Source organism: Macrobrachium rosenbergii, chromosome 14 (genome assembly GCF_040412425.1).
Source record: "Macrobrachium rosenbergii isolate ZJJX-2024 chromosome 14, ASM4041242v1, whole genome shotgun sequence".
NCBI classification, from domain to species: domain Eukaryota; kingdom Metazoa; phylum Arthropoda; class Malacostraca; order Decapoda; family Palaemonidae; genus Macrobrachium; species Macrobrachium rosenbergii.
The window spans coordinates 3,141,320-3,285,498 of record NC_089754.1 but is presented as its reverse complement, the minus strand read 5'-3'; the positions used below and the strand labels follow the sequence as shown (position 1 = coordinate 3,285,498).

The window sequence follows — 144,179 nt, the reverse complement described above, 5'->3', positions numbered from 1 at the left end:
ACACAACACACATCACGCTCCCGGCCCAGTCGCTTTGGGTATCAATGTTACCAATTAGTCTATTAGCAATCTCCCTCTTTCGCCATCATTAAAGACATGGGACACTGCTCGCTGCCATTAAAATCATGAGGTACTGCTGCCACCATTTAATCCTGTTACAAGAACAGAATTAACACTTTTTTGAAAGTGTACGTAACGTAATCTAGCGATCTTACTTCAGGAAAACGGCGTGAAAAGGTTCACTCATGGAAACACTCACATTTTTTTCTTCCTCTCTCTCAACTCTCTCTCTCTCCGTGTATCGCCTCTCTCTCTCTCTCTCTCATCGTTTTCCAAAGCTCACCCTCATTCTCTCAAGGCAATTAAATGGACTATTTAAAGAAACGCAATAGTTTCTACAAAAATAGGTTTATTATTCAAATAACCCAACAAGAAATGAATAAAACAAAGCAAAGATTAAAATGCATAATAAATGAATTATCGAGTCAGATAACTAAACTCTAAACTGCAAAACACTTCTGATTAAAGAAGTCTCACTATGGCTAATAGCCTGAAAATATCCAAAATCACACATACTCCCCAAATCAATAACTAAAGTCATGTCAAAAACACAGTCTACCACATGTTATTCGAACCAGTCCACAGACATCTGTCGAAAGAATTAAACATGATAGAAAACTCCCAAAAATATATGAAATGCAAAACACAATAATGGAAAGTGTAAAATGCATAGCCAAGATATGGCAAACGTAACATAACAAAATAATAATATAAAAGAGGTATGAATATTCATATTAAATCTCCCACACCAGTTCAAAAGTTCATAATGATCAGAAAATCATGGTAAAAATCACAAGTTCAATTTCCTCCCATAAAAACAGAGATTTCAAACTCTACCTTATCTGCCGTTTCAAAGCCTGGATCCTCTCCAAAGCTACGTCTAGACAACTGCAGTTCTATCACGTTAATGAACGATCAAACTCACTTTTAGGGCAGATTTTGGCATAATCTAGATCAAATTAACGCACGTACTCACGAATATACATAACACTTCGGAGATCACCTGACTGCCAATATTGCTGAAGTTCTCACGCAGATAGCTGAGGAATCAAACTATTTGCTGAATACAAAGATTTTACATCGAGTCTCTCGCCCTAGTTCCATCTGACTCCAAACCTTCCACGATAACATCTTAAAGCATTGAAGCTATGAAATGCATATATGTGTCCTTTAAAATTGTAGCAGCCATGTTTTCTGAAATATATATATATATATACTGAATATGTATGTGAGTGTTATTATTAAGCAATTATAAGATTAATACAATCACATTATTTCTTAAAGCAAGAAACTTCCTTTTTGCAACATTTCATTATTTTCATGCTTCCTCGCACTGACTTTTCGTCTTGTGTCCCTGTCGTCCCTTGCAAAGGCCCCTGGATAGGCGTCCACAACTGGAAGTGGACGGAGACTTCCAGGGCAGCTCTGAGTGAAGAGCTTTGGGCGCAGGGCCACCGGCCGGACCCCTCAAAGCATTGTGGCCTCATTATTTGGGACTTGACGTCTTCCTCGTTCAAAGTGACCCAAGGTGACTGTTCCGTTGGGCGCTATGGCTTCTGCCAAGTGATCTGATGCCCCGAGGTCATCCCACGGGAATCTTCTGTTCGGGATGATGAAAAAGGACCTCTGGCGTTTTCCTTTTTGTTTATTTATGTAGGACTCTTGTCCTCCATCCTTCAAGTGATGTTGCTCTGCTAAGGATGAGTAGTATGCTTACCAGGTACATAGATGGGTGCTCTAATATTCATTACGTTAGAATCCTCTTCAGATTGTTAAAGTTTACTTAATCGCTTTTAACTTACATATATTCTGCTACGTAAAGATGTAAGTCAGAACATATATATATATATATATATATATATATATATATGTGTGTGTGTGTGTGTACTTTGGTGATTAATGTAACCTTTTAATATGCATATTATGATTATGAGAAATGTTTGGTGTAGAAGAGAATTCTAATTCTCGATGGAAGCTTCGAAGAATATATTATACAAGCTGAGCAAACAGTGTGTTTATTGGAACCTCTTTTCAAGCTTTTGAAAACTATCCAACCTGAAGGAAAGGAAGCAAACGGAGAGAATAGAAATGAGTAAAAAGAGGAACTGAAGAAATGACGAAAAAAAAACGACGGACGATGGAAAAGCTTCAGTATTTTACTGAGAATAGAGCTGTGTCTTTTGAGCATATCTGCTTTCAGTAATCACAGTTGGCCAAAGACCCCCATTTCTGAAATCAAGAAATCAGTGATTCAGGAGGTCAAGTCGGGCTGAGCTGGGTCATGGATATTGTGATCAGAGAGAGAGAGATTCATGATCTCTCTCTCTCTCTCTCTCTCTCTCTCTCTCTCTCTCTCTCTCTTTCCACAGGTAACACCCACTGATACAATTCTTCCCCCATTTACTCTGTGGAAATCGGCAATCCTCGAATTGTTTCAGTGAGTGGGCCATGCATTTTATTGCCGCGGTCTGGAATTCTCCCCCGTCTTCTGTTTTACTTGACTCTCATAACTTTCCTCCCCTTGGGAGGCTGAAGGTCCATCGCTGCCTTCTTGGCTTAGGACCTCTTTCCTCCTCTCTTGTCATTTTAGGGATTTTTTTTCTGGCCTGGGCTAGTTAAGGGCATTAAATTGGCTTCCGGTTAGCCTTACCCATGAAGAAAGCCGAATGAGTGGACTTAACACTTGTGAAAATATTCTCATTATATTACTACCTCAAAACAAAGCCTTTTATGAAGTGTGGATGTGTATGTGTGTTACAGAGAGAGAGAGAGAGAGAGTCAGCTTGAAAAGGACTGTAGTAGTTCTAATGGTAAATGGGAACTGTGCTTTTCATGTTCAGTAACTGACAGCGAGAATTAAGTTGTGCTAGATCGATGACACTCTCAGCCTGAGGCGCAAAGGAGCAACGGCCCTGCTACGTCGAATGCCAAGTGTCTATCTATGATAATAAAATCCGAGTGGATCTTTCTTGTTTGTCCACCCTGGGTGGTGGCGGGGTAGGTAGGGGATCGGGAGGGCAGGGGTAGACATGACTGGCAGTGCCGGGTTCCAGCGCAGCATAACGCTCGCCATCAAGCTCGTGCTACAATAAACCAGGAAATTCTAATTAGTCATCAGTCATTTCGAGAGTTTTACAGTTGAAAGGGGTCATTTCCTACGTGTATTTTATGAATGATATGAGTAATGCAAAAATGGTGATTATCAATCAAGAAAAATGAATTGATTGCCTTCGTTGTTAGCATAAATTCAGCCCAAATCCTCCTCAGGCAAAGGTTTTTAATTATTGAAAATCTGGTGTTTCCATATTATCTGGATGACAGCTTAGTAATACTCGCGGAAACTGGAACGCACAAACAATATTAAGACATTTAAAGTCTTACTTCAGAGGATTTTCGATTTAAGCCAAGACTTTCATCGGGAATTTCCACTGTGTGGAGGAGATGCCCCGAATAAATAAGGGGTCTGCTGCGGTGGGAGGTTGAAACCAACATTCTTCGGAAGCTTGAATATCAAGTCAGTGGCCCCTTTAGTGTGCTTGCTCCGTGTGAATAGGTTTCATCTACTGAAATAATAATATTATTGTATAAATTGATGTAGGTTGATATCGTCATTAAAGTGAAATAGAAATCGGATGGGTGGCCTTTATCCATACTAGAGGTATTCGGAATCACCTCCTCTCTATCGCACACTGGACTTGAAGGTCACTGAATGAAGGCGGGTGGGGTCAAGCCTCAAGGAGACGGTTCTGTTGTGAACTTCAATTCTTATTTACTCTCTCGCTGTTTCTGTACACACACACACACACACACACACACACACAAATTCATACACATACAAGACGCTCACAGGAGACCAAAGGAGAGATTTAAGGAAAATCTAGATACAACTGTGGGAAGAAACAGGATGTTCCCGAAATCACATTTATTGCTGGAAGACGAAGAATGAGAGAGAGAGAGAGAGAGAGAGAGAGAGAGAGAGAGAGAGAGAGAGAGAACAGAATATATGAAGTTCATGTTTAATAATATCAATACAAAAATTAATTTCTTACGATATGAATTATTTATGGAACTTTAGATCTCTCTCTCTCTCTCTCTCTCTCTCTCTCTCTCTCTCTCTCTCTCTACTTCTTTATTTTGCCTTCTTTCGCTCTTGGTTTTTTTTCCATCAAACGAAATGGAGATAAGAAATACAAAGGTTGAAAATCAGTCGATCGTTTTAATTCTAGATAAATTCCGAACTACAGAACATGTCGGCTTCATTGTTAACCAGGTCATTCTTATCCTGGACACATTTTATCCTATTTTCATTCTAAATAATCAACAGTCATAACGCATGCAGAATGATTCACACCAAGACTCGACCACATCTAAACATACCAGGTCACTCTGGTTCTAAACCAGGTCATTCTATTTCCATGCAGTTCTGCGTGGAAGCGCCGGGTTCAGTTAGTTCCCCAATTTTTTTTTTAATCCAGAAAGCCAAAGGGCGTTTCCTATCACGACGGAAGCACAGGGATCAAAGAATCAACACTGAGTTTCCCCGAAGGCACAAACACCACAGACACCAACAGCTCTTTGCAGCAGCAGATCTGATTCATCGGAGAAGCTGCGATTTTGTGCTCAGCTGAAAACTACATTTTGGGACTTCTTCAAAATCTCTTTACTCAGCATTTTTTGTTTTTTGTCTTACTTTGCTTATTTTGCATGAACGTCAATTCTGGTCATGTAAAAAATAAAGCTATTTTTTTCTTTGCTTCGTTTCAGTTTGGATCGGATGAACGTCAATTCTGGCATGAAACTGGTATTTCATTCAGACTGGAGGTCAGTCAAGTAGGTGAATTCCCCTTTGGCTTTGCCTCCAATCATTGGCAGGATCTTTGGAGAGAAATCATCAAATTGATATAAACTGAAAGAAACGTGCGTGTAGAGGAGTTTGTTTCCATTAGAAACAGGTAAAAAATGCGTCAAAGTTTCTTCGGGGCAATTGAGTGTTATGTACAGCGTATAATGCTGTATAAAACTCTCAGCCATGACCCATGAAACTTTCAACCGCCGCCCATGAAACTTTCATGGCCTGTGTTGATGGCACCTATAGCGGAGCCAGATGCACTATCATGGCTAACTTTAACCTTAAATAAGATAAAAACTAGTGAGGAGGCTAGAGGGATGCAATTTGGTATGTTTAATGACTGGTGGGTGGATGATCAACATACCCATTTGCAGCCCTCTGCCCTGAGTAGTTTTCAAGATTTGAGGGCGGACAGAAAAAGTGCGGACGGACAGACAAAGCCATTTCAAGAGTTTTCTTTTACAGAAAACTAAAAAAAAAAAAAAAACAACAGAAACAAAGAAAACTATTTACAAGACCAGGTGTTGATTCTGACGAAACATGGCGGCTAACCCAGTAGGCTTAATCGAACTCCTGTGCAACGGGAAAGCCTTCCTGGTCACCAGTTTTGCATTGGATTGCAGTGAGGGGTAAGGACCCTATGGTATTCCCACGAGACATCATTTTTGGGGCCAGGATGAGTGTATTTTTTATATATATCTCGTAAGATATGAGGAATACCGTATGCATTTTAATCTTTGCTTTGTTTTATTCATTTCTTGTTGGGTTATTTGAATAATAAACCTATTTTTGTAGAAACTATTGCGTTTCTTTAAATAGTCCATTTAATTGCCTTGAGAGAATGAGGGTGAGCTTTGGAAAACGATGAGAGAGAGAGAGAGAGAGAGGCGATACACGGAGAGAGAGAGTTGAGAGAGAGGAAGAAAAAATGTGAGTGTTTCCATGAGTGAACCTTTTCCGCCGTTTTCCTGAAGTAAGATCGCTAGATTACGTTACGTACACTTTCAAAAAGTGTTAATTCCGTTCTTGTAACAGGATTAAATGGTGGCAGCAGTACCTCATGATTTTAAATGGCAGCGAGCAGTGTCCCATGTCTTTAATGATGGCGAAAGAGGAGATTGCTAATAGACTAATTGGTAACATTGATACCCAAGGCACTGGGCGACTTCGTGATGTGTGTAAGTGTGACCACTCAGTCTTAAGAATGACTTTCATAGGGGGTCGTGATTACGTGTGAAATACGGGGAATCTTTTTTTTTTTTTCGTCTCTATTCGAGTACTGGGAGTGGGGAGTTGTGAAATAGATCTGGATGATCTCTAGAGCAATTTTGGGGTTAACAAAATACCCAAATAAATGTGAATAGTGGCGATTGTGAGTTAATTATGCAAACTGATTATTTAACAATAATCACGCTGGTGTTTTTTTTGCTTCGTCTTCGAGTGGGTGACGTCACAGGTTAGAAGTCGAGAGATAGGTGCTCCGTTTTCTGTTCAAATTGGTAAGTACCCCATTGTCGTAAGTTGCGCAGAACTCCGTTCTCTATTCTTCTTTTAGAGGGGTAACTTTTACCTTTCTCTAGTGTTCTTTTTGGTTTCTTTTTTTATGTTGTTACGCTCAGGGCGTGTGATCACTCACAAAATGCCGGACGATGCAGCAAGCACATCCCAATCAGTTGTGGTGCATAAAGTGACGAACGTTAGCGCGGGAATTACAAATTTTAAAGGGTTAGTTGATGGGAAGCCAACCCAAAATATAGAAACTTTCATTGAGTCAGTGAACAATTATCTGAACTCCAAGAAAATTACGAATGGCGCTGAAGCTTTAACAGAGGCTAAATCATTTCTGGATTTAGATAAAGGAGATATTGGGAAATGGGCACGCAGTTTCGGGTTCAGAAGGTGTAAAACTTGGAATGAACTGCAGAAATTTCTACGAGCTACTTATGGTGGAGTTCAACGTGAATGTGCAGTTCGGAATTTGCGAGAGTTTCTCAAAATAAAGAAGGGCAATGATTCACTAGTCACATACAGTGCGAATTTATTTGATGCAGTAGGTGAGTTAAAGAAATCTATAACAGGCTCTCCATGGGTAACTGGAAATAATATCTCCTTAGATAATTTTGAAAGATTGTTACACTTTGCTTGCCTTTTAATGTCGGTCCCAGATGTAATTGTAGATAGGTTTGATAAGAGAATTGATCAGGATACAGACGAATCCTTTTGTTTGCACAGATTAACAAAAATCTAGCAAAATGCCCGACACTGGACAGTAGTTTTGTACAGGGAGGTGCAAAGATGTCAGCTGCGGTTTCCAAACCACAGAATAATGATAGTCGCTCGCATTCGGGAAATGATGCAACAGCGAAGACATGTGCACGAGTAGAATCGAAGAAAATTCCAGAGAGGTCAGTCACAACGATACGTTGTTTTAATTGTGATAAACTAGGACATAGTAAATCAAATTGCAGAGTGAGATATTGTTCAGTTTGCAAATCTTCAGATCATGGATGGAGATTTTGCCCAGCCACAAAGAGTAGAGATTATTCAGGGAAGTCACGGGGTTTTTCTAGATATGACAGGAGAATTCCACATGATGCAAGTTCTAGATACACAAAGGAACAGCAGAATTTTCACAAGATAAGTTCGAAAACGGACACAGGATAATGACTAATCAGGTCTTAGAGTCACAGAACCTAGGCCGATTGTACGTGGATTCTCTAATGGCAATGAAATTTTTATTTTCATTGATTCTGGTAGCTCAGTTAACTTAGTAAATGCTGACCTTTTTCACTCGAGGTTTCCAGAGTGCAAATTAGTCCCTTCTAGTGAGACAGTGTGTGATGTACAAGCGAGGAAACTGAATATTTTAGGTTCGTCATTTCTTACGCTTTGTATCGGTGGAAAGACAATAGTAGAATCATTTTTGGTCATAGAAGGATTAGCCTTAGGTGAAATGGTTTTGCTAGGACACCCTTCTTGCATGCGACATAACATCAACATTCTTACGGGAGTTCAGGGGATTACAATAGGTGAGTCAGGTTGCTTTGTTCCATATATACACAAAAAAAAAACTTGTGAGAAACCCAAGGACACAGTCTGAGACATGTGTAACACATTCATTAGAGAGTGAAGATATTCCGCAAAGATTTTTCAAAGGATTTTTGTTGGAAGATATTGAATTACAACCGCGAGTTCCTACATTGGTTAAAGTGTCGCTGAAAGAGAAGAATTTTCCTTCTCAAGTGTGCGTTGTTGAGGGAACCGAGAAATTCAAAGACGTTGTGAGTACGGTGTCAGTGAATGAAATTTCAGTCGCAGGCGTGACTTCAGTAGAATTAGTTAGCTATCAAGACTCAGTGAAAAAATATCACAAGGGTACTTATGTAATTGATTTTGAAGAGTTTAATGAAGAGCATAAATTAGTGAGTTTTTGTGGAGACGGGAATATGTTTCCTAACGAGGAGCAACAGTTCCGAAGTCAGGTTCTGCATGAACATTTGGCTAAAGTTGATTATCCTGAATATTCAGATAAAGTAGAGAAAGTGTTGAAAGAATATCTAGATATCATTGCTTTGAAGGGAGATAAATTAGGAGTTACAGATGTTTTAGAACATTCAATCCACCTAGAAAAGGGTACAAATCCCATATATATTCCAGCATATCGAATTCCTTTTAAGATCAGAGAAGAAGTAGAAAAAGAAGTTCAGAAGTGGGAGTCGGAAGGCATTATCAGACCGTCCAATTCTCCGTTTAATTTTCCTTTGCTTGCAGTTCCTAAGAAAGACGGTAGTATCAGAGTTTGTGTAGATTTTCGTAAATTGAATGAAAAAACATGCCCAGATAGATATCCGGTAGCTTGTTTGCCTGATTTGTTTGTTGAGATCGGTGGCAAGAATATATATTCATCTATAGATCTTATGCAAGGGTTTTTACAGGTTCCCCTTTGTGAGAGTAGCCGTAAATATACAGCATTTTCGGTACCAAAGGGACATTACGAGTTTAATAGGATGCCTTTTGGATTACAAGGGTCCCCAATAACATTTACTAGACTGGTTAACACAGTATTTCATGGCTTGTTAGGAAAGTCGGTGTTTGTGTACATGGATGATATTCTCATATGCACAGATACAATTGAAGAACATCTAAAGGTGTTAAAAGAAGTCCTCAAGCGATTACGGTTCGCTGGGTTAAAGGTCAAATTGGCCAAATGTGAGTTTCTGAAGAGAAAAATTGTCTATTTAGGACATGTTATCTCTAAAGAGGGAGTTAGAGTGAATGATGAGAAAGTTAAAGCCATTGTGAATTTTCCAGTTCCCAAAACCAGGAAACAGATTCGTTCGTTCCTAGGTATGTCGGGTTTCTTTCGCCGTTTTGTGCGGAATTTTTCTACAATAGCGTCTCCATTGACAGATTTGTTACGAGAAGACGTTAAGTTTGTTTGGGGTGATAGTCAACAATTAGCTTTTGAGAAGCTTAAGAACGCTTTGGTGAACCCACCAGTTTTGAAGTTTCAGATTTTAGTCAACCGTTCACCTTAGTGACTGACGCGAGTCAGGAAGGTATAGGTGCGTGTTTGATGCAGAAATTTGAGGGGAAATTACACCCAATTGCTTTTTATAGCAGAAAGTTCAAAACGCGTGGTAGTAACGAAAGGCTGATGTCAGTTGTGGACAAGGAGGCTTTCGCAGTCGTCTCTAGCCTTGTTCATTTTAAGATGTTGTTGTTGGGAAATAAAGTTGAGATTTTTACAGATCATCAACCGTTGTTAGAGCTTTTAATAAGCCAAATTTGTCGCCCAAGAGAGCACGTTGGTTCCTAACATTGAGAGATTTTGATGCAAACCTCAAATACATTGAAGGTAAGCATAATGTAGTTGCAGATGCATTGAGCAGATATTTTCCGGTCGAGGATGAGGAAATACACACCGAATCCTGTGTGGGAGAAGAGAGTAAATATTTGGTGTCTAATGTCTCTGATATTAGTAGTTCTGAGAGATCGCATGTAGAGGACATACACGTTCCTACAGTGCATACTTCGGGGAGAAATAGTGAGTCGGCAGTCTCGGGAGAGATTGTTATTCGTGATAGTGAGAGTAACGCAGTGTGTTATATTACGGGTGAAAATGTCACTTGGGACATAGGCTTGCTGGAACAAAAGCAAGATGAAGATAAATTGTTGTCAGATGCTAAGGCATTTCTTAAGGGAGTTTCACCGAAGAAAGGGTATAAGTTGCCTTTTTCTGGTCTAGAGTTGGAGAATAATTTATTGGTGAGGAAAGTTAAGTATAACTTGCGAAGTACTCGAAGCATGGGTGAGATTACACAAATCATCATGCCAGAGAGTCTAGTACCACAAGTTCTAGACATTGTACATTGTAAATTTGGTTCTCCTCATTTAGGTGTGGACAAGACGTATGAAAACGTCAGGTCAAAGTTCTTTTGGAAAAATATGTTTTCCGCAGTAGAAGCCTTTGTGAAGAAGTGTGCTATTTGCAATGCGAATAAGCCAGCGACGACAGTGTCGTGTCGTTTGGGTTCATATCCCATACCACATAGGCCGTTTCAGAGAGTGCATATGGATATTCTGGGTAACTTCTCAGAGTCCGCTTATGGTTATAGACATTTATTAGTAGTTGTTGATGAGTTGACTCGCTTTGTCGAGATTTTCCCACTGAAATACAAATCAGCTGAGGAAGTTGCTATAGCGTTCTTTAAGGGGATAATTTGTCGATATGGTGTTCCTGAATGTCTGATCACAGACAATGGTAGGGAGTTTATTAATAAGACTTTAGACGGTCTTGCTAATTTGTTGGGGAATAAAGAAAGTATCTATAATCCCGTATAGACCTGAAGCGAATGGGTTATGTGAGAGGGCGAATCGGAAAGTAATCGAAGCTTTGCGCATGACGGTGGGTGGTTCCGATACACATTGGGACAGATCTTTGGATGAAGTGCGATATAGTATCAATACTATGATGAATGACACAATTAAGATATCTCCAGCAGAAGCTTTGTATGGATACAAGTTGAAAGGACCTTTTGATTTGTTACCAGAGCGAGTTCAGGGTGATGTTACGGTCACTTCGTTGATAAATACAGCGAGAGAAAGATTTGCACGTATCAGTAAAGAACTTGAACTTAGTTCGCGTGCAATGGTAGAGAAAAAGTAACGCGAAATCGAGGGGAGTAGCTTTTTCGATGGGTGATAGAGTGTTTGTTAAAGTGAATGTTCGGAATGATCTGAATTATAAATTAAGTCCGAAGTTCCACGGACCTTTTGAGATTGTAGAGATCAAAAGAGGGAATAGATTTGTAGTTAAAGATGTAAATACTGGAGTGACGAAATTGACCCATATTTCGAAGTTGAAGAAAGTTGAGATGTAATGGAACATTTGTATATAGTCATGTAATGGAACATTTGTATATGGTCATGTAATGGGACATTTTTGTATATAGTTAGAGGGATAAATGGGTTGATGTTTGTATATATATGATATTTTTTTATTTTTTTTTGTCTCTTGTTCATTTTGGATGTTGAAGTTCTTAATCATTTGTTTTCGAATGATTTTAGGAATTGAGACATGGGCTAATTTCATACGAGATTTGACCCGTGTGTTAGTGTGTTATGGTGTTATTGTGTTATGATGTGTTTTGTCATCTGACGCAATATGTGTGTTGTTTAGGATATTTTTTTTTGGGAGGTACTTAGTATATCGGACCGAACAAGTCTGATCTTTTTTTCGGGTTGGGAGATCGTATTTGAGTATTTGGATTTTTTTTTCAGTTTCTTTTTTTTTAAATGAAGGGAGCTGTATTGTGAGTAGTTGTAGTTGTTAAGATCGTGGGAGCGATTGCCATTACGTCAATTGCTATTTTGTTGAGAGTTAGTCAGGTGTTGCGAAATATTTGCTAACCGGAGTAGAACTTTCATGTCTTTTACGAGATATGATACCTTTTGATGTTTGGATTTCTCGAGTATTTTTTTTTTTGGATAGAATTTTTTTGTGAGTGAGTTCCGTAGAGTTGTTGTGTTTAATAGTGAGTTGACTGTGATTATTCTGAGATACAAACTTGGAATTAGTTCACATTGAGAGTGTTTGACTTTTGCATTAGTAGTTTTGTTTGGTTCAGTAACATGAAACCTTTTTGTTATTAGACCTTTTTCGAGTGCTTTTGGGAGACTCAGTAGTGACATGGGATAGATTAGAGACCATGTTCATTTTGGGAGATCAATATCAAGGTTCGGGAGTTGATTATAAGACAAGTTGTACTTTAGTTAGAGAGAAGTGTGTGTGTGACAGTAGTATTTTCCAGTTGCGAGTTGTGTCTGTGGGTGGTTGTGAATTATCATTAGTTCATAGACAGACTCCGACAGAATGTGACTTTAGACAGTTCCTGCGAGATTACCACATTGAGTCCACCAGTACTCTTACTGCCGTGTTTTTTGCAAGGAATATGCAGTTACAATGATGTGCCAGAACAACAAGTCGACGACATTCGTTCATTCGAGGATCCAAACTGTTTGATTCATCCTGCAGAATCCTGTCTACGGACTTTCTCGTACTTAGCCGTGCTGTATTCAACAGTTCCGAGAAGATAATTATGCGTCATACGCATAACGAGCATTTGGTAGTGGAGTACCTACAACCAAGGTGCCAATGACGGTTCCACCGTTGAAAGACATCGACGATTCCGTGATGTTCCAGTATCAGGAATATATTATGCCGACAATTTTAATTGTCTTAATAGCTATTTTACTGATAATTCTTGTTGTGGGAGTAGTAAAAGCTTATTCGTGTTTGTAAGATTACATGTAAAGGCTCTAAGAACTCAACCCCAGTGACTTTGGAAGTGCGTCATGAGAGCAGTCCTTAAAGCTGCAGTGCAGTAGACATTGCTAATTGAGCATAGCCCTATCTGTTATGTTTTATACATATGCTTTTGTTTTAGTTTGCCGTTAAGGAGAGCGAGACGCTCTTATGTGGTGGCCGAGCTCTATTTCAGAAAATATGGCTGCTACAATTTTAAAGGACACATATATGCATTTCATAGCTTCAATGCTTTAAGATGTGATGATGGAATTTATGGAGTCAGATGGAACTAGGGCGAGAGACTCGATGTAAAATCTTTGTATTCAGCAAATAGTTTGATTCCTCAGCAATCAGCAATGGCAGTCAGGTGATCTTCCGAAGTGTTATGTATATTCGTGAGTACGTGCGTTAATTTGATCTAGATTATGCCAAAATCTGCCCTAAAAGTGAGTTTGATCGTTCATTAACGTGATAGAACTGCAGTTGTCTAGACGTAGCTTTGGAGAGGATCCAGGCTTTGAAACGGCAGATAAGGTAGAGTTTGAAATCTCTGTTTTTATGGGAGGAAATTGAACTTGTGATTTTTACCATGATTTTCTAATCATTATGAACTTTTGAACTGGTGTGGGAGATTTAATATGAATATTCATACCTCTTTTATATTATTATTTTGTTATGTTACGTTTGCCATATCTTGGCTATGCATTTTACACTTTCCATTATTGTGTTTTGCATTTCATATATTTTTGGGAGTTTTCTATCATGTTTAATTCTTTCGACAGATGTCTGTGGACTGGTGGACAGAGTGGATTGGACTGTTTCGAATAACATGTGGTAGACTGTTTTTTTGACATGACTTTAGTTATTGATTTGGGGAGTATGTGTGATTTTGGATATTTTCAGGCTATTAGCCATAGTGAGACTTCTTTAATCAGAAGTGTTTTGCAGTTTAGAGTTTAGTTATCTAACTCGATAATTCATTTATTATGCATTTTAATCTTTGCTTTGTTTTATTCATTTCTTGTTGGGTTATTTGAATAATAAAGCTATTTTTGTAGAAACTATTGCATTTCTTTAAATAGTCCATTTAATTGATTTGAGTGAGAGAATGAGGAAGATTAGGGTGGGTGAACTTTGGAAAACGATGAGAGAGAGAGAGAGATACACAGAGAGAGAGAGAGAGAGAGAGAGAGAGAGAGAGAGAGAGAGAGAGAGAGAGAGAGAGAAAGAGAAAAAAATGATGTAAGTGTTTCCATGAGTGAACCTTTTCACGCCTCCGTTTTCATGAAGAAAGATCGTTGAGCACGTTACGTACACTTTCAAAAAAGTGTTAATTCTGTTCTTGTTACATATATATATATATATATATATATATATATATATATATATATATATATATATATATATATATATATATATATATATATATATATATATATATATATATATATATTATATATATATATAATATGTTGTTAACATAATTAACATATATAATTTCATGTGTGTGTCATTAGTGTAACTTTAACATTCTCTCTCTCTCTCTCTCTCTCTATTGTCAAATATTAAAGGATTTATTTATTCACTTACCATAATAATGAAAAGCCTGATGAACATCCTGCAGACGATTCAAGTCGAAGTTTTGCAGGAGGCGCCATCCTTCCCTATGGCAGAGGTCCCTCGTCTCTTCCCAGGTCGCCCTTCCTCCTACAAGCTTAATGCATCCCAGGCCCTCAATGGCCTTGGCCGGCCTTCTGCAGAAGAACTCTGCAAGTGGGTGGAATCATGAGGACGGTGAGGTAAGGGCCAATGTCACCCTAAATGTGATGAGAGCAAAATGTCGACAAAAGATTGCTATGAGCCAAGGAAATGCAAGAGGAGGCAACTATGCAAGCTGAAAGAATTCAGTTCCTCTCTGCTGATTACAGGTATAAACAGCTTTTGATTAAGTAGGAGAAGGCTTATAAACACTAAAGCTTCTTTTGCCCTTACCACAGGTTCGTCCATCTCCCTCGAAAGGTGGGTTGCAAGAGCAGCTGTAACTCCCGATGGAGTTCTTGCATGAAGCAAGAGGGCTACAGTCGTCTATGCCTTGGGCGCACTCGTCCACGTCTGATGATGAAGGAGAAAAGAGTTTTGAAAAGAGAAGGTTGTCTTCAGGACAGGCAAAGTAAGTAAGTAAGTATAGCTTAGTTTTACCAGACCACTGAGCTGATTAACAGCTCTCCTAGGGCTGGCCCGAAGGATTACACTTATTTTACGTGGCTAAGAACCAACTGGTTACTTAGCAACGGGACCTAACGAAAGAAAATTGTGGAATCCGAACCACATTATGGCGAGAAATGAATTTCTATCACCAGAAATAAATTCCTCTAACTCTTAAATCAGCCGGCGGCGGGAATCGAACTCCGGCCCATCGAATGACGGTCTGAAGCTCAACCAACTCGTCCAACAAAGGGCTCCAGGACAGGCAAGAAACCCCCTTTGGATAAATTGTACTTAGCTTCGGCAATGACCCACTTCCGACATTTGTAGCTTCATGATTGTATATAAATCACGGTGTGATAAAAAATTTCATAATAAGAGCTGCTTACTATTATTATTATTATTATTATTATTATTATTATTATTATTATTATTATTAACAAGGCTGAAAGACTAGCAAACAGAAATGCTATATGAGAGAATATAACAAATAATTAACATCACAGAAAAACTCAAGCAATAATACAACCATAACTCAAAAATGCATAACCACAACAGCTTCTACAACGCTACAAAAAATACAACAAAGATCCAACACCCAACATAAAAAAACCAGAAAAATTATAAATCTCCAAATACAAAAAAGACAATATATACCAGGATAAAGAAATGAAGATTATTTGAAAAGAGAAAAAAAAGTAGACCAAGTGGAAGAAACTGCCCTTTGATGCAGTCAGGCCTGTGACTTTATTGAAAGCTCCGGAATTTGCAAGATGTCTCTCGAGGGGATAGGAGGGTGGGGAGAATTACGAGATGGGGAGGGGGAAGTCTGTTAAATTGATGGGTATTGTGTGGGTATGTATGTATGATTGTATGTATATATATATATATATATATATATATATATATATATATATATATATATATATATATATATATAATATATTATATATAATTAGATGAAATTACAAACGTCCTTTAATATCCAATTCGCTCTACCACGGAAATAATATATTTTCATATATCTTACCGAAGGGTTCGATTTTTAGTTGATAATGCAAGTCCACTGTCCCGTGATGTGAAATCGAACCAGCGACGGAAGAATCAGGACTACAGGGGACGCCACTAACAATGTCTGAAATAAGTGAATATCACCTACCATCAACTCACCCTTCGAACTCAGGTGTTTTGCATTTATTCTTGGAGAAATATCCACCAGTTACCTCTGCCATGTTGACAGTGTTTTATGAAAGGTCACTGCGTAAGCCATATTATGACTATTTATCACATCACCGTGATTCATATACAATCAAAAAGCTAAAACTCCTTTAATATCCACTTATCTACCTGATAAATAATATATTTTCATATATGTTAACCAAGAGGAATTTTTAGTTGATAATAAGACCAAACGTCCTTGGTCAAACCAGCATTTGGACCAGGTTTAATCAGGACTACAGGGACGTGGCTGGGACTAGATATTCATGACCACACAAGATACAATAAAACTTATCACCTCCCATCAACTCATTTCCGTTGAACTCAGGTGTTTTGCATTTGGAGACGATATCACCTGTTTAGCCATGTTGACAGTGAGTTCTTTGTCTGGCAGCAGTTTTATATTATGACTATTTTCACATCACCGTGATTCATATACAATTAAAGCTAGAAACGTCCTTTAATATCATATTGTATGTACCTTTCATAAATATATATTTTTCATATATGTTACCGTGGGGAATTTTTTAGTTGATAATAAGTCCACCGTCCGTGGGGTCTGAACCAGCGATAAGACGAGGAATCATGACTTCGGTAACATATGTGAAAATATATTATTTCCGGTAATTTAACAAACTTATTAAAGGACGTTTGTAGCTTTCTTTATTGTATATTGAATCAATGGTGATGTGATAAATGAGATAGTTTATTTGCTTAATCATGGATTCTTATAAAAACGAAGATTTCGGGGGAAACAGATTATCATGATAATGTGGTTGGTAAATATCGTTATATTGAAAAGAAAACACCTGAGTTCGAAGGGTGAGTTGATGGAAGGTGATATTCCACTTATACCTCTCTGTGGCCGACTGACCTCGAATATTTTAGGAAACAATGATTCTTCCTGGCTAAATCTAATCCGTGGCATACTGGGACAATGATTTGGTCATGGACTTATTATCACCATGAACTTGGGGTTTATGAAAAATATATTATTTCTGTGAGGTAGAGCTAATTGAAATTAAAATGAAATGTTTGTAACTAACACAACTCATTGTAATGAATCAAAAAAAAAAAGTCATATATATATATATATATTTATAATATATATATATAATATATATATATATAATATATATATGATATTATATATATATATATATATATATATATATATATATATATATATATATATATATATATATATATATATATATATTTATCTGTATATACAATGTGTTTATATAGATCTTTTATATAAAACATTTTATAATTAAAATTTTATTTTTTCTTGAGAAATATTATTATTATTATTATTATTATTATTATTGTTGTTTTTGTTGTTGTACAAAAGTTCACTGAGTCGATTCCCACGTGAGCCAGGAACTATTTAACCAAGATCTGTTATACACGTCGTGCCTCTGTTGAGAGAGAGAGAGAGAGAGAGAGAGAGAGAGAGAGAGAGAGAGAGAGAGAGATCAGCACTCCTTCAAAATAAATTAGCTATTAGCTATCTTATCATAGCCAAGAAACGGAAGGGCCTCGTCGAGGGAATCCTCTCTCTCTCTCTCTCTCTCTCTCAAAGAATCCTAATCTAGGAGAGAATATATATTGCAATCATTTGAAGTAGGCATTGTATGAAGCCTCCATTTAACCTGAGAAACGATATCTCTCTCTCTCTCTCTCTAGTCTGGTCTCTCTCTCTCTCTATCTCTCTCTCTCTCGTTGTTTAAAGCAAATTATAAATTCTTTCCACCTGGCTAAATAGACTGTAAAGTACTTCTGGAAGACACGGTGCATTATGGGTATTAAATGGGTCATTTATTATTATTATTAAAGTAGTTTAACCAGACCACTGAGCTGACTTTCAGCTCTCATTAGGGCTGGCCTGAAGATTTGATTAAAATACTAAATCTAAAGAAGTCAAGCGCTAGGACCCAATAGATCATCCAATACTAAGATGAATGAATTAAAATGAAATTAAAAAACTGCACATAGGCACATGCTCTCATACAATAAATACATTTACTCAGACTTCATACATACATACTAAAACGGTATATTAAAATTCAGAATATAAATTAAACAAAATTTTAAAAATTTCTTTTTTTAAAAATTCAAATGTTAAAAGGATTTTTCATATTTTTATTATTTACTTATTTTTATATTTTGTTAATTAAATTAGTTTTTTCAAGAACATCAAAATTGGAATGATTGAAAATGTGAAAGATTCTGACAAAATTTCTTTCACTGTCCTATTTCCAAAAGTAGACATTCGTTGTCGGTCATACTTTGGACATTCACATAACACATGTCTGACCGTTATTAATACTCTGCATTCTGAGCACTCAGGAGCCAGGCCATGTGGGCTGCTCATTAAGTGCCCATGTGTCAGACAGTATGGCCTATTCTGAGGCGTGTTAAAATTACTTGTGCGTGTCTCTCTCTCTGATATGATGAACTCCATTTTTTTAACATTAGGTTTTAATTCTTTCAGTTTATTACTTTCAGGTTCTTCATCCCATATATGTTGCCATTTATTTATGATACCCATTTTTATGTGAGTTACATAATCTGTAACAGGGATATTCACATTTGATCTTGTCATGTGAGTTGCTGCTTTAGCTGCTTTGTCTGCTTCTTCATTTCCTTTGATCCCTACATGGGCAGGGATCCAACATATTTCTACATTTTTTCCATTATTATATAATTTATGGAGATATAATTTAATTTGTTGTACTATATTATTATTAGATTTGTAACTTTGAATAGCTTCTATAGCGCTTCTTGAATCACTGAAAATTACAAAATTATTGAATGATGATTCTTTAATTATTTTTATAGCTGATGCAATTCCACACAATTCTGCTGTAAATACAGAAGCATTATTGGGCAGAGAGAACTGATAAATTTTGTCTTGGGACACTGCAGCATATCCTACTCCGTGTTCTGATTTAGATCCATCTGTATATATTGCATAATGTGGACCTTTTCGGTTTATATGCTCTATTGTATGTTGTCTATGGTGTTCTGTTGTATATGAGTTACTTTTTGATAAATACTTGAGGTGTGTGCAAATTCTCATTTTATTCATTGTCCAGGAGGAGGTGATTTTACTATTACAGGCACTTGTATATTTATATTCAGCGACTCAAACAATCTTTTAGCTCTAATTGGGAAAGGTGGTGGATGGTTGTTTATAAATACATCTCTTAATTCAAATAATTTTTTGGTTGGAGAATCACTAGTTTGAATTCTTAAAGCACTTTTCATTGTTACTAGCTCTCTATGGAGAGACAAAGGCAGTTCACCACATTCCACTTGTAAAGATGATTTTGGAGATGATCTAAAGGCTCCAGAGCATACTTCTAAGGCCTTCATTGTGAACAGGGTCTAACATTTTCAGAACTGCGTCAGATGCCGAGCCATATACTTCACTTCCATAATCAATGATGGACAGAACTGTTGCCTTATACAGCACAGTAAGGGTATGTCTATCGGCTCCCCAAGTAGTGTTCGATAGTTTTCTAATTAGATTTAATGCTCTTTTACTTTTAGATTTTACATATGTAATGTGGGCTCTCCAGTTCAAGTGGGTATCAAATACTAATCCTAAAAATTTTGCTGTTTGGCCAATTGGTATACTATGGTTTTTGATTTTTAAATCTATTTCTTCACCTTTTTTTTTTACTTTTTATTTTTTTATAAAACATGATTGCTTGAGTTTTATCTATGGAAAATTTAAAGCCTACAGATGAGGCCCATTCATCTATTTTTACTATGCTTTTATTAATGATTCGTTCTGCATGTTTTATTCGGGATGCTGAATAATATATGGCAAAATCATCCATGTATAGGTTACTTTTAATGCCAATAGGTAGATTTTTACTGATATCATTAATTGCTAAAGTAAACAGTGTTCCACTAAGGACGCTTCCCTGTGGAACACCATTTTCAAGTGGAAATGTTCTAGACAGATCATCATCAATTCTCACCTGAAAATTGCGGTTTGTCAAAAAGTTCTGTATAAACCTAGGTAAATGTCCACGGATGTTGTTGTTTTGTAAAGTTTTTAATATAGCATACCTCCATGTGGTATCGTATGCCTTTTCAATGTCAAAAAAGACAGCTATAGTAATTTGTTTTCGTTCAAAACCTCTACGTATATGGTCTTCTAAGTTACAGAGAGAATCCAATGTGGATCTGTTACACTGAGACCCAAACTGAGTGGGAGTTAAAATTTTATTTTCTCGAATGTGCATGTTAGTCGAGCATTTACCATTTTCTCTAACAATTTGCATAAGCAGCTTGTTAAAGAAATTGGTCTGTAATTATTTACATTGCTGGGATCCTTTCCAGGTTTGGGGATTGGAATTATTATAGCTTTACGCCAATCATCTGGAAATAAATTTCAAAAGCATAAATGATTATAAAACCCTAATAAGTATGACTTTGCCAAAGGTGCAGATCATCTCAAAACAAATATTGTCACCTCCAGGAACAGATTTATTGCTGTTCGAGAGACCATATTCGAGATTTGAAATACAAAATTTTCTGTTATAATATATATTTTCAATTATTTAAAAACTTATTGTTATTAATTCTAATTTATTTTTCTTTGTGAGGAAGTGTTCATCTAAATTTTTATCACTACTTACATTTGCTAAATTTTCTCCTATTATATTACTTATCTCTTGTGGATCAAGTGTTCTTTTCCCATCTTTTAATATGGCATGTCTAGGTGGTTTAACATGGGTACCATTTATTTTCCTGAATTTTCCCATATTTTTTGTATGGTAGTATTATTAGAGAGATCTGATACGTATTTCCTCCATGAAATGATTCTTCCTTGAATTACTTCTTTTTTAAATTTTGCAGATAATTTGTTGTATACAGGTTTTAATGTATCAATTTCTAGTAATAATACAGTCATTTTTTGTAAAGTTCTTTCTAATATCGGTAATGTTTTATACATTTTATTGAACTTTCTATTTAAATTATCTAATCGTCTCCCTACTGAGTGTTTTATATTTATTAATTCTGTTAACTCATCACACCACCAGGGAACTTTTTTTGTTGGATGGGGTTTGACTTTGGTATTGCTTTATCAGCAACATTTGTAATAAAATCAACAAGACATTTATTAGTTTCATTATGGTCTTTTAAATATTCAAATTGTGGGATATTTCTAGTGTGCATTTCATATCGCTTCCAATCTGCTTTATAAATGTTATAGTGAGGGACATGTTTTGCAGAATTATTTTGCAATAAGGAAATTAGTATTGGGAAATGATCACTGGTGTGCAAGTCATCAACTGTATTCCAATCCAATCTGTCAACTATGCTTGTTGTACATAAAGTTAAGTCTACTGAGGAAAATGTTCCATGTGTTTTTGAAAAATATGTGCTAATTTCTGTCATCATTTATACAGCACATGTTGTTGGAATCCATGAACTCTTCTATTTTACTACCTATTCTATTTGAGTTTGTACAATGACAGTCCCATATTGGGTTGTGAGCATTAAAATCACCTACTATTAATGTAGGTTCCTTGGTATTGTTAAGTAAATCTTTAAGTTTATCAATATCGTAATTTTTATTAGGTTGGTTATATAAGTTATAAATTATGTAATTATCATTTTTATTCGTATTTTAATACTTGATATTTGCAAGTCAGTAAAATTTACAGGTACTATGTCATAACATACTTTGTTATGTACATATATAGCAGTACCTAAATTTCCTTCTTCTTCTCTAGATGTAGATACTAAGGTATATTTACCTATTGTTGATATTGTTTTGTTGACATGTTGTAAACATATTATCATTGGCTCATATTCCTTTAGTAATCGTTGTATTTCTCCCAAATGTAATCTGGTCTGTAGACTATTTACGTTCCATTGTATAATATAATTATTGAAAGTATAACGTTAGTGTGTTCAAGTGTTATTTTCTTTTTGTGGATCATCAATCTGCATTTTTTCTAAAATCCTATTTACAATATTTATTTGTTTTTCTTTATAAGACATTATGTGTCCAATGCACATACAGCCCTTTTCGTGAGTGTCCAAACTAGTAGTTTCTTTATTTCTGTAACTTATAAAATTTCGTATAGTGTTTGTTAAACTGTCTTTTGTTATGCTTTCATTTTTGTTGCACAGTTCAATGAAGCATTCATTACATCCACATGTGTTTTCATGTGTCGTTTTTTCATTTACTCTTGCTGTACCTATTGTTGGTGATGGGGTAATCTCTTCTCCCATCACATAATCATTCTTGTCAATAGTTTGTTCCTCTACTATTTCTTTGATGTTCTGGGTATCTGTTTCTATTGGTTTTATTATTACTTTAGGAGACAAAGGCATTTTTATTATTATTTGGTTTATGTTCTTTCTTGGGGTCTCCTGCCTTTATTTTAATGGATGTATCTCTAATAATAGTTGGTTTTTGTTGGTCTTGGGTGGAGTTCTCTCTAAAGGTCTCTTTTTTTTTTAGTTTCTAATTCATCAGAACTATCTTTTAATATTTCTATGGTGCTTGTATTGTCTTCTAGTGATTCTATTTCTCTTAAAATCTCAAATGAATTTGAGCAAAGATTTGTATACATTTCTTGATCCTTTGCTATATTGGTTTCTTCTTGCAAAGTGGTTATTTTTCTTTGAGACTGATCTACCAGGTTTTGTTATTCTTATTTATTTCCACTTTTGTTTCTTTGTTTGATCTTATTGCTGCAGAAAAAGTGTTTCTTAGCGGGATCATGCATTCCTCTAACCTTTAATTCTAATTTGGCCTCTTTTATAGGCATTCCTGTCCTTTCCTGAAGTAATTTCAATTCAGTATTGTATATATAATATATACATTCCTTAGATCTTGCATGGTGATTTTGTCCACAGTTCACGCATTTTGGTTCACCACACCTCCACTGTGTGGCATGTTTGTCAGATCCACAGTATGCACATACAGATGTATTATGGCAATTTTTCTTTGTATGTCCATACATACTACAGTTTTGGCACTGTAGTGGTTTAGGGACATACGGTCTCAGTTCTCTGCTTTGGCCTAAGATTTTTATTTTTAAGGGTAATTCATGGCCTTCAAATTTTATCTTTGCTATTCTTAGTATTTTTTCATTACTCCGTCTACTAGCTATGTTGTAAATTTCGCAGTCTTGAATATTGTTGTACCTTTTTTTAAGGGAATCTAGCAATATATTCTTTTCTATCGGTTCATCATTATCAGGAAGTACTATGGTACCCTGGACACTGTTCAAATTGTCATGTTTTTTAATATGTACTTTAACATTATCAATATTTTTTATATTTAAGTAATTTTCCGATTGATTTCTTGTAGTGGTTTCTATCAACCACATCTGTTCTTTTACTTGTCTGAATGACATTTCAGTAGTTGAATGTCGATTCAATAAGAAGTTTTCTAATTTCAATGGTGATATTTTTTTCTCCGTTTCTAATGTTAGGAATCTTGACCAACTTCCACTCCCAAAGAGGGAGTCGAAGTGGGTCAATGTTGGGTCAAGATACTTGGTTTTTTTTGGCTTGTTTTTCATTGGAGCATAGGGCTCCAGTGTAATTACGTTCGTATTTTTTTCTGATTTTTCCAGAGAGAGGTCAGAGGAGGTTCCTGCAGTCGTTAACTGTGCCGAATCGCTACCATCAAAGGGTCCAGGGGTACTTAAATCGTTAACACAACTTTGCATTAAGACAAGTAAAATTGAGAAAAAAAAAAATAAATAAACCTGAAAACCTTAAAAAGATATCATCAGCCTTTCATGGAGTTCATTCCTCCACTAATGGCACAAGTGAGAACCGACTCCCAAATGTCCGCATCCCTACCCTACCCCAAAGGGGATGGCACAACATGATTAGAGTGGCTCAAGTGTAAGCCAACCCGCTTGATAGGACTGAGAGCATTACTAGAATACAATCATCCCCACCTTAATCACATTATGGGCAAACCGGACAGAATGCCGAGAGTCCTATTCCCAGAACTAGACCCCCCTGGAATCCGTGGTCCAGTCCCGTAGAATAGTTCCGCCTGAAAACTCAGGTCCAAACATTATCGGGCAGCTGATGGTCCTGCCACGGTTCTCACTATTTAGCTTCGGATATAAACCCAATCCCAGCTATGATACCTTTTCCTATTTACCAGGTCCAAGAAATTTGTACGAAAGTGAAAATATCCACGCCATTTAAATCGAAAGGTTTGTAGGTGATCCGTCAGGGCCCGGACTCTTATTCTTCGTAAGAACGAAGAAGAAAAGCCAGGGCCCCTTACCCCCTCACCACGTGAAGGAACCTACTTCGAGGGGAAATGGGTCATTTGGATGTCTAAGAAACATCAAAGGTAGTGTGGTTGTATACAGAGAGAGAGAGAGAGAGAGAGAGAGAGAGAGAGAGAGAGAGAGAGAGAGAGAGAGAGAGAGAGAGAGAGAGAGAGAGTAGACTCCCGTTCCTACTTTCATCAAAGCTGTTCCAGATGTTGATGATAGAGCTCATAACTATTGGTTCCTCCGATCTCTCTTTTTTTATTTACATTTTTCTTCATATTTTTTGTCTGCGTGATCTGTTTGGAGTGTCTTGTGATTTTCTATATTCTGTTTAATGTGCTCGTGTGTTAGACCATATGTGTCTCCGTATATAAGGTACTTTTATGCTTTGTTATGTTTGTATGTATATAAGTAGACTTTCTTTTTTGTGGAATTATGAAAGGAGTTTTAATTGATTTTTTAATAATTAATATTTTGAGTCAATTCAGTTTTGGGCGTTCAGCCCCTTTTCTTTTTTTTGATTTTACGTATAATTCCCTGAGGATGTGATTATGAATCACAAAACGTTGGAAGGAACAAAGAAAGTGTGAATCTCCTGCGTATTCTTGCCATTGATTCTGCCATTGATTCTATAATTTATATATATATATATATATATATATATATATATATATATATATATATATATATATATACTGTATATATATGAGGAAGTTGTGTGGGAGGGAGACGCTAATACTCTATTCTATAAGCGCGGGAAGGGAAGGCTCTAAATCCGTACTGGTGGTTTCTTATTTTCTATTTTTCTTTCTTCTGTTTTTTCATCTAACTTTTTGTGTCATATATTTTCTTTGTATATATATACACATATATGTATATATATATATATCATACATGCATATATCTCTGTGAATATTTATATATGTACTGTATATATATATATATATATATATATATATATATATATATATATATATATATATATATATATATATATATATATAGAGAGAGAGAGAGAGAGAGAGAGAGAGAGAGAGAGAGAGAGAGAGAGAGATGTGATCTTATGCTCTGGTGTTGCTGCAGCTGTGGTTGGAAACAGAAACCCCCAAAAAAAAAAAAAAAAAAATACAACGTAATCGACTTTCAGTAGAAAAAGGGAAGAAATATATACATATGTATGTATGTATGTATGTATGTATGTATGTATGTATGCATGTATGTATGTATTTATGTATGTATCTTGACTTTTAGCAATAGAATCCAAGTGTTTAATCAGTCATTTCATTTGTTATGTCAACGAGAGATTGCGTTCCTTAGAAAAATATGAAAATACATTTACGAAATCAAATGTAATACTCTCTCTCTCCTCTCTCTCTCTCTCTCTCCTTTTCTTATAATTAAAATACGATTTTATCATTTCAAGCAATTAAGTAAATTTGCAAAAAGTTGTTATTTAGTTATAAATGATATCAAGATATTCAAGATATTTCTGACTGAATTTCCAGCTAAAGATTACATTTGACATTTCACCGTGGATTACATTACACTTCCCTGGAAGCAGATGGAAATATCTGATTATTACTGTAAAAATAATCTGGAACTGTATGCTTGTAATGCATTGCAGATATCTGTAATGAAAAGTGTTGAGGAGATCTTGCTAAGCTACATTTACTAAACAGCTGTTTAGTTTCAATTACCAAACATCTGTTTTGTTTCAATTTCTAAACAGCTGTTTAGTTTCAATTTCTAAACAGCTGCTTAGTTTCAATTTCTAACAGCTGTTTACTTTCAGTTTCTGAACTGTTTAGTTTCAATTTCTAAACAGCTGCTTATTTTTAATTTCTAAACAGCTGTTTAGTTTCAATTCAAAACAGTTATTTAGTTTCAATTTCTAAACAGCTGTTTAGTTGTGATTTTGTCATTTGTATTATGTTGTTGTTATATACAGTTTTTGTGTATATTCATTCATAATTACAGTTATTATTATGATGTTTGTTATAGTTCAGTATTTCGTTTGACTGCATAGTCGATTTTTCTCTGGTAAATTATTATTATTACTCTTATTATTATTATCACGTCTTTCAGCTGCTGTATGGTTGGCCCTTGTTATTATTATTATTATTATTCAAAATGAGCTAGATAATACCAATAATTAATAAGAGAGAAAGAAGAGACAATATAACAAATGAACAACAATAATAGATCAATTAAAACAAAATTATAACAAATAAAAAATGTGCCGTAGTTTCTTCGGCGCAATCGAGGTTTCTGTACAGCCGTATAATCAAAGCCACCTAAAATAGATCTATCTTTTGGCGGTCTCGGTATAATGCTCTATGAGCCGCGGCCCATGAAACTTTAACCAAGGCCCGGTGGTGGCCTGGGTCTATATCGTTGCCAGATGCATGATTATGGCTAACTTTAATCTTAAATCAAATAAAAACTACTGAGGTTAGAGGGCTGCAATTTGGTATGTATGATGACTGGAGGGTGGATGATCAACATGCCAATTTACAGGCCTCTAGCCTCAGTAGTTTTAAAGATCTGAGGGCGGACAGACAAAGCCGGGACAATAGTTTTCTTTTACAGAAAACTAAAAACCAACCAGAGAAATTAAACCCCATATATAACCCCCCTATTTTATCCAGTCCGGAGACCACGACGCCCCACTGAGGCAGTCCCAAGGCCACGACGTCCCACTGAGACAGTCCCAAGACCACAACATCCTACTGAGACAGTCCCAAGGCCACGACGTCCCACTGAGACAGTCCCAAGGCCACAGACAGTCCCACTGAGACAGTCCCCCAAGGCCACGACGTCCCACTGAGAGTCCCAAGGCCACGACCCACTGTCCCCACGACGCCCCACTGAGGCAGTCCCAAGGCCACGACGTCCCACTGAGACAGTCCCAAGACCACAACATCCTACTGAGACAGTCCCAAGGCCACGACGTCCCACTGAGACAGTCCCAAGGCCACGACGTCCCACTGAGGCAGTCCCAAGGCCACGACGTCCCACTGAGGCAGTCCCAAGGCCACGTCCCACTGAGGCCCAAGGCCACGACGTCCCACTGAGACAGTCCCCACGAGGCCCCACGACAGTCCCACTGACGACAGTCCCAAGGCCACGGCCACGACGTCCCACTGAGACAGTCCCAAGGCCACGAGTCCCAAGGCCACACTGAGGCAGTCCCAAGGCCACGACGCCCCACTGAGACAGTCCCAAGGCCACGACGTCCCACTGAGACAGTCCCAAGGCCACGACGTCCCACTGAGACAGTCCCAAGGCCACGACGTCCCACTGAGACAGTCCCAAGGCCACGACGTCCCACTGAGACAGTCCCAAGGCCACGACGTCCCACTGAGGCAGTCCCAAGGCCACGACGCCCCACTGTCCAAGGCCACGACGCCCCACCATCCAAGGCCATGACGTCCCACTGAGACAGTCCCAAGGCCACGACGTCCCACTGAGACAGTCCCAAGGCCACGACGTCCCACTGAGACAGACTCGAGACGAGATCGCTGCCAAAATCACAATCATCATTCGCTCCCTCCATCTATTCCCCTCTTTCTCATTACTGAGCTAATTTGCCAAGAAGCCCTCGAATGACAGAGAAGGATTGAGTTGAAGGATTACTTCTAAGTAAGTCGCAGGATATTTATCCTGAGATGCAAGGGTGATGACAGGATTGTCTGAAGGATGTTGAAGATGTGGGAGGGTATTCTACTGTGTGGTGTTAGGATGATTTTATTACTATTATTATTATTATTATTATTATTATTATTATTTCCGAAGATGTCGATTTATATGTAGATTTTTAGTTCTTTATTATTATTATTATTATTATTTCCGAAGGTGTCGATTTATATGTAGATTTTTAGTTCTTTATTATTATTATTATTATTATTATTATTATTATTATTATTATTATTATTATTTATTTCTAATTATTTCTGAAGTAGTTGAGTGCATGGTGATAATTGGTGCTAATTATTATTATTATTATTTCTGAAGCTGTTGATTGTATGATGATACCTGCTACTCATTATTATTATTATTATTATTATTACTATTATTATTGTTATTATTATTATTATTATTTCTCAAGTTATTAATTATATGGCGATAATTGGTGCTTATTATTATTATTATTATTATTATTATTATTATTATTAAACTCAATCAATCAGTGGTCTCCCATATTCCAATTTTGGTCAAGAGGAAATTAAAGGAAGAAGGGACATTATCCACTTGCTAATTACTCCAGATAATGGTTCTTGGACTGCAATTAAGTGAGTGCTGATATTGATGATTCCCTGGAGTTAATTGGTAGTGTCTTGATAAATATACTTTAGTCAGTTAATAAAGAAATAATAAATAAATATATATTAGCATAAAAAATGTATATTACAGGTTAATCAGTCTCTTATCTTCCATTCTCTTTACATGTCCAAATCATCTGACAACATTCCGGTTCTTCTGATTATTGAAGCTAAGGTTTTTACACCTGTTTATCTTCACATTTCTCACCATTCTAAACATACTTTTGCATAAAATACAAAAAATATATTACATATAATATATTAGTTTCATGTCATGTTTGTTACCCTCTCAAATATACTTTTACATAAAACGAAATAAATATAATATATTACTTTCATTTTATATTTCACACCCTTTCAAATATACTTTTACATAAAATGAAATAAGCATGTTACTTTCACCCTAAATTATATTTTTTTTTATTATGAGACGTGGAAAAGAAAACATGAAGTTTTCCCTGCCCAGTATTTTACCTTTTCTGTTTTCCCTCGTTCTCTGTCCCTGCCCACACTGGTCAGGTTTCACAAGGAAATGAAAAATCCGGCTTACGTGGGTCAAAGGTCACGGCAGAAGAATAAGAGGTATTTTGATTACATCCACTTGAGTCTTGTCAGAAAGAAAAAGTGTATATATATATATATATATATATATATATATATATATTATATATATATATATATATATATATATATATATATATATATATATATATATATATATATATGTAAAGGCCAATCCTGAAGCCTATACTTTATTTAAGTCTCCCTTTTGTGAACAGAGGTTGGTATCTCGCTTTTCCCGAGATACTGAGTGATAGCGTGTAGCGTGAGCCGACACCATAAGTTATACCTTTCCCTAACTAAAATCTAAGGACTACTGGAATGAGATACTAATTACAAAACTAAACCTTTATTGACAAAAAAAAAAAACAACGAAAATAACTTCTTAAAAATTACGAAGAATGAAAACGAATGATTTATCATAACTATCAAAAGTTCTTCTAAGAAAATAAGGTCCAAAATTATAAACACTCAATTACTTAAGGAAATACAGTAAAGAACTCATCTGTCCTCCAAATCATAAATAGGTCAATTAATAAAATCAGGTCATCTCAAAATGTCATACCACTCCCTTCCTTGAAGAAGGAACGTGAAGGAGGGAGAAATGGAATGAAACACCTGTGAAAGAACAAACGCTATATTAAAAACCAAATTCACAAAATACAAATGCATAACCGCAAGATTTCACTGCAACATGGATAGGATAGAGTTTTTCCAGAGTCTGAAAAAGAAGACCTAAAATGTTTATGAGTTGTGCTCACTTCACAAAATCCTCTGGGACAGTCTCCATGTGAATTTTCACAGTTCACATGCTCAATTATACAAATAACGGATCGCAATGCCCAATCCTTCATTGTTCACTCCCATTTTATTCCTTAGGCAATGCACATACGAACACACTCTTCGTGACATCATTCGAGGTCAAAGTACGGCAAGACACGCCTCTGTACTTCAAGGCGTCATGAAGCACACGTACACACACATACATTATTTCAATGCTTTCTTCAAAACCGGATTTTATAACCGGTTCAGCTTCTACAACATTTTAAGCTGAAACCGCATTTTCACTGCCCGTGTCCTGTCACCAAGGAGCTCTGCGATTTCCTGTGGTATGCGAATGGTTCAGCATTTTCCTATATGCTGTGTATAGTCAAAATGGACCTGCGAATAACTGACCCAACTTTTCAAAGGTCACCTTCGCGAGCAATTACATATATTTACATATAATATATATATATATATATATATATATATATATATATATATATATATATATATATATATATATATATATATATATATATATACACGCACATAATATACTGTATATACATATATATATATATATATATATATATATATATATATATATATATATATATATATATATATATATATATATATATATATATATATATATATATATATATATATATATATATATATATATATACATATATATATATATATATATATACACTAAAGAGGAAATTGAATATATATACACTCACAGTAAACGTGAATAAGAATTATATTTACAAGCATAATTCTTATACAATGGAGAGTGTTTCTGTTATATTCTCTCGCGGGATTACATTTAAATGAAAAAGAATTTCCGAGGGACACTGAAAGAACTACATATGTGTAATCCTGCGGCTTGTGAACCCTCATCTGCTCTTAAGTGTTTTAGCAAATTTGCATAGTAATTGTAGAAGGGAAAATGTGATTGCTAGTTTTCTGTAAAGGAAAACTATTGTTCCGGCTTTGTCTGCCCGTCTGCACCTTTTTCTGTCCGCCCTCACATCTCAAAAACTATTGAGGCTTGAGGGCTGCAAATTGGTATGTTGATCATCCACCCTCCAATCATCAGACATACCAAATTGCAGCCCTATAGCCTCTGTAGTTTTTATCTTTTTTAAGGTCAAACTTAGCCACAATCGTGCTTCTGGCAACTATATAGGATAGGCCACCACCGGGCCGTGGTTAAAGTTTCATGGGCCGCGGCTCGTACAGCATTATACCGAGACCGCCGAAAGGTAGATCTATTTTCAGTTTACGATGTACAGAAAACTCGATTGCGCCAAACAAACTTCGCGCACTTTTTACTTGTTTATTTAAATTCGGCCCCAAGAACGTAATGTTTTTCATATGTTTTTGTTCGCAAAATTGTACAAAAACCTGCATTTGGATTTTCACTAAAATTGTACCAAACATGGACCTCATTCTTGACAGCATTGGGTCCAATTTTGGCAGTGATATGAGTGTAACTATGCAGGTATGTACAAAAACATTTGTACGGATTTTTGCTAAAATTGTACCAGACATGGACCTCATTCTTGACAACAAATGGTCCAATTCTGGCCGTGATATGAATGTAACTATGCGGATAGGGACCATTTTGGGGGGGGGGGCCAATTTTGGTGGTGAAATTTAATAATTAAGGCTGAATCTCATTTCAGACTTGCCGAATCCCTTAAGGGAAAGTGAGTGAAAGTAGGTAAGTAACTAAACCTTAAATTAGAAGTGGAAGTATAGCAAATATAAGTGAACAAACTTTACCAACCATGAAATACGGTTCCTCACTTACATAAAGGTTTAATTAAACAATTCTCACAGTCAAAGCAACTCAAATGGACTAACAGCACGTGAGTCGGCAATGTTGAATCAGGCTGCAATTGCAGACTCAGGAAATAAGAAAGGAATTGGCAGGATATGATAACAATGGGTAAATGAAGAATAGTTTGGAGGCGACTCTAATTGGAGAGGTGGAACTATGGGGCGAGATTTGAATGAAATGGGGAATAAGGAGAAATTTGATATTCTTAGTGTAGTATCTTTGACGAGAGATAGAGAGAGTCTTATGAATGGGTTCACCCAGGATGCGTTTTGGTTTATTGTTAAATAATGTAAGGATTTTGACTGAGTACAGGTCTCTCTCTCTCTCTCTCTCTCATTAAAGATGAAAGATGTCAAGTATCTAAGACTGTCATTAAAAAACTTTATTTTCTCTCTCTCTCTCATTAAAGATATTAAGTATTTAGAGCTGTCATTAGAACAAAAGTTCTTCTCTCTCTCTCTCTCTCTCTCTTTCATATTACTCCTACTTTCAAAAGTGGTTCAAGACTAGAGGCAAGTAATTATAGGCCTGTGAGTCTTACATCTCATATTATGAAAGTATATGAAAGGGTAATGAAAAAAAATATAATGAAACATTTAATGAAAAATAGATTGTTCAATATAGGACAACATGGTTTTGTACCCGAAAAAGTACACAAACCCAACTGTTAGTCCACCATGAAAGCATATATAAAAAATATGATAAATGAAAAAGATACAGATGTGGTTTACCTAGACTTTGCAAAAAGCTTTTGACAAGGTCGATCATAATATATTAGCGAAAAAATTAGAAAACATAACATTGTTGACAAAGTAGGAAGATGGATAAAAGAATTTTTGCAAAACAGAAAACAGATAGTGATTGCAAACGATGAGAAATCGGATGAAGCTACGGTAATATCCGGTGTACCACAGGGTATGGTGTTAGCTACATTCTGTTTGTGATTATGATTGCAGACATAGACAGTAATGTTAAGGACTCAGTAGTAAGAAGTTTCGCAGATGACACAAGAATAAGTAGAGAAATTGCTTGTGATGAAGATAGGAACTCGCTACAAAGAGACCTAAACAAAATATATAAATGGGCAGAGATAAATAGGATGGTATTTAACTCTGATAAATTTGAATCAATGAACTATGGTGATAAAGTAGGAATGCTATATGCAGATAAAGGACCTAATAATGAGACAATCACAAACAAGGAAGCAGTTAAAGACCTTGGTGTGATGTTGAATAGAATATGTTATGCAATGATCAAATAGCAATTCTATTGGCAAAATGCAAAGCAAAAATGGGAATGTTGTTCCGGCACTTCAAAACAAGAAAAGCTGAACACATGATTATGCTTTATAAAACGTACGTACGTAGTCCACTTGAATATTGCAATATAATATGGTACCCACACTACCAAAAGGATATTGCACAAATAGAGAGTGTACAAAGGTCATTTACAGCTAGAATAGAAGAAGTTAAGGACCTTGACTACTGGGAAAGACTACAATTCTTAAATTTATATAGTCTTGAAAGGAGAAGAGAACGCTACATGGTAATTCAAGCATGGAAACAGATAGAAGGAATTACCGAAAACATCATGGAACTAAAATTATCAAAAAGAGCAAGCAGAGGTAGATTAATAGTGCCAAAAACTATACCAGGAAAATTAAGGAAAGCACGCAGGACATTAATCCACCACGCACTTGCATCGATAATGCAGCATCTATTCAATGCGCTACCAGCTCATCTGAGGAACATAACAGGAGTGAGAGTAGATGTGTGAGAGTAGATGTGTTTAAGAATAAGCTCGACAAATATCTAAGATGCATCCCAGACCATCCAAGACTGGAAGATGCAAAATATACCGGAAGATGCGTTAGCAACTCTCTGGTAGACATCAAAGGTGCCTCAAACTGAGGGACCTGGGGCAACCCGAACGAATTGTAAGGTCTGTAAGGTGTAAGGTCTCTCTCTCTCTCTCTCTATCATTAAAGATGTAAAGTATCTTGAAGTGTCATTAGTAAAAATATTCCTCTCCAATCCCCCATCGATTGGAGCCAAGCCAAAGATACACAAAGGTGTATAAACAGAAGTCTCTCTTTCCTCACATCTCCATCTTGCTCAATACACAGAGGCACCAGAGGCAGCGCAGACGACCCAATCGCCGGTATCCTCATGAATCCTTCCTCCGCCACTTTGAACGTTGCTTGGGGAAAATGCGACGCAGCGCCCAGCTTCATTTGTTTTGACGGGCATTCCCTGCGGTTCCTGGTATTGACAGACAGACAGCGCTGTTATTGCTGATGGAGGAGTTTTGGGGAACTGTGATGCGCCTTTGGCTGGCGCTTCCGTCAAGGTTCGAATGAGAGAAGGGATTCTCATTATTGTTATTACGAGCTTGGTGGCTCACGCTACGCTGCGCTGGAACCCAGCGCTGCCCGCCATGTCTCCACTTCCCTCCCCATTCTCTGCCTACCCCGCCCCCACCCGGGGTGAACAAACAAGAAAGATCCACTCGGATTTTATTTTTATAGATTCAGAAGATGAAGTCCATTCATGTGGAACAAGCCCACCTCAGGGGCCACTGACTCGAAATTCAGGCTTCCAAAGAATATTAAGGTGTCCATTAGGAAGAAGTAAGAGGAAGTAAAGGGAAAAACAGAAAGAAGAAATCTCACGTATTAAAAAAGAAAAATAAATTAATAAATAGATGAAAATGTATTAGAATGCCACGAGAATAGTATTGGGGTAGTAATGCTTTGCATCTTCGGTTGAACTGTTGAAGTTCCAACTGCACCACATCCTCAATAGAGAGACTGTTCCATAGTCCTCCAGTGGTGTGAGGAATAAAGGACCTCTGCAACTGAGAAGGATGTAGAACTTGGAGAATAAAGATAAGGATGGGAAGGACGGTGCTAATGAAGTGTTTAGCGAGAAGGATTTCGTCTGCTGTCTCGACTCTCAGCTTTGAAGGTCGAAAGTTGCTTGAAGAGAGAGAGAGAGAGAGAGAGAGAGAGAGAGAGAGAGAGAGAGAGAGAGAGAGAGAGAGAGAGAGAGAATATGCAAAATAAAAACGGAGGACCTCGAGGAGGTAATCACCACTCCACCAGTGTGAGATCATTCAAGAACAGTTTATCAGATCTCTCTCTCTCTCTCTCTCTCTCTCTCTCTCTCTCTCCATGCAATCCTAGGCTTGCTGAACGAATGCCACTCGAAAAGAACGTATAATTGGAGCGGCAATTCAAAGGTCAACAAGTTCCCTTTAGGTGGAGTTTGTGGACTAAAGATTAAGTAAATAAAGAAATAAATAAAATAGATAAATATATGAATTAATAAATAAAAAGTAAACAGAATAGGGAAGTGGAAACTCTTTCAACAGTTTCTGTGTATTTTCTCTGATGAAATATTCACCAACTATGTTGACCCCCAAAAATGAGGCAGTTTTAAAGCATTTAGGATGAGGTTGCCAACCTCATGCCAATAACGACTTTGGAACTCCAACCCTGTTTCCGTTTTCCTTACGCTAGAAACCCTAATATTCTTCAGGTCTGGGCTAGTAAGGGGTATGTGGTTGCCCGTGACCTTGCTCTTAATGGAGAAAGGTGGCTTACTAGCCCTCATTTGAGTTCCAAAGCCTGACAGAAGAGGGGGTTAAATATATGGCTGGTACTCCTCCTTTGTTAAAGGATAAGTCTTCAGTGCTTGCTGGACTTGCAGCAGACCTTAGGAGAGTGGGACGAGCGTCTATGGGTCACAATGAGACCGAAATAAACCAACGGAGAGTGGGAACCATTTATCAAATTTCCAGCGAAACAGCCCGTACAAATTAGTCTTTCAGTCTCAAAGAATTAGACTCGAATTCCAAATACCATTTTTAATTCCAGATTATCGAATTCCAGCGCAGGAAAATGCACGAATTAGAAAGAGTTTATCGGGAAGTGGGCTGGAATTCAGGACACCTCTTCGGTGTTAGGTGACTCAAAGGCTTCTGCTAAAATCGTGGGTCCAACTATTGGCTCAGATTGTCCCAGAATGAATTCGAAGTCCAAAGCACAACAGGTTAAGGGGTCGCTTGAAGGGTCCCGTTGCAACGGGTTCATCTAATTACTCTCTCTCTCTCTCTTGTCTGATCTTGTAATTATTCTCTCTCTCTCTGTGGCCTCATAATTACTCTCTCTCTCTCTCTTTGTCTGATCTTGTAATTATTCTCTCTCTCTGTGTGGCCTCATAATTACTCTCTCTCTCTCTCATTGACCTTGTAATGGCCCTGTGTGTGTGTGCGTGACCTCGTAGTGATAGTCACTGGTTTGAAAGAGTGACACTGAAAACCATTCGATCTCGCTGAAATGCTACACTGTTACTGCCCAGACCAGAGGTATTTGATTGACTTCACTGTGACTAAGGAGAATTTAATCTATCTCTAATTCTGGAGAGGTATCTGATTGACTTTTCTGTGACTAGGAAGAATTTATTGTCTCCCTAATTCTTAGAGCATTTGGTCAGTGTTAATGTGGGAAGGTTAAAAAAATATTGCGAGGAAAATGATTTGGTTTGGAGAATGTACATCCGTACTGTAGCTTATGGTTTTATGAAGCAGCGCCTTTTGGAGAATGCAGGGTTTACCTAAAATTTTTTATCATTATATATATGTATGTATATATATATATATATATATATATATATATATATATATAATATATATATATATATATATATATATATATATATATATATATATATATATATATATATATATATTTAACATACATACATAGATATACACACATTTATATGTGTACATATATATACTGTATATATACATATATATGTATGTGTATATATACATAAATATATATGTACAATATATGTATAGATATGAATGTGAAATATTTTCTGTTAAAACAGAATTCCATTAAATATAAGGAGCCCATAAAAACGCCAAAATGTGGAAAGTAAAGGCTATATTTCAGAGACCAAACTCTCTCTCCTCAGGCAAATAGTGAATGAGAAAAAGTTACAGAGAAGTGCTATTTATACCAGAAGGTCCATAGGTCAGCCGTTAGTCACTCCAGTTGACAATTTCTCTTTAATCTTCTTAATCGCTGGTTGGAAGAAGATTTTATCTCTAATATCTGAATCCCTGGCGCCTCTTGAAAGATTCGTTGTATTTCTTTACTGTCCACATTTTGTCGTTTTTGTGGGCCCCTTATATTTGATGTGTCTATATATATATATATATATATATATATATATATATATATATATATATATATATATATATATATATATATATGCAAAGTTTTCTTAAGCTTACAGAGTTCTCAGAATAGTTGTACACTATATATATATATATATATATATATATATATATATATATATATATATATATATATATATATATATATATATTTATATATATATATATATATACATATATATTTATTTATATATGTATATACATATACATGTGCACTCATTCTCAGAACTCCCTCGACTCAAGAAGACTTTGCCACAACACGCGAACCCAGATAATTAATTATTCCACCCGACGTCTTCCCATGCTCTGAATCCCCAAGATGCCACCTTGAGATGTGTTTGCAAAATGAGGAAATTGTTTAAGGATGGGACAGATGATTCCTGCTCTTGCTGAGACGGTCTCAGGTCTCGTTATGACCCACGGGTAGTTCTTGTTAGGATTGTTTTGGATTCTGAAAGTGAGGAATATTATTATTATTATTATTATTATTATTATTATTTAAAAGCTAACAACATCACAGAAACGTGACCACAGAGTCACATTTCTGATTATTAGTTTTCAAACAAGAAGTAAAAATGTAATAAAGGTAAAGTTAAAGAAGTTGAACAGCAGAACGGGAAGAGACAACGGAAAACGTATAAAAACTAAGCTATTGTAAAGCAGATTAAATTGGGGTTTAAAAATGCGAATTATGTAGTGAAAATCCCTTCTCAGGAATCGATTGCCTGGTTTTAGTTAAATGGAGAATATCCTCATTAGAAGGTTAATGGTCTTTTTAGATTGTAAGGAAAATCAATCATGTTTTTTATGAATCACTGAAAGCTATAAAATTGAAAAAACATGAGAGATAAATTATGTTTTTTTAGAAATGAATAATTAAAAATGCTAAAATTGATCAAACAGAACAGATAAATTTGCATTAACAACAATCGTATCAGTAGCCTTAACATTTGTCAAGGCTGCCAATAAATTTTTTGTTTATGCAGTTTTTTTTTACATTATTTGTAAATTTTAATTCAGTTTTTCTTTTTTTTTACAATTTTTTAAATTTCAATTTTTTTTTATTTTGTAAATTTTAATTCGGGGCTTTTTTTTTTTTTTTTTTTTTTTTTTTACAATTTAGCAAGTTTTAATTCTGTTTTTCTTTATTTTTGTACAATTTTCTAAATTTTAATTCGGTTTTTTATTTTTTTTATAATTTTTTACATTTTAACTCTGTTTTTTCTTTATTTTTTTACAACTTTGTAAATATTAATTCGGTTTGTTATTTTTTAACAATTTTGTGCTTTTAAATTCGATTTTTTCTGTATTTTTTTACAATTTTGTAAATTTCAATTCTATTTTTCTTTTTTTTACAATTTTGTAAATGTTAATTCGGGTTTTTCTTGATTTTTTTTTACAATTTTTAAAATTTTAATTCCGGGTTTTCTTGATTTTTTTACAATTTTGTAAGTTTTAATTTTTTTTTTATTTTGTAAATTATAATCCTTTTTTTATTTTATAAATTTTAATTCGGCTTTTCTTATTTTTGTTTTACAATTTAGTAAATTTTAATTCGGGTGTTTCTTTATTGTTTTACAATTTTGTAAATTTTATTTCGATTTTTCCTTTATTTTTTACAATTTTGTAAAATTTAATTCCTTTATTTTTTTTTACAATTTTGTGAAGTTTAGTTCGGTTTTTATCTTTTTTACAATTTTTTATATTTAATTAGGGTTTTTCTTCATTGTTTTACAATTTTGTAAAAAAAAAATTCGGGTTTTCTTTATTTTTTTACAGTTTTCTCAATTTTAATTTGGGGGTTTCTTTATTTTTCTTTTACTATTTTGTAAATTTTAATTCGGTTTTTATTTTTTTTACGATTTTGTAAATTTAACTCGATTTTTTATTTTTTTTACAATTTTGTCAATTTTAATTCGGCCTTTTTTTTTTTATAATTTTGTCAATTTTAATTACTTTTTTCAGCTTTATAAATTTTAATTCGGTTTTCTCTTTATTTTGTTTCTACAATTTTGTATATTTTAATTCGGTTTTTAATCTTTTTCCAATTTTGTAAATTTTAATCCGGGTTTTCTTTATTGTTTTACAATTCTGTAACTTTTAGTTCGTTTTTTTCTTTATTTTTTTGCAATTTTGTAAATTTGAGTTCGGCTTTTTCTTTTTTTTGTACAATTTTGTAAATTTTAATTCGGTTTTTATTGTTTTTTTTTTAAATTTTGTCAATTTTAATTCTGCATTTTTTTTATAATTTTGTATATTTTAATTCGTTTTTTATTGTATAAATTTTAATTCGGTTTTTTCTTTATTTTTTAATTTTGTAAATTTTAAATCGGTTTTTCTTTTTTTTACAATTTTGTGAATTTAATTTTTTTTACAATTTTTAAATTTCAATCCGTTTTAATTTTACATTTGTGTCAATTTTAATTTTTTTTTACAATTTTATAGATTTTAAATCGGTTTTTTCTTTATTTTTTACATTTTGAAACTTTTCATTTTGTTAAAAAGCAAATGATGACAGATTTATAAAACAAGTACATTGACGCAAATGAATCTTGTATGAATAAATAAATTTTCGGAATTATTATAAAGTTTTTTGTAATTAATTTTATTTTTGCAATTTTCCAGTTTTGCAACTTTTGACGTTCTTGATGAAAGAATTGATGACACATTTCCAAAAAAAAAAAAGATGCAGTATGCATTGATGCAAATGAATCTTGCATGAATAAATAAATTTAGTGAGAGCTTTTGGCAAAGTTATGTAGAAAAACTAATTTTATTTTTGTAATATTCCCATTTTGTAACTTTTAATTTTGTTGATGATGTAATTGCCGGCAAATTTATAAAAAAGAAAAATACATCATGCATTAGTATGAATTAATCGTGTATGAATAAATGAATTTAGTGAAAGATTATGATGAAGTTATTTAAAATCAATAAAAATCTGTGAACAGAATCTTTTGCAAAGAACGAATTCGGTACAATTTGTAACAATGAAAATATCAAATGCACGAGGGTAGGTTGTACAGATGAGAGAGAGAGAGAGAGAGTGAGAAGGGCTATTAAACCTTCGGAATACACGAGGAATGACATAAAAGGTAATGACCCTACAAAACGGATGTGAAGAGAGAGAGAGAGAGAGAGAGAGAGAGAGAGAGAGAGAGAGAGAGAGAGAGAGAGAGAGAGAGAGAGAGAGAGAGAGACTCAAAAACTGACGAAATGCATCGAGAAGGAATAATAAAACTGAACGGGATTGCAAACTGAAGGCAGAGAGAGAGAGAGAGAGAGAGAGAGAGAGAGAGAGAGAGAGAGAGAGAGAGAGAGAGAGAGAGAGAGACTCAAAAACTGACGAAATGCATCGAGAAGGAATAATAAAACTGAACGGGATTGCAAACTGAAGGCAGAGAGAGAGAGAGAGAGAGAGAGAGAGAGAGAGAGAGAGAGAGAGAGAGAGAGAGAGAGAGAGAGAGAGACTCAGGCATAGTAAAGCTACTTCAGTAGTCTCTGAGGCAGAGAATTCACCAATTTTTGAGTGAAAGGAAGAGCGATAAAAGGGGGAGAGAGAGAGAGAGAGAGAGAGAGAGAGAGAGAGAGAGAGAGAGAGAGAGAGAGAGAGAGAGAGAAAATCCTACTTGCTAATGTCTATTGTGTGAGCGTAGAAGTGGAAAAAAGGATTGTCAGTTCTCTATCAGATAAAGAAAGGGGGTTGGAATAGGCAGAGAAGCAGCCTGAGATGTAAAAGGCGGTGTGTATCCTTAACATTGTTTTGTGTGTGTAAAACAGAAGGACTTCGGGAAACATACTGAGCGTTCAACCATCAGTCTAGTGTATTTAATATATTATAAGCATGGTGCAATTTTAAGCAACTCTATTAGCGTCTAGAAGCGATCAAATCATTATAAGTATTGCAGTTATTATATCCTTATATTATTTAAGATTCTTTACGGCGTCCCCTACGCCCTTGGCTGCAACCTCTTCCATTCCATTTTATTCTACCTCCGTTCTTATTCTCTTTCTTCCATCTTGCTTTCCTCAACCCTCTCCTAACAATGGTTTCATAGTGCAGCTGCTTTGAGGCTTTCCTCCTGTTACACCTTTCAGAGCTTTTTTTTTTTCTGTCAGTTTCCCTTTCAGCGCTGAATGACCTCTTAGGTTCAAGCGTTTGGCCTTCGGCATAAAATTTATATTCCATTAGAAGTTATCATTCCCTATGTGGCTATATAGCTTACTCATCACCTCTTTTCCACAGTGGTTTGTATTCAGAGCTGTTGTAGCAATATTAAGCAAAATGCAAAGTTTTACAGACCCTTCAAATTGACAGAATACTGGATAGAGTTCCAACGTGGCACCTCAATAGAGTGCGGATGTTGGCACTTATTCCAAAGGCACTGGAACTCGAGCAAAAGTAGGATTCCTAATTAACCTTCCCAGGATGGACTAAATACTCCCTTTAAGTAATTTTGTCTGAAGGATTGCATCCCAGGAGGCCCCTAACATCCTAACAGGAGGTCAATGTGTAAACAATGACAAGAAGTAAAAAATACGCCGAAGCTTCTTGGCGCAATCGAGTTTTCTGTATGAAACTTTCAGCCACGGCCAATGCAACTCTTAGTCGCGGCCCATGAAACTTTCAGTCACGGGTTGGTGGTGGCCTGTGTTGTTGGTACCTATACTGGTGCCAGACGCACGATCATGGCTAACTTTAACCTTAAATAGAATAAGAACTACTGAGGCTAGAGGCTGCAATTTGGTATGCTTGATGATTGGAGGGTGGATGATCAACATACCAATTTGCAGCCCTCTAGCCTTAGCAATTTTTAAGATCTGAGGACGGACAGAATAAGTGCGGACAGATAGACAAAGCCATCTCCATAGTTTTCTTTTCAGAAAAGTAAAAGTTAGTTAAAAATCTCTTCTTGCTAAAGAGATTCGTTAAGGTTCGACCCTAGTGGAGTTAAATCCCCAATAAGGAAGGAGTCTGAAGATGCTGATGAGGCAAAGAGAACCTGATCCGCTTTTATTGATTAGGAAACTGCCAAAATATTGAGGTGTCTGGCCGGTTTATCTGGCAACACTGAGATTTTTCTGTTGGCTACAGTGCAGAAGATGCTGTTCTGTTCCGTACAAGAATTAAACGAATTTTGTAGAATAAACAGGTCTGTTTCTTACACGAATGAAACGAACTTCGTAATTCATTTACATTATTATCTATTTGTTAATTTGTTAATCTAATTTTTAATAACTGATCTCTCTCTCTCTCTCTCTCTCACACACACATCCTTTGTGCCTCTCCCTCTCTCTGTGTATAATCTTTCAATTCCATTGCTTGTCCCTAAATCGTGATGTTTCTTTCTCTCTTGTGCTGTCAAACACACGCAGCCATTTCCTTTTGCCTTCAGTTCACCCAATTCATCGTCGCTCCAGCCTTCTGTTGCTTGAATTTCAGGCTGTCGATTCTTTCTGGGAACTGTGCATTGAACACTGGTCTTGTACATCGGTCCTGCACTCCGTTCTTGCCAGGCACAATTTATGATTCACCATTTCAGAGGGTAGAAATCTCTCTCTCTCTCTCTCTCTCTCTCTCTGGGTAATAAACCAGTAGTGAAAACCCGCCAGATTCGTCTGAAGAGAAAGTCTCCAGCTCTCGTGCATTGAACACTGGTCTTGAACATCGGTCCTGCAGATCATTCTTTCTAGACCGAATGTATCATTTATCATTGCAAAGTTATCTTAGTGTGGCCTCTAGAAGTTTGAGGTTATAACATCAATATTCTACAGCTCAATTCTCACCTCATTTTATATAATGATCTCACTTCTCTCTTTATCTAACATCACCTTAGACAATATGCTCAGGTCAGTTTCCCTTCTGAGAACATTTTCAGTTCTGAAGCTTCATTTGATGAGATATTTACACTGAACAGAACCGAGATTCTCTTATCACGGGCGCCATTAATACTTATGCTAACGTAATTCAATGCTACAGGCACATTTCCTAACCCAACGAAAAGATTGCAGTTACGGGATCTCTTAAATAAACTTGAATGTTCGTTTTCTTGAATATATTATCTATCACACTCACACTGTCACTGCACTCATGTAAATGCATCTCTGCATTCTATATCAAAGCTGCATGATAACTATTTATGACCGTAAATATATCATACAATAAACCTTTGTCATATGATGTCATATATATATATATATATATATATATATATATATATATATATATATATATATATATATATATATATATATATATATATATATATATATATTATTATCAGGTTAGGAGAAAATTTAACGTAAAAGTTTTGAACTTTAAAGATTTTGCTTCCTTTGTTTTTGGATCTGTAAGAACAAGTTTTCTGTATGAATTTAAAGTTAGTTTTTAAGTTAATTTTAAGGATTTAGTATCAAGGTTAACTTTTGTTTTTGTAAAGTTTAGTTTAAGCCAATAGTGCAGTATTTTGTGCAGTAAATTAGTGCAGTGGTGTTTTGCGACTCTTCCTCCCCGCTAAGTGTTTAAGTGTCAGTGCTGTGTTTAACACTTGTTTTTTTTATTTCTGGGGAGTGATGTTGAACGACGTGGCTTTTGGCCTTTGTCCGTTTTTGAAGGACAGTTCGGGACTGTTTACAGCTTACGCTTGACCCTCCAGCTGCCTGCCTGTGATTTTTTTGTGGACGTCGCCCTTTGCCTCCTCCATGTGCTTTTGGAGGTTTCTTTCTCTACGGGAGAACTCGTCTTGGTGAGACTTATCACCTTGCTGATCACGGCTCCATATAATTTTGTCTGGGTAGTGTGTGCGTTTCCTGACGAACCCGGGAGAGTGGAGTTTCCCGATGAACCCAGGGAGCCTTTAGGAGTACACTGCCCGACGGACCGAGCTTCATCTGGCATCTGACTTTGTACCTTGCAAGGGCTTGGTTGTACCTGCGGCTGTGGAGGGAGCTGTGTCAGCTCGTTAGGAGGCCAGTAGGGTGGCTTACGCCAGGTAAGAGTGAATAACTCGATTATTGTGATGTCCCCCGTCTTCTGGTGTTAGTTCCTGGCCCTGACCATTTGCGATGGATTTCTGTGTTCCCCCTTCAGGATACGGAATTGCGTGAGGTGGTGTATTATCGCCAGACTATTACTCCTTTATATATTTTGTTTGGTAGGCTAAGTTATTTGTTTAACTATTATATATACTCTTATATTATATGTCCCATTTGTGGGGGTTTTGTTGTTGCCCCTTTATTGTTATTATTATTATTATTATTATGATTATTATTATTTGTATGTGTCCAGTCTTTGGAGTATTGAAGTCTTTGTAGACCAGTGTATTGCTGTGGCGTATTTCGTTGGTTTAGTTTATAAAATTTAGGTAGGAGGTTAAGGATTTTCCTAGTTGTAATTTCTCTTACTTCTTTCTTTCTGCATTATAAGTAGGTAGTGGTTTTGTTTAATTGCCGGCTATAAAGACTATTGAGTAATTTTGAGACGTTCTTTCTTTTTTCTATGTTAGGGTCTAGTTATTAGTTTTAGGAGATATGGTATCATTGCCTAAATATAATTTTTACTATCTGTCCTGTGATGCAAAGGAAGTAATTTTTTTTTTTGGTGTGTGTTTTTTTATAAATAAATATTGTTAAATTTTGCTCGGTGTTTCCGTTTCTGCCTTAACTGTGTGTCGAGTGTGCTATTACCATCTTTTCCAGCTGGCTATTTTATTTTTCTTAAACCTGGAAGTTACGTCGCCAGCCAAAGGGGCGTAACAAATGTGGCGACCTCGCCAGGATTCTGGAAAGTAGCACATTTGGGACATGGTTGGGTAGTTCGGCGCTGGGTTCGAGTTTTCAGTATTTGTTGTAGGAATACCTTTCTCCCCTGGGTAATCTATCATCATGGATAGTTTTGTTTTTTCACCAGCAGAATTTTTGGGATCTGTGGACTGTATAAGGCAGTTGCCTGTATTGACAAAGGCGTATTTGATCAGTTGTGCTCGTTATCTTAACATTAATATTAAGAATTCAGATACTAGAGAACATATTTTGGAATTGGTTAAACGTAGGGTAGATCAAGAATTTGGTGAAGGAGAAAACTTAGTTAGGGAAATTGAAAGTGAGTATGAGGATACAAATGGTTCTGGTGAAGTAAGTGTTGCAGCAGGAATGACTTTGTTTGATGATCCTCCTCATCGGAATTTTGTACGAGGGTCCCGCTGACATAAACACAGGGTTAACAACACTATTAATCCCTTTGTGAACCCGAATAGCGCTGCTGTGGTTGAAATTCCCCCTATAGGGGAGGAGGCTAAGGATGACAAAGAGTTTAGGTTAACTTGTAAGAAATTAGAGGTAATGAGATGTGAGTTCGAAGAGAATGAGAAAGTCAGGAAGCATGAGAAAGAAATGGCGGAGATAAGGTTGGAAATGGCTCGGTTAACTGGAAGTGATAATTTGGTTAGCTCCCCTAATCCTGCATTTCCAGAGAGATTTAATATGAGTGCGGCATTAAAGTTGGTGCCTGTTTTTGACGAGGAAAATGTTCCTGAGTTTTTCAGGGCATTTGAGAGAGTGGCGTCTCGTTTATCTTGGCTCTCCGACATGTGGACCTTGTTGATACAATGCCGTTTAGTAGGCAAGGCTATTAAAGTCTATAATGCTCTAGATGAGGTTGTGGCTAGAGATTATCATAAGGTAAAATCGATAGTGTTAAAGGCTTATGATTTAGTTCCCGAGGCCTACTGACTTAAATTCAGAAATTCAGTTAAAACATCTGCTGTTTCATTTGTGGAGTTTGCCCGAATGAAGCAGGAACAATTTGACGATTGGATGAAAAGCCGTCAGATTGTATCCTTGTCTGGTTTAAGAGAGTTAATTCTTATGGAAGAATTCAAAAAACATGTAGTAAGGAGTTGAGGTGTACCTCGAGGAGGTTAAGGCTGTAGAGGTGAGTCAGGCCGCTCAGATTGCGGATGAATTCGTGCTGACTCACAAAGCTGAGTCAGGGGACGTAAATGTTCGCAACCAGTATTAACCCCCTTTCAGGTACACTAATAATCCCAATTCTTCTTTTTAGGAATAATTCTAATAATTCTTCCAGAAATAACTATAATGATAACTCCGCTAACAGATATCAAAATGATGTTCGATCTGTTGGTCAGTATAAGACAATGGGTAACAATGAGTCTCGTGGTCCTAGGGTGGATAATGATCCCCGCACTTTTAACAATGGTAATAGAAGGTTTAATAATAATAGGAAGTTTAATAATAATAATAGGAATGCATGTAATAAGGTATGTTTTTGGTGCAATAAAATCGAACATTTCCAGGCACAGTGTAATGCTCGGAGGCAATATCTCCAACGGAACAATAACATTCGAAATCCGGTATCATTCATTAATGATAATTCTGTAGTAGTTCCTGTTCCTGGTCCTAAATATAGCGAGGTGGTGAAAGATGGTCTTGGTAATAGTAGTGCTAGTGCAGTAGATAAACCTGAACCTAATCAAATGTGACTGAAATATGACAAGTATATATGGCCCGGCAAGGTAATAACTGATAATGATTCTTGTTGTGTAAGATTTTTAAGGGACACTGGGTCTGCCCGTTCCCTTATATTGAAGAGTTCTCTGAGTAATATGGTGGAACCCTCGGGAAATTATGTTGTATTGAGTGGTTTCCCCAACACGGTATTGTCTGCCCCCTGGTGGAGGTCAGGTTGAAATTTCCTGGTTATGACCGTTTGACAGAGTTAGCGGTTGTAGATGTACTGCCTGTACCGGTATCGATGGTATTTTGGGTAATGACATGTTAGATGCCGAAGGTCGCGAAATATTCCCAATACTGTCGGTCCATGCTTACCCAGTGGCAGTGACAACCACGCTGCAGCAAGAGCCGCTAATCTGATCCAGGAGGATAATGAAGATGACTTGTTGTTAAACAGTTTAGAAGTAGATGTAGAGCGACCCGGGTCTGTAGATAGTAGTGGTGGTAGTACCTCTTTAAAACCTGATTGGGATAGGTCAGCCTTTATAAATGCACAGAAACAAGAATTTAACTTTGAATTGGGTGATGATTCGGACTTAACTAAGCCTAAATTTATATTAATTAATAGTTTGTTGTATAGGTTGAGTCGTCCTACTACTGATAATCCGAATCAGACTACCAGAATTGAGCAAATTGTTGTTCCCTCTCATTTTCGTGATTTTGTATTGAATATTGCTCATCAAGATTCTTTTTCAGGTCACTTCGGTGTAGGGAAGACCTTTCAGAAATTAGCTGAAAGTTTTTGGTGGCCTGGATTAAAATTCTCTGTGAAGAAATTTGTAAAGGTGTGAAATTTGTCAGGTTATGGGTAAACCTAACCAACTAATCCCTAAAGCCCCCTTAAACCCTATCCCTGCGATTGGGGAACCTTTTTCAGAGATAGTGGTGGATGTAGTTGGTCCGCTTCCCAAGACCAAGTCAGGTTGCATGTATATGCTTACGGTAGTAGATAGAGCCTCTAGGTTTCCTGAGGCGTTTTCCTTTCGGGATTACCTCAAGAGTAGTATTTGAAAAACTAATTGATTATTTTTCTAGGTATGGTCTTCCTCGAATAATTCAAACTGATTGTGGTACAAATTTTACCAGTAAAGAATTTCGGAGTAAGTGTGCTGAACCGGCCATTCAGCACATTACTAGTGTACCGTATCATCCTGAAAGTCAAGGGGTGGTGGAAAGGTTTCACCAGACCCTTAAATCAATTTTAAAGAAGCATTGTTACGAGCAAGGGGATGAATGGGATAAGGGACTCCCTTTCGCTCTTTTTGCCCTTCGTAATCATCCAAATGTGTCCACAGGTGTTGCTCCGTTTGAGTTAGTTTTTGAACATAAAATTCGTGGACCGTTGAATATTCTTTGTGAAATACTGAGTGGGAGACATAAAGGAAAAATGAAAATTGTTGATTACATGTATAATTTACAGGCGAAGTTGGGTAATGCTTGGAAGTTCGCCCAAGAAAATCTAAGTTCTTCCCAGGCAGCAATGAAAAATATTTTTGATAAGAAAGTTAAAGCACGCTCGTTTGACCCAGGAGAATTGGTGTTGGTTCTCAGTACAGACCCTGATGATTTTCTGGAGCCTAGATATAAGGGGCCTTGGAAGGTTTTGAGAAAATTGTCAGAGGTCAATTATGAAATTGAAGCTCCAGGTACTCGGCAAAAGTGTAGAATTTTTCATATAAATAGATTGAAGACTTATCATTGTAAAAGTGTGGATCCTCTTGCAATTGTTTATGAACCCGTTGTTACTAATAATATTGTTTTACCTCCAGATGATTGTGATGACTTAATGTGTCAGGTACCCTCAGATGCTTTGATGGGCAACATGCAAAACTTAGAGGTGTTACGTGAGGGATTAAATCATTTGGATCATAATCAAAAGGCAGATGTACTTAATTTAATACATTCATTTCCAGACTTGCTTCAGGACTCCCCAGGTCAAACTCGTTTTCTTAGCCACGATGTCGACGTGGGAAATGCTTCCCCCATCAAACAGAGTCCGTACAGGTTAAACCCCACTAAGAGAGCTATAGTGGAGGCTGAAATTAAGTACATGCTCGATCACGACCTCATTCAACCTTCGGTAAGTCCATGGAGCTCCCCAATTGTCTTGGTAAAGAAGCCTGATGGGAGTTTCAGGATGTGCAGGGACTACCGTAAGGTGAATGCACATACGAAAAATGACTCTTTTTCCCTTACCGCGAATTGATGATTGTCTCGATCAGATTGGGTCTGCCCAATTTATCACGAAGTTAGATTTATTAAAAGGGTATTGGCAGGTCCCTTTATCTGGTAGAGCCCGTGAAGTCTCTGCCTTTGTAACACCTTTTGGTCTGTACGAGTGCAAGGTAATGCCTTTTGGAATGAAAAATGCGGCTTGTACTTTCCAAAGGTTAATGAATAGAGTTATATGTGGTCTTGAGGGAACTGAAATTTATATTGACGACCTTGTGGTCTATAGTAATGATTGGAAAACTCATGAAATTAGGTTAAAGAAAGTTTTTGAAAGGTTGAGAGCCGCGGGTTTGGTTATAAACTTAGCCAAGTGTGAGTTTGGCAAAGCTAAGGTTGTTTTTTTTGGGGCATGAGGTCGGTTTAGGGCAGGTGGCTCCCAAACAGGCAAATCTTCAAGCGATCATGAATTTGAAAAGTCCTGGAAATGTCCGTGAGGTAAGGCGGGTCTTGGGTATGACGGGATATTACCGCAGGTTTATAAAAAATTTTTCAGATCTTGCTCAACCTCTGACTCAATTATTAGAAAAAGGTCGTAAATTTTTGTGGACTTCCCAGTGTGAGGAAGTGTTTAATAACTTGAAAACAGTCCTGATGTCGAATCCCATTTTGTCCTCCCCAAACTTTCAAGAACCTTTTATTGTAGCGGTAGATGCTAGTGATGTAGGTATAGGTGGTGTATTGTTTCAGCGGGGTACTGATGGGGAAGTACATCCTGTATCTTATTTTAGTAAAAAACTCCTACCCGCTGAAAAGAGGTATTCTACCATAGAAAAAGAAGCTCTCGCATTGGTTCGATCTCTAGTACATTTTAAGCCTTATGTGACTAATTTTACCTTTCCCATACAGATTTGGACGGACCATAACCCATTAGTATTTATTGAGAGGATGGAGGGGGCTAACCAAAGAATATTGCGTTGGGCACTTCTGTTACAAGAGTTCAATCTGAACATCCAACATGTGAAAGGTTCCGAGAATAGGATCCCTGATGCTCTTTCAAGGGCTTGAATTAGTCTGGTTTTTGTTGGACATGTTCTTCCTAGTATTCATTATTTTTATGCTATGAATACTAGAGGTTGCGAGTCTAGCCCAGAGCTCGTAACTGGTTTCAGGTATTTGGTTTGTATTTTGTGAGTATTACCGCTGTCCTTTCCAGCATGCATTATTTTTATGTTATGGATGCTGGAAGTTACGAGACTAGCCCAGAGCTCGTAACATTAGAGGACTATCCCCTCATGATGAGTTGACTTATTTGGTATTTCTAATCTCATGTCTCTTGTATGGACTCATATCTCATCATGGTATAATAATTTGAGAATTTTTGTTTACTAATTTATAACCCTTAATATTTTTGATAATTGAATTATTTTCAGCTTGTTTAGGTTTGACTTACCCGCAACCTAATGTTTCTTTTTTCAGTGTGTGTACAAGAGTTGGAATAAGTGAGTTTAGCTTAAGACAAGTTTAGATTTATCATTGCAAAAAAATTTTTTTTTGTAGTTCATGCTTTGTTGGTAGATTAAGGTATACGTTATTGTTTAACTTTATTGTTTAGACATTGTTGCTGTGTTCTTGTCATTTGTTTAAAACCAAAGGTTATTTATATTTTTTTTTTCAGAAAGTTATTTTTAAGATTTGATTTATATGCTGGTTTTCTCTAGTATGTTTGATATACTACCGTACTTATAAAAAAATTTTTTGTAAAAATTTTTTTTTTTTTTTCGGGGAGGAAGGTATCAGGTTAGGTAGAAAATTTAACGTAAAAGTTTTGAACTTTAAAGATTTTGCTTCCTTTGTTTTTGGATCTGTAAGAACAAGTTTTCTGTATGAATTTAAAGTTAGTTTTTAAGTTAATTTTAAGGATTTAGTATCAAGGTTAACTTTTGTTTTTGTAAAGTTTAGTTTAAGCCAATAGTGCAGTATTTTGTGCAGTAAATTAGTGCAGTGGTGTTTTGCGACTCTTCCTCCCCGCTAAGTGTTTAAGTGTCAGTGCTGTGTTTAACACTTGTTTTTTTATTTCCGGGGAGTGATGTTGAACGACGTGGCTTTTGGCCTTTGGCCGTTTTTGAAGGACAGTTCGGGACTGTTTACAGCTTACGCTGACCCTCCAGCTGCCTGCCTGTGATTTTTTTTTTGACGTCGCCTTTGCCTCCTCCGTGTGCTTTTGGAGGTTTCTTTCTCTGGGGAGAACTCGTCTTGGTGAGACTTATCACCTTGCTGATCACGGCTCCATATAATTTTGTCTGGGTAGTGTGTGCGTTTCCTGACGAACCCGGGAGAGTGGCATCTGACTTTGTACCTTGCAAGGGCTTGGTTGTACCTGCGGCTGTGGAGGGAGCTGTGTCAGCTCGTTAGGAGGCCAGTAGGGTGGCTTACGCCAGGTAAGAGTGAATAACTCGATTATTGTGATGTCCCCCGTCTTCTGGTGTTAGTTCCTGGCCCTGACCGTTTGCACGGATTTCTGTGTTCCCCTTCAGGATACAGAATTACGTGAGGTGGTGTATTATCGCCAGACTATTACTCCTTTATATATTTTGTTTGGTAGGCTAAGTTATTTGTTTAACTATTATATATATATATTATATGTCCCATTTGTGGGGGTTTTGTTGTTGCCCCTTTATCGTTATTATTATTATTATTATTATTATTATTATGATTATTATTATTTGTATGTGTCCAGTCTTTGGAGTATTGAAGTCTTTGTAGACCAGTGTATTGCTGTGGCGTATTTCGTTGGTTTAGTTTATAAAATTTAGGTAGGAGGTTAAGGATTTTCCTAGTTGTAATTTCTCTTACTTCTTTCTTTCTGCATTATAAGTAGGTAGTGGTTTTGTTTAATTGCCGGCTATAAAGACTATTGAGTAATTTTGAGACGTTCTTTCTTTTTTCTATGTTAGGGTCTAGTTATTAGTTTTCGGAGATATGGTATCATTGCCTAAATATAATTTTTACTATCTGTCCTGTGATGCAAAGGAAGTAATTTTTTTTTGGTGTGTGTTTTTTTTTTATAAATAAATATTGTTAAATTTTGCTTGGTGTTTCCGTTTCTGCCTTAACTGTGTGTCGAGTGTGCTATTACCATCTTTTCCAGCTGGCTATTTTATTTTGCTTAAACCTGGAAGTTACATCGCCAGCCAAAGGGCGTAACAATATATATATATATATATATATATATATATATATATATATATATATATATATATATATATATATATATATATATATATATATATATATATATATATATATATATATATATATATATATATATATATATATATATATATATATATATATATATATATATATATATATATATATATATATATATATATATATATATATATATATATATCAATTGTATTAAATGATTTCATGTTGTCTCTGTACTATAAAAACTTATATTGAGATAAGATGATAACTTACACTTAAATAATTTCCATTTCAAAATCTATTTTCGATATATTTCATAATCTTATATTTGTTAATACAAACATTAGCATATTACTTAGTACCTGATGATGATAACATTACGGTATAGAAAGTATCTGATGATGATAACATTACGGTATAGAAAGTATCTGATGATGATAACATTACGGTATAGAAATTAAGTGTGTTGGAATAGCGTGTAACACCATGTTTTTGTTTCGTTTAAATGATATCGTAATGCTTGTTATGTCTTTATTTGATCACTTCACCTGCTCTTCTGCTGATTTCTCACGGCTCAAATTAATTATTTCTTAGGAATATCTATCAATTTAATCTTTGTCGTTTGATGTCCTTCTAATTATTGAATCTCAGGAAAGATTTCATGTAGAGTAAGACAGTCTGCCACGAAATCAGCCTTTGCTTTCATTATGACTTATCTCATATTTTTATTGATTTTTCTTTCTTATTTTTACTTTCATTGCATGTTTTTACAAGTGAAATATCAGTATAATTTCACTATTTTTTGTGCGAGGAACGTAGGTAGCATTCTTGCGTGAATTCAGAAAGACCAGATTATTTGAATTACAACAGGCAGTACAACACAAGCTTGATTATGACAGGCAATTTGGCAACCTAGTGATTCACAGAGATCTCAAATAACTGTATTTTCATATTACCGACTTAAACAGACTTTTCTAAGTCACTTAAACAACATTTCTAAATCGCTACTAACTTTATTAAAGTTGATAGTTCTGCTTGAAACACTAAATTGCCAGGGGGGGAACATTTGAGGCCCAGGAACCAGCCCTTAAGCCAAGAGGGGAACTGTGACAATTTTGGCCAAAAAAAGGCGGCACTGAGGCCATCTGTTGGCGCCTCTGCAAACTAGGGAAGCATTCTGTCTCAGCAGGAATCTGATGAGTTCTTTGAATTAATATATAAAAAAAAATTGCATGCTAAATAATACAATGGGTGCAAAAACATTATTTACATTTAACCAGATGTTAATTCACAACATGTTAATTTCAACTAGACAAATCCCAAAGAAATCAAACATTTACAAGGATTTTCCAGGTACCACCATGATAATCTACTCAAAATTTCCCCGACTGAAATATAAACGTATAACATCTCATTATCCTGAGCTGAAGTCTAAGAAAACAGCTTTTTTTTTTTTTAACAATAAACCAAACTTTTGCAGTTTGCTGAAGACTTCGCGACGCGAAACATTTACTTTAGCTGCTAAACTTTTCGACTCATGAAAGAAAGTTTCAAAGTTTGCCTTCCTGACAGCTCCTCAGCGCCTAACACTGTCAAAATGATAGTTTTTTCAACTTTTTATACAGACTTCATACCTACAGTAAATGAATACTTAATGTTCAATATACATTATACATTAGTTGTATACACGAACTGATTTAATTTCTGGATTTAACTTTAGGTTATTTGATAATATTTATTCAACACTATAATGTAACTCCATGTTTACAAAAGGCAACTAACTCCCTTAGGGGTGTAGTGCCGTCAGTGCACCCCACGCGGTGCACTGTAGGCATTACTTAAGGTTATTTGCAACGTCCCCTCGGACCCTAGCTGCAACCCTTTCCATTCCTTTGACTGTACCTCCGTCCATATTCTCTTTCTTCCACCTTACTTTCCTCATCCCTCTCCTAACAGTTGTTTGATGGTGCAACTGCCAAAGGTTTCCTCCTGTTACGCCTTTCAGACCTTTTTCTGTCAGTTTCCCTTCCAGCGCTGAATGACCTCATAGGTCCCAGAGCTTGGCCTTTGGCCTGTATTTATTCCAGTTCTAATTCCAGTTCCAGCAAAAGGTAACCACTGAGCGGGTACGACAACAAAACCTTTGAGAAGAAAGAATTGCAGGACCTGGAGATGACTGAAGGTATTGCAGGCATTTAAATTAACATTCAGAATTATTATCTACTGAAATATTACAGAGCATGACGTCATTTCCTGATATTTGTGGTCCTTGTTCAGTCTTCAATTGTTGCCTATAATTTTTTTTATATTCTAGATTATTATTTGTTTAGTAACATTATTTAAATTATACGAGTATGATTCATACTCCAGTCATTATAAATTGCTGGAGAATAATGAAACTGGATAAAATGCCATACATCTCTCTCTCTCTCTCTCTCTCTTCTTAGTTGCAGAGGTCCTTTATTCCCCACACCGTTGGACTGGGGAACAGCCTCCCCTCAGAGGAAGTCCTGCAATTGGAACTTCAGAAGTTCAAGCGAAGGTGCAATGCATTACTACCCTAATACAATTCTTCTTGCATTTGAATACATTTTTATCTGTTTATATATTTATTAATTTATTTTTCCTTTTTTAATAAGTGAGTGGGGTCTCTCTTCTTTCTGTATTTCCCTTTACTTCCTCTTAATTCTTCCTAATGAACACCTTAATATTTTTTGGGAGCTTCTTGAATTTCAAGTCAGTGGCCCCTGAGGAGGGCTTGTTCCATATGAATAGGTTTTATCTTCCGAAATATATATATATATATATATATATATATATATATATATATATGTGTGTGTGTGTGTGTGTGTGTTGTGTGTGTGTGTGTGTGTACACCCATTACTTATCTTACCCTTCGTTCATAAGTCTTGACCCTCCCTCCGCTCTATCAAACTTCTCAGCCCTCCCAGCTTTCAAAAAACTCATTACAAGCTTCTTTCTCTCTCTCTCTGAAATATCAGTCTTTGTCATAACTAATGAACCACTTCACTCTAAATTTCTTTCCGTTCTTAGTTAAAAGCTTTCGTTAATTTTATAGGGAACTCTCATCAGTTATACGTATCTGAATCCATTTTGCAAAGTAACGGACTTTCTTAACCTTCTACTAAAGTAAACAGTAATTGTGATGATGAAACTATCATTATGATATGGCAGAAGCTGGTCTGGTATTGGAAAAGAATTAGGATTATTGTTAAGGTACGATGATGTTGATGGTTATTTTATAATATATATATATATATATATATATATATATATATATATATATATATATATATATATATATATATATGTATACATATATTGGTATTTGAAAAGAATAGGAAATCAAATTTCATGGCGGCTGGGGGAGACCCCACTAGGGGGACAGATGTAGGCGTCCTAACCCCAGTATCGTATGAATTTAGGGGACGGAAAGCCGTTAGGGAAGAAGGACCAGTCAGGACAGTAATTGGGCTGCTAGGTTGACCCTTAGTTAGTTGTAACTATAAGACCTATTTCCCTTCGACCTTTGTACTGGTTGTTATTGCTCTTCCAGGTAAACCGATGTCTTGCACCCATCCCTAGACTTGAATGAGGTTTCTCGGTGACCTCTCTCCCGCACTCCTCCCTAGATCTCTGTAGGGCAAGGTTGCTGAAGCTTAACAGCGTGAACCTGGTGTTGTTCTGCCCTCTTACTACTGGACACAAGTCGGGACTTTTGTAGCCGGAATTTGTCTTTTGCAAGCGAGCTCAATGAACAAATGCAATGAGGTACCTCTTAAAGTTGCGAGTAACGCCAGTGCTCTTTTCCTTCTCGTGAATTTCTCTCCATTTTCAGTATTTCCAACTTTTCATTCTCCTAAAACAAAGCCCCTTGGTTTACCACGGCCTAGCACCACATTTCCCCTCATGACTTGTTCCAAGCTTAAATTAAATTTGTTCTGTGATAATAAGGCATTCCCACCATAGTGTTACCATGTGCTAATTAAATCTAATTGATAATGTCCTCCATTATGAATAAGTAATTTCATGTGAGAGAAAGTCAATATATCTGAATGCTAACCTGGAATTCTTTTCCAGAAGATTGTTATCTGGCTCCTCAAGTTTTCTGCCCCTGCCCTTGTGAACCAAATAGCCTTAGACGTTTAACTATCGTCTTGCTATGTGCAAGAGCCTTCTGACTGCCAGCAGTCCAGGGGCACGTGATCGGCTCCCCCCTCTGCGTTCACATTGTGCTAAAATCTAGTATTTATCAGCCAGTCTCAACAGCGGTGATTTTCATTTGCGGGTCAAACTCTTTCAGGGCTGTAGCCCTTCCCAGATTGTTTATTTGCTATGCATAGTCTTACTTTTATTGCACATTGCATGTGCCTTATTAGCTGCTCAGTCGGCCATTTCATATTAATTTTCTGATTGCTCTGCTTATAAATAAATTCAATTTAAAGTTACTTGACTGGTTTGAAAGGCGACCTTCCATTTCCCTGTTGAATAGATGTAATATCAAGATAAGTCATCTTGGTAATTACATTTATTGCTTACGTTCTGAGCGCTAGGTATTGGCCCCGAAGGCAAATTACGTTCAAAATACAATGTAACTCTTCCAACTGGCCTCAGAATGTAACTATATGTATATATATATATATATATATATATATATATATATATATATATATATATATATATATATATATATATATATATATATATATATATATATATATATATACATATATATATATATATATATATATATATATATATATATATATATATATATATATATATATATATATATATATATATATATATACAGTATATATATATATATATATATATATATATATATATATATATTATATATATATATATATATATATATATATATATATATATATATATATATATATATATATATATATATATATATATATATATATATATAAAAAGGCCATTTCTGAGCCTATACTTGATTTAAGTCTCTGTTTTATGAACAGAGGTTTGATCTCGCTTATTCCGAGACATTATGTGTAACGTGAGCCGATATCATAAGTTATATCTTTCCCTAACTAAAATCTGAGGACTACTGGAATGAGATACTAAGTACAAAACTAAAACCCTTTATTGACAAAAATCAATGAAAAATAACTTCTTAAAAATTACGAAGAATGAAATCCAATGTTTCACATAACTATCAGAAAATCTTGTAAGGAAATAATGTTCCAAAATCATAAACACTCAAATACCTAAGGGAATACAGAAAATAACTCATCTGTCAAATCATGAACAGGTCAATCAATAAAAAACAGGTCATCTCAAAATGTCATACCACTCTCATCCTTGTAGGGAGAGGAAAAGAATAGGAATGGAGTGGAACAGAAATACCTGTGAAAGAACAAACGTCACATTAAAAATCACAAAATGTAAAAAATTGCAGAAACACACATTTCACTGTCACAGGAGATACCGTGTGTTCACAGCTCTGAAAAACAAAGTCTAAAAACGTATATGAATTCTTACTCACTCCACAAGTCCCCTGGGACAGTCTCCATGTGAAAAACCACTCACATCTTCAGACACACATGAATCCCGGATCTCACAAGTCCGATTCGAACAGTTCCTCCCATTATATTCATTATGTAACGCACGAACGAACGTACTTTTGTATGACATCAATTGAGGTCAAAGTTCAGCAAGACACGCCTCTGTATTTCAAGGCGTCACTATCGACATTATCCTTCAAAACCGGATTTTGTAACTGGTTCAGCTTCGACGTTCTTTGTAAGCGCATTTGCCAGCCCGTGTCGGTCACCAGGTGGTTTCTTCGACCTTGTGGTATGCGAATTGCTTCAGCAGTTTCCTATCTGCTGCGTGTAGTGAAAATGGACCCTGCGAATAGCTGACCCAACTTTTCAAAGGTCACCTTCGCGAGCCCTTACACATTTATAGTACACACATTCTCTGGATCTTCCATGATGGTCTTGCCACAGTTTATACACTTTGGTTCGCTGCACTTCCATTGTGTGGCATGTTCTTCAGATCCACAATACGTGCATGCAGGATCATTTCGACAATGTTTTTTTGCGTGTCCATATTTACTACAATTTTGACACTGTAGTGGCTTTGGGACTTATGGTCTTACTTCTCTGATTTGGCCTAAAATTTTTATTTTCTGAGGTAGATATTGACCTTCAAATTTTATTTTTGCTATTTTTAGCATTTGTTTATTCATCTGTTTGCTTGGCAGATCATATAGTTATAATCTATACTTTTGGGTATCTCTTTTTAAGTGAGTCTAATAATGTTTTCTTTTCAACTGGCTCTTTATTAATCTTAGGAAGTACAATGGTACCCTGAATACTGCTCATAGTATCATGTTTTTTTTTATATTTAAGTTATCTATATTTTTTATTGTTAAATAATTTTCAGACTGACTTCTTGTTGGCTTCTACTAAGCCATGTCTTTTCTTTTATTTATCTAAAACGACATTTCAGTCATTAGGTGTCTACCAATAAATAATTTTTCCAATAAATATTTTTGGTCAGTTTCTAAGGTTAGAAACTTTGACCAGCTGCCCTCCCAAAGAGGGAGTCAAAGTGAGTCAGGTTGGGTCAAGGCGGCATTTGCTTTTTGGGTTTCTCTGTACTGGGCATATGGTTCCAGGAGTAGTGCATTAAGATTGTTTTGGATTTTCTAGGCAGATATTCAGAGGCGGTCTCTTTATGAACAGTACTGTTCATAAGATTTAAGTGTAAGAAAAAATAATAAATAAACCTGGGATGACACAACGTGATTAAAGTGGCCCAAGTGTAAAGCCAAACCTGCCACTAGGACAAGCAAATTACTGGAATACAATCATCCCCACCTTAATCAGGTTATGGGCAAACCGGACCCAAATGCCAAAGTCCTATCCCCAGAACCAGAATCCCCTGGAATCCATGGTGCAGCCCTAAAGAATAGTTCCGCCTGATATCTCTCAGGTTCGAACATTATCAGGCAGTTGATGATCCCACCACAGTTCTCACTATTTAGCTTCGGATATAAACCCAATCTCAGTTATGGCATCTTTTCCTATTTATCAGGTCCAATAGATTTTAGCAAAAGCGGAAAATTCCACAAACATTAATTCAAAGAAATACAGAATGGTATATGGGACTCTTGGACTCATACCCGGGAACAGATTCCTGGGGTTCAAGAGCCCCCTCACCACGTCAAGGTGGTCCCAAATCGAGGGGGCCGTCATTCATAAAGAGCTGTTGTTATATTGAGCTACCACTAGGGATTTTTGATGTGTAGTTAATGCGTGGCACTAATTTTATAAAAATATTTTTGAGACTTAAAATGAGGCTTCGGTTATGTTTCCATGGTGAAAAATATGTTGATAACGCACTTGGTTCATATGCATTGTCATGACTGAGTGTCCCTGTTACGAATGAATCAAAATCTAATATTTGTTTTAACAGAAATATTGATGCCATAGAGCCATCGAAGGGCATGATGGATCTGCTAAAGAAAACTGGGGCGTATACGAACACTTATGAAGAGTTCCTTGGAGTTGGACAAAATTCACTCCTCAAAGGTAAGGGAGACTGTTGTGAAAAAACTGGATATGTTTTTTCCCGACAAGCCTTCACAACGTCCAGGATATGCGAACAGAAGGGAGAAGCAGGCGGCCGAGTTCGTGGTTCTCATTTACCTATAATTATATTCGAGAAAAATTCTTGTCGCTCAGTTTGACTGCACAGACAGTATTATGGATTTTAAAAGGACTCTCTTTCTGATGCTTAAAAATAAAATTGGAAGAACTGACGAATGTAGAATCTTTGAGTGGCAACTTTATTCGGTGAAGTCTACAAAGAAGAAAACACAAAATAAATGACAAATAAAACTGCACAAAGTAATGACAAAAATACGAACTGCTTATGGTATAACGAAAATAAAGACAAAATATTTAAATGCAAAGAATAAATAGATAAAACAAAATACAACTAATAGTGACTAATACAGTAAATATTAATATCACTCAAAGTCCACCCGACTATATGTAAACGGTTATCCAAATTTAAAACAAGAGCGTATTCACTTATGGTCTGTCAGTCAGACCTTGCTACTAAAGACTAAACGTTAAAATATAAAACAGCCTGGAAGCAACCACTAGCAAATAGACAGTAACCATAGTAATGCTCGTTTAAGGGTAAACAGCATTTACAGACACCCAAATCTTTAGAGTAATAAATACTTAAAACAGCACAAACAACCGTTTGAAAGTCCGCTACACTCCCGCCTAGTGGAGAATGCAATGAACCACAATAATTTAAGACTTTCCAAAACATATACATATAGAGAGACCAAATCAGTTTGGTTTACAATGTAAATGAAATTCTGCAAATTTAATTTTGAGCATCTTTATCTGCCTTAGCTTGGAATCCATGTTGAAGCTCTTGTACCGTAGCAATTAAGCAAAGTTTATGAATGGGTCTCTCCCAGTGAACCACCTTTCCATTCTCACTGTTCGAACAGTAACTCTTCGAACAAAGCCCATCTTTTCGGGATGAATCCTCTCAACAAGACTGCGCCTCCACAGTCCCCTAGGGCGACACCTCCCTTTAGGCCTGGTTCCAGAAGAAGAACCAAATCACCAACTTGAAGATTCTGTTTGGGATGAAACCAATTCGATCTTTGTACTAGCTGAGGAGGCATATAACGAATCCAAGTCTCCCAAAATATCTGAATTCTCTGTTGAGCTACCTCTACCATGCTTCTCAAGTTCACTTCGTTACCGGTATATGGTTGTAGAACTGAAGGTTGCCCGTGAGGAAACAGTAAGTCATTGCCGGTTATAGTTGGGGAATCGAGAGGATCTGGTCCATTTGGGAAAAGTGGTCGTGAATTAACAAGGTACGTCACCTCTGACAGTATTGTTTGCCATTCCAAAGCACTGAATTTCTTGTGGTGATAATCTGCTACTGCATCTAAACCTCTTCTACAGCTTCTGATCAATGATTCAACAACACCATTCATATGAGAAGCGTGAGGTGTGTTGAATTTCCACTCAAAAATCTGTCCCAGCAATTGCAAACTTGTCCTTTATTGGCTCTCGTTCCAGAATTTATCCACTTTTGCAATTTCTCTTGAGCCCCTATGAAATTGCGTCCTGTCACTTACTGCCAAAACTGGATGGATTCCATGATTACAAGTAAATCTTCTCCAAGCACAGAGAAAAGCATCTGAAGACAATGAGTCGACCAGTTCAAGAGATATGACACGAGTGACGGTGCAAGTTATGATCATTATACTTCCTTCAGTGCTTGCATTACGAGTTAACTTTATTTTGACAGGGCCAAAGAAATCTAATGCAACTCTGCTAAAAGGGGGTATTGGGCTCACCTCTGAAACTTGGCAGTTCCCCCCATCTGTTGGCCCAACAATAGATGAGACGTCTGGTTCTGCAGAAACAACACTTGAGCAATGTCCTTAAATAATCTTGCTCCTCCAATAATGTAAACTCCACGCTTAAAAGCTAAAGCAATTTGAGACTCTATATCCTTGATGACCTGTGCATCGATGAATCATCTGACCGAATGCTTCAGCCAGGGGAAGAATTCTCACCAATAAAACTGGATGCCTCTGCTCATAAGGTAAATGGAGCTTATGTAGTCTGCCTCCAATTCTTAAAATGCCTTTTTCATCAACTTTAGGTCAAGCTTCTTAATCTGTTTATGATTAACTTCATCTTGATTATTTAAAGACTTCTGGCTTGCATAAAATAAAGCCAGTTCTGCTTCTTAGATATTTCTTTGGTTTTCTAGATGACTTTGATAGTTTTTCTGAGGTTTTTGTAATCAGCAAACAAATTGCGGCAGTAAGCAGTTATTCGTACAAGTCTATTCCAGTCTGAAGAGAGTTCTGTAAATCTTTCCTCAAAACTCTCATCAGCCAAAATTTCAACAAATTAGATCCTTTTAAGAGATTCTGGTGTGTACTCTTTAACAATACAACTTTTTTCTTTTCAAAATCATATGTTGGTTCCCCAAAATCACAATCTTGAGAACTGTTCAGAAGAAAATCAGGACCATTGATCCATCCTTGTAGTTCACTTGGCTTTATTGGCTTGGTTAATGCATCGGCAGGATTCAATTGTGAAGGAACATAGCAAAATTCTTTTGAAAATCCTGGCAAAGCATCCTGAATCTCCTGAACTCTAGCTGATACAAATGGTTTAAAAGGTTCTAGCAGGAGAGCAGAACAGGCCAACACTACTTCTGAATCTGTCCAAAATTTCATGGTACTAACCCTGCCAACCACTTCCAAAACAAGCAAGGCAAGTCTAGCCATAACCACAGCAGCAGTAAGCTCAAGACGTGGAATAGAAGCTGTTTCAACGGGGAGCCACTAAAGACTTTGCGATGACGAATTTCAGTTCTACTCCATGAGAAGTATTCCATTTCAGCCAGATCACAGAACCTAGGGCAGATTCACTGGCATCACTAAATCCATGAAGTTGAGGTCTCTAGAGAATCTTCTGGCTTTATCATCCGAGCTAGTCTAAATCCAATTAGTTGATTCATTTCATGAACATATCCCTTCCACATTTTGATTTGTTCTTCACTCAATTCATCATCCCAACCAACTCCCACTAGCCCATAAATCCTGAAGACAAATCTTGTATCTAATTGTTACAGGAGATAACATACCTGTAGGATCCCACAACTTTGATACCAAACTAGCAACCTTCCGCTTTGTTAGTTTTGAAAACTCCTCACTGAATTTGTCTAGCTGAATAGCACACTATCCATGTAGCCTTATCCCATACATGACCCAAAACTCGTGTTTGCTTGTCTTCTGGGCATCGGTCAACAGAGGGTCATTAGAATGCCATTCTTTTATTCTGAAGGAGCCTTTTCTTAATATCCGATCCACCTGATCCATGGCTGCAATAGCTAATTCACTCTTATCAAATGATTCAGTCACATCATCCATGTACATGCGACAGTTAATTAACTGTGCTCCAATAGGTTCCTCCTCCTTGAATGTATCTGCCAAAGTGCGTACAACCATCATAGCTATGTCTGGTGCTGGTTTATCCCCAAAAGGAAGGCGCAGCCACTGCCAGTGACGAATTGGAGAAGATAAATCAAAACGCCATACAAACCGGTGATATCTCTGATCCTTTTCAGCCATAAGTATTTGATTAAACATTTTTTGAACATCGCCTGCAATTTCTATGCTTTTCATTCTCCAGTGAAGAAGGCAATACAGAAGAGAGTTCAAGAAACCTGGCCCTTGTAAAATCCATCATTCAAACACAAGCCATTGAACTTGGCAGCAGAATTCCATACGATGCGAACCTTTGTTGATTTGTGTAGCTGATATACAGCATGATGTTGTAAGTACCATCCCTCATCTCTGGATTCCTCTGGATATAATTCTCTCACAAAGCAACTTTCAATTAATTTCTGGATTTCTTCTTTATATTCATCAAAGGTTCCATTCTTAATTAATCTTTTTCTTGGCTCATAAGTCTTATTTCTGCTTGAGGCTTGTTACACTCCAATGCTTCAGAAACCGGGCTTCAAGGCATTTCCACAGTCATGCGACCATCCGCATTAATGCAAAGCTTATTTCGACAATGTTTTATGAACTGAGACTCTGCTATTTCCTTATCTGAGCAAACACACAATGTTGTTGGTTTGACACCAACAACATCAGATATATAATTTCTGCAAATCCTCCAAATGACTCAAAACTGGACCCTGGATGCAGCATGTGGTTTGGGTTTTGGAATATTCCCCCAAAAATGGTCCATCCCAAGATACTTTTGACGGCAATTGGAGACGATTCAGGAGACACAGAGTCTTTTACGCTCTCAACTGGCATTGTAAGGAAATAATAGTCATAACCAATGATGATATCAATTTCTGCTTCATCTGTGGGTAACGATCCTGGCAGCGTTCAGATGAGGATACTCATCAAAAATATCCCCTCAACTGCAGGACTGTTATGGGCTGGTTTCTCAATTCAATTGCAATTACATTGTATGACTTAATTCCATTCACTGGTCTAATCTGGATAGAAAACTTGGCACTGCTTTCCTCAGCAATACCTCCTCCAGCTACTCCATATTGAAACTTGAATGGTTCACCTTGCAAGCCAAAATGCTTGGCTGTGGATAACTTAAGCAATATTGTATCGGCACCTGTATCAATAAATGCAACCACACGATGCCATTTTTTCTCAACATCTTGCAGTTCTACTTCCGTTGTAGGGAGTAGCGTCGATGAATTTTCCTTCCTGGCTTGAGTTCAGGGTCCCTACTGTGTTGAATGTTGCATCTGCATCTGAAGCAACCTCCCGTGCATGACCAATGTTGCACTCAGAAGCATCTCCCGACAGAGTTAGATTCGTGTTCAAAGCAGAAGTACCTCCCGCCCGTGAACTTTCCAACCCAGAAAAAGTCCTTGGCTGTACTTTATTTCCGTATGGCGGGCAGGCTACAAATCGATAATGATAAAGTTGGCAATCTACACAGCGTTTCTTATCCGGGAGTGTACAATTGATTGCGTTGTGATTGGCTCTAAGACAAAAGAAACGTCTTACTGCTCACAATCATCCTTCGTCTTTCTTCCTTGGTTTTTGATATAAAGATAGGACATTTAATGATCAAATGAGTTTTATCTATGCAAAAGGCAAGCCCTCCCATCATCAACCAATGTAGCCAAGGATTTATCATTCTGAGCTTTGTCTCTAAAATAGTTTACAGCTGACTTGTTAGTATTATCACTCAGGAGATGGGGATGTTCTCGACGCTCTCTAGCTTCTGTTTCTCTCCGTAGATATGTAATCAACTCTGCTAATGTCTGATTATGACATTTTGATTGCCGCATATATTCGTAATAAATTCCAGATTCGATCTTTCTGCTGGCGATTTCAATTGTCATGAATGAATCCAATTCCTTTCTTGACCAAGTTCTCTCATTTGCCGAGCAAAATCAGTCAGTCCATCCAAAACCTGTCTCATCTCCCTTGCTGCTGTAGACTTCATTGGTTTCAAGGCTTCTAAACCAAGTAGTACATCTCGTATGATGGCAGATGTTGGTACCTTCTCTTCAAGGCGCCTCAAGCTCCATTTTCACCATCAACAGAACTGCAGTCCACAATAGTATCTTGAACTACTTTTGGTAATGCGTTGCCATTTAACAAGATCATGAGCTTTTTCTTTACCATCAGTCATACCAGCTGACTCAAAGTATTGGTCCATTCAGACCCTCCACGACTGAAAGTTTTGGGGTGTTCCATCCCAACACAGTGCATGAAGACCTGGAATTCGGATGGCAGGTCGTGATTTCTCTGCTATTCGAATATCATCCAGCAGTCGAAAGCTTCTCGATAAGCTTCAACATTTCTTCGTCCTTTGTAGAGTCCAGTTGGCGTGTGCTTTTCTAAAAACTCCGAGCATAGAGATGACAATATGACAGCTCTTTGAGTCCAACTCCTCTGACTGGGTCTCCAGATCACGAGCCCACTCGGTCATATTACCTTCTTTGTTATATATTAGATCATTGCATAATAAGAATTTTTCCATCTGATTCAAATTTCTGAAAATTATTTATTCGTCCCTCCATCATGGATATTCTGCGATTTATTTCAACATTGTCAGTACAGCCCTTTTCAAGGAGTTCCTTTAGCCTATTTATCCCTCAGGTAATTTGAGACTTCAAGTATATCTGAGTTTTTTTATTTTCCGTAGTCCGCTGCTACAAAGTCCTCCATGGCAGAAGTCGATTTGGATTTACTTCACTAATTTGGACAACGTTGAGATTCCACAAGTCAGGAAAACCACTTCTACCACTTCTCTTTATTCGGTGAAGTCTACAAGAAGAAAAAACACAAAATAAATGACAAATAAAACTGCACAAAGTAATGACAAAATACGAACTGCTTATGGTATAACGAAAATAAAGACAAAATATTTAAATGCAAAGAATAAATAGATAAAACAAAAATACAACTAATAGTGACTAATACAGTAAATATTAATATCACTCACAAAGTCCACCCGACTATATGTAAACGGTTATCCAAATTTAAAACAAGAGCGTATTCACTTATGGTCTGTCAGTCAGACCTTGCTACTAAAAGACTAAACGTTAAAATATAAACAGCCTGGAAGCAACCACTAGCAAATAGACAGTAACCATATTAATGCTCGTTTAAGGGTAAACAGCATTTACAGACACCCAAATCTTTAGAGTAATAAATACTTAAACAGCACAAACAACCGTTTGAAAGTCCGCTACACTCCCGCCTAGTGGAGAATGCAATGAACCACAATAATTTAAAGGACTTTCAAAACATATACATATAGAGAGAGACCAAATCAGTTTGGTTTACAATGTAAATGAAATTCTGCAAATTTAATTTTGAGCATCTTTATCTGCCTTAGCTTGGAATCCATGTTGAAGCTCTTGTACCGTAGCAATTAAGCAAAGTTTATGAATGGGTCTCTCCCAGTGAACCACCTTTCCATTCTCCACTGTTCGAACAGTAACTCTTCGAACAAGCCCATCTTTTCCGGGATGAATCCTCTCAACAAGACCGCGCCTCCACAGTCCCCTAGGAGCGACACCTCCCTTTAGGCCTGGTTCCAGAAGAAGAACCAAATCACCAACTTGAAGATTCTGTTTGGGATGAAACCATTTCGATCTTTGTACTAGCTGAGGAGGCATATAACGAATCCAAGTCTCCCAAAATATCTGAATTCTCTGTTGAGCTACCTCTACCATGCTTCTCAAGTTCACTTCGTTACCGGTATATGGTTGTAGAACTGAAGGTTGCCCGTGAGGAAACAGTAAGTCATTGCCGGTTATAGTTGGGGACTCAAGAGGATCTGGTCCATTTGGGAAAAGTGGTCGTGAATTAACAAGGTACATCACCTCTGACAGTATTGTTTGCCATTCCAAAGCACTGAATTTCTTGTGGTGATAATCTGCTACTGCATCTAAACCTCTTCTACAGCTTCTGATCAATGATTCAACAACACCATTCATATGAGAAGCGTGAGGTGTGTTGAATTTCCACTCAAAATCTGTCCCAGCAATTGCAAACTTGTCCTTTATTAGGCTCTCGTTCCAAGAATTTATCCACTTTTGCAATTTCTCTTGAGCCCCTATGAAATTGCGTCCTGTCACTTACTGCCAAAACTGGATGGATTCCATGATTACAAGTAAATCTTCTCCAAGCACAGAGAAAAGCATCTGAAGACAATGAGTCGACCAGTTCAAGAGATATGACACGAGTGACGGTGCAAGTTATGATCATTATACTTCCTTCAGTGCTTGCATTACGAGTTAACTTTATTTTGACAGGGCCAAAGAAATCTAATGCAACTCTGCTAAAAGGGGGGTATTGGGCTCACCTCTGAAACTTGGCAGTTCCCCCATCTGTTGGCCCAACAATAGGCGACGTCTGGTTCTGCAGAAACAACACTTGAAAGCAATGTCCTTAAATAATCTTGCTCCTCCAATAATGTAAACTCCATGCTTAAAAGCTAAAGCAATTGAGACTCTATATCCTTGATGACCTGTACATCGATGAATCATCTGACCGAATGCTTCAGCCAGGGAAGAATTCCTCACCAATAAAACTGGATGCCTCTGCTCATAAGGTAAATGGAGCTTATGTAGTCTGCCTCCAATTCTTAAAATGCCTTTTTCATCCAACTTTGGGTCAAGCTTCTTAATCTGTTTATGATTAACTTCATCTTGATTATTTAAAGACTTCTGGCTTGCATAAAATAAAGCCAGTTCTGCTTCTTGTATTTCTTTAGGTTCTAGATGACTTTGATAGTTTTCTGGGTTTTGTTGTAATAGCAAACGGCGCCAATAAGCAGTTATTCGTACAAGTCTATTCCAGTCTGAAGAGAGTTCTGTAAATCTTTCCTCAAAACTCTCATCAGCCAAAATTTCAACAAATTGGATCCTTTTAAGAGATTCTGCGTGTCCTTTCACTAAGCCCTTTGTTGGCCGAGTCAGTTGAGCTTACCACAATGGGACGGATTTCAACAACGGCTGATGAAGAGTTAGAGAATTTATTTCTGGTGATAGAAATTCATTTCAAAATCAGCTGTAGGTCCCGTTGCTAAGTAACCAATTGGTTCCCCATAAAAATCACAATCAGCCTAGGAGAGCTGTTAATCAGCTCAGTGGTCTGAGTAAAACTAAAGAAAATCAAAATCATTGTCGGTTCCCCAAAATCCATCTTGAGAACTGTTCAGAAGAAAATCAGGACCATTGATCCATCCTTGTAGTTCACTTGGCTTTATTGGCTTGGTTAATGCATCGGCAGGATTCAATTGTGAAGGAACATAGCAAAATTCTTTTGAAAATCCTGGCAAAGCATCCTGAATCTCCTGAACTCTAGCTGATACAAATGGTTTAAAGGTTCTAGCAGGAGAGCGAACCCAGGCCAACACTACTTCTGAATCTGTCCAAAATTTCATGGTACTAACCCTGCCAACCACTTGCAAAACAAGCAAGGCAAGTCTAGCCATAACCACAGCAGCAGTAAGCTCAAGACGTGGAATAGAACGCTGTTTCAACGGAGCCACTAAAGACTTTGCGATGACGAATTTCAGTTCTACTCCATGAGAAGTATTCCATTTCAGCCAGATCACAGAACCTAGGGCAGATTCACTGGCATCACTAAATCCATGAAGTTGAGGGTCTCCTAGAGAATCTTCTGGCTTTATCATCCGAGCTAGTCTAAATTCAATTAGTTGATTCATTTCATGAACATATCCCTTCCACATTTTGATTTGTTCTTCACTCAATTCATCATCCCAACCAACTCCACTAGCCCATAAATCCTGAAGACAAATCTTGTATCTAATTGTTACAGGAGATAACATACCTGTAGGATCCCACAACTTTGATACCAAACTAGCAACCTTCTGCTTTGTTAGTTTTGAAAACTCCTCACTGAATTTGTCTAGCTGAATAGGCACACTATCCGTAGCCTTATCCCATACATGACCCAAAAACTCGTGTTTGCTTGTCTTCTGGGCATCGGTCAACAGAGGGGTCATTAGAATGCCATTCTTTTATTCTGAAGGAGCCTTTTCTTAATATCCGATCCACCTGATCCATGGCTGCAATAGCTAATTCACTCTTATCAAATGATTCAATCACATCATCCATGTACATGCAACAGTTAATTAACTGTGCTCCAATAGGTTCCTCCTCCTTGAATGTATCTGCCAAAGTGCGTACAACCATCATAGCTATGTCTGGTGCTGGTTTATCCCCAAAAGGAAGGCGCAGCCACTGCCAGTGACGAATTGAGAAGATAAATCAAAACGCCATACAAACCGGTGATATCTCTGATCCTTTTCAGCCATAAGTATTTGATTAAACATTTTTTTGAACATCGCCTGCAATTCCTATGCTTTTCATTCTCCAGTGAAGAAGGCAATACAGAAGAGAGTTCAAGAAACCTGGCCCTTTGTAAAATCCATCATTCAAACACAAGCCATTGAACTTGGCAGCAGAATTCCATACGATGCGAAGCCTTTGTTGATTTGTGTAGCTGATATACAGCATGATGTTGTAAGTACCATCCCTCATCTCTGGATTCCTCTGGATATAATTCTCTCACAAAGCAACTGTCAATTAATTTCTGGATTTCTTCGCTATATTCATCAAAGGTTCCATTCTTAATTAATCTTTTTTCTTGGCTCATAAGTCTTATTTCTGCTTGAGGCTTGTTACACTCCAATGCTTCAGGGAAACCGGGCTTCAAGGCATTTCCACAGTCATGCGACCATCGCATTAATGCAAAGCATATTTCGACAATGTTTTATGAACTGAGACTCTGCTATTTCCTTATCTGAGCAAACACACAATGTTGTTGGTATGACACCAACAACATCAGATGTATATAATTTCTGCAAATCCTCCAAATGACTCAAAAACTGGACCCTGGATGCAGCATGTGGTTTGGGTTTTGGAATATTCCCCCAAAAATGGTCCATCCCAAGATACTTCTGACGGCAACTGGAGACGATTCAGGAGACACAGAGTCTTTTACGCTCTCAACTGGCATTGTAAGGAAATAATAGTCATAACCAATGATGATATCAATTTCTGCTTCATCTGTGGGTAACGATCCCTTGGCAGCGTTCAGATGAGGATACTCATCAAAAATATCCCCCAACTGCAGGACTGTTATGGGCTGGTTTCTCAATTCAATTGCAATTTACATTGTATGACTTAATTCCATTCACTGGTCTAATCTGGATAGAAAACTTGCTTTCTTTCCTCAGCAATACCTCCTCCAGCTACTCCATATTGAAACTTGAATGGTTCACCTTGCAAGCCAAAATGTGGCTGTGGATAACTTAAGCAATGTTGTATCGGCACCTGTATCAATAAATGCAACCACGCGATGCCATTTTCTCAACATCTTGCAGTTCTACATACGTTGTAGGGGAGTAGCGTCGATGAATTTTTCCTTCCTGGCTTGAGTTCAGGGTCCCTACTGTGTTGAATGTTGCATCTGCATCTGAAGCAACCTCCCGTGCATGACCAATGTTGCACTCAGAAGCATCTCCCGACAGAGTTAGATTCGTGTTCAAAGCAAGTACCTCCCGCCCGTGAACTTTCCAACCCAGAAAAAGTCCTTGGCTGTACTTTATTTCCGTATGGCGGGCAGGCTATAAATCGATAATGATAAAGTTGGCAATCTACACAGCGTTTCTTATCCGGGCGTGTACAATTGATTGCGTTGTGATTGGCTCTAAGACAAAGAAACATCTCTTACTGCTCACAATCATCCTTCGTCTTTCTTCCTTGGTTTTGATATAAAGATAGGACATTTAATGATCAAATGAGTTTTATCTATGCAAAAGGGGCAAGCCCTCCCATCATCAACCAATGTAGCCAAGGATTTATCACATTCTGAGCTTTTGTCTCTAAAATAGTTTACAGCTGACTTGTTAGTATTATCACTCAGGGAATGGGGATGTTCTCGACGCTCCCTAGCTTCTGTTTCTCTCCGTAGATATGTAATCAACTCTGCTAATGTCTGATTATGACATTTTGATTGCCGCATATATTCGTAATAAATTCCAGATTCGATCTTTCTGCTGGCGATTTCAATTGTCATGAATGAATCCAATTCCCTTTCTTGACCAAGTTCTCTCATTCGCCGAGCAAAATCAGTCAGTCCATCCAAAACCTGTCTCATCTCCCTTGCTGCTGTAGACTTCATTGCTTTCAAGGCTTCTAAACCAAGTAGTACATCTCGTATGATGGCAGATGTTGGTACCTTCTCTTCAAGGCGCCTCCAAGCTCCATTTTCACCATCAACAGAACTGCAATCCACAATAGTATCTTGAACTACTTTTGGTAATGCGTTGCCATTTAACAAGATCATGAGCTTTTCTTTACCATCAGTCATACCAGCTGACTCAACGTATTGGTCCATTCGAACCCTCCACGACTGAAAGTTTCGGGGTGCTCCATCCCAACACGGTGCATGAAGACCTGGAATTCGGATAGCAGGTCGTGATTTCTCTGCTATTCGAATATCATCCAACTTAGTCGAAAGCTTCTCGATAAGCTTCAACATTTCTTCGTCCTTTGTAGAGTCAGTTGGCGTGTGCTTTTCTAAAAACTCCGAGCATAGAGAAGACAATATGACAGCTCCTGAGTCCAACTCCTCTGACTGGGTCTCCAGATCACGAGCCCACTCGGTCATATTACCTTCTTTGTTATATATTAGATCATTGCATAATAGAATTTTTTCCATCTGATTCAAAATTTCCTGAAAATTATTTATTCGTCCCTCCATCATGGATATTCTGCGATTTATTTCAACATTGTCGGTACAGCCCTTTTCAAGGAGTTCCTTTAGCCTATTTATCCCTCGGGTAATTTGAGACTTCAAGTATATCTGAGTTTTTTTTTATTTTCCATAGTCCACTGCTACAAAGTCCTCCATGGCTGAAGTCGATTTGGATTTACTTCACTAATTTGGACAACGTTGAGATTCCACAAGTCAAGGAAAACCACTTCTACCACTTCTCTTTATTCGGTGAAGTCTACAAAGAAGAAAAAACACAAAATAAATGACAAATAAAACTGCACAAAGTAATGACAAAATACGAACTGCTTATGGTATAACGAAAATAAAGACAAAATATTTAAATGCAAAGAATAAATAGATAAAACAAAATACAACTAATAGTGACTAATACAGTAAATATTAATATCACTCACAAAGTCCACCTGACTATATGTAAACGGTTATCCAAATTTAAAACAAGAGCGTATTCACTTATGGTCTGTCAGTCAGACCTTGCTACTAAAGACTAAACGTTAAAATATAAACAGCCTGGAAGCAACCACTAGCAAATAGACAGTAACCATATTAATGCTCGTTTAAGGGTAAACAGCATTTACAGACACCCAAATCTTTAGAGTAATAAATACTTAAACAGCACAAACAACCGTTTGAAAGTCCGCTACACTCCCGCCTAGTGGAGAATGCAATGAACCACAATAATTTAAAGGACTTTCAAAACATATACATATAGAGAGAGACCAAATCAGTTTGGTTTACAATGTAAATGAAATTCTGCAATTTTATTTTGAGCATCTTTATCTGCCTTAGCTTGGAATCCACGTTGAAGCTCTTGTACCGTAGCAATTAAGCAAAGTTTATGAATGGGTCTCTCCCAGTGAACCACCTTTCCATTCTCCACTGTTCGAACAGTAACTCTTCGAACAAGCCCATCTTTTCCGGGATGAATTCTCTCAACAAGACCGCGCCTCCACAGTCCCCTAGGAGCGACACCTCCCTTTAGGCCTGGTTCCAGAAGAAGAACCAAATCACCAACTTGAAGATTCTGTTTGGGATGAAACCATTTCGATCTTTGTACTAGCTGAGGAGGCATATAACGAATCCAAGTCTCCCAAAATATCTGAATTCTCTGTTGAGCTACCTCTACCATGCTTCTCAAGTTCACTTCGTTACCGGTATATGGTTGTAGAACTGAAGGTTGCCCGTGAGGAAACAGTAAGTCATTGCCGCTTATAGTTGGAGACTCAAGAGGATCTGGTCCATTTGGGAAAAGTGGTCGTGAATTAACAAGGTACGTCACCTCTGACAGTATTGTTTGCCATTCCAAAGCACCGAATTTCTTGTGGTGATAATCTGCTACTGCATCTAAACCTCTTCTACAGCTTCTGATCAATGATTCAACAACACCATTCATATGAGAAGCGTGAGGTGTGTTGAATTTCCACTCAAAATCTGTCCCAGCAATTGCAAACTTGTCCTTTATTAGGCTCTCGTTCCAAGAATTTATCCACTTTTGCAATTTCTCTTGAGCCCCTATGAAATTGCGTCCTCTGTCACTTACTGCCAAAACTGGATGGATTCCATGATTACAAGTAAATCTTCTCCAAGCACAGAGAAAAGCATCTGAAGACAATGAGTCGACCAGTTCAAGAGATATGACATGAGTGACGGTGCAAGTTATGATCATTATACTTCCTTCAGTGCTTGCATTACGAGTTAACTTTATTTTGACGGCCAAAGAAATCTAATGCAACTCTGCTAAAAGGGGGGTATTGGGCTCACCTCTGAAACTTGGCAGTTCCCCCATCTGTTGGCCCAACAATAGGCGACGTCTGGTTCTGCAGAAACAACACTTGAAGGCAATGTCCTTAAATAATCTTGCTCCTCCAATAATGTAAACTCCACGCTTAAAAGCTAAAGCAATTGAGACTCTATATCCTTGATGACCTGTACATCGATGAATCATCTGACCGAATGCTTCAGCCAGGGAAGAATTCCTCACCAATAAAACTGGATGCCTCTGCTCGTAAGGTAAATGTAGCTTATGTAGTCTGCCTCCAATTCTTAAAATGCCTTTTTCATCCAACTTTGGGTCAAGCTTCTTAATCTGTTTATGATTAACTTCATCTTGATTATTTAAAGACTTCTGGCTTGCATAAAATAAAGCCAGTTCTGCTTCTTGTATTTCTTTAGGTTCTAGATGACTTTGATAGTTTTCTGGGTTTTGTTGTAATAGCAAACGGCGCCAGTAAGCAGTTATTCGTACAAGTCTATTCCAGTCTGAAGAGAGTTCTGTAAATCTTTCCTCAAAACTCTCATCAGCCAAAATTTCAACAAATTGGATCCTTTTAAGAGATTCTGGTGTGTACTCTTTAACAATACAACGCTCCTTTCATCATAAGCTCTTTGTTGGCCGAGTCGGTTGAGCTTCAGACCGTCATTCGATGGGACGGAGTTCAATTCCCGCCGCCGGCTGATGAAGAGTTAGAGGAATTTATTTCTGGTGATAGAAATTCATTTCTCGCTATAATGTGGTTCGGATTCCACAATAAGCTGTAGGTCCCGTTGCTAAGTAACCAATTGGTTCTTAGCCACATAAAATAAGTCTAATTCTTCGGGCCAGCCCTAGGAGAGCTGTTAATCAGCTCAGTGGTCTGGTAAAACTAAGGTATACTTAACTTTTTTAACTTTTCAAAATCATATGTCGGTTCCCCAAAATCACAATCTTGAGAACTGTTCAGAAGAAAATCAGGACCATTGATCCATCCTTGTAGTTCACTTGGCTTTATTGGCTTGGTTAATGCATCGGCAGGATTCAATTGTGAAGGAACATAGCAAAATTCTTTTGAAAATCCTGAAAAAGCATCCTGAATCTCCTGAACTCTAGCTGATACAAATGGTTTAAAGGTTCTAGCAGGAGAGCGAACCCAGGCCAACACTACTTCTGAATCTGTCCAAAATTTCATGGTACTAACCCTGCCAACCACTTGCAAAACAAGCAAGGCAAGTCTAGCCATAACCACAGCAGCAGTAAGCTCAAGACGTGGAATAGAACGTTGTTTCAACGGAGCCACTAAAGACTTTGCGATGACGAATTTCAGTTCTACTCCATGAGAAATATTCCATTTCAGCCAGATCACAGAACCTAGGGCAGATTCACTGGCATCACTAAATCCATGAAGTTGAGGTCTCTAGAGAATCTTCTGGCTTTATCATCCGAGCTAGTCTAAATTCAATTAGTTGATTCATTTCATGAACATATCCCTTCCACATTTTGATTTGTTCTTCACTCAATTCATCATCCCAACCAACTCCACTAGCCCATAAATCCTGAAGACAAATCTTGTATCTAATTGTTACAGGAGATAACATACCTGTAGGATCTCACAACTTTGATACCAAACTAGCAACCTTCCGCTTTGTTAGTTTTGAAAACTCCTCACTGAATTTGTCTAGCTGAATAGGCACACTATCCGTAGCCTTATCCCATACATGACCCAAAACTCGTGTTTGCTTGTCTTCTGGGCATCGGTCAACAGAGGGGTCATTAGAATGCCATTCTTTTATTCTGAAGGAGCCTTTTCTTAATATCCGATCCACCTGATCCATGGCTGCAATAGCTAATTCACTCTTATCAAATGATTCAATCACATCATCCATGTACATGCAACAGTTAATTAACTGTGCTCCAATAGGTTCCTCCTCCTTGAATGTATCTGCCAAAGTGCGTACAACCATCATAGCTATGTCTGGTGCTGGTTTATCCCCAAAAGGAAGGCGCAGCCACTGCCAGTGACGAATTGGAGAAGATAAATCAAAACGCCATACAAACCGGTGATATCTCTGATCCTTTTCAGCCATAAGTATTTGATTAAACATTTTTTGAACATCGCCTGCAATTCCTATGCTTTTCATTCTCCAGTGAAGAAGGCAATACAGAAGAGAGTTCAAGAAACCTGGCCCTTTGTAAAATCCATCATTCAAACACAAGCCATTGAACTTGGCAGCAGAATTCCATACGATGCGAACCTTTGTTGATTTGTGTAGCTGATATACAGCATGATGTTGTAAGTACCATCCCTCATCTCTGGATTCCTCTGGATATAATTCTCTCACAAAGCAACTGTCAATTAATTTCTGGATTTCTTCGCTATATTCATCAAAGGTTCCATTCTTAATTAATCTTTTTTCTTGGCTCATAAGTCTTATTTCTGCTTGAGGCTTGTTACACTCCAATGCTTCAGGGAAACCGGGCTTCCAAGGCATTTCCACAGTCATGCGACCATCCGCATTAATGCAAAGCTTATTTCGACAATGTTTTATGAACTGAGACTCTGCTATTTCCTTATCTGAGCAAACACACAATGTTGTTGGTTTGACACCAACAACATCAGATGTATATAATTTCTGCAAATCCTCCAAATGACTCAAAAACTGGACCCTGGATGCAGCATGTGGTTTGGGTTTTGGAATATTCCCCCCAAAAATGGTCCATCCCAAGATACTTCTGACGGCAATTGGAGACGATTCAGGAGACACAGAGTCTTTTACGCTCTCAACTGGCATTGTAAGGAAATAATAGTCATAACCAATGATGATATCAATTTCTGCTTCATCTGTGGGTAACGATCCCTTGGCAGCGTTCAGATGAGGATACTCATCAAAAATATCCCCTCCAACTGCAGGACTGTTATGGGCTGGTTTCTCAATTCCAATTGCAATTACATTGTATGACTTAATTCCATTCACTGGTCTAATCTGGATAGAAAACTTGGCACTGCTTTCCTCAGCAATACCTCCTCCAGCTACTCCATATTGAAACTTGAATGGTTCACCTTGCAAGCCAAAATGCTTGGCTGTGGATAACTTAAGCAATGTTGTATCAGCACCTGTATCAATAAATGCAACCACGCGATGCCATTTTTTCTCAACATCTTGCAGTTCTACATACGTTGTAGGGGAGTAGTGTCGATGAATTTTTCCTTCCTGGCTTGAGTTCAGGTCCCTACTGTGTTGAATGTTGCATCTGCATCTGAAGCAACCTCCCGTGCATGACCAATGTTGCACTCAGAAGCATCTCCCGACAGAGTTAGATTCGTGTTCAAAGCAGAAGTACCTCTCGCCCGTGAACTTTCCAACCCAGAAAAAGTCCTTGGCTGTACTTTATTTCCGTATGGCGGGCAGGCTACAAATCGATAATGATAAAGTTGGCAATCTACACAGCGTTTCTTATCCGGGCGTGTACAATTGATTGCGTTGTGATTGGCTCTAAGACAAAAGAAACATCTCTTACTGCTCACAATCATCCTTCGTCTTTCTTCCTTGGTTTTTGATATAAAGATAGGACATTTAATGATCAAATGAGTTTTATCTATGCAAAAGGGGCAAGCCCTCCCATCATCAACCAATGTAGCCAAGGATTTATCACATTCTGAGCTTTTGTCTCTAAAATAGTTTACAGCTGACTTGTTAGTATTATCACTCAGGGAATGGGGATGTTCTCGACGCTCTCTAGCTTCTGTTTCTCTCCGTAGATATGTAATCAACTCTGCTAATGTCTGATTATGACATTTTGATTGCCGCATATATTCGTAATAAATTCCAGATTCGATCTTTCTGCTGGCGATTTCAATTGTCATGAATGAATCCAATTCCCTTTCTTGACCAAGTTCTCTCATTTGCCGAGCAAAATCAGTCAGTCCATCCAAAACCTGTCTCATCTCCCTTGCTGCTGTAGACTTCATTGGTTTCAAGGCTTCTAAACCAAGTAGTACATCTCGTATGATGGCAGATGTTGGTACCTTCTCTTCAAAGGCACCTCAAGCTCCATTTTCACCATCAACAGAACTGCAATCCACAATAGTATCTTGAACTACTTTTGGTAATGCGTTGCCATTTAACAAGATCATGAGCTTTTCTTTACCATCAGTCATACCAGCTGACTCAAAGTATTGGTCCATTCGAACCCTCCACGACTGAAAGTTTTGGGGTGTTCCATCCCAACACGGTGCATGAAGACCTGGAATTCGGATAGCAGGTCGTGATTTCTCTGCTATTCGAATATCATCCAACTTATAGTGCAGCAGATTGCTGTAAAAATCGTTCAGATAGTGAAACAAGCATGAAATTTGGCACAAACATTCCTAAGACTACGCTCTCTTAGAAAAGGGCGCTGGCCACCTGAAAATCCAAGATGGCGGCTATTTTCAAAATGGCCGCCATCTATGTTGAATTCACTGGTTTGGGAGCATCTATTGGATGGAATATGCCAGTTTTTTTTTTTAAACCTCGACTTTTAGGTTATAAAAATGTTCCATACCACACATTTTTATTGAAAACCCTTACTAAATGAATTGTAACCAAGATGGCGTACAAAATGGTTGCCATAAAAGTTTTTTTCTATCCACAGCGCTAGCAGAACATAGAGACCAACTGTTTTTATTTAATGGTATATTCATGTGATCAGACAGTTTAACTAATATGCTATTTTCAACTGAAATAGTAATGGTATGGTCACATACAACATTGTGTCTAAGACTGTAACCATAAAAAGAAAAGAAGAGAAATACGGACTAAACGCAACCAATCTATGTATAGGTCTCTCAACCTACACCTTTGAAAAATTCGAGGATAAGAAGGTAGGCATAGCATGACACGTTGGATGCTCAAGCTAGATTATCTACTGAAAGAGGGCAATATTTATCTAGACTTCACATTTGCAAGTGCACAGAGCTGTGCAGGAAGACCCAGCTTGTAGCACTTGCACCTTTCCCGACAGCCTGCTTTGCATCCACATTTGGTAAGCTGTTGGCAACTCTTGGCTAGCCACTGATACTCCAGTGCAAGCTGTGGCCCCAAGATATCTGTGGGTGGCTTTGGTATTGCAGTGTTTGGTGGCACAGGGTTCTTTGTTTGAAAGGAAGCTGGTGAGATGTTTGTGAATGTGTCCGGCAATTCAGGCACCGACCTCACTTTCTCAGGTGCAAACTTTAGTTGCTGTCTTTCCTGTCCAGTGTTCTCCTTGGTGGGGTGCTGAAATATGGAGATGCTAGTTCCATGGAAGGAGGTAGTGGCAGTAGTTGCAGATGGGTTGTGGTCGATGTTGTCCATCACTGCAGTGGTGAACAACCCTTTTCGCAGTACTGGGGACAGACCACACCCTCCTCCACATATTTGCTAACTGTGGCATCTCCTAACTGTGCAGAGACCTCCAGTACTCTGTCATAAGAGATACTGAGGCCATACTGATGTAGCATTTCAACCAGGTTTCTCTTCCTGGTTTTGGCATAGACTGAGAGTCCCATGTAGACTGGGAATGGTGTTTCTCTGTCTTTGGAGTGTCTATGAGTTGTTGCTCCCTCTTTGTATCGGGGAGTAGCAGTTGAACTGCATGAGCTGTGCAATGGCCTGGTCTGACTTTGATGCTCCAAATCGTAACTGTGACTTGATGTCAGCCCCATGCTCAACCATCCCTACAAACTGGAGCAGGAGAGGAGGCACAGAATTTCGTACACAAGCCTCAGAAAATGTGCCATCAAACCGTGACTGATGATCAAGTATAGACTTTCTGAGAATATTTGCTGCTTTAGCAATGATAACTGCCTCTGAAAGATCAGATGATTGAGCAAGTGCTTTTCCCACATCCTTTTGAAATGCAAGTAATACATCTCTGCCAGATTTATGAGCCTCAAGTTCTGGAATTTCTGCCAGAAGTTTGTCTTTGAGTCTCGTGGAATTTACACTTGGTGACTCTACACCTAATTGTTCCAGACGTTGTTGGTAGAGGTGGCAAATATCTGCCAGCCGAAATGTGACTGGATCATCTGAACAAAGGTTGTTTTCAACAATGTATGTCATCAGTTCTGACAGAACTAGTGGATACACATCTGATTCTGACTCAGTGCTACCTTGGTCTTTCTCAAGGCTCCTCAGGTAGGACCTTTTTCTGTTGTAGAGGGCACAAAGACAGGCATGGTGATACTTAAACTCCTGTGCAATGACATCCCCACCAGTCAACAGCAAGGAGCTTGCCATCACTAAGTATCTCTGCACATTCACGCAATTTCAAGTCAAGGCCCTTAGTACTAGCCTGTCTGAGATCAGATGCAGGTGCCACTTTCTCACAGAAAATGCAAACTTCATTGTCATGACTGGTTCGGCGCAGTTTTGCACGACTAGTCTCAGTGTTGCTGGTCTGGTCATTGGATTGTCGCTTTCTTGCACGGTCCAGTTTAGTGTTGTTAAACAACAAGCGACAGTTCACATGGTATTTTGCTGCATTTTTTCCTGAGTGGCCTCTATGCCATCACCTTCATCCAGCCTTGCTGGATCCATTATCAGTGGCATTTCATTAATTTCACTGAACATGGGAATGTTCCTTGCCAGCATTGTGTACCCATCATGGTCTAGGACATGATGACTTGGAGGTGATGTCAAGTGCTCACCTCTTTTGTCCTTCTGACAAAGACAACACAAACTCCAGTTTGTTTTTCTACTGCTCAATATTGGATTGGCATCACATTCTGCCATGATTTCACTTTTGATTAAGGCCGAGGGGTTATCCTTTTACCACCTTAAACAAAGCACACATTCCTGTATGGGATTCAACTAGGTTCGGTCTCCCTACACCTAGCCCGATCATTCATCCAGTGCCATTTAAGTCCCGTGTGATCTGTACACCATCCGGGTAAGTACATGAACCATCATGTACAGCCCCCATACCCTTGGCTCGGCTCTCCGCTGGCACATCCTGTCTATTCAGGTGCGGCTATCTAACTATAGCTGGTCTGGGGCTGTTAGAAAGCATTTGGGACACTAAACTAAACTATACTACAACTACTAGTCTAAGACTACAGGATTAGTAAAGCTGGATTAGCTGGCACTGAACCCCATGCTGAGTTACACAGCAGTGATGTCACCAGTGTGCCCTGGTTGTGTGCAGACATACACTCTTTTACATTTATTAATTTTCCTTCAAAATTGATGAGTTATTCGAAAGAGATGGCCTCATTAGGATCTAAAACCACAGAAACCAAGATCCGTGCTTAAAACGATAATTGTTGAACGGGCATTATTTCTCATTATAATTATTGTTTCTACCTTTTCTTGGCAGCCATATAGCCCCCCATATTTAAAAGGTAAACTGTACTGGGAAGCTACAGAAACATAATATTCACAAGAAATAGTATGGAAGAGCTTTACCATATTGCTAGAAGCAAATACATGCCATTCTAGTGAAAAAATAAGCCAAAATCTGTCGATACTGGCCGCCATCTTGGAATTTGGCCGCCATATTAAATTTTTTGCGTGGCCAGCGCCCTTTTCTGATAGAGGGAACTTTAAAGAGCACTTGTGCAAAATTTCATGCTTGTTTCACTATCTGAACGATTCTTATGAAATATGCATAGAGAAGACAATATGACAGCTCTTGAGTCCAACTCCTCTGACTGGGTCTCCAGATCACGAGCCCACTCGGTCATATTACCTTCTTTGTTATATATTAGATCATTGCATGATAGAATTTTTTCCATCTGATTCAAAATTTCCTGAAAATTATTTATTCGTCCCTCCATCATGGATATTCTGCGATTTATTTCAACATTGTCGGTACAGCCCTTTTCAAGGAGTTCCTTTAGCCTATTTATCCCTCGGGTAATTTGAGACTTCAAGTATATCTGAGTTTTTTTTTATTTTCCGTAGTCCGCTGCTACAAAGTCCTCCATGGCAGAAGTCGATTTGGATTTACTTCACTAATTTGGACAACGTTGAGATTCCACAAGTCAAGGAAAACCACTTCTACCACTTCTCTTTATTCGGTGAAGTCTACAAAGAAGAAAAAACACAAAATAAATGACAAATAAAACTGCACAAAGTAATGACAAAATACGAACTGCTTATGGTATAACGAAAATAAAGACAAAATATTTAAATGCAAAGAATAAATAGATAAAACAAAATACAACTAATAGTGACTAATACAGTAAATATTAATATCACTCACAAAGTCCACCCGACTATATGTAAACGGTTATCCAAATTTAAAACGAGCGTATTCACTTATGGTCTGTCAGTCAGACCTTGCTACTAAAGACTAAACGTTAAAATATAAACAGCCTGGAAGCAACCACTAGCAAATAGACAGTAACCATATTAATGCTCGTTTAAGGGTAAACAGCATTTACAGACACCCAAATCTTTAGAGCAGTGGTTCCCAACCGGTGTGCCGCGGCACCCATGAGATCTTTTGAGGGTGCTGCCAAAATTCCGGGGAAAAATTTGCAAAACTGCACTAACGTCACTCTCTCTTGGCGGGAGAGGGGGAGGGAGGGGACTACCGAGATAGCGGAGGTCCTCCTCCACCCCACCTTACCTGTGGAGAAGAGTTGACTGAGGTTTTAAACCAGGCTGTCAAGATGGTTAATTTCATCAAATCAGGCCACTGGAAAAGACTTTTTCAAAAGATGTGTCAAGAAATGGGTGCGGCTCATATTTCACTGATTTTGCCTACTGACATAAGGTGGTTATCAAGAGGTCGTGTACTGAACCGCGTTCTTGAACTCCAAGAAGAATTAAAGCCTTTTTCGGAGAGGAGAGACATGATATATTCATAAAGCTGCTGAAAATCATACTTGGTGTTTGAAGCTGTCATATTTGGCAGACGTTTTCTAAGCTGAATGAACTAAATCTCTCAATGAAGGGGAGACTTGAGGAATTGTAACATCAGTTAACAGGATGCAAGGTTTCAGAGAAAGCTGAAATCATGGAAGTCGGCTGTTCAGAAAGACGATGTGTCAAACTTCCCTTCTCTTCAACAACCAGGATATAACGGTCTTGGAACTGTAACAAATCTGATTCTTAATCACTTTGAACAGCTGAGAGAAGCAATTGGTAAGTATTTTCCATCGCTTTCTACAGAGAAACTCGATTGGATTGTATCACCCTTCAAACTGGCTGACATGGCTGAAGAGCTGGACTTCACGGCAATAGAACGTGACGAATTTCTTGATATATCTGCTGATTCAACACTGAAAGTCAAATTTGAGAAGAGTGACGTGATACTGGCAGCTTTTGGCATGGAACATTGGGAATATCTAATTTGGCCAAGAAAGCTATTTCTCTACTTTTGCCCTTCTCCACATCGTATCTGTGCGAGCAGGCATTTTCTGCCGTGGCTACAATAAAATCGAAACAAAGAAATAGGATTCTTTCACTTGAGGACGATATGCGGGTGGCATTATCAACAATAAGACCTGATATCAAGAGTTTGTGTTCCAAGCATCAGTTACAAGTTTCACACTGAGTATACATGCATGGTTCACTGCGGTCTATTTGTGTGTTTGTCTTGTATCATAAACACTGTAACTACTTGAATACGTTGTGCAACTACTGTAAAACTTGTCACAATTACATATTTGTATCGTAATACTATTTTTTATTATAGAGGATCAGTTGTAAAGAGTATTTTCATATCATCTAGGATTCTAGGTATAAGGTGTTGTTGCATGCAAACTGTCGAAAAGAAAAAAAATATAATAAAAAAACTACAGAGATTTTATATATATATTTCCTTATAAGGGTGCCGGGAACTTATGAAAGGCTTGCCAAGGGTGCCTGAAACCAGAAAAAGGTTGGGAACCACTGCTTTAGAGTAATAAATACTTAAACAGCACAAACAACCGTTTGAAAGTCCTCTACACTCCCGCCTAGTGGAGAATGCAATGAACCACAATAATTTAAGGAACTTTCAAAACATATACATATAGAGAGAGACCAAATCAGTTTGGTTTACAATGTAAATGAAATTCTGCAAATTTAGTTTTGAGCATCTTTATCTGCCTTAGCTTGGAATCCACGTTGAAGCTCTTGTACCATACTTAATTAAGCAAAGTTTATGAATAGGTCTCTCCCAGTGAACCACCTTTCCATTCTCCACTGTTCGAACAGTAACTCTTTGAACAAGCCCATCTTTTCCGGGATGAATCCTCTCAACAAGACCGCGCCTCCACAGTCCCCTAGGAGCGACACCTCCCTTTAGGCCTGGTTCCAGAAGAAGAACCAAATCACCAACTTGAAGATTCTGTTTGGGATGAAACCAATTCGATCTTTGTACTAATGAGGAGGCACATATAGTGAATCAAAGTCTCCCAAAATATCTGAATTCTCTGTTGAGCTACCTCTACCGCTGCTTCTCAGTTCACTTCGTTACCGGTATATGGTTGTAGAACTGAAGGTTGCCGTGAGGAAACGTAAGTCGTGCCGAGTTATAGTTGGGAATCGAGAGGATCTGGTCCATTTAGGAGAAAAAGTGGTCGTGAAGATTAACAAGAGTACGTCACCTCTGACAGTGACTGTTTGCCATTCCAAAGCACTGAATTTCTTGTGGTGATAATCTGCTACTGCATCTAAACCTCTTCTACAGCTTCTGATCAATGATTCAGCAACACCATTCATATGAAGCGTGAGTGTGTTAATTTCACTCAAATCTGTCAGCAATTGCAAACTTGTCTTTATTAGGCTCTCGTTCAGGAATTTATCCACTTTTGCGAATTTCTCTTGAGCCCCTATGAAATTGCGTCCTCTATCTTACTGCAAAACTGGATGGATTCCATGATTACAAGTAAATCTTCTCCAAGCACAGAGAAAAGCATCTGAAGACAATGAGTCGACCAGTTCAAGAGATATGACACGAGTGACGGTGCAAGTTATGATCATTATACTTCCTTCAGTGCTTGCATTACGAGTTAACTTTATTTTGACAGGGCCAAAGAAATCTAATGCAACTCTGCTAAAAGGGGGGTATTGGGCTCACCTCTGAAACTTGGCAGTTCCCCCATCTGTTGGCCCAACAATAGGCGACGTCTGGTTCTGCAGAAACAACACTTGAAAGCAATGTCCTTAAATAATCTTGCTCCTCCAATAATGTAAACTCCAGCTTAAGCTAAAAGCAATTGAGACTCTATATCCTTGATGACCTGTACATAGATGAATCATCTGACCGGATGCTTCAGCCGGGAAAATTCCTCACCAATAAAACTGGATACCTCTGCTCATAAAGGTAAATGGAGCTTATGTAGTCTGCCTCAATTATTAAATGCCTTTTTTTCATCAACTGGGTCAAACTTCTTAATGCGTTTATGATTAGCTTCATCTCTTGATTATTTAAAGACTTCTGGCTTGCATAAAATAAAGCCAGTTCTGCTTCTTGTATTTCTTTAGGTTCTAGATATTTGATAGTTTTTCTGGGTTTTGTTGTAATAACCAGCGGCGGCAGTAAGCAGTTATTCATACAAGTCTATTCCAGTCTGAAGAGAGTTCTGTAAATCTTTCCTCAAAACTCTCATCAGCCAAAATTTCAACAAATTAGATCCTTTTAAGAGATTCTGGTGTGTACTCTTTAACAATACAACGCTTCTTTCATCATAAGCCCTTTGTTGGCCGAGTCGGTTGAGCTTCAGACCGTCATTCGATGGGACAGAGTTCAATTCCCGCCGCCGGCTGATGAAGAGTTAGAGGAATTTATTTCTGGTGATAGAAATTCATTTCTCGCTATAATGTGGTTCGGATTCCACAATAAGCTGTAGGTCCCGTTGCTAAGTAGCCAATTGGTTCTTAGCCACGTAAAATAAGTCTAATCCTTCGGGCCAGCCCTAGGAGAGCTATTAATCAGCTCAGTGGTCTGGTAAAACTAAGGTATACTTAACTTTTAACTTTTTAAAATCATATGTCCGGTTCTAGAAATCCACAATCTTGAGAACTGTTCAGAAGAAAATCAGGACCATTGATCCATCATAGTTCACTTGGCTTTATTGGCTTGGTTAATGCATCGACAGGATTCAATTGTGAAGGAACATAACAAAGTCTTTTGAAAATCCTGGCAAAGCATCCTGAATCTCCTGAACTCACAGCTGATACAAATGGTTTGAGTTCTGGCAAGGAGAGCGAACCCAGGCCAGCACTGCTTCTGAATCTGTCAAAATTTCATGGTACTAACCCTGCCAACCACTTGCAAAACAAGCAAGGCAAGTCTAGCCATAACCACAGCAGCAGTAAGCTCAAGAGCGGTAGAATAGAAACTGTTTCAGCGGGCCACTAAAGACTTTAGATGACGAATTTCAGTTCTCCATGAGAAGTATTCCATTTCAGCCAGATCACAGAACCTAGGGCAGATTCACTGGCATCACTAAATCCATGAAGTTGAGGGTCTCCTAGAGAATCTTCTGGCTTTATCATCCGAGCTAGTCTAAATTCAATTAGTTGATTCATTTCATGAACATATCCCTTCCACATTTTGATTTGTTCTTCACTCAATTCATCATCCCAACCAACTCCACTAGCCACCAATCCTGAAGACAAATCTTGTATCCTAGTGTTGCAGGAGATAACATACCTGTAGGATCACAACTTTGATACCAAACTAGCAACCTTCCGCTTTGTTAGTTTTGAAAACTCCTCACTGAATTTGTCTAGCTGAATAGCCACACTATCCGTAGCCTTATCCCATACATGACCCAAAACTCGTGTTTGCTTGTCTTCTGGGCATCGGTCAACAGAGGGGTCATTAGAATGCCATTCTTTTATTCTGAAGGAGCCTTTTCTTAATATCCGATCCACCTGATCCATGGCTGCAATAGCTAATTCACTCTTATCAAATGATTCAATCACATCATCCATGTACATGCGACAGTTAATTAACTGTGCTCCAATAGGTTCCTCCTCCTTGAATGTATTTGCCAAAGTGCGTACAACCATCATAGCTATGTCTGGTGCTGGTTTATCCCCAAAGGAAGGCACAGCCACTGCCGATGACGAATTGGAAAGATAAATCAAGCATGCATACAAACGGTGATATCTCTGATCCTTTTCAGCCATAAGTATTTGATTAAACATTTTTTGAACATCGCCTGCAATTCCTATGCTTTTCATTCTCCAGTGAAGAAGGCAATACAGAAGAGAGTTCAAGAAACCTGGCCCTTTGTAAAATCCATCATTCAAACACAAGCCATTGAACTTGGCAGCAGAATTCCATACGATGCGAACCTTTGTTGATTTGTGTAGCTGATATACAGCATGATGTTGTAAGTACCATCCCTCATCTCTGGATTCCTCTGGATATAATTCTCTGACAAAGCAACTGTCAATTAATTTCTGGATTTCTTCGCTATATTCATCAAAGGTTCCATTCTTAATTAATCTTTTTTCTTGGCTCATAAGTCTTATTTCTGCTTGAGGCTTGTTACACTCCAATGCTTCAGGGAAACCGGGCTTCCAAGGCATTTCCACAGTCATGCGACCATCCTGCATTAATGCAAAGCTTATTTCGACAATGTTTTATGAACTGAGACTCTGCTATTTCCCTATCTGAGCAAACACACAATGTTGTTGGTTTGATACCAACAACATCAGATGCTCTCATTTCTACCAAATCCTCAAATGACTCAAAAACTGGACCCTGGATGCAGCATGTGGTTTGGGTTTTAGGTCATTCACTAAAATGGTCCATCCCAAAGATATACTTCTGACGGCAATTGGAGACGATTCAGGAGACACAGAGTCTTTTACACTCTCAACTGGCATTGTAAAGAAATAATAGTCATAACCAATGATGATATCAATTTCTGCTTCATCTGTGGGTAACGATCCCTTGGCAGCGTTCAGATGAGGATACTCATCAAAAATATCCCCTCCAACTGCAGGACTGTTATGGGCTGGTTTCATCCCAATTCAATTGCAATTACATTGTATGACTTAATTCCATTCACTGGTCTAATCTGGATAGAAAACTTGGCACTGCTTTCCTCATAATACTCCTCCAGCTACTCCATATCGAAACTTGAATACGTTCACCTTGCAAGCCAAAATGCTTGGCTGTGGATAAAGCAAGCAATGTTGTATACGGCACCTGTATCAATAAATGCAACCACCTTTGATGCCATTTTTTCTCAACATCTTGCAGTTCTACATACGTTGTAGGGGAGTAGCGTCGATGAATTTTCCTTCCTGGCTTGAGTTCAGGGTCCCTACTGTGTTGAATGTTGCATCATCTCATCACAAACAGCCTCCGTGCATGACCAATGTTGCACTCGAAGCATCTCCCAAACAGGGTTAGATTCGTGTTCAAAAGCGAAGTACCTCCCGCCCGTGAACTTAGCCCAGAAAAAGTCACTTGGCTGTACTTTATTTCCGTATGGCGGGCAGGCTACAAATCGATAATGATAAAGTTGGCAATCTACACAGCGTTTCTTATCCGGGCGTGTACAATTGATTGCGTTGTGATTGGCTCTAAGACAAAAGAAACATCTCTTACTGCTCACAATCATCCTTCGTCTTTCTTCCTTGGTTTTGATATAAAGGTAGGACATTTAATGATCCAAATGAGTTTTATCTATGCAAAGGGCAAGCCCTCCCATCATCAACCAATGCAGCCAGGATTTATCACATTCTGAGCTTTGTCTCTAAAATAGTTTGCAACTGACTTGTTAGTATTATCACTCAGGAATAGGATATTTCTCCGACGCTCTCCTAGCTTCTGTTTCTCTCGTAGATATATAATCAACTCTGCTAATGTCTGATTACTTGACATTTTGATTGCCGCATATATTCGTAATAAATTCAGATTCGATCTTTCTGCTGGCGATTTTAGTGTCATGAATGAATCAATTCCCTTTTCTTGACCAAGTTTTCTCATTCGCCGAGCAAAATCCAGTCCAGTCCATCAAAACCTGTCTCATCTCCCTTGCTGCTGTAGACTTCATTGCTTTCAGGCTTCTAAACCAAGTAGTACATCGTATGATGGCAGATGTTGGTACCTTCTCTTCAAGACACCTCCAAGCTCCATTTTCACCATCAACAGAACTGCAATCCACAATAGTATCTTGAACTACTTTTGGTAATGCATTGCCATTTAACAAGATCATGAGCTTTTCTTTACCATCAGTCATACCAGCTGACTCAAAGTACTGGTCCATTCAAACCCTCCACGACTGAAAGTTTCAGGGTGCTCCATCCCAACATGGTGCATGAAGACCTGGAATTCGGATAGCAGGTCGTGATTTCTCTGCTATTCGAATATCATCCAACTTAGTCGAAAGCTTCTCAATAAGCTTCAACATTTCTTCGTCCTTTGTAGAGTCAGTTGGCGTGTGCTTGTCTAAAAACTCCGAGCATAGAGAAGACAATATGACAGCTCTTGAGTCCAACTCCTCTGACTGGGTCTCCAGATCACGAGACCACTCGGTCATATTACCTTCTTTGTTATATATTAGATCATTGCATGATAGAATTTTTTCCATCTGATTCAAAATTTCCTGAAAATTATTTATTCGTCCCTCCATCATGGATATTCTGCGATTTATTTCAACATTGTCGGTACAGCCCTTTTCAAGGAGTTCCTTTAGCCTATTTATCCCTCCAGGTAATTTGAGACTTCAAGTATATCTAGTTTTATTTTCCGTAGTCCGCTGCTACAAAGTCCTCCATGGCAGAAATCGATTTGGATTTACTTCACTAATTTGGACAACGTTGAGATTCCACAAGTCAAGGAAAACCACTTCTACCACTTCTCTTTATTCAGTGAAGTCTACAAAAGAGAAAGAAAAAAAGAAACAAAATAAATGACAAATAAACTGCACAAAATGGCTTAATAAAATACGAACTGTATGGTATAACGAAAATAAAGACAAAATATTTAAATGCAAAGAATAAATAGATAAAACAAAATACAACTAATAGTGACTAATACAGTAAATATTAATATCACTCACAAAGTCCACCCGACTATATGTAAACGGTTATCCAAATTTAAAACAAGAGCGTATTCATTTATGGTCTGTCAGTCAGACCTTGCTACTAAAGACTAAACGTTAAAATATAAACAGCCTGGAAGCAACCACTAGCAAATAGACAGTAACCATATTAATGCTCGTTTGGGTAAGCAGCATTTACAGACACCAAATCTTTAGAGTAATAAATACTTAAACAGCACAAACAACCGTTTGAAAGTCCGCTACAGTCATCATTTAAAATTTCTCAAATAGTCTTCCCAGTTAGTAAGTACTTTGCCCTAAGGCGATTAAATTTAGGACAGTGCACCAGCATGTGCTCAACGGATAGCTGACCACCACAGTGAGCACAAACTGGGGCACTGACTCCCTCTAAAATATAGCTATAAGTGAAGCGGGTATGGCCAATCCTAAACTGTGTTGGGATGATCTAAAATCTTCTGTTAGGATTAAAACCCAAACTCCAAAAATCGATACTTTTTCTAATGTTTCTGTACTTCCTATTTATTGGATAAATTGAAGTTCCTCTCTATACCGTTTTGTACGAATATATCGTCTGATGGCTAGGACGCATATCCAAAATGTGGCACCTTGTAGTTAAGAGATCACATCTTGGGCATCCTTTGCTTTACTATCAGTTCGTTCCTTCTGGACCAGTGTGCCCAGGAATCCAACAAGCTTACTGGTTTAGTGGCGGAGCAAAGAGAGAGATAAAAAAGTCGATTTCCACCAGGCCTTTTTGAATTAAAGGGATGGGTAGGGTTAAACTTCTTTAGGACTTCTAAACACTCCTTGAGTCACTATATATTACTGTGGATATAATTTCTTATCAGATGCAGAGATTTAAAGTATCAAGTATGGCTATTTGCTTCAGCAGTGAAAATGGATGAAGTCTGATAACTTTTTTATCATCTGATCCCCCTCAAGCACCACTGCATCCCCTACTCCATGCTACGATCTTGATCCGTCAGTCTAGATTTTCCTGTCATTTATATGCCTCTCATCATGCTCCAAAAACTTGTTTCTCACTTCTTCTTCTGAACGATCTTTCTTCTTTGTCTCTTTAATGCAGACATCTATTGCTGGATATATAAACCATGGGACAGCAGGATGTGTTTCACTTGTAGGATCTTCTGCGTTTTTATACTTTTACCATCCTCAGTTCACCCAGCTGTCTGATTTGAAATGGTATTGAAGATCTAGATTCAAAGCCTTAATTAAATCACACTGTTTAAGATCTCCAGAAAGTTACTCCTTTGAGCTTTTCAGCCACATCATTGTACCTCAGACCTAGCTCATGCCTCCTCAAGTCAGGGGTAGCTGATGGGAGTCTACATAAATACTTTCAATGGGCGAAGTTCTAAAAGCTCCAGTGCAGATCCTTAGCCCCATATTATGCACAGCGTCCATTTCCTTAAGTTTAGTCTTTGAAGCAGATGAGTATACAGAGCAGCCATAGTCTAACTTAAACATACGGTGCACCCCAATTAAAATTAGATAATACTTTTAAAATATTTAGCAATCTCTTCACTTTCACTTTTCACTGGTCAATATGATTACTCCAAGCGAGCTTTTCATCAAAGACCATGCCTCAAAATTTTACTTAGGTTGAGTAAGGTAAAATAATTCCATTTAAGGTAAGAGTTGGAATGGTTTCCTTAGTTCGGTGTCTGCAGAACCGAACAGCGACAGTTTTAGATTCAGGAAAATCAGGCCTTGCTCATTAGCCCACTTGCTTACTTTATCAATGGCTCTTTGCATGAATCTGCTAGTAGATGCTGCATTATATCTTATGCAGTACAGAGCCAAATCATCAAAATAAAGACCATTTTACTGGTGATGATATGCTCTAATGCTCCATTAATGGCAATATGAGAGAGAGTGACACTAAGGACACTGCAGAGGAACTCCCTCCTTTTGTAGAAGGTTGTGATACATGATTCCCAACTCTTACATTTTATATATCTTTCTGGTAAAAGCAAATTTATAAATCTGATCATTTTCGCTAATGCCCATCTTATACAACTTTTTATAATACCATAATGCCATGTGAGTGTCATATGCCTTTTCAAATCAAAAAAACTCTATTATTTCAGCTGTGTAGCAAAACCTTATTTGTATTTTGGTTTGAGAGCGGAGGCAAGGGATCTAAAGTAGATCTACTTTCCAAAAGCCAAACTTGAATGGAAAGCAATTTATTTGTTCTAAGTTGCCATACAAGTCTGATCTTTCCATCAGCTTACAAACACAACTGGTGAGCTATTGGTCTGTAGCTCCTGAATGTGCAGGATCCTTGTTTGGTTTCTTTATAGGGAGGATTAATGATAATTTCCAGCTCTTGGAATAATACCAGTATCTAGATTTCATTATAATATACAAGAAATTTCTTTGACTTTTCTAGGAGATGTTCAGCATTTCATTAAGTATTTTACCTTCACCAGGGGCTGATGGTTTTAGTATTCTACAAAGGCATCTTTGAGTACCTGCAGTGTAAATTTTATTATATGGTTCAAAAATTGTTTTCACTTAAATCAAAGAAGAGAAATCTGGGCATTTCTAATGTCTTGGGATTCTACAGAATAGTTCTAAAGTACTCGATATTCTCGAAGTGTTCCTAATTTTTCTGCGACCCTCTCTGGTTGGGTGATTAGGTCGCCATTTATCTTGAGGGTAGGCAGAGGTTCAGGGACTAACTTGCCATTTAGTTTTTTAATTTTCTTCCAAATCATTTTGGATGGTGTTTTTGAGCTAATTCCATTAATGTAGCACATACATGACTCTCTTTTTGCTTCTTTATAACATATTTTAATGAGATATGATATTAGTATATTTAATGAAAATTTTAGTCATATTTATTGTATACACTAAGTATATATTTTGAATATAAAAGTATAATATATATTTATTTTTTGTTGGTTCTATCCAATATTATTCTCCATTTTTTACATTCATATTTTAATAATGAATTTTACTAGTATGTCATCATTCACCTATTCAGTATCAATCTTATTATTAACTTATATATTTCACCTTTATTATGGCGCCGAATAACCCTGATAGGTTCCGGCGCTTGGTCTTCAATCAGTCAATCAGAAGCTTAAAATAAGGCCACAAGCTTAAAGTTAAAGCAAAGTGTACAGAGATCTCACAAACTTTAATAGAATCCACAATGATGAAAATGTTGTTTATGGTTAAATAAAAAGCTGAAATTAATTTGCTTCTAATTAAACAAGTTTTTTTTTGCGACGTACCATCTTAAAAATTTATTTTCAAGATCACTTAAGGCAATCTGACTACTTGATGTACAGAAGGTCTTTGATGTAATTATCTATGAAAATGTTCTTTCTCTGTGCATTATGGACTCATTCACTTCAATGTTATAGAGCTTTATTACTTGAGTATTAGGAATATTAGAGAAGATAGAGGTCTCTCTGCTCTATCCTGTGAATGCCTTTAAAATACTGTAGATGTTGCAGGACAGCTCACTTGGATTAGACCTCACTCTTATAAAGCACCTACTGATTTCGATTATTGCTTTGAATGCTGAAAATATTAGTAATTTTAGAATGCTAAATAAAAAAAAAAGATTCTCTTTATTATATCATAGCAATGCGTCTGGATAGCTATGTATAGCCTATTTTTGTTAAATAAAAGGCCTAAAATTTACTGGGCAAATTATATGGCATATAATTCACTGGAGTTTGATTTATATTTCTTTAAATGAAACAAGATATTTATCATATCACCTTTTTGGCTCATAAACAGAAAGTACTTATACAACTCTGTATGTAAAAAGAATTCCATCCAGTTGGCAAGCATATTCAGGGACGATTTCGACGTCTTCCTGCAAGAAAAAAAAAGCGATGTTATTTTTATTGAGAGGTGAAAGTGAAGCTTTTGAAGCTCACGAATAACTGAGTAGATAAGCTATAATAGTTGATGATACGTTTCGCTGCAGTAACAGATATTGTTAATACAGACTTGCCCTTATGAATAGATTATGGTTACTTTCTAATTAGAAATAATTAAGACAACAGTTAGATGACAGATAACGCCTGTACTACGGAGAAGGCCTCTCTCGCCCACTGTCTGTTGCGATCTGCAGATGTATTCAGACCTCTTTCACCTCCTTGCCTTTATTTGTGTTTTACTTATTTACTTCATTATTGTATTGTATTATACTTTTTTTTCTCTGTGTATGTTTTATTGATCCCTTTTCGCACGTATCCACGCTACTCTGGTTGCAACCTGTGAGTTTTTGCTCACTGTGAATAGCAATAATACAGAATTGGAGTCATTGGCTCATACTGTAGCTGAGGGCGAAATGTCGAGTGAAGTTTGAATGAAAGGTTGGTCCTGGATTGAATCCTGATGAATTGCAAGTGACCGTATAGAATGGGCACGTCTTTCAACATTTAAATACCTGAAAATATTGCTGATAAAGTTAGTGATACTGATGATCATGGTTTTGATGTTGAGATTACCTTAATCCACTTTTCTTGCCTCTCCATCTCATCCATGTAAGGAATCAGTCTGTCCTTGTATTCCTCGACGTGATCTAGGAACTCCTTCCTCATCACAATGGTGACAAGTCCTCCTTTAAGAAGATATAAGTAGAATAAAAATGTAGGGGCTCTAAATTTGTAAGTTTAGAATGCTTGTCTATAGCCAGAATTCCCCCCCCCACCCCCACGCAGATGACTTACAGATTATGTTTGATGACGATTCACTCAATGAAAATCTGGACATTTAGACATGGAAACTCAGACGTAGCTGATACAAATTGTTCTATGTTTCCTAGGTAAAGAGAAAGTTTGCACACTCCCAGTAAATTTTTTGTTATGTTTATTGTACTTGATAAGTACAGTACATGTACAGTAAGACAAGTACAAATAATGATATATATATATATATATATATATATATATATATATATATATATATATATATATATAATATATATATAAATTATTTGTGATGGCTCTTTATGCGTCAGAAAACTATGGAACGGATCAAGTAACCTGCTGTGGATAGCTTACCAGGTTTTGTGATTCTGATCATGTCATCAATTCCCTTGACAGGTAAGTGGCCCGGTGCAAAACAACCTGCCGTGACTAGGACATCATAAGCATCTGTTGATAAGGGATTTCAAGCTTAAAGTTCTGCAAAGAATGAACAATTCATTTCATCTCAAATGGTATGCTTTCAAAATGGGCTTTCCATAGTGCGTAGGAGAGTGAGAAATCATGAGAATCTTGAAACACAAAAGCAGTCAAGGAATATGTGAGTCATGAAGTAATTAGTAAAATGAAACGCTGTGGAAGGATTTGTTACTCCAAAGTGAAATGATTTGCATGGCTATTATAATTATTATCATTATTCAGAAGTTGAACCGTATTCATTTGGAACAATCCCACCAAAGGGGCCATTGACTTGGGTCCTCAGTTCCAAATTCTCTCTATATGAACACCAAGTGTTTCATTTTGAAATCTAGAGTAAGCCAATCTTTAATGGCGCGGTGCACAGAAAATGTTTGTAGATAAGCCCAAAATATCTTTCCCCTTATGCTATATTCAAAACAGCTACTAAACATTTTACATAATAACAAATCATGACATCAATAAAAATAATAAAAAGTGATTCCACCCAGTAATTGTTTAAAATGCTAGAGGCATACACAAAGAAAACGAACCACTTCAACTTTCGGTTTAGCCTGTTCTACACTTGCAACTTTTTCATGACAAACTCGTGCTGATGATATGTAGGAAGAAAAGGCACTTAGAACCGCAAAGAGACACATTTAGTCATAAGATTATATAAAAGATGCCTCCATTCTTGAGTTAGGTTACATAAATGAAAGTCAGACTGCAAAGATACTACGCAGTTTCCTACAGATCCTTGACTAAAAACTCGAGCTAATCTATCTTCCGCGAGCAGTATTGGCCTGAGTCTCTATCTCGTGAATTTGACCTCCGACGCACTACAGTAGTTCTGAGTCGAGATGTCGGTTGACTCGAGATAACAACCTGGCCTGAAGGGCAAAAATCTGCACTAGTTCTGAGTCGAGATGTCGGTTGACTCGAGATAACCTGGCCTGAAGGGCAAAAATCTGCACTAGTTCTGAGTCGAGATGTCGGTTGACTCGTGATAACAACCTGGCCTGAAGGGCAAAAATCTACACTAGTTCTGAGTCAAGATGTCGGTTGACTTGAGATAACAACCTGGCCTGAAGGGCAAAAATCTGCACTAGTTCTGAGTCGAGATGTCGGTTGACTTGAGATAACAACCTGGCCTGAAGGGCAAAAATCTGCACTAGTTCTGAGTCAAGATGTCGGTTGACTTGAGATAACAACCTGGCCTGAAGGGCAAAAATCAGCACTAGTTCTGAGTCGAGATGTCGGTTGACTCGAGATAACAACCTGGCCTGAAGGGCAAAAATCTGCACTAGTTCTGAGTCAAGATGTCGGTTGACTTGAGATAACAACCTGGCCTGAAGGGCAAAAATCTGCACTAGTTCTGAGTCAAGATGTCGGTTGACTTGAGATAACAACCTGGCCTGAAGGGCAAAAATCTGCACTAGTTCTGAGTCGAGATGACGGTTGACTCGAGATAACAACCTGGCCTGAAGGGCAAAAATCTGCACTAGTTCTGAGTCGAGATGACGGTTGACTCGAGATAACAACCTGGCCTGAAGGGCAAAAATCTGCACTAGTTCTGAGTCGAGATGACGGTTGACTCGAGATAACAACCTGGCCTGAAGGGCAAAACTCTGCACTAGTTCTGAGTCGAGATGTCGGTTGACTCGAGATAACAACCTGGCCTGAAGGGCAAAATCTGCACTAGTTCTGAGTCGAGATGTCGGTTGACTCGAGATAACAACCTGGCCTGAAGGGCAAAATCTGCACTAGTTCTGAGTCGAGATGTCGAGACTATTTAAATTTAACACACAATAAGCTAAAGTACAACCTTGAGGACCTCGTGGTCGGCCACAAGGCAGGCACACAACTCAACTCCAAAAAAGAAAAGTTTCACAAAACCCGTAAAACCCATGACATCGGCCTTAGAAAGAAAGTTACAGTTACTTCACATGAATCTTATTTCTGAATCACAAGACTATACTGTACTTTGACTGAACATCAACTACTGTACACTAAGCCTTGGATGGCAAAAATACAAAGTGATTAGAGGTGAACACTTCACAGACTCTTTACAACAAAACCGGCTCTTGGCTCAGAGGCACTATGATTACACGAGCCTACAGTACCTCTTATGCTACCCTAGGAGAAAGAGGAGACGGGGAGCCGGGGGGGACTTTTGCATGGTATATCGTCACCTCGCTTTGCCACTCAAAGATTCTACATTCGTCAGTTCTTCCAATTTTATTTTTAAGCATCAGAAAGAGAGTCCTTTTAAAATCCATAATACTGTCTGTGCAGTCAAACTGAGCGACAAGAATTTTTCTCGAATACAATTATAGGTAAATGAGAACCACGAACTCAGCCGCCTGCTTCTCCCTTCTGTTCGCATATCCTGGACGTTGTGAAGGCTTGTCGGGAAAAAACATATCCAGTTTTTTCACAACAGTCTCCCTTACCTTTGAGGAGTGAATTTTGTCCAACTCCAAGGAACTCTTCATAAGTGTTCGTATACGCCCCAGTTTTCTTTAGCAGATCCATCATGCCCTTCGAAGGCTCTATGGCATCAATATTTCTGTTAAAACAAATATTAGATTTTGATTCATTCGTAACAGGGACACTCAGTCATGATAATGCATATGAACCAAGTGCGTTATCAACATATTTTTCACCATGGAAACATAACCGAAGCCTCATTTTAAGTCTCAAAAATATTTTTATAAAATTAGTGCCACGCATTAACTACACATCAAAAATCCTTAGTGATAGCTCAATATAACAACAGCTCTTTATGAATGACGGCCCCCTCGATTTGGGACCACCTTGACGTGGTGAGCAGGCTCTTGAACCCCAGGAATCTGTTCCCGGGTATGAGTCCAAGAGTCCCATATACCATTCTGTATTTCTTTGAATTAATGTTTGTGGAATTTTCCGCTTTTGCTAAAATCTATTGGACCTGATAAATAGGAAAAGATGCCATAACTGGGATTGGGTTTATATCCGAAGCTAAATAGTGAGAACTGTGGTGGGATCATCAACTGCCTGATAATGTTCGAACCTGAGAGATATCAGGCGGAACTATTCTTTAGGGCTGCACCATGGATTCCAGGGGGGTCTGGTTCTGGGGATAGGACTCTTGGCATTTTATCCGGTTTGCCCATAACCTGATTAAGGTGGGGATGATTGTATTCCAGTAATTTTGTCAGTCCTAGCAAGCAGGTTTGGCTTACACTTGGGCCACTTTAATCACGTTGTGTCATCCCCAGGTTTATTTATTATTTTTTTTTTCTTACACTTAAATCTTTATGAACAGTAATTGTTCATAAAGAGACCGCCTCTGACATCCTTTGCCTAGAAAAATCCAAAACAATCTTAATGTAATTACACTGGAACCATATGCTCCAGTACAGAGCAAACCCAAAAAAAGCAAATGCCGTCTTGACCCAACCTTGACTCACTTTGACTCCCTCTTTGGGAGTGGCAGTTGGTCAAGGTTTCTAACCTTAGAAACTGACCAAAAAATATTTATTAGAAAATTATTTATTGGGTAGACACTCCACGACTGAAATGTCGTTTAGATAAATAAAAGAAAAGACATGGCTTATAGAAGCCACAACAAGAAGTCAGTCTGAAAATTATTTAACAATAAAAAATATAGATAACTTAAATATAAAAAAAAACATGATACTATGAGCAGTATTCAGGGTACCATTGTACTTCCTAAGATTAATAAAGAGCCAGTTGAAAAGAAAACATTATTAGACTCACTTAAAAAGAGATACCCAAAAGTACAGGATTGCGAACTATATGATCTGCCAAGCAAACAGATGAATAAACAAATGCTAAAAATAGCAAAAATAAAATTTGAAGGTCAATATCTACCTCAGAAAATAAAAATTTTAGGCCAAATCAGAGAAGTAAGACCATAAGTCCCAAAGCCACTACAGTGTCAAAATTGTAGTAAATATGGACACGCAAAAAAACATTGTCGAAATGATCCTGCGTGCACGTATTGTGGCTCTGAAGAACATGCCACACAATGGAAGTGCAGCGAACCAAAGTGTATAAACTGTGGCAAGACCATCATGGAAGATCCAGAGAATGTGTGTACTATAAATGTGTAAGGGCTCGCGAAGGTGACCTTTGAAAAGTTGGGTCAGCTATTCGCAGGGTCCATTTTCACTACACGCAGCAGATAGGAAACTGCTGAAGCAATTCGCATACCACAAGGGTCGAAGAAACCACCTTGGTGACCGGACACGGGCTGGCAAATGCGTTTTCAGCAAAGAACGTTCTAGAAGCTGAACCAGTTACAAAATCCGGTTTTGAAGGATGAATGTCGATAGTGACGCCTTGAAATACAGAGGCGTGTCTTGCCGAACTTTGACCTCAATTGATGTCATACAAAAGTACGTTCGTTCGTGCGTTACATAATGAATATAATGGGAGGAACCGTTGTTCGAATCAGACTTGTGAGATCCAATTCATGTGTGTCTGAAGATGTGAGTGGTTTTTCACATGGAGACTGTCCCAGAGGACTTGTGGAGTGAGTAAGAATTCATATACGTTTTTAGACTTTGTTTTTCAGAGCTGTGAACACACGGTATCTCCTGTGACAGTGAAATGTGTGTTTCTGCAATTTTTTACATTTTGTGATTTTTAATGTGACGTTTGTTCTTTCACAGGTATTTCTGTTCCACTCCATTCCTATTCCTTTTTCCTCTCTCCCTCCTACAAGGATGAGAGTGGTATGACATTTGAGATGACCTGTTTTTACTGATTGGCCTGTTCATGATTTGACAGATGAGTTATTTTCTGTATTCCCTTAGGTATTTGAGTGTTTATGATTTTGGAGCATTATTACCTTAGAAGATTTTCTGATAGTTATGTGAAATATTGGGTTTCATTCTTCGTAATTTTTAAGAAGTTATTTTTCGTTGATTTTGTCAATAAAGGGTTTTAGTTTTGTACTTAGTATCTCATTCCAGTAGTCCTCAGATTTTAGTTAGGGAAAGATACAACTGATGAAGTAGCTCACGTTACCTGCTATCACACAATGTCTCGGGATAAGCGAGATCAAACTTCTGTTCATAAAACAGAGACTTAAATCAAGTATAGGCTCAGAAATGGCCTTTACATATGCAATACAGAGTTAAAAACATTGCAAGAAAGAACTGGAATGTCTGTAAAAGAAGCTAAATTGAAGTGAAAGTAAGAGGAATTCAAGATCCGTCTAAGAAACGTACAAATTCTTCAATAACAAGAACCAATAATGAAACAAAAATGCTTACAAATAGAAGAAATGAATGCTTTAGAAATAAAAGCTAGAACGGTAAGGAATAAAGAAACTGGTACAACTGGGATGGATAATATTGTATCCAATTCATTCAAAATATTAATGCAAATAGGAACACAGGAGGATGCTACTACAGAAGTAACAGAAGAGGGTCGTGATGCAGTGGAATTAAAGATAAAAAAAAGCCTTTGGAGAGAACACCACCCAAAACTGAAAAACCAACTATAATTAGAGCAACGTCGGTTAAACTAAAGACAAAGGATATGAAGAAAGAACAAAAGCAAACTAAAAATATACCTTTATCTCCTAAAATAATAGTAGAACCTATGGATACAGATATCCAAAACACTGAAGTTAAAGATAACAATGATTATGTCAAGGGAGAAGAGATGACTCCCTCACCAATAATTGGTACAAGAGCAAATGAAACAAGGAATGTACATGAAAACACATGTAATGATTGTTTTGTTGAATTGTGCAATAATAACATAAACTTAACAAAAGATGGTTTAACAAACATTTTAAATTTTATGAAATATAGGAAAAAAGAAACCACGAATTTGAGTACCCATGGAAAAGTGTGTATGTGTATTGAGCACTTAGTATATTATAAAAAAAAATGAATATCGTGAGTAAATTATTAGAAAAAATCCAAGTTGATAACACAAAAAAAAGAGAATAAAACTCGATCGCTGTAACAAAATATTTTCAATAGCTATAATATACAATGGAACGTAATTGGTCTGCAGACCAGATTACACCTAGGAGAAATACAACGATTACTAAAGAATACGGACCAATGATATTATGTTTACAACATGTCAACAAAACAATATCAACAGTAGGTAAATATACCTTAGCATCAACATCACGAGAGTAAGAGGAAATTTAGGTACCGCTATATATGTACTGTACATAAAGTATGTTATGACAAAAGTACCTGTAAACTTGACTTATCTGCATATATCGAGTATTAGAATATGAATAAAAAACGATAATTATGTAATTCATAATTTATACAATAAACCTAACAAAAATTATGACTTTGACAAACTCAAAGAATTACTTAATAATGCCAAGAAACCTACATTAATAGTAGGTGATTTTAATGCCCACAACCCAATGTGGGACTGTAATTGCACAGACTCAAATAGAGCAGGAAGTAAAATAAAAGAATTCTCAGATTCATATGACATGTGCTATATAAATGATAACTAAATCAGCACATATTTTTCTAAAGCACATGGAACATTTTCCTCAATCGACTTAACTCTATGTACAATAAAGATAGTTTCAATCGACTTAACTCTGTGTACAACAAAGATAGTTGACAGATTGGATTGGAGTACAGTTGACGACTTGCATACAAGTGATCATTTCCTAATATTAATTTCATTATTACAAAATAACCTCATGCATGTCCCTCAATATAACATTTATAAAGCAGTTTGGTGGGAGCAATATGAATTCCACGCTAGGAATATCCCACCATTTGAATATTTAAAAGACCATAATGAAACTAATAAATCTCTTGTTGATTTCATTAAAAATGCTGCTGATAAAGCAATACCAAAATCCAAATGTCATCCAACAAAACACAAAGTCCCATGGTAGTCTGAAAAACTAACAAAATTAATAAAAATAACACACCAAATTGAAAGATGATTAGATAATTTGTATAGAAAGTTCAGTAAAATCAACAAAATTTATTACCAATATTAGAAGGAACTTTACAAAAAATGATTATATTATTATTAGAAATTGATACATTAAAACCTCTATATAACAAAATATCTGCAAAATTTAAAAGAGAAGTAATTCAAGGAGGGATCATTTCATGGAGAAAATATGTATCAGATCTCTCTGATAATACTCCCATGCAAAAAATATGGGAAAAATTCAGGAAAATAAATGGTACCCATGTTAAACCACCTAGACATGCCATAATAAAAGATGGGAAAAGAATACTTGATCCTAAAGAAATAAGTAATGTAATAGGAGAAAATTTAGCAAAAGTAAGTAGTGACAAAACTTTAGATGAGCATTTCCAGACAAAGAAAAATAGTATAGAATTGATAACAAATATTAAAACAATAGAAGATAAATATTATAATCAAAAATTTAATATGAAAGAGTTAGAATTTGCTCTATTGCCCCTGGAGTTGACAGTATTTGTTTTGAAATGATCTGCCATTTAGCACTTATTAGAGTTTTATAACCACTTATGGCTTCGAAATTTATTTCCTAATGAATGGCGTAAAGCTATAATTATTCCCATCCCCAAACCTGGAAAAGATCCCAGTAACGTTAATAATTACAGACCAATTTCTTCAACAAGTTGTTTGTGCAAATTACTAGAAAAAATGGTAAATGCTTGACTAACATGGCACATTCGAGAAAATAAAATTTGACCTCCACTCAATTTGGGTCACATGTAACAGATCTACACTGGATTCTCTGTCTAACTTGGAAGACCACATACGAAGAGGATTTGAACGTAAATAAATTACTATAGCCGTCTTTTTTGACATTGAAAAGGCATATGATACTACATGGAGGTATGCAATATTAAAAACGTGACATAAAAACAGCATGTGTGGACATTTACGTAGGTTTATCAAAAGTTTTCTGACAAATCGCACTTTTCAAGTGAGAATTGATGGTGTATTGTCAAGTACATTGCCACTTGAAAATTATTTCGATTAAAAGATATGTTTATAAACAATCATCCACTCCATTCCCAATTAGAGCTAGAAGATTGTTTGAGTCGCTAAATATAACCATACAGTTACCTTTAATAGTAAAATTACCTCCTCCTTGGACAATGCATAAAATGAGAATTTGTACACACTTAAAATATTTATCAAAAAGTTATTCATATACCCCAGAACACCATAGACAGCATACAGTAGAACATATAATCTGAAAAGGTTCACATTACGCAATATACACTGACGGATCTAAATCACAATACGGAGTGGGATATGCTGCGGTATCCCAAAACAAAACGTATCAGTTCTCTCTACCAGATAATGCCTCAGTATTTACAGCCGAGTTATGTGCAATAGCATCAGCCATAAAAATAATTAGAGAAGCCTCATGTAATAATTTTGTGACTTATAGCGACTCCAGAAGCGCTATAGAAGCCATTGAAAGCTATAATAAAAAAAATAATATTGTACAACAAATTAAGTTTTCACTCCATAAATTGTATAATAATGGAAAAAATATTGAAATAAGTTGGATCCCTGCCCATGTAGGGATTAAAGGATATGAAGAGGCTGATAAAGCAGCTAGAGAAGCAGTCCACATGACAAGAGGAAATGTAGACATCCCTACTAGTGACTGTATAAGATATATAAAAACAATCATCATTGTAAGTAAACGGCAAAATATAGGAATGAAGAACCTGAAAATAATAAATTAAAACTGATAAAATCCTGTGTCGGGGAATGGAGTTCATCATATCAGAGAAAGAGACACACACACACAGGTAATGCAGACACATCTTCGAATAGGCCATACTCGTTTGACACATGGACACTTCATGAACAGTCCATGTGGCCCTCCTCCTTAAGTGCCCAGATTGCAGTGTTGATAACTGTGAAACATTTATTGAGTGAATGTCCAAAATATAACCTGCAGCGATTATAAAATTTTGGAAGTAGATAGATAAAAGAAATTTTGTCAGAATCTTCAACATTTTCAATAATACCCATTTTAATGTTCTTGTGGAGCTGTGATTTAATCGATGAAATATAGAAAAGTAAATAATAAAAATATGAAAACCTAATGAATTTTAAAACAACTAAATTTTAAAATTTTACTTAATTTTATTTTGAATTTTAATATACTTTTTTTGTGGGTATATTTGGAAACATGAGTATAAATGTATTTATTGTGTGAGTGTGTACCAGTATGAAATTTTCATTTATTCATTACCATACCGAGTGACCTATTTGGTCCCAGTGCTAGGCTTCTTGCCTAGACTGGTCATTTCATCCAAATCGTTCTGGCCAGCCGCATGAGAGCTGATAGTCAGCTCAGTGGTCTGGTTAAACGTTTTTAATAATAACAATAACCTCTAAGTAGAAAATGTACAATATAATTTCATAATTTGCAAGCAGCACAAAATGTTTGCTACGAATATCACAAGTATGTACAACAATAAGAAGCAACTCACGAGAACCCTTTGTCCCTCAGCAGTCGACCGACTCCTCCCGTCCCAGCACCAACATCAATGACTTTGAAGGTGCCTCGCTTGTCTTCAGGTATTCTGGATGCCACCTCATCGGCTACTATCTTGCAGCCTTTGTAACCATCTGAATCAACAAGCTGGGGAAGAAAACGAGGGAACAACTCTGAGGGATTCCAATGTCTTTCACCCTCGGGAAAATTATTAAGGCATGGGTCGTGTCTTTTTCGGCAGTAGAGGAGGGAAGATGAAAGGTGAGGGGGAGGGGAGGGGAGGAAAATGGGAAGGGGATGGAGGGGAAAGAGGAGGGGGAGGAGTAGAGGAGGAAGGGGTAGAGGAGGGGAAGGTGGAAGGGGAGGGGAATGGAAAGGGAGGGGAGGACAGCTAAATTAACACTTGATCGTGTTCTCTGGGAGGGGGTTAAGGGGAGGGGAAGAAGAAGAGAAGGGGAGGAGGAAGGAGGAGAGGGGAAGGAATGGGAGGGAGGAAAATGGGAAGGGGATGGAGGGGAAAAAGGAAGAGAGGGGGTATAAGAGGAAGGGGCTAAGGAAGGGGATGGGGAAGTGGGAGGAGGGAGAAGTGGAGGGATGGAAATGGAATGGGAGGAGGGAGGAGAAAAGGAGGGGAAGGGTAGGGGAGGGAAGGTTGATGGAAGAGGGAAGGGGAGGGGGAGGACACAGCTAAATTAACACTTGATCATGTCCTCTGGAAGGGGAGGAGGAAAGGAATGGAAGAGTGAAGGGGAGGAGGGGAAGGGAAGGGAAGGGGGAGGACAACTAAATTAACTCTTGATCATGTGCTTTGGAAAGGGGGAGGCAAAGGGGATGGAAGAGGGAAGGGGAGGGGGAGGACACAGCTAAATTAAAACTTGACTGTGTGCTTCGAAAGGGAAGGGGAGGGGAGGGGGATAGAGAATTGGGAGGGGATGGAAGAGGGAAGGGGAGGGAGCAGACACAACTAAATTAACACTTAATCATGTTCTTTGGAAGGGGGAGGGAAGAGGGAAGGGGAGGGGAGGACACAGCTAAATTAGTACTTGATCATGTGCTGGGGAGGGGGATGGAAGGGGGAGGGGTTATTTAGAAGATAGATTCTATTGAGTCAAAGAAGTTGTGAAAAATCCAAAGTTTCATACAAACCCTGAGATACTGGGAGGGGTCACTGTAGGGTCACTTGAGGTCACTGCTGACCTACTGATCATAATATAAGGTTGTAATGTCAACAGGATTGAGTACTCAATCCATTTATCACTTGAAAATTTCCCTTCGGTGATAATTCCCCATTGGGGATATTCACGAAGTAGCGTGAGTTGGATATTAAACGACATAGCTTCATGATTGCATATAAATCAGTGTGATAAAAATTTCATATATATATATATATATATATATATATATATATATATATATATATATTATATATATATATATGTATATAATTTCATGATATTGCCATGTAATATGTATAGCTTTCCATGATTTTGATATATTTACTGTTGTAGTTATGATGTGTTTGTGTAATAATAATAGTTGTTGAAATATCATATGTAGTGTAATGTCAGATCTCAAAAGAGTTAGTGATTTAGATAACTTAACAGCATAATTTAGAACTAATAATATGTTTTGATAATAAGGTAGTTTGTGATTGTGCATTTTGTCTCCCAGCAACATGTGTTCTGTACTCGTGGTTTTGTATGTCGTGTTTTGATTCAGTTGTCATTGCGAAAGGTAATGCATTAACAAGCGAGGGAATAGCAGTCAAGTCGTGTAAGGTTTTGTCCCATATGAGAAAAAGACGAATGATTTCGCAGTGCTTCATGTACTGTTCTGAAAACCAACTTTTGTACTTCATCTTGTTTTGAAAGCGTGGCTAGCCAGCTGCCATCTTGTTTTGATCATGTTGAGATTTTGTTAAGAGTGTTATCCCATACGATTTTCTGCTCGAGTCACGTATGCTTTTTTAGGGTAAATGAAAATTTCTTGATCGATTACATCATGCTTTGTAAGACTGCATTGCTCTGATCACGTATTGTTCTTTCTAATGCGTTAGTTTTGGCCCCAAAACGTATTGGTCAAGTGACGTCATCTGACTGTTTCATTTCTTGCTGGAATCCTAAAGTTTGTTCATTCTGATTTCAGAGACTGTTCATGTGGTTCCCTCTCTCTGTATCTCTTTCTTCAAAAGAGAGAAATTATTAACGTCAAATATTTGTGTGGTCACTGGTATTAATCTTAGCTTTTGAGATCTGAATATAGGAAAAGTGTGTAATGGTAAATCTTTTGTGTGTTTTTGTGTTTGCAATCTCTTAATTTTTCATGTTGTATATATTGGTGATTTAACGTTTATTTATTAGGCATTTTAATCATTTCTGGATAATTTAACATTGCATACTTGATTTAATTTTCATTTACTAAGATTTTCTTTTCAAATCTTGAGTAATTCTTGATAGCTTAAATTTTGCTTTATTAATTTAATTTCTTGATAAAGTTTTTGTGATTTAGTTTTGTTTAATAATTTAACTCAAGAATTGATTAATTTTTTTCAGATTGTGAATTCTAATTATAAATTTTAAATTCAAAAATAAAGTTTTGTATAAAAAAAACAGTATTTCATTAATTGACCACCCGTGAATGGGATTAATTGTGTGCATAAGGCAAAGTAATAAACATGTTTTGTTCCTTTAGTTTTGCTGAAGTGAATTCTTCTTCCTCTTTGTTTTCACGTGCTTTTATTCCCATTTTTGTATGGGGTTAGCATGATGCCTTCTTTGAAACTTTTTTGATTTGGCTTTGGAGGGTAGACCTGTGGTCTCGATCGGCTGCCCTGCCTGACATCGGACCCCCGTACGTATGTGTCATGTATCATACCAGACCCAATGCCCTTTCTTCCCAGCAGCCGGTATGGCGAGAGTTGGAGGCGTGTGAGATGTTGTTATGTTTTTAGAAGGTGTTGGAGTGGCTTTGTTTTGTGTGTGTATTTAGTCTGTAACATCCATTTGCTTTTTAAGCAAACCTATCCGTTGATTACATATATAATCCCGGGATGTCTACACGGATAGCAAAGTGTCTGCCTCTCTGATCAGCCGGCTTGCATTGAACCACGCCACAGACCTCTACGAAGTCCGAAGCTGCTGCTGTAACCGACTGAGCCATCGAGGCTCTTTGCTGAAGTGAATTAAGACCAGGGAAACAGTTAAAGTTGTTTGATGGAGTGATGTCCTTTTGCTCTAGTATATTTCTTGTTTAATTGTTAATAACTCACACTTGTTTTGATAAACTTAGTTTGATTTTTCACGTGATCAATAAGCTTTTTAAGGGATCTCTGTTACCATTAGAGCACTCGGTCGTAATTTTGATTGTTATGAGAGTTCAGGTATCTGGCTGAAGTGAGGTAAATTTTTAAATTCTGTTGTTAGTTGTACAATAACCAGGTACTTGCAACACTTCATGACTATATATATATATATATATATATATATATATATATATATATATATATATATATTATATATATTATGTGATTTGTTTAATACCAAACCTCGACTCACTTGTACATAATGAATTAGTTTTAAGGTGCTTCAGTGGTTTTGTTACTCTCCTTCCTCCGTGGTTTGTCATGACTGCTGCCAGTCAGTCCAGTCCCATACTATTTGTTTTTTTGTTTTAATTTTAGAAGCTGAAGAACCCACTGTGGTTCATTACAATATATATATATATATATATATATATATATATATATACATATATATATATTAAAACAAAAAAACAAATATAAAACAAAAACATATATATATATATATATATTGTAATGAACCACAGTGGATTCTTCAGCTTCTAAAATTAAAACAAAAAAAAACAAATAGTATGGGACTGGACTGACTGGCAGCAGTCATGACAAACCACGGAGGAAGGAGAGTAACAAAACCGCTGAATTACCTTAAAACTAATTCATTATGTACAAGTGATTCAAAGTTTGGTATTAAACAAATCACATAATTAATTAACAGAGTCAGAATCAAAAACAAATATAGCTAAAACTGAGTTACTCTACCAAAAACCAGTAACATCAATAACAATGAACAAACATGGTAATCATCGCATTAACTCAGTCAACGATAAAATACAAAAACACTTCTGCTACATCACATAACCAAGCAGTTACATTACAAATAAACAACAGGCAGCATAAATAGGAAAGCACAGCTTACAGCATAATTAACAATAATCAAGCAGCATAACCATACTCAAACAGCATTAAAAATGCACTAACTCAGGGTAGCACAATATAAAAAAACAGACTATCTCCATAGAGACGTCGAGACAGACCCAGCTGCTGAAGAGGATGAAGACATCCAGACGAACTCCGTGAAATCATCGAAGCAGCCAGTGACTGCAAACAGGAACACATCTAACACACAGATGATCACGGCAGAAACATCGAGACATCAAATCTGCTGTCAAACAGGAAATAATTCCCCAGATGACTATGACTTAGTCATCCAACCGTCCTCTGCTACCACAGCCAACAGGTAAAACGATACCTTACCTGCTGCAAAAATAAGGACTCCTTGCTGCTATGCTGCTAAGACCTGACTTGCTGCCATACCAAACCCGACTGCGCAGTCAGTACGAAGGTGACAGATATCAACTTTACACACACAAAAACAAATACTACCGGATAGGGAGACAACACCCACAACAAGGGAACAATCTGCAAACAATTGTTCTAAAAAAATTGCTAAACATCACAATATATATATATATATATATATATATATATATATATATATATATATGTGTGTGTGTGTGTGTGTGTGTGTATGTGTGTGTTGATGTGAGTGTGGATGTGTGTGTATGTTAGTGTGTATGTGTTGCAGTTAAAACCAGAGTCAGAAGAGGAACAATTACCTCATCATAATATTGAGCCCATTCAGAGTAAGTCTCTACTACTTTATCCGGCGTGATCCCTGGTTCAGTACAACGATCGATGACCTCGCGTGCAGTTTTTTGGTCCTGTTAGGAAATTTAATAAAACTAAGTGACGGTGTCACACGCTTATAATGCGGTATACTCCTCTTGACCTCGGATTTATGGTAATTATGGATTGCTGATGAAAGCTTGCCTAAATCTAGACATTGATACCAGTTTTTGAAAAGTTGAATGAGTTGTGTTGCATCCAAGATTAAATATGGAACTTTGCTTTATATTTCAATAATTTGAAAGAGCTGAGAATAATGAGAGAAGCATAAAAACTCCATTTAATTAAGAATAACTCTTAACCTCTTACCATATCTGGGAAGAACTGAAAACGACAGTGGTGAAACTGATAGATGAGTTGACGTCAATGAGCCAGTCTTCCTTCCACAGGTCCTGGGACCAAATAAATATAAAGTAGTCCATTTCATGTATTAAAAAGACGAAAACAAAATTTATCATAAATAAGTAAAGCAGGTAAAAATCAATGCATAACTCTCAAAGCAAGCACAATATAGTGATAACTGCAAACGAAATACTACAGATAATAAACTCAATATATTTTACAGATAAAACTGCTTATAAAGTCCAACAAAATAAAGAAAAAAAAACATTGTGTAAGAGACATTCTTCAGAGACAGTTCACATCCGTCCACGTTGTTGATGTAGTTATCTAAATGTTTCGCATTTTAATTAATTTTTTCCCTGCCAGACCGATCAGCACACACCACAAAATGCCCTACAGCTTCATCGTTTTCTCCTATAGCAGGGCGGTGCTGTTTGCTTTGAAGATGATAGACACAAAATAACATAACAAATGAACAAATCCTGGCCCGGGATCCAAAGGGGATGAAGATTCGGAAGGTGCAAAATCAAGCAAAAGCAGACATTTGTTAGCAGAGACAATAAATCAAAACCCAAGATGCATAAATATAATTGGCACATACAGCGGAAAGTTCTGAGATGAAAATATCCATGTAAAAAAAAAGGTAGAAGCAAATATGTGAGCAAAATAGATTGCATGGAATTACAAAAATAAAAATAAAATGAATAATACTGTCAATAAATAATAAAAGAAATAGCAAAAGGCAGAAATAGAAAAAAGTTTGTCCAAGTTGACCCATCGTCAAATAAACTCAAATCTAAGAGTATAAAAAGTGATGATTAGATTACCTCTATGGAAATAAATAAAGTGGGGAAAGCCAAGAGATAATTTGCTCATCAAGGAATAAACTAAAATCTTAGATGGGAAAGTCTACTCCTCAAGAAATAAAGAACAAAAACCGTTCATAAAGCAGAGGGATATTTTAGCTTTCAGGAAATAAAGAACAAAAAGAGTTCATGAAGCAGAAGGATAATTTACCCTTCAGGAAATAAAGAAAAAAAGAGTTTATAAAGCAGAGGTATGATTTACCCTTCAGGAAATAAAGAACAAAAAAAGTTCATAAAGCAGAGGTATGATTTACCCTTCAGGAAATAAACAACAAAAAGCGTTCATAAAGCAGAGTGATGATTTACCCTTCAGGAAATAAACAACAAAAAGACTTCATAAAGCACAGGGATAATTTACCCTTAAGAAAATAAACAACAGAAAGAATTCATAAAGCAGAGGGATAATTTACCCTTCAGGAAATAAAGAACAAACAGAGTTCATAAAGCAGAGGGATAATTTACCCTTCAGGAAATAAAGAACAAAAAGAGTTCATAAAGCAGAGGGATAATTTATCCTGCAGGAAATAAAGAACAAAAAGAGTTCATAAAGCAGTGGGATAATTGACCCTTCAGGAAATAAACAACAAAAAGAGTTCATAAAGCAGAGTGATAATTTACCCTTCAGGAAATAAACAACAAAAAGAGTTCATGAAGCATAGGGATAATTTACCCATCAGGAAATAAAAAACAAAAAGTTCATAAAGCAGAGGGATAATGTACCCTTCAGGAAATAAAGAACAAAAAGAGTTCATAAAGTACAGGAATAAGTTACCCTTCAGGAATTAAACAATAAAAAGAGTTCATAAAGCAGAGGGATAATTTACTCAGGAAAAAAACAACAAAAAGAGTTCATGAAGTACAGGGATAATTTACCCTTCAGGAAATAAACAATTAAAAGAGTTTATAAATCAGAGTGATAATTTACCCTTCAGTAAATAAACAACAAAAACAGTTCATAAAGCAGAGTGCCCCCTCGATTTGGGACCGCCTTGACGTGGTGAGCAGGCTCTTGAAACCTAGGAATCTGTTCCCAGGTTTGAGTCCAAGAGTCCCATAGACCATTATATATTTCTTTGAATTAATTTTTGTGGAATTTTCCGCTTTTGCTGAAATTTATTGGACCTGATAAATAGGAAAAGATATCATAACTGGGACTGGGTTTATATCCGAAGATAAATAGTGGGAACTGTGGTAGGACCATCAGCTGCCCAATAATGTTCGGACCTGAGAGATATCAGGCGGGACTATTCTTTAGGGGTGGACCACAGATTCCAGGGGAGTCTGGTTCTGGGGATATGACTCTCAGCATTCTATCTGGTTTGCCCACAACATGATTAGAGTGAGGATGATAGTATTCTCGTAATACCTTTAGTCCTAGCAAGCAGTTTTGGCTTCCACTTGGGACACTATAATCGTGTTGTGCCATCCCCTTTGGGGTAGGGTAGGGACGAGGACATTTGGGAGTCAATTCCCACTTGAGCCATTGGTGGAAGGATAATCCCCATGAAGTGCTGATGATATCTTTTAAAGGTTTTCAGGTTTATTATTTTTCTTCTCTCCAATCTTGATGATTAGTCATTCTAAGGATTCGAGTACCCCTGGACCATCTGATGGAGCTTTTCTGGCACAGATGACGACCTCTGCACCCACCTTTAAGATTGAAATTTCTCCAAATGCTGATGACTTCTCCAAAAATAAATTGATAAAAAGCAGTAATAACAAAATCCTGATCCACCTCCTGACTTCCCCTCTCTTGGACCCTCAAGCCATGCTTCACTGATGACGTTTCAAGCAAGGACATGGACTTCAAGCAAGGACATGGACTTCCCTAAGAAATCTTCATCCAAAATTAAATCCCCAGCACAGCCAGTTTGAGTGAAAAATTTGAGAATGCTCCATATCGAAGACTTACCAGTCTGGTGTGATTATGAAATGATCTCGACAGCTCTGAAATCATTTGGAACTGTTGTAGAAATCAGGATGAACTTTACTGATATTGAATGTAAATGGGAAGCGTGGGTTACCTTTAGTAGCCATGATGAGGCTGTAAAGTTTAGTAGCATGATAAGTGCCATATAAATAGGTCAAGCTACAGTACGAGGAGCCTTAACAGACAAAGTTCCCAAAGACATGGACGTTTATGTGCCATCTAAATGGGTCCAGGATAAACCAGAGAGGAACCAGAATGCAGAAATAAGGACCCCTAAACCTCCAATGTGGGTGGTAGCTTCAGCCAAGGAGGAAATAATAACTACTATAAATTTTGCAGGTTTCTTGAGAAAAAGGTGTGAGGAGTAAAGAACGGTGGTATTTCTCATTTTGGGAAGAACACAGTTCTTATTCATGTCAAATCCACAACCCAAGCATATATGCTGACCTTGTTGGACATAAAAAATGATGAAATGGTTACGAAGATCAAGCCCCATTTAAGCTGTAGTTATGGGAGAGGAGTACTATTTGATAAAGACCTTTATGACATGACAGAAGAAGAAATTCTAGATTACGAGTCACACTTCAGTTTGGAGAGTGAAAAAGACAGCTATTGCCAACATGATCATTTTAACCTTTGTAGACTCTGAAGTACCTTCTCATGTCATATTTGAAAATGAAAGGGTACAAGTACATCTTTTCCAGCAAAGACCAATGCAGTGCTGTCATTGCTTTGTTTGGACACCCAGCAAAAAACTGCAAAAATGCTAAAATTTATATAAACTGCTCTGGTGTCCATCATGATGATAAATGTAATACAAAAGCAAAATGTGTTAATTGTCAACTAGAGCATAAGCTCAGTAACAAAAATTGTCAAATTTACAAATTTAAACTGTCTGCACTAAATAAAGCCAATGCATAGCATATAAGTATCGGTTTTGATAAAAGACAGTTAGGTCAACAACCTAGGAGCTATGCTGAAGTTCTTAAGCCACAACCCCTATCTACCACTAGGGGTCCAGTGGCAGGACCCTCTAATGTAGCAGGTGCATCAAACCCCTGTGGTAGTGGCCCAGCCATGGGGGTCAGGTGCTCTGACTGTTGAGGCTAGAGCACAATCCTCCAAGGAGGATAAGATGGCACTTAACCCAACCACCTTGGAATTGTCTCAGGCAGAGTCTCTGCCTGATTTAATGGAGCCTGGGGAGCAAAGGCACCAAAAGGGGAGACGTTCCACCTTATCCTCTCCTGCAGTTAAACATGCAATATTCAGTAACAGATACAAAGTACTAAGCTCGATGCAAGAACCCCAGCCTGAATTTAAACAAACTGACAAGAAAGGGAAACAAAATGACACCAGTAAATCAACATATAATAAACCAAACCTGTCAAGACTAGTCCTTTCCAAAGCATCTCTTGAAAATTCTCATAAATGGAAGAGAGTAAATGAGAAGGCTCCATTCAAAGGGCCTTCCACCAAGCCCAAAAAATAGTTTTCACGTCAATACTACAATGGAATTGTAGAGGTCTTAGGGCTCGAAGTGAAGAGTTGAAGGCACTGCTCCAAGACCATAGCCCAGGTATTGTGTGTCTCCAGGAACGAAGCTTGGAACCACTCAATATAATCCTGGGTTAAATTACAGCATATAAAATTCTCCACCACCAGTCAGAGATAGAGCTAAGGGAGGAGCAGCAATTATTGCGCATAAGTCGTTGCAACAATCCTTGCTATTAATTAATACTCACCTCCAAGCTGTAGCAGTAACTTTCATTTTAGACAAGCAAATTACAGGTTGCTCCATCTATCTTCCTCCTGATTTGCATTTCACTTATAATGATATACATTTACTGATCAAACAGCTTCCTACTCCTTTCCTCCTCCTTGGTGATTTTAATGCCCACAACCCCATATGGGGTGGGAACATGACAGATGCCAAGGGTAGGATGTTGGAGGATATTATGGATGATCTTAATATCACTATACCCAATAATGGAACGTTAACTCACCATAACTCTACTCCGATACTTATTCAGCTATCAATCTGAGCTTTTGCCCATCTAGTGTTCACATTGATTATGAATGGTCAGTAAAAGAATATCCAAATGGGAGTGAACACTTCCCAATTCATATAAAAACAGTTAAGAATTAGCTCTCTGAGTCACCTCCCAAATGGAAGGTAGATGAAGCAGACTGGAAGAAATTTAATGATTCTGTTCTCATGGACAAGAATGTAAAATCATTTCCATCCATCTCAGAGGCATATAATGACTTCATTGACACCACCATCAACAGTGCAATTGCCTCTATTCCAATAACAAAAGGGAAGCCCTCTAGAACAGCAGTTCCTTGGTGGAACAAAACTTGCAGAATATAGTATGAGAAAGATCACTAGAAAATGCTACAAAAAGTATAAGATGAGTGGAACTGCCCAAGCCAAAGTTATTTACCAAAAAGAGAGTCATGGATGTACTACATTAATGGCATTAGCTCAAAAACACCATCCAAAATGGAGTAGGCTGTGCAGTGGTGTGTGAGGGGGTATCATATATAAAAAAAATGATCAGACTCCTCATAAATTTCCACTACTGAAGTAACAGCCATAGTTGATGCTGTAAATCTTGCATTTGATAAGAAATTCAAATCCACAGTAATATATAGTGACTCAAGGAGTGATTTAGAAGTCCTAAAGAAGTTTAATCCTACCCATCCCTTAATTCAAAAGGCTCAGGAATGGCTTTTTTATCTTTCTGTTCGCCACAAATCAGTATAGTTTTGTTGGATTCCTTGGCACACTGGTCTAGAAGGGAACGAACTGGCTGTTAGTAAAGCAAAGGATTCCACAAGATGTGATTTCTTAACTAAGGTGCCACATTCCGATATGAGTCCGGTTATCAGACGATACATTTGTACAAAACGGCAGCAGAAGTGGACTTCCCCCATTTTATCTGCAAATAGGAAGTACAGAAACATTAGAAAAAGTATCGATTTTTGAAGTTTGGGTTTTAATCGTAACAGAAGATTTGAGATCATCCTAAGACGGTTTAGGATTGGCCATACCCGTTTCACTCATAGCTGTATTTTAGAGGGAACCAGTGCCCCAATTTGTGCTCATCGTGGTGGTGCACTGTCCTAAATTTAATTGCCTTTGGGCAAAGTACTTAATACTGGGAAGACTATTTTAGAAATTTTAATGATGACGTTGAGGTACATAGCCTTCTGGGTTATCTGAAAAAATCTGGTTATTTTAATTAGATATGATCTTAGTATATTTATTAAAGACTATAGTCATATTTATTTTATATGCTAAATATATATTTTTGAATATAAAAGTTTAATATATATTTATTTTTTGCTGGTTCTATCTGATACCATTCTTCATTTTTTACATTCATATTTTAACACCGAATTTTACTAGTAAGTCATCATTCACCTATTCATTATCAATCAGGTCATTAACTTTATATTTCACCTTCATTATGGCGGTGAATAATCCTAATGGGTTCCGGCGCTTGATCTTCAAGACCTAAATTTCATAATCAATCAATCAAACCACCCTTCCCAATTAGAGCTAGAAGACTCTTTGAGTTGCTGAATATAAATATATAAGTGTCTTTAGTAGTAAAATCACCTCCACCCTGGACAATGAATAAAACGAGAATTTGTACACACCTCAAGTATTAATCAAAAAGTTACTCATATAAACTAGAATACCGTAGACAGCATACAATAGAGCCTATAGGCTAAGCCGAAAACGTCCACATTACCCAATATTTACAGATGGATCTAAATCAGAACATGGAGTAAAAATAATTAAAGAAACATCATTCAATAATTTTGTGACTTTTAGTGACTCGAGGACCGCTATAGAAGCTATTCAGAGTTACAGATCCAAAAATAATGTAGTACAACAAATTAAATTAGTTCTCCATAACTTATATAATAATGGAAAAAATGTAGAAATATGCTGGATCCCTGCCCATGTAGGGATCAAAGGAAATGAAGAGGCAGATAAAGCAGCCAAAGAAGCGACCCACATGACAAGATCAAATGTGAATATCTCTGTTAATGATTATGTAACACACATAAAAATGGGTATTATAAATAAATGGCAATATTTATGGAATGAAGAACCTGAAAGTAATTATTTTAATTGAAATAAAAACTGATGTTAAAAAATGGAGTTCATCATATCAGAGAGAGAGACACGCGCAAGTAATTGCAGCACGTCTCAGAATAGGCAATACTCGTCTGACACATGGGGACTTAATGAGCAGCCCACATGGCCTGGCTCCCGAGTGCTCAGAGTGCAGGGTGATATTAACGGTCTGACTCAAGCTCTAGATCTTGGTCTGACATGTGTTATGTGAGTATCGAAAGTATGACCAACAGTGACTGTCAACTTTTGGGAATAAATGAGTAAATGAAATTTTGTCCGAATCTTTTACATTTTCAGTCGTTCCGATTTTGTTGTTCATGAGGAACTGTGATTTGATAGATAAAATATAAAAATAAGTAAATAAAAAAAGCACGAAAACATAGCATTTGTCGCATTTGAATTTAAATTATTTTTAACTATTACTTATTATGAATTTTAAGATATACGTTTTTAGTGTGGAAGCATAAGTAAATGTATTTATTGTGTGCAAGTGTTGCAGTATGAGAACATGTGCCTATGTGGTATTTTATCCTAATCCTTCGGGCCAGCCCTATAAGAGTTGAAAGTCAGCTCAGTGGTCTGGTTAAACTACTTTAATACCCACCCCGTTATGAGAGTATTAGTTTTTATTCTGATTTTATGTCGTTAATTTTAATTCTTTCAGGAGACCCTGGGCTTGTTACTCATTACTGCAAGAAAAATTGTCAAGTACTTTACTAAAATATATTTGGGGCTTAAGGTCAAATTTTCTTGGTCTCCAGAGTTGTGCCCATAACTACGATTTGCTGTTTTTGTCCGAGACTCTTGCAAGTAATAACAAGTCAAAGGTCGAGTTTTTAATCCCAGGGTTTGATGCCCCTGACTTACTTTATTTATTGTCGTAACATCCCACATGTGCAAGGTGTGGCTGTATACACTAAGTATGAATGACTTATTTATGGTCAGAAAAATCTGGAGTGTAGCTGTTATGAAGTTCTTTGTTTTAAAGTTTTCAGTAAGTTCTACAATGTATACATATTTGCTGTTTACCGCAATCCAAATATCGACGATTCTGTATATGACTGCCTCTTGGAGAGGATTAGTATGGCTCAGTCACAGCATTCAAAAGTTTCATTCATTACTTGTGGAGACTGTAATGCAAAGCACAGTGAGTGGCTAAATTCAAATTCCACAGATCAACATGGATGATCTGCTCTTGAGTTCTGTGCATCCTCCGATTTTGTCCAGCTAACTGAGGAACCCTCCACATTTCTGGTAATAGATTAGACCTCATATTCACAGATGTTCTAGCTATTGTCAAGTCCAAGGTCTGTAAATATAGAGGCACTTCTGATCATTGTGCCATTGAGATGGACATCTGTCAATCAATATATGCATAATTCCACCATTGGAAAAATGGTGTGGGTAAAATGCTGATGGCTATTTTAATAAGATATGTCCTGAAGAAGGTCATCAGATTTAAGACTAATGACCAGCCATAGTTTGATGGTACATGTAGATGAGCCTACCATGACAAACAGAAAAAATTCAACACATGGAGACAAAATCGTTCAAATGAAAATGACACCATTTTTGTTGAGTCTTGCTGTGTTGCGAATAGAACATACCATACAGCCGAGAGACATTACAATCATTCTTTGCAGAAGAAACTTGAAGGAATTACTCCTCCTCATCAGTGGTGGACCAAATTGGCATCGTCTATCTTTTGGTCAGGCTCGTCTTCCATTCAACCACTAACAGATGATGGTAGAATGGTTACTAGCCCTAAGGAATAGGCTGAATTGCTTCATTAAGCTTTTGAAGCTAAGCAGTCAGCTGAGGATGTCTCTCTCCCTGATACTCGTCATCCTAAATCTATTCTTACATTATTATTATTATTATTAAAATAGTTTAACCAGACCACTGAGCTGACCATCAGCTCTCACAGGGCTGGCCCGAGGGATTAGGATGGAATGACAAGTCTAGGCTAGAAGCCTAGCACTGGGACCTAATAGGTCACTTGTCAATGATGATAAACGAAAATGAAAATGAAATTAAAAGCTGTAAAAAGGCATACGCTTTCATACTGGAACACACTCACACAATAAATACATTTAAACTCATGCTCCCATACATACTCACTAAAAAGGTATATTAAAATTTAAAATAAATTAAGTAAAATCATAAAATTTACTTGTTTTAAAATTCATTACTGATTGATTGTTTTTTTCTTATATTTTTCCAATTAATTTGCAGCTTCTCATTAACATTAAAATGGGTGCTATTGAGAACGTTGAAGATTCTGACAAAATTTCTTCTATCGGTCTATTTCCAAAATTTGATAATCGCTGCAGGTTATATTTTGGACATTCACACAGTATATGCTTAACTGTTATCAGCACATTACAATCTGGGCATTTGGGAAGAGGGCCACATGGACTGTTCATTAAGTGTCCATGTGTCAAACGAGTATGGCCTATTCAAGACGTGTCAGAATTACTTGTGCTTGTCTCTCTCTTTGATATGACGAACTCCATTTTCCAACACTGGATTTTATCTGTTTTAATTTATTATTTTCAGGTTCTTCGTTCCATATATTTTGCCATTTTTTTACAATGACTGTTTTATATATTTTGTATAGTCACTGATAGGGATGTCTACATTTGTTCTTGTCATGTGGACCGCTTCTTTAGCTGCTTTATCAGCCTCTTCATTTCCCTTAATCCCTACATGGGCAGGGATCCAACATATTTCAATATTTTTTCCCTTATTATACAATTTATGGAGTGAGATTTTTATATGTTGCACAATATTATTTTTGGGATTATAGCTTTGAATAGCTTCTATAGCACTTCTGAGTCGCTATAAATTACAAAATTATTATATGAGACTTCTCTAATTATTTTTATGGCCGATACTATTGCACATAACTCAGCTGTATATACAGAGGCTTTGTCTGGGAAAGAGAACTGATACGTTTTGTTTTGGGATACCGCAGCATATCCCACTCCGTATTGTGATTTAGATCCGTCAGTGTATATTGCGTAATGTGGACCTTTTCGGATTATATGCTCTACTGCATGTTGTCTTTGGTATTCTGGAGTATATGAATGATTTTTTGATAAATATTTCAAGTGTGTACAAATTTTTATTTTATTCATTGTCCAAGGAGGAGGCAATTTTAACATTACAGGTAATTGTATATACATATTTAGCGACTCAAACAATCTTCTAGCCCTAATTGGGAAAGAAGGTGGATGATTGTTTATAAACACATCTCTTAATCCAAATAATTTTTTGGTTGGAGAATCATTTGTCTGAATTCTCAGAGCACTCTTCATCGTTACTAGCTCTCTATGGAGAGACAGAGGTGGTTCACCACATTCAACTTGTAAAGATGTTGGTGGTGATGATCGAAAAGCTCCTGAACATATTCTAAGACCCTCATTATGAATTGGGTCTACCGTTTTCAGCACTGCATCTGATGCCGAGCCATATATTTCACTCACTTCCATAACCAACGATAGACAGCACTGTTGCTTTATACAATAAAGTAAGGGTATGTCTATCGGCTCCCCAAGTAGTGTTCGACAGTTTTTTAATTAGGTTTAATGCTCTTTTACATTTTGATTTCATGTATGTTATGTGGGCTTTCCAGTTCATGTGAGTATCAAATACTAATCCTAAAAATTTTGCTGTTTGGCCAATTGGTATACTATGGTTTCTGATTTTTATGTCTATTTCTTCTCCTTTTTTCCATTTTTTGTTTTTATAAAACATGATTGCTTGGGTTTTATCTATGGAAAATTTAAAGCCTACAGATAAAGCCCATTCATCTATTTTTACTATGCTTTTGTTAATGATTCGTTCTGCATGTTTTATTCGAGATGCTGAATAATATATGGCAAAATCATCCATATACAGGTTACTTTTAATACCAGTAGGTAGATTTTTACTAATATCATTAATTGCTAACGTAAACAGTGTGCCACTAAGGACGCTTCCCTGTGGAACACCATTTTCTAGAGGAAATGTTCTAGACAGAACATCATCTATTCTCACCTGAAAACTGCGATTTGTCAAAAAGTTTTGTATAAACCTAGGTAAATGTCCACAGATGTTGTTGTTTTGTAAAGTTTTTAATATAGCATACCTCCATGTAGTATCGTATGCTTTTTCAATGTCAAAAAAGACAGCTACAGTAATTTGTTTTCGTTCAAAACCTCGGCGTATATGGTCTTCTAAGTTACAGAGAGAATCTAATGTAGATCTGTTACACTGTGACCCAAACTGAGTGGGAGTTAAAATTTTATTTTCTCGTATGTGCCATGTTAGTCGAGCATTTACCATTTTCTCTAGTAATTTGCACAAACAACTTGTTAAAGAAATAGGTCTGTAATTGCTTACATTACTGGGATCTTTTCCAGGTTTGGGGATTGGAATAATTATGGCTTTGCACCATTCATCAGGAAATAAATTTCTAAGCCATAAGTGGTTATAAAATTCTAACAAGTATGTCTTTGCCAAAGGTGCTAAATGGCATATCATTTCAAAACAAATATTGTCACCTCCAGGGGCAGATTTATTGCTGTTCAACAGAGCAAATTCTAGCTCTTCCATACTAAATTTTCTATTATAATATATATCTTCTACTGTTTCAAAATTTATTGTTATTAATTCTATATTATTTTTCTTTGTGCGGAAATGCTCATCTAAATTTTTGTTGCTACTTACTTTTGCTAAATTTTCACCTATTACATTACTTATTTCTTTAGGATCAAGTATTCTTTTCCCATCTTTTATTATGGCATGTCTAGGTGGTTTGACATGGGTACCATTTATTTTCCTGAATTTTTCCCATATTTTTGTATGGGAGTATTTTTAGAGAGATCTGATACATATTTTTCCATGAAATGATTCTTCCTTGAATTACTTCTCTTTTAAACTTTGCAGATATTTTATTATAAAGAGGTTTTAATGTATCAATTTCTAATAATAATATAGTTAGTTTTTGTAAGGTTCCTACTAATATCGGCAAAGTTTTGTTTAATTTACTGAATTTTCTATTCAAATTATTTAGTCGTCTTCCAATCTGGTGTTTTAGTTTTATTAATTCTGTTAGTTTTTCAGACCACCATGGGACTTTGTGTTTTGTTGGATGAGATTTGGATTTTGGTATTGCTTTATCAGCAGCATTTGTAATGAAATCAACAAGAAATTTATTAGTTTCATTATGGTCTTTCAAATACTCAAATGGTGGGATATTCCTGGTGTGGAATTCATATTGTTCCCAATCTGCTTTATAAATGTTATATCGAGGGCATGTTTGGTGGGGTTATTTTGTAATAAAGAAATTAATATGGGGAAATGATCACTTGTATGCAAGTCGTCTACCGTATTCCAGTCCAATCTGTCTACTATGTTTGTTGTACATAGAGTTAGGTCGATTGAGGAATATGTTCCATGTGTTTTAGAAAAATATGTGCTGATTTCGTTATCATTTATACAGCACATGTCATATGAATCTATGAATTCCTCTATTTTATTTCCTGCTCTATTTGATTCTGTACAATTACAGTCCCACATTGGGTTGTGGGCATTAAAATCACCTACTATTAACGTTGGTTCCTTAGTATTATTAAGTAACTCTTTGAGTTTGACAACGTCATAATTTTTATTAGGTTGATTGTACAAATTATGAATTACATAATTATCGTTTTTATTCGTATTCTAATACTCGACGTTTGCAAATCAGTAAAGTTTACAGGTACTTTGTCATAACATACTTTGTTATGTACATATATAGCAGTTCCTAAATTCCCTTCTTCCTCTCTAGATGAAGATGCTAAGGTATATTTACCTATCGTTAATATTGTTTTGTTGACATGTTTCAAACATAATATCATTGGTTCATATTCTTTTAATAACCGCTGTATTTCTCTAGGTGTAATCTGGTCTGTAGACCATTTACGTTCCATTGCACAATATAACTATTGAAAATATTTTTTTTTATAGCGGTCGGGTTTTACTCTCTTTTTGTATTATCAATTTGGAATTTTTCTAATAATTTACTCACGACATTCATCTGTTTTTCCTTATAATAGACTAAGTACTCAACGCACATGCACCCTTTTTCATGGTTACTCAAATCTGTGTTTTCTTTTTTCTATATTTCATAAAATTTCTTATAATGTTTGTTAAACCATCTTTTGTTATGCTTTTGTTGTTATTGCATAATTCAATGAAACAATCATTACATCCACAAGTATTATCATGTGTATTTCTCTTTTCATTTGCTCTTGTACCAATTACTGGAGAAGGAGTAATCTCTTCTCCCTTGACATAATCATTATCATCTATGGTATGATTCTCTTTCACTTCTTCAGTCTTCTCGACATTTGCCTTCATAGGTTCTATTATTATTTTAGGAGATAAAGGTATATTCTTAGCTTGTTTTTGTTTTTGTTCCTTTTTCATCTCCTTTATCTTTGGTTTAACTGATGTTTCTCTAATAATAGTTGGTTTCTTCGTTTTGGGTGGTGTTCTCTCCAAAGGCCTTTTTTATCTTTAATTTCCAGTCTGTCTCTACCCTCTTCTCTTACTTTAGTAGCAGCATCTTCCTGTGTGTCTATTTGCATTAATATTTCAAATGAATTGGATAAAATATTATCCATCTCATTTGTACCTGTTTCTTTTTATTCTCTATTTTATTTTTTATTTCTAAATTATTAATTTTTTCTTGAGACTTACTTGTCTGTGCTCTGTTATTTCTATCTGTTTCCGTTTTTGCTTCATTTTTGCTCTTGTTATTGAGGAATATGAATGTTTCTTAGATGGATCTTGCATTCCTCTCACTTTTAATTCCAATTTAGCCTCTCTGATAGACATCCCTGTTCGTTCTTGTAACATTTTCAGTTCTGTATTGTATATGTAGTACACACACTCCTTGGACCTAGCATGATGATCCTGTCCACAGTTTACACATTTTGGTTCACTACATTTCCATTGTGTGGCATGTTCTGTCAGATCCACAATAAGCACATACAGGTTCATTTCTACAGTTTTTCTTTGTGTGTCCATACTTACTACAATTTTGACATTGTAGCGGTTTGGGAACATAAGGCCTCAGTTCTCTATTTTGGCCCAAAATTTTTATTTTTTTGAGGTAACTCTTGGCCCTCAAATTTTATTTTTGCAATTCTTAAAGCCTTATTATTTTGTTTACTTGGTATTGTATATACCTCACACTCTTGGATTTTGGTATATCTCATTTTAAGAGAGTCCAACAGTATATTTTTGTCAACCGGTTCGTCATTATTTTCAGGAAGTACAATAGTACCCTGAATGCTATTCATAGTGTCATGCTTTTTTACTTGTACATTTATATTGTCAACACTTTTTATTGATAGATAGTCCTCAGACTGGTTTTTTGTTGTGGATTCTATAAACCACGTCTTCATTTTTATTTGTCTAAAACGACATTTCTGTCGTTGAGTGTCTTTTTAATAAGAAGTTTTCTAACTTTAGGGCTGAGATTTGCTGTTCTGTTTCCATGGTCAGAAACCTTGACCAACTTCCACTCCCAAAGAGAGAGTCGAAGTGAGTCAAGGTTGGGTCAAGACGATATTTACTTTTTTTTTATTTAATGAGTACTGGAGTATAGGGTTCCAGTGTGATTACATTTGCATTCTTGTTTGTTTTTTTCCAAAGAAAGGTTGTTACAGGAGGTTCCAGTGGTCGTCATCTGTGCCAAGTCACTACCATCAATGGGCCCAGGGGTACTCGAATCTTTAATTTCACTTACCATAAAGATTTGAGGGAGGGAAAAAAAAAAAAAAAAAAAAAAAAAATAAACCTGAAAACCTTAAAAAGATATCATCAGCCTTTCATGGAGTTCATTCCTCCACTAATGGCACAAGTGAGAACCGACTCCCAAATGTCCGCATCCCTACCCTACCCCAAAGGGGATGGCACAACATGATTAGAGTGGCTCAAGTGTAAGCCAACCCGCTTGATAGGACTGAGAGCATTACTAGAATACAATCATCCCCACCTTAATCACATTATGGGCAAACCGGACAGAATGCCGAGAGTCCTATTCCCAGAACTAGACCCCCCTGGAATCCGTGGTCCAGTCCCGTAGAATAGTTCCGCCTGAAAACTCAGGTCCGAACATTATCGGGCAGTTGATGGTCCTGCCACGGTTCTCACTATTTAGCTTTGGATATAAACCCAATCCCAGCTATGATACCTTTTCCTATTTACCAGGTCCAAGAAATTTGTACGAAAGTGAAAATATCCACGCCATTTAAATCGAATTGTTTGTAGGTGATCTGTCAGGGCCCGGCTCTTATTCTTCATAAGAACGAAGAAGAAAAGCCAGGGCCCCTTACCCCTCACCACGTGAAGGAACCTACTTCGAGGGGTTTTCAAAAAATCTGCATTTCGCTCCAGGGATGTTAAGCAAAAATTCTGGAAATCTTGATAGCTGGGATGGAGGAGATCCTTCTAAAGTCTTCCCTTTGTTTTTTGGCAGGAAGTTTCCAGTGTTGTCTCCCAGGCTAAGTAGATTTTATAGATTTTTATGTATCCGAAAAATAAACTGTGATGAGCAGCTTAGTAATACAGTGCCTGTTCCAAAGAGTGGCATTTTTCTGCAGACTGCAGTAACTGAAAGGCTTTTCTCAATTCTCCCTGTGCTCTCCAAAATTGCTGAAAAACTGAACTTTTTCCACTATATAAGTATTACAATCTAAAGGATTGTTAGCTGATAGTCATTAAATGCATATAGGAAGTTTTGGAGTTAAGCCAAAACCGATGCTCTTTCAGACTTGACTTTTATTATTAATGGAACCAGTGATAGGGGTTTTGAATGCAGAGCAATTCAAATAGATTTTAGTGCTTCTTTCGATTTAGTAAATCACAAGACACTTATTTATAAGCTTCAGAATCTTGGAGTGGGTGGATGTGTTCTGGGATTACTTCAAGATTTCCCGGCCAGGTGTTGAAGCAGTTAGAAGTTTATGTGGACGGATCTTTAGTGAAATAAGACCTATTGTGTCCGGAGTTCCACGGGGTAGTGTTCTTGGTCCACTGTTATTTTTAGTGTATACAAGTGATATGGCTGTTGGCCTGGAAAACAAGATTGGTCAGTAAGCTGATTATGCAACACTTTTGGGTGTAGTAAAGTCTCTCTTATGAGAAATGAAGCTGGCCTCAGCCTTGAACACTTTTCATATGGACAGATCAATGAACGGTGTACTCTCTTGCTTTGCAATACTTCTTTGTTCAGAAGAACTCCAGGAAAATGAAAACACTATTGATTAGCAGATCTCTACAGATTTCCCACCCAGTCCTCCCCTTCAGGTAGATGTAACTTTGCAGAATGAGTCTAAGGCTTTACTATTACAGGTGTAACCTTTGACTCATATCCAACTTTTGAGAAACATCTAATGAAAGTTTCAGCAAATGCTGCACAAAAGTTGTTGGTACAGCCTCATTTATTTATAATAGCGATAAAAACACTGCAACCTGTTTTCGGTTGTTTGTGCTTCCTTCACTAGAATACTGTTCTCTGGTGTGGATGTCTGCTTCTGCCAGAGACTTATCTCTTTTAGATAGAATGGTTCGTGGCGGTAGGTTTCTGTTTCCTAATACAGTAGTAGCAATTATGACTTGGGCCATCGACAGATGGTCTCTTGTTTGTCACTTTTCATAAGTTGTATTTCAACAGAGATCTTTCACATTCACATTGATCCTTGATCCCCTTTACCTGTCGAGAGCAACCAGATTTGCTGAACAGCAGCACCAATGTGCAGTAAATGTGCCTCGCTGTTACATTTCTCTGTTCCAGAGGTCCTTTATTCCTCACACTGTTGGACCGTGGAACAGCCTCCCAGAGGATGTTGTCCAACTGGAACTTCAGAATTTCAAGCGAAGATGAAATGCATTACTACCCTAATACTATTCTTGCACTTTAATACATTTTTGTTTATTAATCAATTTATTTTTTTTCTTTTTTAATAAGTGAGATCTCTTCTTTATGTATTTTCCTTTACCTCCTCTTACTTCTTACAAATGAACACCATGATCTTTGGAAGCTTGAATTTCCAGTCCATGGCCCCCTGTGGACTTGTTTCATATAAATAAGTTTCATCTTCTGCATAATACTCATCGTGGTAAGTGTAGTATTTTGAGAGAAAAAATAGGCTTTTCTGACTGCCACCAGAACTCACCATTATCACTAGGAATTTTCATCAAATGTGACAACCAACTGTGCAAAAAATCCTCATTATATATTTGTGGTGTTCCTTTCAACTTTGAAATATTCGCATTTTCATTGTAAGATGAATATTTGACAACCAGCCGCAGTGACACGTCGTTGAAGGGGGCTGTGCTCCTGATCATGAGTGACAAAAAAAAGTTTTCAGTTTATCTCTCTCATAACTGTCGAATCGCCGCCATTCAGATTCACAGAAGGCTAAAGCAAATATAATTTTATGTGTGTTTTTTAAAAGTTTTATGTTAAAAGAGGAGAGTCCTTACCACAACAGTTCAGAGGTCTGGTTCAACAAATCATTATAACTAACTAACTTACCACAACAGAAGCGTCAGATTTCCTGCAGAGTTCCACAGATGGGTCCGCTGGTGGCGAAGTTTCGAGGCAAATGAGCTCAATTGATCGTTGCAGCTGTGATGCAGATGTATGCTCGCTTTGAGAAGAAACCTTGCCCCCCCCTTCTGACGTTGCTGAAAAGCTTATGTAGTATATTTACAGCAGTGACACCCATGAGTCATATGGAATTCGGCATCCTTGGGCAGAATGCTAATGATCTCAGGCTTTCAAGGTAATACTAACATAATCTTAAAAGGAAAAATGAGCGCAGTATTTTAGGACACCAGGTACAAAAATTTAGGAATTTATCCAGCTCACATACTGTTACTAAAAATAAAATTCAGACCCATTATCATTCATTTTTTTCTTTTTATTCTACATTCAAAGTTTGTATTGTTAACAGCCCTTCCTTTAAGTATTTTATGAAATACTTGTGCTGTAGGATTTTCGAGGTCTAAGGTTTTCCTTGCTTATCACTGGGGAATCAAAAAGCAGCAGTTATGGCAATTCTTTTACTCCTTCAGTTGCACAGAGTCCCGCTTTCTCACGATATTCCTCGCACTCTCTGTCTATTCTGTTCGGTTGAGAATGTTATCTTAATAACTCTTATAATAAACGGTTCATTTTTTTGAAGGTTCCAAGCGATAGCTGGCTAGTTTTCTATCTGTGTCTGTTCCCATAACATGAATTAAAAAGAAAGGGGAAAAGACGCGACAGTTGAAGACGTGGAAATGCACATTTTGTAAGAGAGAACATTAACTTGCAAAATGTATTGCACATGAAGTCATCTCAACGGTTGGAGCTATGTTTTTGCGACAGTTTTCCTAAAGTTTATGAGGTCCAGGTAAACGATGAAAAAGTATGCATAAAAAGGCAATAAGAAGCTGTTCACCTTTACGTCCAAGTAGTTACTGTACTTATCTAAATATTCTGCATCATTTCTTCTCTCCTTTTTTGAGTACCAGGACTGATCACCACAGACCACAAAATCTCTGAAACTGTCACAACAGGATGTTACAGTATATTCTTTGGAGAAAGACAAAAACAGTGAAATAACCGATTACCCAATCCAGACCCTAGATCTAGACACATATTAGTATCAAAGTATCAAAAGCTAATCATTTGCTCTTACAAAAGAAAGAAATGTTTTTCCAGTCCTAAAAATCGACTCATTAATTTCCATGAAGCCATCTTAACAGACAGACAAATCAACCAAAAGCATCCCCTCGAGTAGAACTCCTCGACGAGGTGAGGGGCTATTTGGACCCTTCAAAACCTTTGGGCCTGGGTCCTGACGAATCATCCTACATAGCTTTTGGTTTAAATGGCGAGGACATTTCCACATTTGCAAAATTTTACTGCTTAGGTGAGTCTCAGAAGGGATGGTTTTTTGGAAGGGGTTCTCATTCGAAGCTAAATGTGGGAGTTGTGGTGGTTGAGTCGCCACCCGATATGGTTTGGACCTAAGAGATGGTGATGGGATTTTTCCCATGGCTATCTTGAGGGCAGAACCATTTCTCGGGATCAGCCCATCAGAATCCATGGGGGGCTGGTTTTTGGGGGTGGGATTCCTGGCTGTTATCCGGAAGCCCACGAGTACAGTTGGAGTGGGGAGTCAGCCCCCCATTAGCAGGGGCAAAACTCCCAACAGGCGGATTGGTTTATACCTGGGCCTCTGCAAGCGCATTGGTGCCATCCTGAAAGGGTAGGGTATGGGGTGGACTGTTGGAAGTCAACTCTCACTTGTGCCATTGGTGGAGAATGCGAATACCTGACTGATCCACGATACTTTCTTGATATAACCAAGCAGTTTTGGCTGGGTGGATGAGCCAGTTTCTGTGTGTTGGTCTGATGTTGGGGTCTCTTTGCGGGCTTTGGGAGTGTGTTGGGGTGGGGATGCTGGGCAGTAGAAGCTGCCCAGTTTTCCCTTTTTGATGTGCTGTCGGGGTCTGTGTAATAGGGGCTTTTGGGTGTCAGGTATGCACTCTTTGGACTTCTGCATGTAGACTGGTTTAAATTTATGTATTTGGCTATTACTTCTCCCTCCCCTGGATCCGACGACTTAACGGCACTGGCAACGACTTCTGGCATGAATATGGATACGAACTTGGCTGTTGGACAGAACCAAACACTGAGACACCAGGTTGTTAGTAAATCTGGTGGATTTTATTTAAATAATAGGGTTCTTTATTGCACTAATGTAGGCTTGTCATTAGATTATGATTTATACAGTGTAGTAAAACAATTAGGCAAAGTGGAAAGAATTAAATTAATTCTAGAAAAAGATAAGCAGTCATTTTCTGCTTCTGTTAAATTTTCCTCTCCCTTGGAAGCTAGTGAGGCACAACAAAGACTCCATGGCCTCATTCTAAATGAGTCAGTTCTCAGCATGAAAGTGTTTCCACTGAAAAACTTAAATGATGAGCCATTTGATTTTATTCCTATGACTGAAGAACATGGACCAGCCTTATGTGCTAGAGCTCTTCCTCCCCCTTCATGGCATGTTACTATCTACGAGGAGGGAGGGAAACATTTCATAAAAGCCGCTGAATGTATTGAGAGCAAGGTTGGTTCCATTCCCATTGGAAATTTAAAACACTATGGAAAGAAACCTTCTAATAAAAGCTGGTAATGAGACTCGAGCCGTTCTGCTATCAAATTTTAAACCTCCTGAAAGTGGAAATATTGAATGTATTTCATCTCACAGATTCTTTTTAATACACTGAAAGGGGTAGTTTGCTCAAAGGATTTGCATGTTTTTAAAGAGGAGGAGATTCTCCATTGATGTCCTCTCTTGTAAAAAAAATGGGTGGCAATGCAGCTATCCTTTTAACCTTCTCCTCCAATTACCTACCTGATACCATCATTGTTGGCCATGAGAGGATGTAGGTTAAAAAATATAAGAGAAATCCTAAACAGTGTCACAAATGCTTTGAATATGGCCACATTCAAAACTCTTGCGATAACAATAAAAGATGTCCTGTGTGCTCTGCAGAGCGCGATAATTTTGATGACTGCGAAGCAGCCCGATACTGTTTTCTATGTAAGGGTGATCACACTCCAAATTCTCGGGGCTTGTCCCAGATACAAATTTAAACAAGAAGTGTTAGCAGTGGGCATTAGCGAAGCAAAGCGCACGGTAATGGGGGCTCTGCCTTTGTTTTTGTAATAAAACTTATGAAAACTTCCAGCAATGTAAGGCCACACAAACCTGCTATTTCTCGGACCATAAACAATAATGAAAATCTCCAAACTGGTCAGAAACTTTCGTCGGCAAGTGCTTTGGAGTCCAATACCAAAAATTGTACTTCCAAAGTCAATATAAATGCCACCTCTATGACAGCTGCCAATTCATCTCCAAAAATAAGTTTGCCAAAATCAATTAATAATTCAGGGAGATGTTCTAAAAATACTCCAGACAAAAATAAGCTAAAGGAACAATCCCAGTTAGATAGAGCTAGTTCAGAGCCATCAATCGTGACAGCCACAAACAAAAATAATAATTAAGCTACAATTACAACTACCAAGAAGCGCACATGAAATACCTCCCCAAATAATGATAGCTTTACAATAAAAACTGTAAATGGGTTCAGTGTTTTGGAAGACATCTCTCCTCCTAGAAATGTGGTTCCAAAAGTAGATTCAGAACAAAAACATCTGAGTTCAATTCAGTCTTGCCGCCCTAAGACAAATAGGATTAGTGGTGCACAGAATTACAGTGGTAATTCTGAACATCAGGTTCATAATAGAAAATATGAAGATCAGCCAAAGACCCTGAACTCCAATTCAGATGAAAAGGGATTAAGAAAACAATCTCGTATAAAGGAGAATTTCCCACTCCACCCTAGGAACAGTACTTCCCCTCCAAGGAGTGGGAAGTAGCACATTTTACCACCTTAGCATTCATGCTTGATAACCTTCAGTGGAACTGTAAAGGTCTCAGAGCCTGTACAGAAGACCTTAAAGTGTTAATGCATGAATTCATTCCAGGGATTATATGCCTGCAGGAAACAATGTTAGGCAACTCTCCTTATAATCCTGGACTTAATTATTCAATATTAAAATCATATCCCCCACTGGTGATCGTGCCCATGAAGGTGCTACAATTATTATTAATAAATCTCTACAGCACTCCACAATACAATTAAATACAACTCTACAAGCTGTTGCTATCTCAGTCATTTTGGAATAGAGGATAACAATCTGCTCCTTATACCTTCCACAAGAAGCCAACAAAACTGCCCATTAAATTGCCTCCCCCAAGTAGAAAAAAGAACTCTCCCAATCTTGTGAGAAGGAACCATACTGATGGTCCCAGACGGAAATAAATTCACTTCCATAATTCAGCGGAACTGTCAGGGACTCCGAGCAAATTATGAACATTCTCCTGCAGGGATATGTTTGCAAGAGACCATGCTAGGTGAATATACCCCTTGTCCTAGGGAATATGTTCACTTCAGAACTGAATTTGATTTGGAAGTGGGAAGTCACGGTGGATCCCTCACCTACATCCGTCAAGATACTCCACACTACCAGGTAAAACTAAATACTCCACTTCAAGCTGTGGCTGTACGGATTAATTTAAGAAGGCAATATACTATATGTTCCCTTTACATTCCACCCAATAGACATGTCTCCCAAGAAGACTTAATATCCTTAATGTGGCAACTATCAGAGCCATTTCTTCTTGGTGACTTCAACAGCAGACATCCATTGTGGGGAGATGTAACATCAAACCAAAAAGGGAATATGATGGCATCTATTATAGAAAATGAAGATATAGGCCTTAATACTGGAGAACCTACCCATTATCAAATTCAGACTGGCATTGTCCCTTGCATTGACCTTTCAATTTGTAGCTCCAATTGCAGTGTTGATTTTAATTGGAGAACAAGTGATGACTGGCAAACCAGTGAGCATTCTCCAATTATAATCAGCACCAATGATGGTCCACCTATCCCAAGATCACCACGATGGTGCTTAGGGAAAGCAAATTGGAAAAAAATCAAAGATTTAAGCGAGTTGGAAGGGGATGCTAAAGATCTCCCAAGTGTAGATGATGCCATCAATCTACTCAGTGGAATTTTCCATACTGCAGGCTTACATTCAATTCCTCGAACTAAAGGACTTTTCAGGAGACGGCCAGTTCCATGGTGGTCAGAAGAATTAAGGCTGCTACATCGGGCTACAAGGTCATCATTGACCCGGTGCCGTAGACATCGCACCATGGACAATGTCATCACTTATAAAAAGTGTAGGGCACGATTTCAAAAAGCTATGAAAGGTGCCAGAAGACAAGCATGGGCAGGATATGTATCCTCTATTAACAGCAGAACACCAGTCTGCAGCATTTGGAAGAAAATAAGAAAAATTCAGGGTAAATTTACACCCAATCCTCTTCCAGTACTTAGAGTAAAAAATAATCATGTCACTGATGCCACAGAAGTTAGTAATATATTTTCTGAACACTTTGCTCGAGTCTCTGAAAAATCAGATAGTTCCCCAGGACATCATTTCAGAATAATGGAAGAACAACAGGTACTTGACTTTTCATCAGACAAAACTGAATCTTACAATATGCCTTTTTCTGAAAGGGAATTTATTTGACTCTGCTTTAGCCAGGAGCAAGAACACTGTCTCTGGCCCAGATGAGATTCCTTACGAAATGTTTAAACATTTCAAGGAACACAAAACATTTTAAAATCAGTATTATCAATAGAATATGGGATGAAAGCAGCTACCCTAGCATATGGGAATTGCCAACCATGTTACCATTCCTTAAGCCTGGAAAAGATCCTCTCTATGCAGCTAGTTACCGCCCCATTGCATTAACTTGCTGTTTGTGTAAATTAATGGAAAAAATGGTAAATTTAAGGCTCATGAGTTATTTATAGCACAACAATATTTTAACACCTTCTCAGTGTGGTTTTCAAAAAATGCACTCCACACTGGATATCTTACTGCAGCTGGGAACCTCTGTCTGTGAAGCATTTGCCTCCAAACAACACCACGTGACAGTGTTTTTTGATATAGAAAAGGCATATGACACTGCCTGGAGACATGGAATTCTCAAGACAATACATAATAGTTGTCTACAAGGAAAATTGCCTTTATTTGTCAAGTCATTTTTACATCATAGGTATTTTAAAGTTAAAGTTGGCAGTACTTTAACAGAGAAAAGGTGCCAAGAAGGTGTTCCCCAGGGCAGTGTTCTCAGTGTAACACTTTTTGCTCTGGCCATAAACAGTGTTACAACTGTTATTCCAAGACGTTATTTGTGGATGACCTGTCAGTATCCTTTGCTGCCACCCGTATGACTGTAGCCAAAAGAAAGTTACAATTAACGATAAATAAAATGATAAGTTGGGAAGAGAAACAGGGTTTTAAAATCCATGTAAGCAAGACTACTGCTGTCCACTTCTACCAGATCAGGGGAGTACATCCTGATCCAGACCTCTATTTGCATGGCTGTAGAATACCATGTGTAAACAAGCGCGCTTCTTAGGCCTAGTTTTTGACAGCAGAATGACTTGGGTCCCCCATGTCAAACATATAAAAGCAGTGCCAAAAGCTCTACATATTTTGAAGATGCTGTCTCACATCAGTTGGAGAACTGATAGAAATCTTAAACTAAAGCTTCATAAAACCTTAATTTTATCAAAGCTGTCATACGGTTGTGAAGTATATTCTTCAGCCTCTTTATCTAACTTAAAAATTTTAGATTCTGTTCATCATTCAGGGATTCGTATAGCCACAGGAGCTTTCCGTTCATCACCAATATCTAGTTTGTTAGTTGATGCAGGAGAAATGCCCCTTGAACTCTATGGCCAGTCATCATTACTTCGATACTGGTTTAGAGTGCAAAGACTTCCCAAATCTCTGGCATTTGCTGTGGCAAACAGAAATATTTTTAATGGTTTTTAAGAAAGGTGTAATGAAAACCTCAATGCATCTTCAAGGCTTTATTCAGCTAAGATCCCGCCACAGAGAGTTACAGCGGTCAACAGAGTAAGATACACTGGGATTGTCAAAAGTAAACAAATACAACACGGACAGAGAAAACAACCATTACTAACAACTAACAATAGAATGCAGATAAACATTCAAACAGGTCATTATGGCAAATGCCAATTTACCACATTCACCCCGGCTTTAATAACATTGTTATACCTTATGAAATATAAATATTTTATATAAATACCATAAGCGTCATCTTACAAAAATACATTCATAGAACTACATTTTTACAAGAACAATTAGTTATAGGTCAGACAATCTACAGGACGACGTATGAGTTGTGAACGTCTAGGGGCAACTGACAACTCATCATCATTATTAGAACTTGTAACATCATCACCGATAGACCGTTCAAGATTCTGCGTTTCAGAAGCATCTTCTTTATTGACAGATTCAACCTCATCCTCAAGCTGTGTCTTGCCGGTCCCCAGTGGAGGTGGCACAGCGCGAGGACATCGAGCTAAATCACTGATAGCCACAGTATCCTCACGTCCGTCCTCAAATCTAACATGTGCATATGAAGGGTTGGCTTCTAGTAGCTGAACTTCTTCAACGAGAGGATCTTCCTTTTTTAACGTATCTTCTCAGAAGAACAGTTCCCATTCGCACAACCAAGTGGGAAGACTCATCCCGGAGGAGGTCTTTCGCTGAAAGATGAACATTCTCTCATGAGGGGTTTCACCAGTAGCAATGGAAAGCAGAGTGCGAATCGAATGCAATGCATCATCAAGAACCATTTCCCAAGCAGTTGGCGGTAAATCACGAGACTTCAAGGCAAGCATCACGGATTTCCATACGGTCCCAACAAAACGCTCACATTGGGCATTACCAGTTGGATGATAGGGTGTAGAACGACTTGTTGCGACGCCATGTTTAAGGAAGAACGATTTGAGTTCAGAGGACATAAATGATGCTCCTCTATCGGAGTGCACGTAGTTGGGCAGACCAAAAGTCGAGAACAGCTTAGTGAGACATGAAATAATGGTAGCGGCCGTCATATCCTTGCAAGGAAAATGGCGAAAGGAAATCTACTGTATTCGTCAACATTTATCAGTATGTAGCGATTGCCAGCATGTGAAGGGGATAGTGGACCTTTGAAATCAACATTTAAACGATCAAATGGTTTCATGGCTTGTATCAGTTGAACCAGTGGGGGCACGATAAAACTAGGTTTGCACTTGCTGCAGGTTGGACAAGATGATATTACCCTTTGACCTCCTCCAAAGAATAGGAAAATTTCGAGCTTTGATGAAATGCATAAACCTAGTAACCCTGGGTGACAGAGACTCTCGTGCAGTTGATATAACTGTTGAGTATGAATAGCCGAGCACAAGTTTCGTGATAAAGCATCAGCTGCAGCATTCAACCTACCAAGCCGATGCTGGACATCAAACGAATAGGGCATAAGTTCTACTTTCCATCACAGAATTTTTTCATTTTTTATTTTTCCTTTATGCTTGCCATCAAACATGAAAGAAACAGACTTTTGATCGGTTACCAGTGTGAAGTGCTTTCCAGTCAGATAATGGCGCCATTTCCTTACAAATTCGATAATTGCATAATGCCTCCTTCTCAACACTGCAATGTCTCAGTTCGGCACTGGTGAGGATCTCGAGAAAAGGCCACTGGACGTCCATCCTGGTTTAAAGTAGCTCCAATGGCAAAGTCAGAAGCATCGGTTTCAACAGTAAAGGGCAAATTTTCGTCTACAGCAGCTTTGACAGACGAAGATATGGCATCCTTCAAATTACGGATAGCACCAACAGCTTCTGGAGAGAGTTGAAGAAAGGCACTGACGAGAGGGCGAATCCTTTCAGAAAAACGAGGAATCCAGCGAGAGTAATAAGCAAAGAGGCCTGTCAATCGTTGCAGCGACTTCTTAGTCTGCAGAACAGGCATGTTCATCAGTGCCTCTAGATGTGAAGGATCAGGTCGCAGCTCATTATGACTAATTTCATAGCCAAGTATACGTAGAGTGAGAGGACAGCACACACTTAGCTTCATTCAGTATCATGTTATAACGACGAGCAGCTTCCATAAACCTTCTAAGGTTTTCGTCGTGTTCTTCTTGAGTATTGCCACAAACAACGACGTCGTCAAGATAAGCATAAACACCCTCTAGACCATTCGTTCTAATGATATCATTAATAATCCTCTGAAAAGCTGCCACTCCGTTGGTGAGACCAAAACACAGCCTAGTAAATTGATAGAGGCCGCTGTCAGCTTCAAAGGCAGTATAAGGTCGATCTTCCTCTGGTAATGGGACCAGATGATAAGCACTCTTTAAATCCACAGAACTAAACACTTTGTACTTGGCTATTTCATTGACTAGGTCGTCTATGTTAGGAAGAGGATATGCATCCAGGTAGGTAGAACATCGAGACGTTCTGGCCAAAGAGCGCGTTCCATTCTGCAGCCGAATATGCAAATTGTCTTAGCTGAATAAATTGTAATGAAAACCTCAATGCATCTCCAAGGCTTTATTCAGCTAAGATCTCGCCACAGAGAGTTACAGCAGTCAACAGAGTAAGATACACTGGGATTGTCAAAAGTAAACAAATACAACACGGACAGAGAAAACAACCATTACTAACAACTAACAACAGAATGCAGATAAACATTCAAACAGGTCATTATGGCAAATGCCAATTTACCACAAAAGGCATCCAAGGTATCCTACTCCTTTTAGCTATAGAATTAAAAAGATTTTAGAGGATACAAATATTAGAAAAATTCCCGTACTTCCTTTTGTGTATCCCACTACTCCTGTCTGGAAGTTACCTGTTGTGAAATTCTGCAGGTACTTCAGTGGAGCAAAGAGGGATAATTCTGATGAGGAAATGAGGGCAATATTTTTAGAGCATGCATCAGAGCATATAGATACAGGATTTACATTTACTGATGGTTCCAAATCCAATGCTGGCATTGGTTATGGAGTTTTTAGTGAATCTTTAAACTGAAGAGGTGCGCTTCAGTTGCTTCAAGCTTCACAGCTGAGCTGTATGGTATCTTAGTAGCACTGGAACATATTGCAACACTCCCAGTGTGTAGCTACACAACATTTTGTGACTCTAAAAGTGCTTTAGAGTCCCTGCAAGTCTTCAATACTGATCATCCCTTAATGCTGAAGACCTTGCAGTGGATCTTCTTGCACCATTATAGAGGAAGCATTGTTTCTTTTTGTTGGGTTCCTGCCCATGTGAACATATTGGGAAATGAAGAGGCAGACCAGCTAGCCAAATTAGCAGCACAAACTTTGATACTGAGAAAATGCCCTGTTCCATATCGTGATACGTTCCATGATATATGGAAATCCATCCGGCATTTATGGGCGCTTCAGTGGGACAGAGTAGGCCCAATAAAATGAAAGAAATCACTAGTCAGACACACCCTTGGAAATATTACCTAATACCAAGGTTACGTATCGGTCATAAGCATTTAACTCACGGCTATGTGATGAACGGGGAGAATGAGCCCTTCTGTGACAATTGCTTAGTTCCACTGACTGTTAGGCATTTGCTGGTTGAGTGTCCCAGTCTAGTGGAACTTAGGACTCGTTTTTTATCATATAGTAGCAGTGAAGCAGGTGGTAATTATAGCATGGCAAAACTGTTGGGAGAAAGTATATGTGTTAATAACGTTATCTCTTTTATCAAAGAAGCTGGTCTTCTCAAATATATTTGACAGCTGTGCTGTCTTAGTATATTCTTTTTTTTTTATAGTTTTTATTGGATCAAATTTACATGTAGTTCTTTTTAGCAGAATTCTGTTTATTTAATTTTTTTTAGTTATAGTTTTCTTTTTTGTTTTTCCTTTTTAATCAAATTTATATGTAGTTCTTTTTAGCAGAATTTATTTTATTTTTAATTTTGTATAACTTACATTAAATAAAAGTGAAAAGATCACATTTAGTATTCGGCGTCAGTGACCCTGGTAGTTGTGACGCCAGGTAACCCACAATCAATCAATAAATCAATCCCCCTTTCCATCCCATCCCATCCCATCCCCCTCCTCCTCCTCCTTCCCTCTTCCATGTTTTATGATGAAACAAAATATTACTTAATAACTTATATTCTGAATTTAGGTATACCTTTTTAGTGTGTATGTAAGGAAGCATGAGTACATAAATGTATTTATTGTATGTATGTATGTGTTCCAGTATGAGAGCATGCAGGCTATGTGCCTATGTGCAGTTTTTCATTTCACTTTAGTTCGTTCATCATTGTGCTGAATGATCTATTGGGTCCCAGTGCTTGGCCTCAGGCCTAGACCTGGTATTTTTATCTAATCCTTCGGGTCAGCCCTATGAGAGCTGAAGTCAGCTCAGTGGTCCGGTTAAATTACTTCAATAAGAATAATAATGATGATGATAATGATGAAATAAAATGTGTTGAGATTAAGTATTATTAACAAAAAATGTTTATAGATTTGTAAGGACATTTTTTTATAAAAGTAATGTACAGTCGGCCAAAGACGAATTGGCGTCTATAGTTTCTTAATTCATTGTTCGTTATGGAAATGATGCCATATGCAGATGCCAGATTATTTACTTTCAATAAATATCACCTTTCAAAGATGTTATACCGAAATACATTGAATTGGAATTAGGTAGATTTATTCAACATATCAAAGATAATTATTTTGCAAAGTAAGGAAAATATATACCGACGAGCCCACGAATTCTAATTCTATTCTCAAGTGAAGAAGCTTCGAGACAGCCTAAGAAGCTTTTGGAATTTGCTCTGCTGCTCCTCGAGTCTCGAGTCTCGAGTCTTGACGTTGACCCAACGTATCGTACAGAACTGGGGTGTCGTCATTCGTCACCTACAGCCGATAAATAATCCACTAAGCCTGTCAGTATTCTTTAATAGCAAAGGGTCATTCAATTATTTTTGTCCTTTGATCAATAAAATAATTGGCATGACACATTTAGTAGGTCTAAATTCGACTTCTGATTTTGACACCTGATTAGCCTACAGTAGGTCTATTTTCAGCAGTAAACTCTCTCGGATGCATCATGTGAATGAGTGTTTAAATCGATAATACCCGTATTAATCTACTTTATTTGATTATTCCTGTTATTCTTCTTTATTGGCCATATTCTCCTTTTTTCTTATCCTTTTCATTATACCTTAACATAATTTACTCAGACCTAGCTACCTCATGTCAAAAAGCAATCATGAGAAATCAAACGAATACAATTTAGTCTTTTTTTAATCTAATTCTTTGCATGTCATCCTGTTTCATCCGCACACGTTGGAAAGCTGTGGGAGTCAAAGCTGACGAATACATTAAGACAAAAGGCTTCCTTTCATCAAAGCTTCCTTGGTTTAATCTTACTGTAGCTATTCATTTCTTCTTAATAGAAATTAATTAGAATCAGTTTCACACGTGTCTCCAGACCAGCTCCCATAAGCATATTATAAGTAGCTGAAAGGATAGGAAATATGACAGGTAACTTTCTCGTTTAAGTCTGTTTCCGATATTTACAATAAAAAGGAAATTATATATATATATATATATATATATATATATATATATATATATATATATATATATATATATAGGCTATGTATAGTCAGATAACTAAGGAAAAAATTATAGAAATCCATTGTACTGGAATGCAGTCAAATACCAGTTCAGGTCAAGAAAATGATGAAAATAATCATAATCATATTCGTATTAGTGGGTGAATATATATATATATATATATATATATATATATATATATATATATATATATAAATATATATATATATATATGTGTGTGTGTGTTTATATATATATACATAATATATATATATATATATATATATATATATATATATATATATATATATATATATATATATATATATATATATATATATATATATATATATATATATATATTGTATATATATATATATATATATATATATATATATATATTGTATATATATATATATATATATATATATATATATATATATATATATATATATATATATCAGATACATAAGAAAAATGTAGACTTCCATGAAGCTGCAATGCAGTCAAATACAGAGTAATGCTAACAAACAAATTAAAATAAACAAATCCGTATTAGCAGTTGATTATATATATATATATATATATATATATATATATATATATATATATATATATATATACTGTATATATGTGTGTGTGTGTGTGTGCACGTGAGAGAGAGAGAGACAGAGAGAGATGAATTAAGCAGGAATTCAGTCATAGTGTAAAGGCACCTGCAGAGCCGTCTGCGAAGTCTCCACTGAACGTGCCATTCGCTAAGTCTCCGCTGAGCAAGTTTTCTATGGTGGCGTCCCATTTTCTTTGCCTGTACAATTGGTCATGCCTGACGTGCCAGGTCTCACGAATTCAATCATTTGAACTATGTATATATTTGTTCACCTGTTGTCAATTGTGTATCTTGTATTTCTTCGTTCACAGGCATCAAGATTATATCCATATTTGAATTCTGTCTGTTTTTATGTTGTAAAGTGTACTCGCTCGCTGTATATTATTGTTAATTATTATCGACCTCAGGTCACTCACGATCTCATTGTCTGTCGCGGCACGGCGCCAGTCTGCCGATATATAAACTGCCTGGATCTTGAATAAAGTAGCAGTTCTCTTTTACCTGCTCGTTTTTTTGCACCTCTTACAGTGGTGATCCCCGGAGTAGTCCTGGAGCCATTAGCGGACCCATACGGCGACTCAGTCTTGGCTCCAGGAACTTACTCATGCCCTGAGCGGACTAACGACGGCACTGTAACCAGCATTTGGGCGTGCTGACTCGTCGTTAGCAAAATCACCAGTGTCATTAACGGACGCACACGGCGCACTTCCGAGTGGAGTTTTGACGCAAGTACCCCAGTCCAGTTAAGAGGGCAAAGAGCAAGCATGGACGTGGACATCCCCTCCCTCGTGCAATTAACCGCAAACCTCGCGGACTCAGATGTCTACTTTCCTCCCATCTCACCTGCGCCCGCCCCCGCACCGAGGGTCTCACGCTCGTCCACACCCATGCCCCGCGCCCCACACACTCCCTGGCCCGGCAGCACAGTCACGAGCTGCCCTGTCCGTAAAGCTGCCGCCGTTCACGCAGGGGAACCCAACGACGTGGCTGTATAGGGTCGAGAGCCAATTCAGGATAGCGGACCTTACCGACGAAGTGCTGCAGGCTGACACAGTCCTTAATGCCCTGCAGGAGGAAACCTATGGAAACTCGTCCAGCGGGTATCCGCCGCACGCCCCCTTACATACCACCTCCTGAAGAAGGCCCTCCTCAAGACGTGCTCCCTACCAATCGCCGAGACGGCCGCCCGGGCCATCGACCTTGCCGTCAGCCCACGGCAGGATTTAAGCACGATGGAGTCCAGACTTCGACGGCAGCAAAAAGCAGCAGGAAGTAAGCCTGTCGCGGGAGATCTTCCTTTGCCAGCTCCTCCTGGAGGTCTGCACCCAGATTCCTCAACCTTACACCATGGCCCTCAACGTCCTCATCCAAACAGCGCAACACCTGATGGACTGCGTGAAGGCAACAAAGCAGTTAACAGCGCCCACACTACCAGTGAACTCAATCCAGCAGGAAGAAGGCGCGGATCAGGAAGTCAATGTCGTCACCAGGAGGCGCCGACCGCCCCACAACAAGTGGAATTCCCCGGGCCTGTGCCACTACCACAAGCGGTTTGGCAAAGATGCCCGGAACTACCTGCTGCCCTGTTCATTCGCCCATTCATAAAACGGGGGAGGCAACGGCCAGCAGGACAGACCGCCATGGCAGCCAAAAAACCCAGGGGCCCAGAATCATTAGGCTTCTACGTCCGCGACACCGTCTCCGGCAGGATGATGCTGGTCGACACGGGGGCCATTAGATCGATCTTCCCAGCATCCAAGGAGGACCTCAAGTGTGAACCGGATCCGGCTGCCTCTCTGACGGCCGCCAACGGATCCCCCATCCTCTCTTACAGCACCAGGCCCCTGTCGATCTCCATCCTTGGCCGGAGTTATTCCTGGGACTTTGTCGTTGCGGACGTAGGGACCCCGACCCTGGGTGCTGACTTCCTTGCCCACTTCAGGCTAGCAGCCGACGTCGGGCGGAAGTACCTCCTCGACACCGACTCCTGCAGGTCCCTCCCGTTGGCAACGGGACCCAAGGCACCCACCATCTGCTCCCCCACCCCCACCAGTATGCACAGCTGCTGACAGAGTTCCCGGACGTGTTCAGGCCCGAGCTCCGCCAAGTCCCCCGGGCCCCAGCCAAACATGGCATATACCATCATATAAAAACGAACGGCCCCCCTACACATGCGAAGTTCCGGAGGCTTCCCCCACGGCGCCTTCAGGAGGCCAAAACTGCATTCGCTGAAATGGAGTGGATAGGAATCTGCAAGAAGGCCTCCAGTCCGTGGGCCTCCCCCTCCACATGGTGCAGAAACCGGATGGCTCCTGGAGACCCTGCGGCGACTACAGGCATCTTAACATAGCAACGGAACCTGACCACTACCCCCTGCCGAACATGCAGGATCTCACGGCCTCCTTTCACGGGCCAAAATATTCACTAAATTAGATTTTTAAAAATCCTAATTTCAGGTACCGGTCGCACCAGAGGATATACCAAAGACTGCCATCATCACGCCTTTCGGGTCCTATGTGTTCACCTTCTCCACCTTTGTAAGGAATGCCAGGGCGACCTTCCAGCAGCTCATGGACAGCATCCTGAGGGACCTGAAGTTCTGCGTCTGCTACGTAGATGATATCCTCATATTTTCCAGGTCCCACACCGAGCACCAGAAACACATCCGGGCAGTCCTGCAGCGCCTGCAGGATAATGACCTCGTTGTGCGTTTCGACAAGTGCACCTCCGGTGTCCAGAAAGCTGACTTCCTGGGCCACGAGATATCCCCGGCAGGTGTCTGCCCGCTCACATCCAAGGTCGCAGCCGTCACCAGGTTCCCCACCCCCACCTCCATCAAGGCCGTCCAGGAGTTCCTCTGGATGGTGAGCTACTACAGGCGGTTCATCCCCGGGATCGCGCACACCACAGCCCCCCTGACGGAAGTTCTGAAAGGCCAACCAAAGCCCTTGTTGTGGGGACCCAGCCAGCAGCAGGCCTTCTCCCTGACAAAGGCCGCCCTCGCCGAGGCAACCGCCTTGGCACACCAGGATCCCAGCGCCCCCCTCCATCTTCATGGACCACCAGCCGTTGGTTCACGCCTTCACTAAGCAGGGGGACGCATGGTCTTCCAGGCAGCAGCGACACCTCTCGGCCGTCGCTGAATTCACCTGCTCCGTTAGGTACCTCCCCGGTAAGAAAAATCCTGTGGCGGACGCCCTCTCCAGAATCGAGCTGAACGCGGTACAGCTCGGGGTAAATTACGAAGACCTCGCCAGGGAACAGGTCGTGGATCCAGAAACCCAAGCCTACCGCACCACCATCACGTCCCTGAAATGGAGGGACGTGCCCCTCATCCCCGGAGTCCCAAGTCTCCTCTGCGACATCAGTACTGGCCAGCCCTGCCCCTTAGTTCCAGCCTCCCGCCGCCGTCAGGTATTCGACATCATTCATGGCCTCTCACATCCCTGCTGTCAGGGAAGTTCGTCTGGCACGGTGTGCAGAAAGACGCCAGGACCTGAGCGAAACAGTGCCTGCAGTGCCAAACCAGCAAGGTGGGGCGTCACACACCGTCCGGGGTAGGAGAGTTCCCGCAGCCAGAGTGGCGCTTCAGCCACATTCATATCGACATCGTAGGGCCCCTTCCCCCATCAGGCGGGTCCAGATATCTCCTGACGGTGGTAGATCTCTCAACGAGGTGGCCTGAAGCCACACCAATGCAAGAAGCCACCGCCAGCGCTTGTGCCGAGGCCCTGCTCTCCAGTTGGGTCATTATTATTCTTATTAAAATAGTTTAACCAGACCACT

General features: G+C 37.8%; 7 protein-coding genes across 7 annotated transcripts; all 7 read right to left on the bottom strand.

Annotated features, from left to right (window-relative positions):
* Positions 1-27,067: 27,067 nt before the first annotated feature.
* Positions 27,068-27,844, bottom strand: LOC136845669 (putative per-hexamer repeat protein 5). The gene has a single exon (XM_067115818.1). The coding sequence runs from the start codon at positions 27,842-27,844 to the stop codon at positions 27,068-27,070; it is 777 nt and encodes a 258-aa protein (XP_066971919.1).
* Positions 27,845-66,523: 38,679 nt separating this feature from the next.
* Positions 66,524-67,156, bottom strand: LOC136845668 (uncharacterized). The gene has a single exon (XM_067115817.1). It carries the CDS (start codon positions 67,154-67,156, stop codon positions 66,524-66,526), a length of 633 nt encoding a protein of 210 aa, XP_066971918.1.
* A 1,169-nt stretch (positions 67,157-68,325) lies between these two features.
* LOC136845667 (uncharacterized) lies at positions 68,326-69,015 on the bottom strand. The gene has a single exon (XM_067115816.1). It carries the CDS (start codon positions 69,013-69,015, stop codon positions 68,326-68,328), a length of 690 nt encoding a protein of 229 aa, XP_066971917.1.
* A 3,699-nt stretch (positions 69,016-72,714) lies between these two features.
* Positions 72,715-73,656, bottom strand: LOC136845666 (uncharacterized). The gene has a single exon (XM_067115815.1). The coding sequence runs from the start codon at positions 73,654-73,656 to the stop codon at positions 72,715-72,717; it is 942 nt and encodes a 313-aa protein (XP_066971916.1).
* Positions 73,657-73,713: 57 nt separating this feature from the next.
* LOC136845665 (uncharacterized) lies at positions 73,714-77,713 on the bottom strand. Its single transcript, XM_067115813.1, has 4 exons — positions 77,263-77,713; positions 75,413-76,858; positions 74,644-75,114; positions 73,714-74,339 (listed from the first exon to the last, which is right to left on the bottom strand). Exons 1-4 carry the CDS (start codon positions 77,711-77,713, stop codon positions 73,714-73,716), a joined length of 2,994 nt encoding a protein of 997 aa, XP_066971914.1.
* An 8,353-nt stretch (positions 77,714-86,066) lies between these two features.
* LOC136845664 (uncharacterized) lies at positions 86,067-87,269 on the bottom strand. Its single transcript, XM_067115812.1, has 2 exons — positions 86,423-87,269; positions 86,067-86,311 (listed from the first exon to the last, which is right to left on the bottom strand). The coding sequence occupies exons 1-2, from the start codon at positions 87,267-87,269 to the stop codon at positions 86,067-86,069; spliced, it is 1,092 nt and encodes a 363-aa protein (XP_066971913.1).
* A 6,166-nt stretch (positions 87,270-93,435) lies between these two features.
* On the bottom strand, positions 93,436-127,362 carry LOC136845692 (methyltransferase-like protein 27). Its single transcript, XM_067115843.1, has 8 exons — positions 127,220-127,362; positions 109,659-109,741; positions 109,280-109,384; positions 104,361-104,512; positions 97,341-97,456; positions 94,786-94,878; positions 94,231-94,343; positions 93,436-93,590 (listed from the first exon to the last, which is right to left on the bottom strand). The coding sequence occupies exons 2-8, from the start codon at positions 109,659-109,661 to the stop codon at positions 93,519-93,521; spliced, it is 654 nt and encodes a 217-aa protein (XP_066971944.1). The 5' UTR covers positions 109,662-109,741; positions 127,220-127,362; the 3' UTR covers positions 93,436-93,518.
* Between the last annotated feature and the right edge of the window lie 16,817 nt (positions 127,363-144,179).

Excerpts from the sequence above, each read along its gene's own strand:
- LOC136845665 (XM_067115813.1), bottom strand. The coding sequence starts at position 77,713 with ATGAAGTCTACAGCAGCAAGGGAGATGAGACAGGTTTTGGATGGACTG. Across the intron at positions 76,859-77,262 it reads ACGAAGGATGATTGTGAGCA|GTGCTGATACAACATTGCTT; the intron begins GTAAGAGATGTT and ends TTATTGATACAG. Across the intron at positions 74,340-74,643 it reads TGAAAAGTTAAAAAAGTTAA|AGTACACACCAGAATCTCTT; the intron begins GTATACCTTAGT and ends GTATTGTTAAAG.
- LOC136845664 (XM_067115812.1), bottom strand. The coding sequence starts at position 87,269 with ATGCAGGATGGTCGCATGACTGTGGAAATGCCTTGGAAGCCCGGTTTC. Across the intron at positions 86,312-86,422 it reads TATTCAGCTAGACAAATTCA|GATTGGTGGCTAGTGGAGTT; the intron begins GTGAGGAGTTTT and ends ATTTGTCTTCAG.
- LOC136845667 (XM_067115816.1), bottom strand. The coding sequence starts at position 69,015 with ATGTTATCTCCTGTAACAATTAGATACAAGATTTGTCTTCAGGATTTA.
- LOC136845666 (XM_067115815.1), bottom strand. The coding sequence starts at position 73,656 with ATGATCATAACTTGCACCGTCACTCATGTCATATCTCTTGAACTGGTC.
- LOC136845692 (XM_067115843.1), bottom strand. Across the intron at positions 94,879-97,340 it reads ACAAAATTCACTCCTCAAAG|ATGCTTATGATGTCCTAGTC; the intron begins GTAAGGGAGACT and ends CCTTATCAACAG. Across the intron at positions 93,591-94,230 it reads GGCAAGAAAAGTGGATTAAG|GAAGACGTCGAAATCGTCCC; the intron begins GTAATCTCAACA and ends TTTTTCTTGCAG.
- LOC136845668 (XM_067115817.1), bottom strand. The coding sequence starts at position 67,156 with ATGAATGGTGTTGTTGAATCATTGATCAGAAGCTGTAGAAGAGGTTTA.
- LOC136845669 (XM_067115818.1), bottom strand. The coding sequence starts at position 27,844 with ATGGTGGGGCGTCGTGGCCTTGGACAGTGGGGCGTCGTGGCCTTGGGA.